We start from the raw sequence: 103,953 nt of genomic DNA, 5'->3' as shown, positions 1-103,953 counted from the left end.
ACATAGGTTTAAAGGGAGGAACTCCGATGTTGCCAAATTGCTGGATCCGCCTATGCCTTTCCAACGCAAACTAATCGGCTGAGCTTTACACGGTGTTACAGGGGCGGGGAAAACACTTATCTATGGAAAAACCTCGATATTGGGAACAGAAAGAAAACTTCAGTAGGTATGCAACACAAGGCTCCTCATGTAATTTTGGCTGCTAGGCCCAATTTATGAAATTTAACACAATCTCTCTACACGATTAAAACATGTGCGGTCACACTGATAAGCTCAAACATCAACCTTAAGTTATGATTCTTAGTAATTTGCATGCCTATGTCCGTGCCAATTTAACACTTCTTTGATATTGACCATGTTTTCCCCCTTTCTAAGTTCGAAAATTCATTGATTTCTTTCCCCTTTTCTATTTTTATAAAATTCGTATGGACTTCTGTTAACACTACTGTTTTAGTCTCGTTTCTTCCATTTTGTTTTATTGGTGATAAAACTGCGATATTGTGTCATAAAAAGTTATAATAATCGATTTTACTGATGAAAATCTTCAGTCTTAAATGAAATCATGAACACCTGAACCCAGAGCCACGAGAACAAAACCCTGGCGATTTATGTAAGCCCAGAGGCACAGCTCACAATCAGTTGAGCCTCAAAGGAAACGTTAAGATCTTAAGTTATGAAACGAACTTGAACCATGCATGCATATCATTTCTAGAATTCTGGTTTGGGGATTCTTGAGAGAAAATTCCTGCTGAATTCTTGCAACCGAAGATTGTCACCTATACGCTGGCCGATCAGATACCTAATCGGCACGTTTCAAAAATGTTGGGATTCGCTTGATTGGAGAAAGGTTGAAATTCCCCGCTCGCGCGCTGATTCAAAAGAGGCCTTTCCCCGTTCTGCCGCGTTAGGGAAGAACGCCGTATGAACCTTCAAGCGCTGCCAAATTTCCTCTGCTAAAAAACGAATTTCTTGAAGATCTTGTGAATATTTTTCTTCCAATTTTTCAGAATATTTTGTTCGCAATTTAATCTAAAATACCTGAAAATTTCAAGAAAAAATGTGCATTGATTTCGTCGAAAATACATGTTTTATTCGAGGAAATTTGACAACTCTCGAATGTTCATACGGCGTTCTTCCTTAGCGCAGCAGCGTTGTAGGCATGGGTGACAATCGCTACGCGCTAGGAAATCGGCGCAAATATGTCAAACCAGCCTAAGTGGTGCCTATTCCGTACCGGCATCCAATGTTGCATTCTAGTTATTATACATAAGTATACCTGATAATATTTTTCCTCTGATGAAATTACATATTATTTGTACCGTGCGAGAAACAAAAGCCATGGTACAACTATTACAGCCCGGCGGCAGTTCAAATTGCATTAGGTACTGAAAAAATAATGGTAGCAGTCATAGCAGGCGGTTCTACGGGGGTGCCAGTGGGTGCCGGGCACCCCCAAGCAAAAATTAAGTACAGTTATTGGAACCAGAATTAATATTGATAGCCGTGTTTTACAAAGATTCTACTGTTTTTTTATGGTAAAATTGTAGTTTTGATAGAAAGTTTTGCTAAAAATTTTCTACATTGAATTTATAGGTATTTAAGTAGAAAGGAAGGAGAGAAAAAGAGAAAGGAGGGTAGAAAAGGGACAAAACTTGAGGGCCGAAACTTAGGCCTCCCCCGAGCAACCTTCCCCTTCGGGGCCGGTTTCCGACATTTTCCACCTCTGGGCACCCCCAAGCATGAAGGTCTAGAACCGCCTATGGAGCAGTCAATATCGTGTCGTGCCTGTGTTCTTGAAGACGTGACGAAATCGACAAGCGTGAATATCGTGACTAGGTGGAAGAAACTTAAGGCGCTACGGCTTTTTCAATGGCTAGGTCTGGATACAACTATTCGTGTTCTCAAGTCGTCCGTGTTGCATACACAAAAAATTGCGGGCGTTCTGGTCTTCTCAAGCACATGGCCGCGGTTCTTACATTCTTAGTCCGCAAAATTTTTTCTTGGAGTTGGAATGAGCAGCGCTGCATCGCGGCAGCGTTGACAAATGCTGCAAATTTACCACTAAAAACATCTACAAAGACTTCGTGGATATTAATCCTCAAAATTACCTCGATCTTTCCACAACGGCGAATTTGCATGCAAATTTTTTATTGCTTCATCTGAAAGTGCTTATAGAGCTGATTTCACAGTATTTTTTATAGTTTTTTCTGATATGGGAAATAATATTAAAATAGATTCAAACGTGAGAAAATGCACCACCTAGTGATGTCATCTGACGGCATTTCCCATTATAAACACACGTATTTTAGCAGATTAGATAATTTTGTCATATCTTCTCCAATGATTGTGCAATTCATGAATCAAGGGTATCCTCGTGTTCAGTTCACTTAGCAGTTTCCAATCAAAAACGAAATTCATCAAATTTCACACACCTGCAAATTCTCTATTTGCACCATTTTGCAACGCTGTTATGGTGCTAACTGCACTCATTTTCTTATTTCGAGGCTTTCACAGTAAACATTGTAAATGTAACGTGGAAAACTCTTGCAGACTAACGACCGCGGCCAAGCGTGATGCGTTTAAGAAAACCAGAACGCCCGCAATTTCTTGAGTATGCAACACGGATATCCCGAGAACACGAATAGTTGCATCCAGGTCTTGCCGTTGAAAAAGCCGGGGCCCGTTCAGTTATTGTCGTTTGTGATAACCAAATGTGTCACTCATTTCATTCATAATTCGTCGTCGCTCGAAAAGGGAGGTTTCAGTATTTATCGAAAATAAAAAAGAAAATAGGAAATTAATAATGAATATGTAAGTAAATGAAATGGATACCATTCATGCGGGAATTACTCGCTTCACATTATCGGCGATCGCACACTTCACCCTCTTCAGAATCTTCTCATTGAATTAACTTGGAGATATGTAAAAATCGTGCCTGTCTTATTGATTATTCCTTGTCTTCCGTGCGTAGCGGCGTTGCCAAATGGTGCAATGTGCAGGATCGTCACCGGCGAAAACTAGACGCAAACGAGCGGAATCAAGACCTATCGTGATCATTGCTATTGATAGGTGACAAGTTTTCTTGGATTTAAAAATTCCTTAACTTTTCAGATATTTTGAACATGAAAATCCCCGAATTTTTTCTGGCTTTTCGATGTTTTTATCTAACATGGTTTCAAATAAAAATTCAAATCACAAGCTATTCTGAGCGAGATAAGCAAATTAAAGAAATTTCATCAGTCGTGATTTGCAGGATTGACATCCTCATTAGTTATGTGGAAATGCTTTTGGCAATTGGCAGAAATTTGCACCACTTGGCAATGCTACCATGGTGCTAGATGACTCATTCGAGTTTCAAGGATTTAAGCATAAAAAAAGTTGTAAAAGCAACATAGAAAATCCTTGAAAACTAAGTTTTAAATGCAACGAAGAAAACCCTTGAAAACTACCTAACAACAGCAGCCATCCATTGTGGGCTTTAAGCTTGAGAAAATCAAAGCGCCCGCAATTTTTTGTGCATGCAACAAGGACATCCCAAGAACACAAATAGTTGCATCCAGACCTAGCCATTGAAAAAGCTGGAGTGTGGAGTGCCCTCGGTTTTTCCCGCTTGTGATGACAAAATTTGTCATTCATTGGCCATTGCTCTCATCATTGATTATATGTTGAATTAAGACAAAAATCATGACATTTAAAAAATAGATGGATTCAATTTGGGAGTAAAATTATAATTTTGAAACACCATTATATGTATAAAAAAGATGGAAGTTTGTCAGCAAGAGAATGCTCAGAAAAGATGAGTGAAACTATAAGGGTTTTATGAGGGATAACTCTTCCTTAAAATGCATAAAAATGGATCAACTTCATAGATATTGGTCTTTAATCTTCATGGGGGGATGTAAACGGATTTATTAAAAAAAATTAAAGACAACATTTTTTAAAAATAAAAACATAACAAACCACGAAAATTTAAAATAAAATGGTATTTTATTTCAAGAAGAGTTCAATTGATTTTTTATATTATTAAGTTCATTTTCAAAATAATTCAATTCCTGCTGCAGGTCATTGAAATCTGCGCTGAGTTCTTCAACAATTTTTCCGCTAATGAGGTCTGTGTGTTCTTGCTGAAACATACATGAACAACAAAATTCAGAATGAGAATTTAAATAAATTATATTATTTAGAACACAGAGACATTCTTTTTTTTTTTTTTTTTTTTTTTTTTTAAAAAAAAAAAAACTAGGTACTTACCTATTCAAAATATTCAGTTCCAAGTTTCCATGAGGAGGTGCTTTTGACCATTTTTAAAAACGAGAAAATTGTTATTTATGAGTACACTGATATGTGAATGAAAGAGTGATATATTGAAAAATCAAATGTCCGTACTCTACTGATCAACTTTGTAGTTTGTACTGATTTTAAAAAGTTTTTCATGCACCATAAAATTGGTCTGGGAAAAGCTCCTGTAAAATTTTTCTTTTGGAATGAGAGATGATGAATAAAATGATCAATAGATGCATAAAATGAAGAAAAGGGGAGCTTTTTGAAAGCATGCAAATATCTGTTTACCTTTATCTTGGAGAGAACTGAGTTAATGGACAGTTTGGCTGAAGACAATATATTTCGCAGATACCTCGGCTCAGTACATTTATTACAGCAATCTTTGTAAGCTGAAAGAAAATAAACCAAACATAAGTGGACAAAATTTGAAGGGAGGAAAAAAATTATCATAAAGAAAAGTGAATATCAAAGTAGAGCACAGTGAAATGGTGAGTAATAGACGTTATGACTCTACATATTTGATAGGTTTTGGAGAAGAAGGAGTTGAGAGACATAAATGAGAATTTGAGTAGAAAGAGTTTAAATGAGAAAAGCCTTACAACACCAATGAACTTGAAACTTGAAACTGGAGGTAAAATAAGATATATATATGGAGGTATAATAAGACAAAACGATATTTACTCCAAATCACCAATAGCTCCATTTATTTCAAAACGCCACACTCAACTCCTTCATCTCTGATGCACGATATTTTTACTTGAAAGGGAAGCTGTAGTTGCAGATTTATAATGAAAACACAGTAAAATCACTTGTTTGGTTTGCAAGCTTGCACACTTTCTGTTACAATTTAAATTTTTGAAGGATGATTAGTCATCATTGTTGTACAAAATTTAGTGGAGTTTTACTATACCTTTTCGAAAGTATTACCAGGAAATTCTCTATGAAAATGTCCAGTAATATTTCGCCCCCCCCCCCCCCCCCCCAAAAAAAAAAAAACAGAAAAAAAATTTGAAACACTGCCATCAAGATACATATTTTTGTTGTTCCAATATAGATATTGATTTACATGTTACATTACATCAGCTTGTAACGAAAGATCCTCTTGACTATAATACTAAATACAAGAGCAAATGAACAATGTGAAGTGTACTGACAATAAGAAATTAGGCCTAGCATGTCAAAAGAGTCTTAAAGTAGAAGTACCAAACTCAATGATTTGTGATGGGCTAAAAAAAAAAAAAAACAGTAAAAAGAAAATTAAGGGTACACTTACAACGCGCTAAAGATACACAAACAGAGAGGACTTCTTTGCAGGTTGAGACATTTTTAAACCAATTAAAATCTTGGATAGCTGCTTTGTGAGCTCTTTGAAAATATTGGGAAACTTTGTCAAAAGTTTCTTGAGACGGTTCTGGAGAGCATGCTGTAAGTTCCGCGTACAACTGCCAAAGTTTGGCATTATTGTGGATCTGGAAAGGTACGGAGAGAATTTCATTAGAGAGGATACAAAGAAATTGAAATTTTGATCGTCAAAATCTAGAGTGGGCAATGACTTATTTCATGACAATTTTTTTCAGGTTTTGAGTTATTCAAAGGGTCTGGAGAGGGAACTTTCTTATTTTTGAGAACAGTGATTCCCATTTTTTTTTAATAGCACCTAACTAGCTTGAGAAACTTTGATCCCTAGTCTTGCTGAATGTTTGCCTAATTTTACTAGATTTCTGTGAAAGCAAATGTATTTTTTGAGATCCTGCTCATTTATTGCTTAAAAGATGTTTACAGTTGTGTCAAATTACAGTTTTCCTTTTAACTGAGACTAAAGCCTCCCATAAAGAACTTCTTTCAACAGTTCTAATCTAAACTCTTGAAAATAAATTGGAATTTGTTGCACTTAAAATTAATGTTTTGAATAAATAAAAAATCACTACCTGACTTGTTAGACGACCGAAAAGTTTCAGTGCTGCTTTTAAATGCACTTTGCAGGGTTTGCCATCAGCATCTGACAAATTTTGAGTTATTGCTTTCACCACACATTCCAACACCTCAACATCTGTGTGCCGACCTCTAAGATCTAACAATCTATGATAGCTCAATAGTACCTATATCAAAACAGATAGAATTCAAGGGTATGAAAAAGATATCTCTTTTTCCATCCTGAAAACAGATTTGTACTCTAAAGGTCAGTGTTCCCAGGCGTACGGATATTTCCGTGCCGCGCGGACATTCCCTATACCCGCGCGGACAGCGTACGGACAAAAACCTTATGGGAAAATTTTTCCCTATCTTATTTTGTCCGTACGCTCGCCCGGCCCTGTCCGTGCGTGTGTTTATCCGCTTTTCTTTGCAATATTTATTACTTTTGCGTAAGTTATTGATACAATGATGTTTAGTATGAAAGCCGGGTATCGTCCGGGAACAAATTAGATACTTTTTGCATTATAATTATATTGTATTCTTATCAAAATTCAGTCATTTCATTTATGTCCGTGCGCCCGCCCGGCCCAGTCCGTGCATCTGTTAATCCGCTTTTCTTTGAAATATTTATTACTTTTGCCTAAGTTATTGATACAATGATGTTTAGTATGAAAGCCGGGTATCGTCCGGGAACAAATTAGATACTTTTTGCATTATAATTATATTGTATTCTTATCAAAATTCAGTCATTTCATTTATGTCCGTGCGCCCGCCCGGCCCAGTCCGTGCATCTGTTAATCCGCTTTTCTTAGCAATATTTACTACTTTTGCGTAAGTTATTGATACAATTATGTTTAGTATGAAAGCCGGGTATCGTTCGGGAACAAATTAGATACTTTTTGCATTATAATTATATTGTATTCTTATCAAAATTCAGTCATTTCATTTATGTCCGTGCGCCCGCCCGGCCCAGTCCGTGCATCTGTTAATCCGCTTTTCTTAGCAATATTTACTACTTTTGCGTAAGTTATTGATACAATTATGTTTAGTATGAAAGCCGGGTATCGTCCGGGAACAAATTAGATACTTTTTGCATTAATTATATTGTATTCTTATCAAAATTCAGTCATTTCATTTAATGTCCGTACGCTCGCCCGGCGCAGTCCGTGCGTCTGTTAATCCACTTTTCTTTGCATTATTTATTACTTTTGCGTAAGTTATTGATACAACTATGTTTAGTATGAAAGCCGGGTATTGTTCGGGAACAAATTAGATACTTTTTGCATTAATTATATATTGTATTCTTATCATAATTCAGCCATTTCATTTAAGGTCCGTCCCTGTTTTCTGTATTGTTATGCTTTTGTGTTTGATCACTCTGACATTTTTTTTTCTTACTTTTTTTCTCAATTTCGCCAATGTTATTGATAGAAGGAAGCCACGAATAAAACTCAGGTATCATACAGGACCTGATTTAGTACTTTTTGCATTAATTTATGTGTTATTCAATTCAGTTCAATGGGTTAGGAATTATGAATTTCATGAAAAGTCAGCTCCTATCTTTTGAATTATTGCTTTTTGATGTAGGTACCTATAATTGTTCCGATTATTTTTTCCTGCCAATGCTTTCTAGAGGACATAGGTACTTGAATGTCGCTATTCAAGCATGATTTGGACATAGGTAGCCACAACAGTTCGTTCGGCAGCATTCAAAAATCACTGTTCCTGTAGGTATTTTTTAATAGAGAACAAATCAACATCATTCCTTGAAATTTTCTCAGAATTTGCTTCGCACAGAGAGGAAAAATCATGGAAGTTCTTATAGGAATTGATGTTTAGTAATTCTTCATTTGAGAAATAAAGTAGGTATCTCCGGAAGTCCAGAGTAAGTATTTAAAAATCGTGGGAGGCGATTCACGGAGCACGGAGCACGGAGCGGCACGGACATACACGAGCCCATCCGGAGAGCGTACGGACTTTTCAAGATAGGAGCACCTGGGAACACTGCTAAAGGTTCAAGTAGTGTAAGAAAAGAGTTAAAATCGCTTCATTAATATGGATATGATTCATGCACAACTTTCCATGATTTATGTGCTTCAAAGAGAGATGATATTCAAAGGAAAAGAGGTGAAACTCAGGTTTAACTTCTGCCATGGAAGTCATGAGTCACGAGGTCAAAAATGAGAGTATTGTATGGATAAGATTAATAGAATGTGAAAAAATCACAGCTTCACTGCATAGATTGGTTCAAAAATTCAGCAGAGCTAATTTCACATGAAATCTTAGGTGAGTAAGAAATACAAAGTTCATAGGCATCAGACCTATGCTACAGCTACAGCTTTCAAAAATTGAAACTAGAGGGGTAAAACTTGGATAAAAAAAGAAAAGACTGGCAAAGCAACTTACGGTCTCAAAATCTGCACAATCTGTGCTGACAGCTAATAAGTTATCCCATACTCTCCAATTTTCATAATTACATTTGATAGCCTCTTGTAAAGCATTCAGAGCACGATGTTTTTCTCCTCGTTTCACATATGCTTTAGCAAGATTATTCCAGGCTTCAAAACACTGAAACAAAACAATTCGTATTCTGTGAAAGTACAATCAACAATAAAATTTGTAAAAAAAGAAAACATAATCAAATATTAATGTGATAATTATCAATTCAAACACAGTGGCTGCATTAAACTTTATCTAGGAAAAAGTGTTCTTCTGCCATATTTAGTGCAGAAACTTTGATTCTGCCATTGACAAAGTTGAGTTCAGATTTGGTTGGTGCGCAAGTATTCAGCAATGATGATCAATTTTCGAAAAAACCGCTTTAACACAGAAACTTGTCAAACGTAATAGAACAGATTACTGTATTAAAATTTTGTGGGTGAGAAGTAGCTTACATCAGGTTGCAATACGCAGTAACGCCTGTAAGTGGATGCACAGAGTTCCCATTTTTCACACGTTAGTGCAGCATATCCCAGCCGATAAATTAATTCAGGTTGAAGACTGTTCAGAGACAATGATTTTTCAAAGAATGGAATACACTCCTGATACTGAAAGAAATAAAACCAAAATTAATTAAGTACATACGTTAAAACAGAGATAAATATAGATGAATCAATTTGATGTGAATTTTAGAATGATACTAAATTTTAGTTAAGGTATAATTTTTTTCTCTCTCTCTCTATCTTTATTTAAGTAATTGTAACCGTCTATGCATAAAACCACCTCAAAGAATGGAAAACTTAAAAAATAAACTCATAAAAACTTAAACTTGAGTCATCAATATTGAACGAATATTTGAGAAATATTCATCTGATTGAGTTGTGTTGAGTATTTGTCTAATTTGAGTTCATTCCTAATTGAGTTGCTGAAATTTAGATATCTAATCTTTGTCTGTTGATAAGGAAATTATAAATAATTTAGTAAGAGTTTAGATTCCTGGATTAAAGTAGGTATATAGAGAGGGAAACCTACAATGTGGCAGACCAAGATGCGTGTCCTCTAGTTTCACAGACTAAGTTCAAAGCATGAGCACAGTCAAAGTTTTGTGATCATATGAAAGAGACTTTACCCTCTAAAATACGTCAATGCTCTATCAAAAAATGGGTAAAAAACAATGTTATCTGGGGAGTCGGAGGTAACTCTGTCTTAAAATTAGGAGGGATAATGATGGCTAAGAAACAATACCGCGTATCTGCAAAATGAATTTTGCAAGACACGGAAGAGACTTCGGCCATCCTTGTAAGTTTGTGGTTAGATTTGCAATTTTTTTATAAATTAAGGCTCTTTTACAGTACTCTCACGCAAAATTGGAAAAAACTTAAAACACCAGCTTGTCTATTTAATACTAACAAATGCGGCAAAGTCTTTAAACTCATTTTCGTCAAAATTGTCAGTTGAGCAGTGTTGTTCCTTGGCTACTTGATAAACTTTCTGATGAAATTAAAAACAGAGGAAAAATATTGTACAATATTACCTGCTTCCTATTATAATGGTACATGCCCCAGTGTCGCTGCGCTCGAGCACTTTTGTGATTGGAAAGGTCCCATGCTTTTTGATAACAATCAGGATCATCCGTTGCATCTCCAAGCAAACAGTAAAGCTTTGGAGTTTCTTTCTTTTTCAGTTCATTTTGAATAACTTCGGCAGCCTGAAAAGTTAATAGACGAGCCGTATAACCACATGTTTTATGAAAATGTTGAACCAAGAAAAATAATGAGGGTTTTCAAGTCTAAAAAACAGGAAATTTAAAAGCAAATTTTCTCTGTAACGTTGAGAGACACTTTAATCAGCTCTCTTCCAAAGAGGAAAAAGTCCATTTCCAGAAGAGTGCTGGTTCACATGTATGTTCATGCCATTTAGAGCTCATACAGAAATGAATTTATTTTCTATTAAAAATAACTGAATTTTAATCACTGAAATTTTAAAAAAGTGACGTTCCGTGGTTTTTCATGGAGAAAATAAAATATGAGAGGAAGTCTGCAACGCTGCAAACCCAGATACGTCTGCCATTTCAACATCCATATGTGAGTTGTCTGGAAACACAACTTGAATCCTTACCTTATGCCTTAAATTGAGATGGTTGTAACAAGCGACTATTTGTTCCCAAAACTCTATCCGTAAGTAAATGTCTAATGCTGACTGCACTGCTCCTATGGTAATAAACAGCTCGGCCAAAATTGCCTCCACTTCCCAGGCTTGTGGTAGATATATGTAGAAGAACATATCCAGCCTTTCAGAAACGTTGGGCTCACAAGAAGAGACATTACTCACTAAGGACTGAAATGGACATTATGAAAAGAAAGAAGTAAGTAGTAAGCACGCTCATAGTTCTATACAATAAAGCAACATATTTGTTTTGGCAGGAAGAAGATTCTACAAAATAAAATATGCAAATCATTCCTAATGGGCTAAAACCTTGATTTTTTAAAGTGCATGACATTTAAAAAGATTAGTTCTTCAAAAAAATAATTGAGAAGCTCAAAATGATAAAAGTAGACATTCATAAAAGAGGAGTTGTAACACAAACCTGTGATAATACGAGTCTTTGAATGTGAAGTCTATTTTAGATTGGAATACAAAGAGGTGAGCTAAAATCACAATATTTTACAAGTTTTCAATTTTTGCGGACTCAAATTTTTGAAAAGAAAAAATTTCTTTATTCTAATACCGGAGATTTTTTGATCATATTGTAGAGGATATTCACTGAAAATTTCAAACTAAGATGTGATCTGATTTTCATTCAAAGCATTGATGGAAAAACGAAAATGTTTAAACATGAATGGTAAAAGTTTTTCAACTTGACTCATTGATGAATTGCAACTGATATATTCATGCAGTATTTGCATAATTGAGAACCTTTTACCCTCTATCGAATATGAGGTGATTATAAAAATTGGATCAGTACCTCTAGCTGTGTCAGGGACCTTTCAAGAGCTTTTGGCTGACCACGTTCTAGCTGAGATCGGTAAATAAGCGCCACAGTCTGAAGACCCCAACATTGAGGTTGTGCCAACACACTCTGACAAAGAATTCAAAGGAAATAAATGAAAAATCTAAATGGAACATAAGTGCAACATTGAAAAATTGTGTTTAAATGTGAAAGGTGAAAATGCTGAAAGTAGAACAAATAAAAAAGACTGCTCAAAATCAATAATGGAAGAGACAGTGTGAAATTAATAAAGGCATTTACTGAAGTTACCTGCTAGAAATTTTTAAATTCGTTTGTTAATTGCTTTGAGAAGAGTTTAAAGATTTCAGAAAATTCTTAAAGTTGAACTTGGGTTTGTCTCAGCACACAGTTAATAGTTCATGAATAGGCCCTCACTTTCTCCCTGATTCCTGTATCGATATATTTATTACTCTAATTTTCTAACTCAGCGATCAAGGAAGAGATGATATGGAGACTCATTTACTATCCAAAGATTTGTTATTGGAGATCTCCTGCTCCAAGATTTTCACCGAAAATAATATGGAGAAAAGCTAGCATTTTACACCGTAGTAGTACAAATAAAAGCAGAAAATATGGAGCATCAAGAAGACTTACAAATAGATATGGGCTCAGTTCCTCATTTTCAAGGTCATCTTTTGGCTGACTTTTCTTCATATAGTTGCTGCAAAAAATTAACAAATAAAAGATAAACATTTCAGGAAGTTGCAGAGAAAATGTCGAACAGAAAGGTAAGTTCCTAAATAATATGGTATTTCAGTTACCTATGTCAATAGTCAGGATGTCCAAAATTTGGGGGTCATTCATTTTTTTTTTAAATCCATTACTTACTTTCCTTGAATAGTCTTCATAAATGTTTGCCTACTTACAAAACAAACAAAAAATAGGACACCAAGACACCACCAAAAGTGAAGACCCAATCTGGTAATTTGTAAAATATGACGGGTAGCGATATAGATTTGCTTTAATTGTTGAAGAAGGTCAGGCCATGTCTAAGAGAAGGATGCAAAAAGTGAGAGCTCTCCTAGGCGGGGTGGGACCATCTACTTGTTAAATCTGGGGTTGTAAGGAAGAATTAGCAAGACAAAAAAAGGGTCTAAATATGAAAAAGTAATGTAACAGTTCGGTGCTTGTATAATGTACTTACAAATGGCAGAGTAGCACAGCTTGCTGCAGAGGTGAAAGTTTTGGGAATCGTTTTACTGAATCGTCCAAAAAATTGATCTCATCTAATCGTACATCATCATTCAAATTAATGTCCTGTAAAATTCACAATAGAAAATGAAGTAAACTTTCCCTAGAAACCACCAAATTAATAACGAGCTATCTAAAGCACATAAAATATCAAAACATATAATATAAATCCGAAATTGGTAATCATTTACTAAAAATAACTTTACTGATTGGTGGTCCAAACATTTTATGACAAGAAACAGCAGGCGTTTCAAAACTTTTTGCATTCTTGTGTAGCATACAGAGATGAACTCTCTGTAGGGAGGGGAGGAGACAGAAAAATTATTAGAAACTCACCTTTGGTAGATGTCTTGAAGTGACGTCCTCATTTTCAAAAAGATTAGGAGAAGTTTCTTCATCTTTGGTGGTGATTTGAAGAAATAGCTGGGCTACATCATTTTCTTGGAACTTTGTTCGTTTTCCTAAAGCACCTGAAAACCCATGGGCCAAAATTACATTAACTTGGTTTTTCATTTTAAAATCCTTGGTTACAGCAACTTCTGTAACTATTAGACTACGAGAGTTTCAATTAACTAAAGAATTGTATCAATTCTTGCATAAAGGAACCCTTCATTGCCTTTAATTTTATGGAAGTCACAAGTTTTTCGATAGTTTTTTGTTGAGGTAAATCCTTAAGAGCATCGTCTTTAATAACGGCTTTTGGTAGGGGAATATCATCAAAGAACAATCTATTAGCTTACTTTCGTCTTTTTCCAATGACTGAAAAAAGGGTTCTTGTGCAGATGGACCATCCACCATTGTTTACAGACTTTTAACCTTGAGCTCATACTTTGTTTCTTGTTCTCCTTATTTACATACCTGAGCATATATTTAACACTTTCAGTGATACCTACTTACAGTAACTTTTCAGAGAATAAAGTCTGAATACCTCTAAGTTGAACGTTCATGTTGAAATCATTTTCAACTGTTTGCAGGTAAGTTTTGGCCACTCCGATTTCAGCATAAAGGTTCAAGTAATATTGACAGAGTTCTAAGATAAACATCCTATGAGCTACAGGTGAGAGATCTTTGATTTGAGGCTCTAATGACTTTGTGGCTGCGAGAAGTATATTGTGCAGTTTTTCCGACCTTTCTTCTAAAATTCTTTGTTGAAGCATTATGGACCTCAAATACCACCATTCTTGGAAAGGCTAAAATGAGAGACACCAAAGAAGAAGAACAAATTAATAAAACACTACAAGTATATGGGGTATAAATATTTAGGCTATAATTCAGAAAGGTTAGATATTGGTGTGAAAACCTGGTTCTCCCGTAGCAAATAACGCACATTTTATGTTAGTCACTACAGGGCATCATCAACATTTCACACAACAGCTACAATATTGCACCACTTCATAAGTAAATGTGCTCTCTAAAAAAAAAGGCTGTGATGAACATAAGGAATGCAGAATTTGCAGAAGTTTGAAATTCGATGAATTTCATGTTTTAGTGAAAACTACTGAATAAACTGAACACAAGGATATCTTTGGTTTCTAAATTATTGGAAAAGATATGACAAAATAATATAATCTGCTAGGAAACATGTTAGTAATGGGAAATGCAACTTGATGATGTCACAGGGTGGTACATTTCTTCAATTCTAAATCTATTTTTCTTCTATTTTGAACAGGTAAGAGGAAAAAAATTATAAAAATGAAGCAATGAAAATTTTTTGAGCAAATTTTCCACCGAGAAAAGTATAAGACTTACAGAATAGAACTTGTTCAATTTGAATAAAAACTGGGCAGCTACAAGTAGTTCTAGGTGCTTAGCATTTTGGCAAATAGACTCTCCATCTATTGTTAAAAATATCCGTAGTTTATCAGATGAATCATTGTTCCATTTAGCAAACAGCGCTCTGACCCATTCTGTGACCCCACTGAAAAATAATTAAAGTGGATTAACAGCCTAATAATTTTTTCATTCTTTTCTTTTAAGAAAATGATGGGTTTGAGGATGCACATGAGATGAGACTACAAACAAAATATTAAATTACTTAGTAAAAGTAAAGGATAAAGACTAACAAATTCAGTTTAGAAGAGTAAAGATTTCAATCTTCCACAAAAAAGATCATACTTCAGGAGCTCATTTTTGTTCTGTTTCCTGAAATTCTTACTCATTTCAAATCAAAGGGCCTTGTTCCTACATGGCATTTTTTCATTGTGAGCTGTGCAAATAAACTTAAGGAATTGCAGAATCCAGCAGCAACCCTGATAGAAGGGGGTAGCGGCAGTACACTTGGAAAAAGTTCCCTACTGAAGTGTAAAATGCTTTCTTCCTCCTAATTTACTACCAAAACAGGATTTTTAAAAAATGTAGATGTTATTAATTGTCATAAAATACATACTTGATTTGGTTGGAGTCAACTGGAGGTCCAGTCCAATTAGCTTGAACAAAAAGTCTAAGGAATGCCACAGGAAGACATAAGTAATCAGAAAAACTGGAAAGAAAAAAAATGCATATAATTATGGAAACTCTTATTTAGAAGATAGATTTTGAACTGGATTGTGAATATTGCTCAGGTACTTGGTGAAAACAAAGCTACGTAGATAGTTTGCTGCAGACATAATGTGTAAACATATTTGCAAAGATGCACAAGTAAAGTGATTGAGTCGAGTAATGCATAGCGCAGAGCCATAGGATTACGCAGGCATGTGCTGAATGGAGCTTGGCCAGTTAAAGATCTTGCAAGCCTTATTAATGGTGAAAGTAGGTTATTTCAGATAATATGATTGTTTTAAGATGTTACAATGAGAGAAATTTTTTTGCATGGCTCTTCTGTGGCCCTTCAAAGGCTCTGACACTCAGTGCCTAAAGATTTGGTTACTCCACTTAAAGCTTTTGTACTTTTACCATTCAAGAAAAATTTGGAGGTCAACTAGCTCATAAATTTCTCACTTGCAAATAAACTAAGCTTCCTAGTCTCCTTGGGTCAAATTCAGTGCTGCGGTAATTTTTTCTTTGCAATGAATAAATTTTCAATAGAGCTGAATTTTTCTTGACCAGGCAGAAGGTTTCTCTATCCGCAAAAACAGGAAAACTTCATGAAACCCAACTCGGACCATTTCCAAAAGAATTAAATTGTTATCAATAATCAATATGATATGCATTTTTTTCTTCTTTTTTCTTCTTCTTTTTTTTCTTCTTTTTTCGGCTGAACAGTAGAATTGAATTGACAGGTTTAAATGCAAACTATGGACAAAAATGTTATGCTTAGGAGTTAAACTTGACATATTTAATGGATTTCAAATGTTTGAATAATGTTTTTCATGTAGAGACTTTTTGCTGAATCAAAGTTAGAGATATCAACACAAAATAAAAGAGACTACTTACGATGTGAGGGTATTCAAGCATCTGTTCACTGACTCACTATTACAGGCAGTTAAAAAAATCAAATCCACATCATCGCTATGTTCAGAGGAAATAATTGCTGCTTGCAAGGAATTGAGTAAGTTCTTGGAGGCATTGGAGTGGAAAACCTCAAAATATTCACCCTTGCGGAGAAATTCAGTTAGCGATGGAATGCTATCATTTGCACCTGACTCTGAAACATAAGATGCGAGGAATCCTTTTAAAAAAAGTTGAGAGAGACTGATTAGACCACTGCGAGGAAGATTATTTCCAAATTCTAGTCATCTAAAAATTTTAGGAAAATTAACGATCATTCTAGCATTTGGACCAGCATAATTAAAGATTAGTTTGAAACAAAAATAATTTTCAACAAAATTGATAGAACTTGTGTCAGTTACTTTGGACCGTCACACGTGGCAGAACAGTAGACAAATCTGCAAGTAGCAGCTTGGTGGCTATCAGTCAATCCTTGATTACTGTTGGATGATGGCAGCAAAGCAGCTTGCAAACATGAGGTAAACCAGGTTCTCCTATTCTTGTTTCCACTCTGAGTCAAAGCTTGGTGTGAATCTTCTGTCAACCAAGTTGACATTTGTTTACTTATCATTTTCGGACACTGCCACTGCTGTTATCTAGTGGCAGTCAAAATCTTGCAGATCCTGGCTGCGCAAGTAAAAAGATCAGTAAAGTGATATTCTGGTCAGAGGTATTAGTCGGAGAGCCAGACGACATTTCGTGACAAAATCGTGACACAAGTTTTGACCTCTTAGATCTGCTCTGAAAAGGAAAACAGTTGTCCGCCACGTAGTGGCACTCGCTGTAGCATGGCAGATGACCATTTTCCATGTCAGTGTATGTAATACTATCAATTTAAGTGGTCAAATCTTAGGTCACGAGTTTGTCACTAAATGCGCCTGTCAACATCTCAAAGGTTCGCCTTTTACAGATTATAAAAAAGAAGATAAAAATAAAAACCATTGGGTATTCTGACAAGACTTTAGTCTGAGACTTGAATCCATTAAAGATAAAAATAAAAACCATTGGGTATTCTGACAAGACTTTAGTCTGAGACTTGAATCCATTAAAGAAGATAAAAATAAAAACCATTGGGTATTCTGACAAGATCTTAATCTAAGATTTGAATCCATTAGATTGTAGGTATCTTGAGTCCACGCCGAAGAGGTGTCCGTAGTCCAAAAGTGCATAGGCACTTTTGGACTACTATAAAAGATCTGTCATCTTGCTTCTGGCACTAACTTTACAAGTAAAACTGACGATAGATGATCTTTAGTCCCAGTCCGGAAGTTCGTAAACTTATTCAGCATGAACTCTATCGTAAGCTAGTTTAAAGCTGCGATTGATGTCTCTCAACGTCATCATGATCCAGCTCAAACATTATAATAATTTTTTGGCACCCACCGATGGTATAGTGTGCCCATGCATTGCCAAAAAAATTTCTGGAATAGCCCATCAAAAACGGCACAAAAGTGTTAAAGAAGAAAGATAACTTAAGTTCGTACAAAAACGTGCAGCTAACCTCCAACTGACGGGACTTCAGGCTTCGATTGCAGTCTTGTAGCATGACAAAATTCGATGATGTTAAAATCTTCGGCATTAAATTTCGTAGCTGAAAATGAGGTATCCATTATATTATGTCAAATGAAATTACATTCCGGGCAATTCAAAATAGATATGTAGTGAAAATAAAAGCACGTGTGTTGTGTGATAAGAAAATATTGAAATACGTCAAAAGAGTTTTGTTGTTACAGTGATGCAGGGTAATAAAATTCGACGAGCTCTTTTCACTTTAGTTTTTTTTTATAATTATCCTAATTTGATTGAATCATCATATTTTGATGCCTAAAATACAAAAACTATGCATTTAATAAATTATTTTAATTTTTCTTTTGAATTACGATTTTTTAAATTTATATTTTCTATCAACAAACTTCTACTTACTCACATGGGGAAAATTTGGCCTTGATAGATTTGGCGCCAATTTCAAACTGACGAAGAAACTTTTTGCGTGGAGTGCCGCTGCGTTTATCCTGGTATTCCATTCAAATTTTATTAAAATTATGTGAGCGATACAGAAAAATGATACAAATCATCTCACCCATGTTCTTTGCAAATTACATTACGTGATCATGTCTACCGTAAAATCTACTCATGATAAGACTTCATGTACTTGATGCTACCTTTTCTTTGACACATGCTTGCATTCTTTCAGGAAAAGGATGTGTACACCTTCAACATGTTCTGAGATGTCATTCGAATTTAGCGTGCTGTGCTATCAGTAATAACTAATTGCCTGGTTTAGTGAATAATTCATTAAAAATTTCCCTCACTATGAACATGTTATATGTATTTAACTTGTCCAACAGGTCTCATTCTCAGTCAATCCAAAATTGGAAACTGATGTAAGCTGTTTTTAAACGTCTCATTTGTCCACTCAAAAATTAGAAAAATTTACCTAATAGAGGAACTTATCTGCGAATAGAACTTCAATCTTCTAATTGATCTGCCTTTACTCCCCTGCTTGATTCTCTCCCGCCTGTTTGTTGGGACAAGAATCTGATTACCTATTTAAGTATTTCTGTTTCAAAACGAACTTATACAAGTTCCTTGAATATGAGCTACCTACTGGAAAACTATTTTTTGTATAACATCCAATTTTGACTTTTTTGTGGATGATGAGATCAAAAATTAAAACGCATTGAGGAATCACCGAAAAATCAGCTGAAAAAAGGGATCTCAGTGTCACGAAACTTGAAATTGAGATCTTGGTTCCGGTGCAAAAAAGGGCATTTTACCAACTCTACAACATGAAACGCATACAAATGTCAAACTATACTGGATTCATGATGGTTTGATATTTATAGCTCTAGGAACATTGTATTTAGAGGAAGGTCTGAAGGCATCTGAAGTCTTCGTCTGTCATGTTCGGTGGTCAAAATTGTTGAATTTTAATGAGATTTTACTCCCCGAGATGAAAAACTCAGCTTGACTACTGGGTACTTATCTCTAGGGATATAGCAAGATCTCTATTTAAGAACTTTTTTCTCATAAAAATTTCCGTGGCTGCATTTGGGTCTTCAATTCTAAGGATTTCTTGCGTAGTAAAACGAGCCTCTTTTTACTCAGATCCCGCTATATTTTAAGGGGTCAAATTTTATTGCTGGTGAAAAAATACGGAATGAGAACTTGAATTTCAGACCATACACCTTTTTCAACTTCATTTCTTGAATAGCTAAGAACTAATGACTATGACTATTCATTGACTAATGACAGATGGCTGATAGTTCACTTAGAGGAGTATGTGGAATCCAAATTGTGATTTGAGTTGTTGGATAATCGTTTTAAAGGTTCCACTGAAGTTTCTGTTCGTTTAAAAAACGTGTTCAACAGTTATTAAATGTGAACGATGTTTCTGTAAGCTTGACCTGTGCCATGGTCTTTCAAATCATACGTTAATAAATAAATAAAGAGGGAAATAATACCCAAGAAATATCCAGATGAATGCCCATGTCAGATTTTCTGGGACAAGCATTAGTTTTAAGTAACATATAGACATGTTCACAATGTTACTTGAACTTTCCAGGATTATTAGAATAACTGAGCTGACTCATGCAAAAAGGCGGAAGTCCAAAAAAGATTTTTTTTATAAATGTGTCAAAATTTAAAGAAAAGTTGGGCAAAAATAATTTCTAGGCGACTTAAATCAGGCAACCAAATCCGAAGTTTTTAGAAACTGACAATATAACAGCATAATATTGAATGAGTCTACTGAACTACAGGAGAGAATGGACATTGAACGTTTCCGCATGAGTCAAATCAATTATGACTGGGGCCGAACTTTGTCGGTCCTTTCCATCGTACTTAAGTATACTCAAGACACATCTCCACCGCACTTAAGTCTGGCTTAGCACTTCTGATTGGTTGGGGGTGCAGTTTGTACTCATCGATGAATGTTGCGTCTCCGTGTGAAAGAGCGGACAAAATTCGGCCCCTGGATGGATCCACTTTTTTGGAAGTTGTGGAAGATTTAGGAGAGCTATTGCATGATTAACAAAAAATTGTCTTAATTTAAGTGCCTTACTCATTGCTGAGGATACTTTTTATCTGGGCAAAAAAAGGCAGGTGGTACAATAAGTGAACTCTTTGGAAAATTGAGTGTAGAAGGAAGTTTATGTCAGTTGTTTGGACAGTAAAAATTGATAGTGAAAAAAAACAAAAAGTATGAAGTTGAGTGATAAAAATATACAATACAAATAACAAAACTATAGACGACGACCACGTCGACCTCCTTTCCTTCTTGTCTGGTCAGAGGGAATGGGTGTGACATCTTCTATCCTTCCGATCTTCATGTTGGAACGGGCTAAAGCACGGAGAGCTGATTGTGCACCAGGTCCAGGGGTTTTAGTTTTGTTACCACCAGTTGCTCGCAATTTAATGTGCAGAGCTGTGATACCTAGGGATTTGCACTTCTCTGCAACATCCTGGACAGAAAATAAGATCATTAGAATAAAAATTTTGAACAAATATCAACTTAAAACGATGCTAATCTCTTGCCATTGGAGAGTTAAATACATCAAAAGCTTGAACTCAGACTTGATGACTTAATTCGACAAAATCCACTCTCTCAAGTAAGTAGTCTCAGTGCACTGCTTAAGGTGTTTTCACCCATGAGCAGACTCTGTGTAATAATTTTTAAATGTAGTGAGAGATTATTCTTTGAGTTAAGTTTTGAAGCATGGGATTATTCCCTTGAATCCCAAATGAGCTGAAATGAAACTCTACAGATGTTAGCAACAGCACTTAGAATTGTGAGACAGGGACTGACTTGTAAGTAGCTAATAATCTTTAACTCTAAAATATATCTTTAAAAATGTTTTCTGGCTTTGGTCCTGACACACGATTCCTTACTCCAAATCAAAATGACAAGAGGGCCTTCATTTGGGAATGAGTCCAACACAAATCCTGACAGTGCATCTTTTTATTGCTTATGCCCTTTATTACTTTGCTAAAAATTGCCTTTATTGTCAATTTGTTAAAATTTGGTTTTGCTAGATTATAATTAGGCATTTTCTTGAAATAATGGAGCTAATTCAAATTCAGGAACTGGTTGGGCGACGTCAAACGGGAAAATTAAAAGATAAAACCAATCGGCTATGCGAACTTGTGTCAAAGTTTTGTGCTGTGAAACTTCTACGCAGATTCAACGAAGGAGGAGAGGAAATGATGATTTGTATTTAACTCATTTAGTTGAACTGTTTTCCTAATAAGCATGAACAGGCATATTCTACTTCTTTGCATAATAGTGAGGTGAGTTCTCCTTTTACGCCATGGAAATCTTTTTTCAGCTCCAGCAACAAAGCTCAGAGAGGAAAAACACTGACTGGCACCTTGTCTCATACATGCAGGCAGCCTAAAATTACATGTGAAATGCCTACAAGAACTAGAACTTCATCTCTCTCTGTCTGGAACGCTGATGTTGCTGCAACCATTGTCATGGTAAATCAGTAATGAGAAAGTATAGCAAGATACTGAGATCAGCTTACTGGGAGATAATACAGGACAGAGGGGCTAGTATTACTATCAACTTTTCAATAACTTTAATGTTGATGATGAAACAGTAAAAATGTGTACATCAGTTTGCCGCATTGCAGACTCCTTGTCATACTTAATGTTTTACATAGAAAACCACTAAACATGAATTCTTGAAAACTTCAGTGATTTTTTTTCTCCATATGAAGAATGTTCTATGAGAAAAACCCCGCACAGTCCTTGTGAGAAATGGCTCTCTGCACAATCTGATGAAACTTGAATATGTTGCTCAGCAAGTCATTCTGATCAAAAGTTCTTATGGGCTGAAAGAGATCTCACAAATGGTTTTCGAGATATTCCCCATTTTATGTGCGTAAATTGAGGTTTCGCTGGCTGGACTGTTGTGCGGCACTTCTTCTGCCCTTCCCTTCCAGTCCACTCCAACCGCTCTCTGCTTCCCTGCCACCCATACTTGAGGCTCGGACTTTGATGCTCACGGTGATAAAACCACCCGGCTTAGGGCGACGATGAGCAAAGCCTCGTGGACGTCGGAGTCCGAGCCTCAGGTAAAGGTGGCGGGGAAGCGGAGAGCGGCCGGAGTGGACTGGAAGAGAAGGACACAAGAAGCTCCGTGCAACAGTCCGGCCAGCAAAACCTCAATTTACGCACATAAAACGGCGAATATCTCGAAAACCGCTTGTGGGATCTCTTTTGCTTGTTGGGAAGAACTTTTGATCAGAATGACTAGATGAGCAACATATCCAAGTTTCATCAGATTGTACAGTGAGCCATTTCCCATAAGGACTGTGCGGGGTTCTTTCAAGCCATTATGCTGGTTTAGTCTCCATTAAAAAATAAAGTAGAAACGGAGATTATAGAACACTGCAACCGAGATTTGCGTTTCTGCAGTATCACTATCATTATGTTTCAGATAGAAAATACAAAGGAACAGAAAGGTGGCAGGAGCATCTAATTGAAAATTTCGGTAAATACACTGTCTCAACTAATCTTATTTTAAGCTGGAAGAGAAAAAATATCTCACCTGAGCGGCCAACATAGCAGCATAGGGTGAAGCTTCATCACGATCAGCTTTGACTTTCATACCTCCTGTGACACGTACGATTGTTTCCCTGGAAACATTAATGATCGAGAAATTTGCGATCAGTACACAATTTTCAGAGAACATCAAGTAAATTAATGATGATATAAAGAAGAAATTTAAAACACCTCTCTGGAGGGGTACGTATCATGGAAGCAGAGATCAATGTTGACACATTACAGACGTGTGGATCACTGTGCAAATACAATAAAGAATTTGCTTCCCATAATATGATGTATCATTTGATGAGCAACATCAACAGGGTGTAAAATTTTGTATGATTAGGTATACTTTACTACATAGAATAGTCTCTTCGCGAATCATACAGAATTTACAAGCATTATACACAACTAGTGCCAGATCAAGCTATTAAAAGAAGCCTAAACAAATACTGATATGGATTAAATCAAAATCTTCCTGGACAATACTAACATAAATTACCACAGCTTGCTCCACAATAGATAAATTTTATGTGGTTAACTTAAAACTAAGAGTTGTAGACCCTTTAAATTGAACTACGCCAGTGGTGATAATTGTTCTATGTGCCAATCTGTACCAAATATAAAATAAATAGTCAATTTATCTTCCATTGCCCTTCAGTTATCCCATCTCATGATTTGATCTCTTCATAGAAAATTTTAGACATCCTAGCAGGTACAAATACGAGTTTGTGTAGATAACTTCAAGAATGACAATATTAATATAAGAAAACGTCTCTGGCTCGTGTTCAAACAGGGAAAATACATTTTTAGAGAGTTCTACAGATTACCCAGACTTAAAAGTTTCCACAATATTTACTGGTGCCGAAGCTTCGTACCTTTCAACCTGTGGTGATAAGATTTCATACACAGTATTTACACTGCAACCGTGTAACGTCTGTCCTACAATCATCCGAGAACTACAAGAGTAATTGAAGATGGTAAAACATAGCAAAGACAAATGCAGTTAATTCTATATTCCACTGGAAGGTGAGACTGGCATAGGACAAACAATGCTAGATGACAGATATGTCCTCCTGACACAAGTAGTAAATGACTAAATATGGGATAATTTAAAGTTGAGTAAGTAAATATTCTGTTCGCATCTAGGGTGCAAACTTTAGAAATTCAAGCACGTAAACTAAAGGCATTGACACTGAGCATGGGGTGAATATTCTCCAGCTTACCTTCCTGATAAATCCGTGACATGAACGAATGTGTCGTTGAAACTGGCGTAAATATGGGCGACTCCAAAGACCACTTCACCTTCCTTGATTTGTGGTCCAAGAGAAACCTGTACTTGTTCCTGCACTACTTTCCCTTTACGAGGAGCCATTACGAATCGATCTAAGAGACAAAAAAAAAAGATTAATAGTACTTTCGAGCGCCTAAAAGACACGTTTAGTGACTACGGATAACCTATATGCTCGAAATTTATCCACCGCCATCCGAGAAACTGGACGACGATCGGGTGAACCGGGAATAAAAATGAATTAAATAAGTGGTTTTAATCAAATTAGAACGAACTCAGGAAAAGAGAAATGGGAATAATTAATAAAAACTCCTTACATCAGATAAACTGGCTGGAAAAACACAAAATTTCAGTTCATGCCACTTTCGGAAACAGACATAAACACAGAGAAGACCACAGAGGGTAAGACCCTCAGAGGTACACCGGGAAATGGGGTTCATGGCGTCTCGGCTGATGACCAGAATACTTACTTCAATTTTCTACGATATTCGGTTGAATTTCTCACAAAAAATGTCAAAAATGCAAATATCAAGATTTTAATCATTCATTATTGGCAAAATTTTTGGCCATTAAAATAAATTAATATGTCTTTTGTTCAAAATCAGGCGCCACGCGTGACTAACTCATAAGAGTACCCGGGGCTTGAAAATGGGGACCTCTAGTGCTAATCTCTCTATGATACTTTTCGTAAACATAACCTATGCGCACTAGATTTCATTTTCTTCACGAATTTTGAATTCTGAGATTGTAAAACAATTTATCCCGGTAATTTTATCTTTCCCTTTCAAAAATAATTTGGATCACTCACCGTTCACTCTACCGTACTATAGTGACAGTTTTGTGCAATCTAATTTCTTCTCTTCCAGAATCTATAGAGAACTTAAAAAAGTGTTTCTATGGAGCTGAATGTGTGCTTTCTAGTGCAATCGAAGATCGTCAGGTGCCAGGACTAATTACACTTTTTCCCTGTGAATCTCCTCAGTTTATTCCAGTCATTTTCAGCAAAATATCCGTACTTTTCGCTAAGTTTCCTGGATCAACGGTACAAAATGACTTCTATCTTCGAGCAGATAAAGCTGTTGTATGATCAGCAATTATACTCCAATCTAGTTGTCGTTGTAAGTTATTCACATGTCTACTTTTTTGCAAGTATTAAGAATTACTGAAAAGATAGACAGCCACTGTATTTAGGATACAAATTTTGTATGGACAGGTTGGGGTCAATCTCAATCATTCCACCAGTTTCACCATTAGCCTTTGGAAAAATTTCAGAATCCGAACTTTCCTTTCATTCTGCCTAGCTATACTAAGTAACATTATTCCAAGATCTGGTCCCAGTAACAAAGAAACTAGAACAGAAATTGACAAAATATTTTGCTTGATGAGGTAGCGGGTGAGGAAATTATCTAGTGAAAGCTCCTTTGAAAGATGAGAATGGAGCCATTGCAGATGAGTAATTGAGGCCAGTCAGCCGGAGATGGAATCTGCTGTCAAATTAATTTTCCACTCATCAATCTCCGTGCTTGAAAGAATTAGTAGAAACTGAGTTACTTTGTCAGGTCTTCATATCTTTAAAGTTGGACTGAACTACACTACATCGGATAATTTTTCTGTGCATTCAGAACCTCATGATATTAAACTTGGTTCTTCAGGAGTCAAAGCTCAAAATTCACTTGAATTGATTTTTGTTGCAGGCTGATTTAGTTCTTAGTGCTAGTAATCATTCAAATGATCTACTATCACCTCTAGCAAAATTTCAAACTTTGGTGTACTACGGAGAGTCTCTTTTCCACAATGACCGATATCGAAAAGCAGAAAACATCTTTCGAGAGGCTTTGCAGCTGAGAAAATCATTCATGAAAAATAAAGAGACAGCTAAACTTCTAGAGCAGCAGAAGGATTTATTTTCAGATATAGGTAATTATGCCAATACTTATTTCAGTCCATGTTTCACTCAGATGTTCCAAGTACTTACCACAGAGAGATTGCATTTTTATGATGTGTTTCCTGATTTTGAGTATTGTCAGGGAGGGGGCCAGTTTTTCAGAACCTCTCCATGAATGAATTTGATTCTGCAACAGGTGATCACTCCTGACCGTCAAGTTGGTATCGGATCTCTGTTACTTGCCAAATCAGTAGTCTTATGTACATTTAGAGATAGGCAGAAGCTCCACTAGAGGTATCATCAGCTAAGTAAGCAGTTGTTTTCTTTTGACTGTCATGTGCAGTAGACTGATCGTTTCTACTCAAGGCAGCGGCATTGCCTGCAGTCAATCCTTTGGCGTCTGACAACTGCCAACTTATCTGACAACACCTACATCTTTGTTTTCGCTTTGAATGGGCCAATTGCGCTGGTCGTAGAACTTTGTTTTGATGCTTCATTCTTGGAGATGAGCTAAAAGTAATGAGACCGAGATATCACTCTTTGAAAAGTTGGGTTTATGACATCATCCACTGTGGTAGTCACATCCTTGGTGTCTTATGCCTTGCTTTTCATCAGTCAGTATGACGCACATTTGCACTGGTTACTCAATGTGAAACTCGGATGAAAGCAAGGTGGGAGAAACCAAGGGTGCCACAACCTTGGTGGATAATGTCATAAACCCGACTTTTCAAAGGGTGATATCTCGGTTAATATTGAACGTAGAAAGTTGCTGCTTGGACGGGTCTTATAATTTTTAGCTTATCTACAAGAATAAAGTATCAAAACACGATTCTGTGACCAGTGCAACTGACCTATTACACGAAATAATCAAGATAACAGTTCTTCTGTCTCATCCTTAACATGCAATAACCTTTTTGACGAGGACTCTACTCCTGACTTCCTTTGTCCTGCTGTAAGGTTTAGCAAAGAATTCAAATGAAGTCATTATTTTGAGTATAGTTGGACATGGATCCTTGGAATAGTTTTGCTACGGCTAGCCTGCTTGGGTGTAGCTCCTGTTTACGTGATTATTGATATTAATAAGTTCTCGATATTCCGTTGAAAGTGATACTTAATTCTGCACCGTATTACTGGGTTCTCATGAGTTCTGGGGTCTCAAAAACTTTTTGATTTTAGTCTGGCTTCGAGCACACTGATATGACTACTCAGCCCTTCTCTACAGTCAAATTGACTGAACCATCCTAATTTTCTTTTTCTTCTTTTACTTATTTCAGAAATTAAGTATCAGATTCATTTGTGTCACGTGAATTTACGTCAAAATGACCAAGCAATTAATACCTTACAATCGATTCCTGGGAAGCAGAGAAATCCAAAAATCAATATGGCTCTAGCTAAACTGTATCAACAAGGAGGAATGGAACGCTCAGCAATCACTGCCTACAAAGAAGTGTTGCGGGTAAGTGTAAAAAATTACACTTCAACATAAGAGCACAAACTTAATATTGACTTGAACTGTAATTGAGTCGATTAGAACAATAAGTGGACTAAGTTTCGCAAAATGGAATCATTTGCATCAAAATGCTGCTGAAATAATGTAACTTGCTCTCCTGGCACGAGAGGTTGAAAGTTGTACCATTTACATTCTTATATTGCCAAGTGTAAACAGCTTATTCAAAACACAGAGAAAATTTTTTGTCTAACTTTAATCTACAGAGGTGTTTGAATCATTAGAAGTTATGTAAAATGAAATACTTCCCCCTCTCCCCATTTTTACCGAAAACCCTCATATTACCTTTGAATTAGTAGAGCTAATTTATTTACATCTTTCCTTCATCCACAGGAGTGTCCATTAGCCTTGGAAGCAGCAGAAGGTCTTCTGAGTGTAGGAGTTAAAGGCGTAGAAGTCAATAGTTTAATGATAGAAGCCGTATCCGGCCTTGATTGGTGAGTAAAACAACTCTTACAATATACTAACCCTAGGTACTTACAATATACCTTTTTATTTCTTTTCATTGTCCTATTTCTCATCAAAAAATCATTGAGGAAGAGATTTTCTGCATCTTTTCACAGACATCTGCTGACTCATACCTACTTTTTATTCCTTATTTTGTTCATATCCTAGGCTAATCAAGTGGATCAAAGGACACGCTCATCTACATGGACGAGAATATCAACTGGCTATTGCAACGTTTCAAGATCTCCGACTCCGTTCTCCCCTCCGGGATAATCATAGCATATTGGTCTCTCTAGGAGAAGCTTATCATCATTCTGGAGAAGGGGCTCATGCTTTAAGTACCCTACAAAATGTAAGTAATGGTCCAATTTGATAGCATCTCTTAGCATTGTCGTATTTTTATCATCGTCTTTACTTTGCTATTCAGTTAAATTTTCGTAATTGTTTTTTGACGATTGCCTTGTGAATAAGCACAATGATATTTTTAAGCACAACAATTTTTAGTAAAAAACATTTTTCCCTTCAATATATTGTGCACTTTTCTATCCTTGCACTGATAAATTATTTTGCAATCAAACGATCAGTGCCTATTTCTTTACTTGCTACTTACATATTCTTTGAATTGTGACAAGAGGTCACTGTAGATGCAAGGCACTTTTCTTTTTAGATTGAGAATTATGATGAATTTCATAACTTTTTAGTGTAACTTTGGCCTTTTACAGAGGAAATTCCTCTTCTAGGCGCTGGCAAAAAAAAAAACATTTAGACAATGGTACGGAGATGAGTCTGAGGAGATCTGATGAGTAATAACTTTATTTTTAGTGTATTCTTAAATTGTTGCAAACCTAACTCAAGATGAGATATGCTTTGAAGCTTTTCATTACTACCCTTTAATACATTTGGGACGGAAAACGTTCCTGTTGTCCAAATATATTGAAGGAAACTCTTTAAGGAATTTCATTTTCAAACTTCATATGATCCTGCTGTAAATAATTCAAGTAAATAAGTTAAATTCTGCTCTGTAAAAATGACTAAAGAATTTGAATTTTATTTTAATGACTGGTTGACTACATATTTTCGGAATGAACAAATCAAATTTCAGAGTCTTGTTCCTTAATTTGTTTTATTTTTTATTTTCAGGCTTTTCTATCAGATCCTACAATGATTCGTGGTTTAGACGCTCTAGCCTCACAACTTTATCAGAACAAGAAATTTTCGGAACTAGAGAAAATAGTCCCTCCTTTGTGGTATCAGCAGGAGCATAATAAGCCTGAGATATTCACGACTCTAGGATATCTTCTGTATGCAAATAACAATCCTAATAGAGCATGCTATCTTGTCCACAAGGTAAATATTTTGGCTTCTATTTCTTTCATTCTTCTGCCAGCTGTATGTTCTGATTTTTCTGCAGTGTGGTGTGTAGGGAATGTAAAATACTTCTTGCTACTCAGAATAGTCTTGAACTTCATCAGAGGTCTAATAAATTTACCAAAGGACTTGACATAGTTTTCAGATAAATTAAATTCCATTTCTACGCATGAAAATGCATAAGAAACAACAAATTTGTGGAATAGCAGAATACATTTTGTATAAACTAATAATTTATATAGCTTCTTTCCATCAGTTTTGTTGTTTATCGTGTATCTGTTGTGTGTTTTGCTGTTAACTCACCCTTCATGAACTTGCAAAATAGACTCCTTACCCTTAAGCCAGAGCTTAACCACACTGCGTAAACGGTCAAACAAATTGTCCTGTCAGGGAGACCTTTTTTTACATGCGCTTCTCGACCATCACTTATCGAGAATTTAAATTCCCCAATGTGTTACCCCAAGTGTTTACCTTTCTCTCTGACTCACCAGTAAGCCTGGGTGAAAGCAGTGGTAAAAGACTCAGCTGTTGCCAGGCATCAAATACTGTTCTCATGATATGCCAGCACTCCAGCTTAAAAGAGCAAATCCTATAAAATATGTATGTGTATGGTTTCTATCATGGAAAAGTTTTGAAAAAATGAAACTGTATGCCGGAGTCGAATAGTTTCTATCATACAGCACAGGCGCAAAAAAATAAGAAAGCTGTGATTTTCTGAATACTACAGGAAGTTTAATCAAAAATCAGATTATATGGACGCACAAAATCTACTATCCAGTGGAAAGAAACCTGATCATTCATTCTGTCTTTGAAGGATTGAAAAATGTATATCTAGCTGTTATATTACGATAGACAATATATATTTTGGATCAGTTGTTTAACCTAGGACATCCTAAGTAGGTTAATAAGGTATTAGAAGTAAAAATTACTATCCTTTAATTTTTATTTTTTTTAAAAAAAAATTTCAAACTTTATTTTTAGGCATGTTTGCTGTGTCCAAAGAACATAGAGGCTTTAATCCTCAAGGGAGCTCTCCTTTATGAAATAAAAAAATTCCAAGATGCAGCTATTCATTTCAAAGAAGCAATCCAGGTACTTTATCGTCATTATTTTGTCAGTAGAATTAGGTTTACCACAATAGTCTGTCTCTGCAACGTATAATGCAGAGAAACTAACTTTATAATTTGATAAACATAGTTCCATTAAGTTATTGGCAATTATCCTCTTGACTATCAATTTTACCAAATTGGTCACGTTATTCTCTCTCTGGATTGGTTCAACAAATGCATGCTGCTCTTCGTCCTTCAAAGGACATGCAAGTATGTTCTGTGGTTTGTCTTATTATTTGATGGTCCTAACATGGCAGCCAACCATGGTCATGTCAAATGAACGAAGCAATTGAATTTTATTACATGAATAAATTGATAGTCTCTACTCTCTATGATTTAAAATTCACCTGTTTTTTTCAGTCTAATTAATTCATGAACCCTCATCGTTACAGATTTACTTTGCATAGTCAAATTAGGTCATAAAGTAAACATTAAGACATCTAGATGAGGTTCGTAGAATTTTGTCTTCTTTTGTCATTAGGGCATATGTCTCTTTTCTTTCAACCCAAACTGTGCCTTCTTTTCTGCTGCGTATCAAATTTGTATCTCTCATAATGTAGGTATTTTTCTGTTGAAAAACCCTCACAAATTTTATTGCATAATGTTAAAAATAGATATCAGCAAAAGTATCCGTAAAATGCACAGTAATACATGTTACATGGTTTATTTATTTTAGGTGGCTCCTTACCGGCATGAACCACACAAAGGTTTGATTGATTGTTACATTGCAATGCACCGCATTCGAGAAGCTGTCACAATTGCAAGTAACGCTTGCAAGCAATTGGGTCAGACCCCCCGGGCTCTAGTGGTAAGATTTCCATCTCCTGTCATGGCAGTTGTTGATTAGGTTTTTCTTTTTCTTTTTTTTTTTATTCTTTTTTTTTTTTTTGAAAGATTTTCAATTTTTTAATTATGGAGTTCATATTGTCAGGAGCCATCAGAATGTTGGAAGAAAGAATGTATAATTAATACATTGCCTAAAGCATCAAGCATGAATCCTAGGTTAACGAATGATCATCAGTAATGACTGATATGAAATGCTAAAATGTAAGACAAAAAAACTAATGTTAATGAAGAACTTTTGATAGCTGAACATCGTGTATCAAAATAATAAGAAAGACTTCATTAATAATGCATTCCCTCCAAAAAGAGGGAGAAAAGGTAAAAAACCTCTAATCCTATCACTTCTGCTACAATTTATCTGAATAGGTCATCAAGTATAATAGAACAAGAATTATCTTTTGTATACACGGAATAGCTGTCAAGAGTCAATTAAGTCAATTAAGATTAGAGGCTTTTTAAGGGTCAATTTATTTACCAATATTTTACTGTAATATAATATTGACCAATATCTTTCTGTCAAATTATAGCTTTATGCTACAGTCTTAATGAAGGATCCTGTCACAGTCTGCAAGGCTAAAAATCTTTTGGAGAAAGCTCTAGCCCAAAATGAAACATGTTTGCCGGCCGTCTATTTGTTGGCAGAAATCTATGAACAGGTATGTATTTAATTAAAATATTTTCTAAAAAAAAAAAAAAATAAAAAAAATAAACCAAAAAAAAAAAATAAATAAATAAATGGAGAAGGATTGAAGTGAGTTGGTGTTGGGATGATTCCACTATTCAACTGGATTGAGTGAAAAATAATAAACCCAGTTCTAATGCCAAGTCTCTAGGACCAAAATACACAGAGATACAGCTCCTCAGAACAATGCTGTTGCTTGAGCCACTCGCCCCAGTATTTGTTCTCACGGTTCCTTCTACATTTTTTTCATCCTTGCATCCCACTTATTGAACAACTAATGCTGTATACAGATTTCAAGGTAATAGAACCATATTATGCACTACTTCTCTGGATGATGTCAACCTCAAGTTTTTCAAAGGCCATTATTTTTGTCGATTTTGAGTGAAGAAACTTGACGTCTATGGCATGCGCAGCTGGCTTGTTGCTATTATTAAGTATTATTGGTATGGTTCTATCAATCAAAAGTGATGAAGAAGTTTTGAATCCTTTAACACCTGAGGAGAATTCTGGAAAAAGGGCCCATAAAACAAAGGCAAGCCCGTTTCCTGATCCGCCGTATCCAGACAAGCGGGTAGCAGTGGCTTTAGCTTCACTCCTGTCTGTGCAGGTAGTAGCTGCTCAGAGGAACACGCACACTTCGGGCTTTTACATACCCTCCTTCTGGAACCCTCCTTCTGGAACCCTCCTTCTGGAACCCTCCTCATTTATGAAATAATGTACAATTGTGTGAGGCAAGAATAATTCAATCCAAGTGATTTCAAGTTGTAATTGAAAACTTAATTAAAACCCAAGTGAATTGATTCAGTGAACTAAGTCACAAGGGATTCTTTAAGTGTTAGATCTAGCCAATCATCCACCTCAGTCCCTTGTGCTGTGAGTTACACATTGAGAAAATGCGTCCATCGAGAAAATGGAAAAAGAGGAAGGCTGTAGCCACATCTACAGCTTTAAGATCTCATGTAAAAAAAAACAAAAAAAAAAAAAATAAAAAACTTAATCGTTGCAAATCGTTTTTGTAATTTTCGAGAGCAAAAGCCTAAATACATCTGGCCTGGTTAGAGTTTCCCATGTATGACATGGTTTTCCGATCTTCTGCTTTCTTTCATCTATGTACTTTATGAAAATTTTCCTACATATTTCCTCTGTTTTCTCAAGTTTACTTTACCTTATTATCAAAGTTAGTCATAAAAGTTTCCTAAAAAGTTTTGACTATTTCAAAATGTTTTATCTCATGCACACATTGTTTATTTAATGTTGTTTCTTGTTTTAATTACCTCATCTAGGAAATGAACTTAGAAGCGGCCATTTCTCTACTTGAAAGGCAAGTCTCTCTCACTCCAAATTGTAGACTGCATCAAATGCTGGGTGACTTATTGTCTCGAATGCATGAAGATGAGAAGGCCTTTAATCACTACCAGAGTGCCCTAAAGTAAGTACTAAATAATTTCTGTAAATTGCTCTCTCTAACTCCTTGTTCTCCAAATAATTTCTTTTTCCAGAAAAGATTTTTTTTTTTTTTTTTTTTTTTTGTCTCATGCATAGAAAAACTCATGGAACTTAAAGTTAGTCCACATTTTTTACATGTGTAATCAATATCAATAGCCAGCTTGACCACAACTAGGCCTGAAAGGAATCATCTCTTGCAGAAAAGCCTTTCGAACTAAACAAAAAACAAATGCGCAGCTGCATTTCCGTTTGTAGCTTGATCTCTCTTGTTTAGTGTGGTTTATTTTTAGATGACTTTCTATTTGATGTTTCACACTTCTAATAAAAAGTCTTGATGCCTCCCAAAATTGAGATAATTTTCCCTTGTATTATGTAATTTCCTTTTCAAGATTTCTTGATTTGATGTTACTTGCTCCTTCAGATGAAAATAAAATGTATTTTTCCTCCATTTCCAGCCTAGATCCAAATAATAGACGAGCTTTGGAAGGAATGAATCGCCTGGATCAACTTTCAACAAGTGGAATGGGTGGTGCTGGCAAACTTGACTCATCCTACTACAACATGTCAGACGCAGAACAGGCAGATACATCCTACGATGTCAACCATGACCACTTAGCAGAATTTTCTGACCATGAAGCAAGCTCTGAAGTGTCTCTCTGAACCCTTCTAGTAGTCTGTGGCCTAATTTAGCTAGTATCACATAATTTTTGAGGAATCACCCATTTATCTCATATCAGATTACAAAGAGATTGGTAGATAAAATCCCTTTTGGCTTCTTTTAATGCCTAATCCTTCTGGAAAGCGAGCGTTGAAGTAAGATTCTTATCGTGCACCCTCTCATACCATTGAGCTAACTTCAAAAACTAACTTCAGGCTTTAATACATATTTGGTTCTTTCATTATAGTAACAAATAATATTTCAAGTAACTCATTTTTAAATGTATTTCTCTCCGTATCTCATCCAAAAAAATTGGAACTTCAAGCTTGATTCTCTCTGTTTTTGTAGAAGTAGTTGGTTCATAATACGTGTGCCACACATATTTTCCACCACAAGTCTTTTCGACAAAATTTTAGCAATCCCTGGTTACAGTGTAAGAAACAATTACATTCAACAATTACGAGTACCTATTTTGATTAACTGTTGTATTACCAGAAAAATCTTGAAAATGCCCTCGCTCATTTATCCCAGAAAAATTCAATGGTTGAGTTATAAGGGAAAGCAACTTTTATCCTCTTCATTTAACAGGCTTTTTTACTCAATATACAACAAACAATTCATTTTTTTGTAAAGTAGTAATGAACGATGATGGTTAAAAGTACCCACCATCAGTCACACATAATAATTATATTTTTTCTCTTCAATTTTTTCTATAGAAGAAAAAGTTAGCTCTGATGTTGGGGATTTTTAAAAGTTTCCAGTCATTTATAAACTTATAGATTGTCTATATCGCCTAATTGGGAAAAATTCCTTTTTCATAAATTGTTCATTCTACCGTAATGATTCTAAGTTTACATGCTGCAATGGTCAGATGGCATCAGAGTTACATTTCGAATGTAATTGCCTCGATTTTACAATTGATTTTTGGCTGCTGTGGCATCAGTGTGAACTGTCTTTAGCTAGTTGATGTAAAGAAGAATCTCAATTATTGCTCTCTGACTTTCTGTACTAAGTGCACTGTTGCTGTAGTTTCCTCTAAAAATAATGGGCTAAAAAGCTTGGCTAACTGAAGACGCTCGTGGCATCTTTTCAAATTTGATTCCTGAATGAATGTGCTTTTTCTCATTGCTGACTTCATGCATTCACAAGCAAGTCAATTTGAAGGAAATTACAGTTTCAATGATATGAATTCCTGTAAAAGAATACGAGAAAATTAAGTCAGATTCTATCCCTCTCATAGCATGAATCCGCATAGTTGCCAGTCGCTAAGACCCCAAAGTGGCGCTCTGCTAGTGAGCCTGACCGACTGGTACCATCGCCACCACCATTAATATTACTTTTCCTCCTTGCGTAATAGGGCACTTTAAAAGCCACCTGGTAAATCTTGAATGAATTCTTAAAGAGTAATTCCTTTACATCAATGATAGGTATTTTTCAACTCAGAATAAATTGCCTGTTAAGAACTATCTTTTGGACAAGTCAAATGATTTCCACAACTTTGGTGAATTTTTCTCACCAATTTCAGGCCAAGAACAGCTTTGTCACTTGCCTTCATGTAAATACAACTGAAACATTGTGATATGTATTTATTTATAATTATAAGTTTCTATGATGCACTTGTAAATTGTAAATATTTTGTACAATATTGATCTTTTCTTGATTTTACATTCTGTATTTTTCTATGTATACATAAATCCTTCATGCATATCTTGAGAACATTTTACTACAAAATGTCCAAAATTTACTCATACTAGACTGTTCACTTACTAACCTGAGTATTTGTTGTGCTTAGTACTGAAAAGGAATTTTAAATGGAGGCGGCCGCCACTAACATGGAAAATCCCATAGTTACCTATGGTATTGGATTACCAACTATTTATGAGAAGTGGCGCGTTTTTGCCTCTTAGATATCCTTTATGAGATTATATATGTCAGATTTTCCTTTTTTAACATTTAGAAAAATGGCTCTTAAAACTTTGAATATCCTGTAAACCGTTAAAAATTATAATAGAATTCTTCTCATTTGGATTAATGTTTGTGAACCAGAAAGTCAAGTTTATGTACTCTTTATTTTATGATCTCTTTTGATTTGAGCATCATCATAGGATAAATCAATCTTTATCGTAGGACTCTATTCCATCTTACTTCATTGTGTGTGTATCACATTTTTGTTAACTCCTAAGTAGCAAATTTTTTTTTTTATTTTTCAAGCATTGACACAGTCATTGTATTTGATGTATTTAAAAGTGAAATTGTTGATCATTCTTGCTCTTTTGTACATACTTTTATCGGCAACAATTTACCCATTTTCTCAGACCTAGGCAAAATTATTCAAATTTCATTTTTCTAGAGGGACCAACTAAAAAGAATGAAGCAGGCTAGCTCAAGCATACCATCAGAAAAAGAAAGAAAAAGAGTGAAAGTTCTTTACTCAAACTTAATTGATGGCGATGAAGTTCATTAACCGTATTGGAGGCAAATACCTTTCAAATATTGAAATTTCAACCCTAAAATTACTCTCCTCCACATCAATGTTATTAAGTTGTACATTTTCAACTGGATAGTCCTCCAAATAAATTATCCTATGCTAGTTTTATTCTTCTTCTTTGTTGCTATCGCCCTCATTTGGTAATGTCTTTCTTTTATATGACTGAAGTCACCTTTGATCAAAGATAATTTATCTGATGTAATTTTTCCTAAAAATTCATCAGGAAATGTAATGATGATTCAGAACAATTTTTTACAAACAGTTGCTTATCTTTATATTAGTGTAAATTCACTTTCTTTGTTAGTACCAACAATCCAACATGCAGGACGGCTTTATTCCCTCCTTAACATATACCTAAATTTCATTACTGTAAATAGAAGTATGTATCCTGAGATATGTACTTTAGACAATTTTTTTGTAGTTATTAAATCTATAATATTTAAATACCCTTTTATTATATTCAAGTTTTTGCATTCCTCTCGCACTATTTGTCTCAAGTTTGCAAAATTTTCAATGGAAGATAATTGAAAAATTTATGTGATATTTTGTGGTTTCCTTAAACTGCCAGATGCAAGTGAGTCCTAAGACGCAATAATCATTGACTGTCCGTCGGCAATCACATAACTCGGTTTGCGATGTGGCAGACTTTCTGTCATTCTTTATTTTTGAAACCGAAAACTACTCAACAGCAATTCTTTAAAACTGCCGTGATTTTTTTTCTCTGTGCGAAGAAAATTCTGCAAAAACTTCCAGGAATGATATCAGTTTGTTCTCCTTTAAAAAAATAACATTGAGGCGGAGATTTTCAGACACCACAAACGAGTTATGTGATTGCCGACTTACACCGTCCATTTGCACTTTACGTGGGTAGACAAATGTGGACTAAGAGAAAGCTCTCCTCCGTTGCTAAGTTGCTGACCGTAGGTAATCTAGAAGTGAATCGATTCAGCAGAAGTGCAGGAAGTTTGTCTTCGGAGTGAAATCTATTCTCGATCTCAAGGTGTCTCCTGGTCCGGAAATAGTACCGATTTTATGAGGGCGGTCCAGAAGCACTGTAAAAAGTACAGAAATTCCCTATAAAGGTCCGGAATTTTTTGCCTTATGGCGTGTATGTTTTTTCAAACAGTCTGGAAAATATGCAATCCGTTGTGCAATGATTCATAGTGCAGTATATTTTCCGCTAGATCGAGATTGAAAAGCCAGTTCATCCTCATGCCACCAATAAGCTTCGAGTTTCCTGTCCCCGTCATTTTTTCCGCGATTTGCGCGTGAATTTTGACAATTTTCGAATTTCGTTACTTGAAGGCACCAAAAAATACTGAATATTTCTGCTTATGAGGTCGGTACTGAATTTTTCTGACAGGTACTAAAATAATACTGTAAAAGTATTTAATATTTGCCAGCCGTTGTTAGCAGATACTGTATTTATACGACACATGAGTCCTGACATGGAAAATTGGCAGTTTCGAAAACGCCTTCAATCGTAGCGTGATACCTCACGCATTCCGGGCAGTGGTAATAGTTGTATCATTGCGCCTTAGGCATGCGATGAAAGATAGTATTGAAGTAGCCTCCACGCATGGCCTTAACGGTTCTCCTTTGCCACTATTGCAGTTTGACCGCATAGTCTAAGTGTGCCTAAGCTAAAATTTTGTTTCGTAAATGGATCATTTTTATTGAAGAATTAAAAATATATAAGCTCAGAATTAGAAATATAACTACTAATAGTAAGAACTCAAATCAACAATCAACTTAGAGGTACCGAAAAAGTGCTGATTTTTTTCTGCTCATGAGGTACTGACTTTTTTTGGAAAGGTACTGAAAAAGTACTTTAAAAGTATTTAATTTTCGCCAGCCAGTTTTAGTAGACACCCTGGATCTCTGCCTCAAAATGATCTCACCCCGCGGAAGCCTCAAAAATCGCGTTAAGTGAAAGTTGTAATAAATTAATGCGCTCTTACATTTTCTCTCATTTTTTGCTAATAAGGAAAAAGAAAAAAAAGAAAGACAAAAACATACCCATGGAAAAAATTTCATCACGAGTTCATGGCTTTTCCTCAAGACACGCGTGAACTAAGACTCACGCCGTGGAGCATACGTTCTAAGCTCCGTAAAGTTTTATTAAAACCTTACCGTCCCTCCTTGAGGAAGGTGAAAATTTTCCATTCTCCATATTTTTGGACAAGGGCAAAACTGGAGAGGGGGCGGGGTGGTCTGTCCCTCCCAAGAAATGTGAGGGATTTTGTCCAGTGAATGCGTGACGTATCTCTCAACTTTGAAAAGATTGTAATTTGATCCATTTTTTGATGAGGTAGTTTAAAATTGCTGTTGAGACGTCTCAATTTTTCAAAAATTTTCCGGACGGGAGGCCCCGCCTACAAGCGGACCTCTTTTTGGAGCTATATTGAGGAATTTTGCCCAACCCTGATAAGATGGAAAAATCAAGGAATTTTGCCATAGAAGTGTTTTCCTCCAGCCAAAACATCGCATTTTTCCACCCTCTAAATGCGTCGCATTCAGAATTGTTTGCGCTTAGAATTTTTATTTTTACATCTTTGTTTTAACAACTTTGAAAAGCTAAGGATAAGTCGGAGGTTTTTGTATTCTAAGTATCTGAAAAGTCAGGGAATTTTTAGATCCAAAAAAACTCGTCATCCTACATACGGCGATGATCACGATAGGTCGTGATTCTGCTCCTTTTTGCCAGTAACGATCCCTGAAAATTGCACCCTTTGGAAAGGTTGCCTCAAATGGAAGATAGTAAAAAATCTATAGGGTACAATTTTTACATTTTCCCAAATAAATTAAATGAGAAAATTCAAAAGAAGGTCACGGGTGTAATTACCGATAAAGTCAGGCGAGTAATTTGCGGACGATGAAAAGGCTCCATTTTATTTGTAGATTTAAAATTAATTTAATAATTTCTTTTTTTCAATTTGAATAAGTACTCAAATGCACATCTTCGTGCAACGACGACGTATGAATGCAATGAGTTACAAATTTTGCTGTAGCAAGCGAAAGAAGTTGAAGGCGCAACGGCTTTTTCAATGCTAGGTCTGGATACAACTATTCGTGTCCTCGGGATGTCCGTGTTGCATACACACGAAATTGCGGGCGCTTTGGTTTTCTCAAGCTCAACATATGCCTGCGGTTGTAAGTTCTCAAAGGTTTCCTATTATTTCATTTGCAATTGTGTTTATCATAGAATCCCGGAGTTAGAAAGAGTCATGTCGCATAGCAGCAGCGTTGCCGAATGCTGCAAATTCCCCACCGAAAACATCCGCAAAGGCATCGTGGATGCCAATCCCGCATATTACAACCAATAATATTTCAGCAATTTGCACCTTTTTGCAAGGCTGTAATGGTGCTAATAGACTCATTCAAATCTCCACGCCTTCATTGTTAACACTAATTCCAAAAAACCCTTGAGAGCTTACAACCGCTGGCATACGTTGTGCTTGAGAAAGTCGAAACGCCCGCAATTTTTCGTGTATGCAACACGGACATCCCGAGAACACGAATAGTTGTATCCATACCTAGCATTGAAAAAGCCATTGCGCCTTCAACTTCTTTCGCTTGCGACAGCAAAATTTGTAACTCATTGCATTCATACGTCGTCGTTGCACGAAGATGTGCATTTGAGTACTTAATCAGATTGAAAAAAAGAAATTATTAAATTAATTATAAATATACAAATAAAATGGAGCCTTTTCATAATGCGCCAATTACTCGCCTGACTTTATCTGTAATTACACACTTGACCTCCTTCTGAATTTTCTAATTTAACTTAATTTACTCGGGAAAATGTAAAAATTGTACCTACCCTATGAAATATTTACTATCTTCCGTTTGTGGCAGCGTTGCCAACTGGTGCAATTTTCGGGAATATCGCATTTGAGTACTTAATCAAATTGAAAAAAAGAAATGATTAATTTAATTATAAATTTACAAATAAAACAGAGCCCATACATGCGCCAATTACTTGCCTGGCAACTTGACCTCCTTCTGAATTTTCTCATTTAATTTACCTGGAAACTTCTTATTCATTCTTTTTTTCTTTTTACTATCTTACTTATTTACTATCTTACCACAAAGATGAAAAGTGTATGAGAACGCTGACCTTGCGTCTGGTTTCTTGAAAAATGCCAGCTTTCCTGGATTCGACGGACATGAATCGATCGAAAAATAAAAGCGTGTACCGATCGATAGCGCCTCGATCGACATCGACTTTATCGACAAAATTCGCTCGATTCACGACTTTGGCAATAGAGTAGTAAAAGTATCCCACGCCCTACGACGTTACGTAATGTAGCGGGTCTTCCATATTTTTAATCAGTGTTTTCTTTGTCGTTTTTTACCTCTTGTCTTACTTCTTTGCATTTTTTATCGCGTATTGCATTTTTTTGTAAAGCAAATGTTACCATTGCATGAAATAAGAAAATACACTTTTGTACGACTTAATCGTCATGCTTATGTGTCGTAGTGAACATTTCGAGACAATACTCATGAGATGGTTGCAAGTATACGAAACACCAAATTGCCGTGAATCACGGCTCTCTTGCGCTCAAAATTTCGACGAATGAAAGTTAATCACATCAGCTGGCAGATGAGACGTCATGGTTCTTGGTCTCGGAGGAAGTGGAAAAGATGTAAGGAGTGTTGCGTGCCTTTGCCGCTAGGGGCGGTTACGGTCCCGCCAACGGTCCCTCAGTGTCATGCATGGTATTATCTCAAACCACAATGTTACTCCACGTTCCTTATCGTATCGTCACGTCACTTTACCGGTAATAATCAATTTTCGTATTTACTTCGTGTCTAATGCCTCTGGTGTTGGACAGCTTAGCATTGCTTGTCCCGTAGTTTTTCCTCTCGTGGAGGAATAAAAAAGCAACTATCCGAAAATCTACTCCGATTTGGAAGTATAAAATCTTATATTTTGCTATTGTGATCTGCCGTCTTAAAGCGCTGTACTTTCCCAGTAAGTAGCTGTCATCTATTTTAAAATGTAATTTTTGTGGGTTGGATGGTCGTTGAATAAATATTGCCAGGGAAATCTAATCTAACGGAGATGATAATTAAAAAAACACAGGGCAGTTAAAAAAAATCGAGTACAGACTTTCCACCACTTTTTTTACCATTGGCTGCATTTATTCCACTAGTAATTAGTTTTTATAAATCATGAAGAATAGGAATTTTAAAATATTTTTTCATTTTTTTTTAAATATGAATTTTCGATAAAATCGGTGTTGATCGAAACGCTATCGATCAGTACACGTTTTTCTTAATTATTTTTTCTACTGTTTTCTAATTTTCAAAACACAAGCCAGGGACGGAATCTAGAGGTTGATAATTATTTAGACCATTAAAACAAGCCTTTTCAAAAAATGAAATCATGAAATACTCTTGCACACACCAACATCAAATAGACGCAAGATACCAATCAATTCTAGCTTCAATATTTTCATTAAAATATGTGTTACCTTAACACCAAAAAAATCCTCAAGCAATCCACAGCAATCCAACAAGCAATGTTTGTGTTTATTTTGTCATACCTATCTATTGAGAAAAGAGAGGAGAGGAAGTTATCTAGGTATTGGTAGCAGAGTTTTTTTACTCTCCTATTTTTTTATTCTCTCCGAAAGGAGGGGTATCCATAAGGCCCATCTTTGGGCCCACCTCTGAATTTCCGTAACTTTACGATTTTTTGCTCATTGAAGATGTATATTTTATGGAGAATGAATGAATGAAGAAATTCAACTATGGTGGGTCCTGCAAAAACGGCTCATATCGATATCCCCCCCCCCCTCTTTTCATATGATTTATTTTTACATGCCCTTAAATTATTGCAGAAAGGAAATATCTCAGATGTACACAAATTTGCATACTTTAGCAATAATTAATCGCTCTTATTCTACCTGTATTCAATCTTCTTCCTGCAATGATACTTATTTGAACTGTGAAAGTTTTGAATAAACACATGTCCTTCCGGAACTCGATTGATAGATTTAGTCCCGTCCGATGAATAACAGTGGAATAAATTTTAAGAAAGGAGAAAAAAAATTCTAAAGCTGGGTCGGATACGCTTTGTTGCACACCTTTTGACTGTCAAGTAATATGTATACCTATTTTGAAGGTTGTGAAAACTGGAAGACATAGGTACTGAGGACGTTTTAAGTTTTTCGGTTTCCGGTATACGGTCAAGGGGGGGTTTTGTTAAGGGGTTTTTTAATCAATTTTTTTATAAGAATTATTATGGTATCGCGCGTCGCATTATGCCTATCACCGCACAGTGGATCGTGTCAATTATAGAGGTCGGACATGAAATTTTTTACTAAAAATGCAAATTGTGATGTTTAATTCGTCACATTTTGAATTTTAAGGGGTACTTTAGGAAGGAAATTTCACGAGGAAACCAATGGCACCAAAAGAACCTTGAAGTTTCGTATGAACGGAGTTATAAGCGTTTAAAGTTCCAAATTTTGTCCGACCTGTCCTATGAACTCGATCCACTGTGCGCCGTGTTCCAGCCGCATTTTAGGTAGGATTGATAAAAAAAAATATCCGAAAAACACCTAGTAATTTAATATCTGGCGTGGTCCCATTTTTTTATTCTTTAAAATTGAAACAGTCCGAAGGCAAGGAGAGTGGGCGTGGAGGCTTTAATGTAAGGTTTAATCAAAATTCTGAGTACTCAACAAGCGTGATGGGAACAAAAGATGAGAAACAATAGTTCGAACTCCTGATGGATGCAGATGTTTACCTACTCGTCAAAATTAATCTTAGGTATGCCTGCATTTTCTCCGATTTCCGATTCCAACATTTTCACCCTTCATTCCATTTCAATTCGTAAATTAATACGGAATGAACGAGAAGATGACTGGTAGGATATGGCGTGTCCCGAGATGGATTAACAAAATGGATCCTGTGCCTCAAAAATGTCAGAGCCAATTCTAATCCTGTAGTTTTCAAAAAAATGCCAAAGCTAATCACGATTTCAGCCATCTATCTATTGATGTGTCATTTTATGGCAAATTTTCTATTTATCTCATTATAGTATTAATTACCAAACACATTTTCATTTGTACTTTTTTTTGGATTCTGGGCTTCCTCAGGATTCACATTTTTGCGGGCGCACCAATGAATAAAGAGAAAACATATCGATAAGGACAGTAGGGCTTTTAATAATTCCGATATAATTTAAGGTTTCAATCCTGACTTTCCGAGAAAAAGACTCGTAAGTCTATTCAGCACTGAGACTTTCTTTTTCCCGATTGCAGCATTTTTTTGCGGGAACACGGGAGTACCTATTCTTCCTCTCAAGTCCGATCACGTATGATACATCTATCTTATTCTTTTTTATAATCTGATCCTGAATTTGTTATTGCGTATCAACCTTCATTTACCTCATCACAAACGCATGAAATACGGAGAAACTGAAACTATACAGATTAATTCACGATCAGTAGTTTACTGTAAGGCGATAGGATAGCCTAAGACGCACTGGAAAAAAAAAAAAAAAACATTGGATTTAGAGTCCAGACTCTTAAAAACATCGACAAGAAAAAATACTCTTGATTTAATCGGATTTTTGCTTAGATCAAGAACCAAGCATCTTAATTTGAGCGGATTTCCTTTCGATTTAAGCTTAAATCTGATTGAATCAAGAGTATTTTTTCTTGTGAATGTTTTCAAGAGTCTGGACTCTAGATCCAATGTGTTTTTTTCCCTTGCGCCTGTGGAGCCTAGTTTTGCCTACCCGCGGATTTGAAAGCGAATCTTTCCGTGCCGTCCCGGGGTAATTTTGTAGGCACAATGCGTTCAGAACGCTTGTATTTAGGACGCAAAGTACGGTTTGTCCGTCGGTGAAATTTCATCATTTATAAATGTAACGCAATTGGAGATGAGGCGGCAACGTCATGCCAATATACTTGATCCTCCTTCAGCACACCATTAATGAGGGCTTTCAGGAGTCGATGAAAATTCTTCCTCAACTGAAGGTCACTTATTTGCATTAAAATTAGTTTATTGACAGTAGAATGGTCACGAGGATTTACGAGATGGTATTTCATGATTTTCTTTCAATATACTCCTCTCCTTTCTTCCGATTCCCCGTTAGTAGAAATAGAGGAATGAAGAAATTCAAACTATTTATCATGCAGAAGACGCGTTTCATTCACGTAGCACGGTTCGAAATTCATCGAAAAAATAGAGATCTTTCGTGAGCTCAGTGGGATTGTTTTCTTTCATATTGCATTCCTCTTCGTTTTAATTTAGGGTCTTAAAAATTGCACATGTATATACTATTAGCGGAAATCCTCGCATGCAATTTATTTTGCTGGTCTTTCTATGGTTTCAAATTGAATGAATTATATTACATCCGAATTGGGTGTGCTATGACAAACGAAGATGAAGAAATTCGGTTTAACTCTCCGATATATATATTTTGAGAGCAAAAATCAGCCTAATTTCAACGAAAGCGTAAATTATTGAAATATCGGACAGGTCCGAAACTAAAACGACCGTAGATTTTTTTCCCATGATAATTTTACACAAAGGACAGAAAAAACAAAAGAAAATTTTCAGAATTAGTCCATAGGTACGAGAAAATTTTTTTCAGTCTACACTGAAGTCAGTGAATTCGAAGTCATGCACAAAATCCGCAATCAACGTGATCAAATTAGCATTTGAAAATGAACTAGGAACTCGGGAAATCAAAAAAGTCAGATGCATGAAGTTCCTATATTACCTTCATTTTGCGTATTTTTTGAAATCGCCAAGAAACTTGTAAAAAAAGATCAGATTGCGAGATTTGCAGGTCTTATGCACACCAAAACGAGTTCAATAAGCAAATTAAAAGAGTTAAATTTTTGGTTTTTTGCTGAATAGGACATCGGAATTAACGGACAGAGAAAAAAGTATTATCGAAATAATGTGTTTTTTTTTTTAAACTTGAAACGTATTGACGCGATCGATCCTACCCCCTGAAATTTTGATGAAGTGAAAATTTGTGTACTTTTGACCCTACTTGGTCGATTGGTCTTTTCCTCTCATCCTCTTTTTTTACACCGTAAAAAACTTACTTGCAAATGTTTGTCGTCTATATATGTTCGTGCCGCTTAGAATTAAGGGAATCGTCGAGAGAAACGACCAGAGAAAAATCTAACTCGAGTGTTCTAACAATACAACCATAGACGGATGAACGGAACTCAACTCAACTAGGCGCTCCTTCGTTTCGAAGATTATGCAATCTAGACTACTCAGAGGTTGATATAATTGTATCAAACGGTCTGCCCTCAACACGAGCGTTTAACTCCGATTCTTTGATACAGTAAACCCATCAGACGTTGCAAATATTCTGATGATTAAATTCAAATTATCTGGAAAATTTGGGACCAATTTTAACAGAGACACCGCAAGTCACATCGAGTATGATCGTAGATTTTCGAGGTTTTATTCCTCCTGAAGCGACTCAACGTTAAGCACACAAAGTTTAACAATTATCTTCACGTTCAAGACATTAACGTTTTTGAATGTTCAATGAGAGAGAATTTACGACTATTTGCTTTCGAAACTACTTCTAATACGTTTTTTTCTTCAAACTAAAACTTGGTTTGTTTTTGTCAAACTCGGTTCATTTGTGAGTGTTTTTCTTTAAAATTTTCAGCAAATTTCTGTGCAATGGATTTTTTGATGTGGCTGAAAATGTTAAGGAAAAATATCCAGAAATTCCTTTAAAAAATCGTCCTTGAAATGCAAAATAATCGACCGTATCCGATGTTAAGACGACGTCACCCCTCAGCGCGGTAGTGCATTAGTGACGTCACATCTGACTCAGTCTTCGGGCCGAGTTAGAATAAAGAACTCGGTTCATTTGTAAGTGTTTTTCCTTAAATTTTTCAGCAAATTTCTGTGCAATGGATTTTGATGTGGCTGAAAACGTTAAGGAAAAATATCCAGAAATTCCCTAAAAAATCGTCCTTGAAATGCAAAATAATTGACCGTGTCCGATGTTAAGACGACGTCACTCCTCAGCAGGGTAGTGTATTCTGCCGTACTAAGGAAAAACGCTGTATGAGCCTTCTGGCGTTGCCAAATTTCCTTCGATAAAACACGAATTTACAGGGAAAATTGTGAACATTTTTTTCTAGATTTTTCAGATAATTTCGTACTCAATTTAATCTAAAATACCTGAAAATGTCAAAGAAAAATGCGCATGGATGTCGTCATAAAAACGCGTCTTATCAAGGGAAATTTGGCAACTCTCGAATGTTCATACGGCGTTCTTCCTTAGCACGGCAGTATTAGTGACGTCACATCTGACTTAGTCCTCAGGCCGCGTTAGAATAAAGAAGATTTGGGTGTCAGAGTGTGATGCGCTTGGGGAAATTTTGAAGTGTATTATTCCGACTGAGAGAGCAGGCAAAAGGGTGATAATGACCAGCGAGAGGAATCCAAGGTTCGGGAAAAAACTCCTCGTTATTTATAATAGGATTTGGACGCGACTCCGGGAAAGCCTCGCGGCAGACGTAGCGGCAGCGGCGCGGCGCGAGCCTCCTCCGTCGGCAACAGAAATAAATCGTGTGATAAGACGCGGGGGGGGGGGGGGGGGGGGGGCGTCGGGCCGGGATGAAACGAAGAAGAGGTAAACCGAGGAAAAACAAAGGGAAGTTAATTGGCCGAAGAAACAAATCTGCGCGCCTTCGCCTCCATTCCTCGGATTTGTTCCCGAAACGCGAGCGGCGCCAAGATTTGCCGAAATCCGTATGGAAAACGGAGTTGAGATGATTTTGACAAAACTGTATTGGTGCAAGGTTACCTATGTCCTCTTTCAATCGAGTCATCAAACCCTCTTTAGCTTTCTTTGCTTTGCTCCGGCAAGCCCAGCAAATTTCAAAGTTCGGCGCGACCAGTGACAGTAATTGGACAGCTTCAGGGAAATTCAGATGCATGAGATCCTCAATTCAACAATATTTTCATAAATATAAATTCGTCAACCCATTTCCGTTCATGATCGTCGTTCTCCAAACGAAGAAACTCATTCGAAGTAAAATAAATCCAAGCATACCTGGAAATTAGTCATACATGTACTCTCAGATTCAATTCAAACCGAACTGCATTAAATCGAAACAAACGAGATCATCATCATTTGGAGTTCATTTTCATCGAGTCTTCGTCGTAAGGGCGTATCTCTTTTTCCATATTAGTCGCGGAAAGCGCAGAGTTATAAGGAGCACAGGGCTTACGCGGAAATGAAGATACACCCTCGCGTCAGAACAGTGACGAATTTGTCCGCACGCCGCGCCGCACAGTGGATCGAGTCAATAAGAGAGGTCGGACAAAATTTGGAAACTTTCAACGCTTATAATTCTGTTTATACAAAACTTTGAGGTTCTAAAAGTGGTTCCATTGGTTTCTTCGTGAAATTTTCTTCTGCAAGCACCCCTTGGAATTCAAAATGTAACGAAATAAACATAAAAATTTGCAGGTTTAGTCAAAAATTTCATGTCCGACTTCTCTAATTGACTCGATCCGGTGTGCGCCGTTAAATCATTTTTCGCTGCGATGCTCTTTGCGCTACATGGGTAATGAAAAAAGTTTCAAAACCAATGTCCATTCAAACTTTGAAGAGCATGTTCACTATAAGAAAGATACGCGCATTATTTTGACCCGATAAACAATTTTCCAATTAGGTCATTAGTAATCGAAGGACTTTTCCTCGATCAAGACACCAATTTCCGAATCCGCGTGTCGTATAACTGTAAATAGAATTTTGAGCCACTTCAGGAAAACGCTCTCAACCTATTCCTCGTCTTTATATTTTACCTTACTGAGAGACTTTTTACATCTTGTTTTTCCTCGAAAACTAATGACCTTCTTAAACGATAAAAAAGAAGACACTTAATGAGATGAAATTAACAGTATCTCCTATTTTCGGCTGCGTTGCTCATGTAGTCCTTAAAGCACCACTAGAAATAAAACAAATGGAAACGAACACAATAGGAATATAGTGCAAGAGAAAAGGAGCGCGTTGATGACGGCGCAGAGATACAATTATTCGTGCTTGATGGATGTCCGTGTTGCGTTCGCAAAATTGAAGGCGCGATGGCGCGAGGCGTGAGCTCTTAATGCTCCGCTCTAAACTTGCCAATGGGGCGTCGCGCGTCGCTGAGATTTGGGAGAAAAGTTAAAAAACGAGGCCAAATTACGTCTCTCCTATCTTCGGCTGTGTTGACATTCGATTTTTTCTCTTTTTTTTCTATTGATGGTTGTTTCTTTTATACAATATCTGAACCAATATCTGACCTATATCTGAGGCTCTTGTGTACCGAACTACCGACACCTTACATAACCCGCGATTCGCGTGTTTTTAGCAAGCCTCGGGTCAATTCGACCTGGCTTGGGCATCTAAGGGTCAATGACTCCTACATCTGAGAGTAGTAACATTTTAAAAAACTCCGTGCATATGTCTACCAATCAACGCGTCCTTTCGCTTATGAATCTTTATTTATTACTCTGTGCTCATCACAGTTGCATCAAACTTTGAGCCCGCGGCATCTGGACAGCACGCGACAAACTTACCTTTCGAGGCTCCGATTGTCTCATTTAAATAGAGTTCAGCTTAAATTAAGGCTCATTGTACATATAGAAACCTGACAACTTTATTTTTAGAAAAATTAAAGTGCAAGAAATTTTAAGTGCGACCTTTGAAAATAGGTGCGGCGAAATTTAATTTTGACGATGAACGCTGTGTTCTGCCGAACGGTGATAGATGAGCGACAGGCCGCGCATTTTTTTCACCAAATAATGAATAGTGTCTTCGAGGTTAAGCAGTTTGTCAAGCCAGGGTTTGATTAATAAACAGATTGCTTCAAACGCCATTCATCACATCCTCATGAAAAAATCATGCCGATCCTCAAAACAGTATACTGTTTTTATTATATCTGTGCAATGATAAACAATGCCACACTTTACTTAGATTTACTTCGACATCTCCTCAAGACCCCTCTTGAAACATATTTGAAACATATTAAGTTTTTCAACATGGCACAATACGGCACCACCCCAATCTCAACAAACGTTGCTGATGGTTTTCCTTGCTCGCATGCACGCTCTTCACTGACGCACAAAATGAGGAACTTCACGCAATCGGCACCGAATGACCGCACTTTGCTGCCGCGATAGTGAGAGAGCACATAAGTTTTGGGGAACTCAGCCAATTTTCATACAGCCATTGCCGAGAGTATTCTGTTCAATTCTTTTTCTAAAACTAGACGCCTTAAAAGTTTGATGAATTTTAGTGTCTTTTAAAGCTACCTACCTGGATCAGATTGAACAGAAAGGAGCCATGCTGCTCTATTTTTTAAAAAAAAGTGACAGTCATTTTGCGTCATTTTGAGCCGGAGTAATCCTCGGTTTCCAAAAGAGAAAATCAAAATCTGTAGGAATTTTGTTGTGGTTTTGTCGGTCACGGTCAAAATATTCAAAGTCCTAGGTAGATTTCTGATCGTAGTTGGGACCCGATTAATAGGAACGGATTTCAGAAACTACACAGAATGATCCAAAAGTTCCACACCACCCATACAACCCCTGGGGTTACCCTTTTCCAGAGTGTCCCCCTTGATATTCAGGGGAAGGGGCCCCAAAAGTCATCTCCTCCGTTTCGTTTTAGATCTCTACCTACATGTTTTCAAAATTTACAAGGGTAATGCTTGGAAGTGGTGGTGCTAGACTTTTGGACGACCCTGTATCAATACAGATTCTCCTATTCCTTGAAAAGATAGTAAACTACGTTAGTTCGGCGGCGGATCCAGCACTTTAGCATAGCCTCCACTTAAACCTGCATTAAATGATCGATTCTTGTCGGAGCACCTGTCCCTTCCAAGAATCGATATATTTCCATAGGTTTAAATTGAGAAAAGCGACACTGGAAAAAAAACACATTGGATCTAGGGTCCAGACTCTTGAAAACATTGACAAGAAATAATACTCTTGATTCAATCCGATTTTTGCTTAAATCAAAAGAAAATCCGCTCAAATTAAGAGGCTTGGCTCTTGATTTAAGCAAAAATCCGATTGAATCAAGAGTACTTTTTCTTGTCGATGTTTTTAAGTGTCTGGACTCTAGATCCAATGTGTTTTTTTCCCAGTGTGAGAAAAACAATGTTGCCAATATGCTGGATCCGCCGAAGCGTTAGTTTCAAAAAACTTCGCGAAATCGCGACGGAATACACTCGAGGAACTTCTGCGTCCCATTGTCGGGGAAAATACTCGACGGGGTTAGATCGGAGACTCGAGGACGCGTGTATTGGCGCGAGTTTCGAATACACAAGTCGGGCCGGGCCGGGGCCGGCACAGTTTTCGACGTAATGAAAGTCATAGCCGAGTCGACCGGGACACGAAGTCAATTCAGAGGCTGGCGAGTTAAATGCAATCGGAATGTGTGGCGAAGGCGCCCGCGGTCGGCAGAACCGAACATGTCCACCCCGTCATGAGCCGCGGAACCCCTGGGGACACGACGATCCCGGGACTCACCCCAAAATGGACACCGGGAACGGGCTCAAGGATAGAAGGGACAAAAGCCGAAGAATCGGCATGCGGCACTCAACTCAACGCCGTGAATACGCAAAGTCGGTGGAACCGGGGGGGGGGGGGGGGCGCGAGACGGGTGGCACTGGTTGCATACGAGTTCAGGCTCGGGTCTACCTTCCTCCGGTTGCCGCGCGGGGGGCGGGAGGGGGGGGACGAGACTTATTGGGTGTAAGTTGTGATGCTGCATGTGATTCACGGCGAGAGCATTTTTGATTCGCGGCGAGGCGGCGTTGATAGCACCCTGAATTCCGGAGCCTCCGACTTCCAATTATTGTCATTTCGCCCCGACGGGAGCGTCGCGCGATTTTGTCCCTGCTCTTTTGATTCTCTCGCCCGACGACTTATTGCATTTGTGAACGCTTTTCCGCCCAGGATATGTTCCTGCGTTGGGGAGTTTAAGGAAGGACCTATCTGCACTAGAGTACCTATACAGGGAGAGTATGGACAACTCAAAATATGTAGCTCTTAGGACCCAAAAGGGTAGGTAACCTTTGAAAACAAAAAATGTCACTGTCAATCTTTAGGCTCCAATATCAAACGAAAATGGACAAGAAAATTCATAGGTAAGCATTCTTCTGCAAAAATGAGTAAGTTTACGCAAAAACCAAGTCAATACGTGCTTTACCAACGACTCCTGGTAAAAATTGGCGATAAGAGCTGCGTTTCAAAATACCATAGGAATTCTTATAGCCGGCTAAAGAAGGCTACAGAAAAGCATATAGCTGGCTGTAGAATGCGGAGAAAATCATACGGCCGGGCTAAACGAAGCGATAAAAAATTATGCAGCCGGGCTATAGTTCCTATCGCTGGGCTTTACACTTTATATCGCCTGGCTTTTGATTTTTCTCCATCGATTATAAAAGGCTATTAGAAATTTGTGTGCTTTGGAAATCATTAAGTTTGATACGGAACCATCTTAATATTTACAAAGCACACGTTATAGTTCCCTTTAATATATACACATTTTTTTTTTTCATCAATTAAAACGAGAATAATCCATACAGGATGTGCAAACATTTCAAAATCATGAGTTGAATAACGCTGACTCCGCCAGATTAAATATTAGAGCATAACACAAAGCGGAGCGGCGACGCATTGGCGCCTACAAACCCAACAGGGATACTTCACGCAGTGCGCAACGCGTGAAGTATCCCTGTTAGGTTTGTAGGCGCCAATGCGCGTTTCGCGCTGGCTGCCGGCATGCCGCACCGCAGCGTGCCACGGCGCTTGAAGCAACTATTTCACACCAGAGGTATTGCACAGTATCACACGAAACTGATGGCGCTCTAATATATCAGGAATGGCAGGCATCCATCAAAAGTACGGAGCTTTCCTTGCAAAATAAATCAAGATACTATGGCCCAAAGAGAGAGCAGTGGTCCAAAAACTCACTAAGTCCTAGCATCCGTAATTAGTGATTTTAGCATACACTTTATCGCCTGGCTGTGAGTTGCTTAATCGCCATCGGCTATAAAAGGCTATAAGAAATTGTGTGCCGGCTATAGAAGCTATTGGAAATCTTACAGCCGGCCGTAGGTACTTCTATGGTATTTTGGAACACAGATTCTACTGACAATTTTTACCAGGGACAGTTCCCAACAATTGTGATTATAAATCACTATGATTAATTTGAATTCATAGATTGCCTACCCTTTTGGGGTCTTAGAGCTCCATTTTCGACATGTCCATACTCTCCCTATATAGGTACTCTAATCTGCATCAGGGGTGACATCGGTTTAGAGGTTGGGGTAACTTGTAACTTGGTATTCGCCTTCGACTTAAATATCGTAACTCAGAAAAAATGGAGTAAGGGACGTATTCATTGTCACTCTTCAAACAGTTTCTTTATTTAGAGAGACCCTAAATGGTTTACGATGTGATTATGGAAAGTTAAAGGAGATCTTTGATATATTATCCTAAAGAGAGCGATTTTCATAGGCCCCGGGTATAATTTAAAAATTTGGCTTTGGGAATAGATCCTTGCAGGGAGTTGTGAAGATTTGCCCCTCCAAAAATTTCAAAATATTCAGGATTTCACAAATTTTAAGGTTGGTCCGTACCTGCCTTAAAGTTGATTAAAATCATTTTCTCTTTTACCCGTATTTTGTATTCCTAATCATTTTCAACCCGTAAAGATCAAAATCTACCGTCATAATGTTAAACTTTACTCAAGGGTTGTAAAAATGTGTTTAATGTCTTTTTTATGATGCCATATACCTGAGTCCTCATTGAAACTCTCTGTACCACAACCATGTGGCCTCCCCTGGCATAAAAGTTGTTTACGGAAATTCTATGAATACAACCCTAAAGCGCATTCTAAATATAGCCGTTTTGCCAATCAGTAAAAAATTGTGCATTGAATAACATGCCAGTGAGAGGCTAAAAAGGAGCCAAGAATATTTGCAACATTGAAATGGAAGGAAAAGTATCAAGTTATACACATACTCTAAACATATTTTTGATGTCCAAACAGTTTTCTGCGTCTGCGAAGTTATCCTCGACTTTAAATTGGACGTATTTCTACCAAACAGACCTATGTGGCGATGAGAAATGTGGGGGTGTGCTCTAGAAATCTGGATAAGAAGCAATGTAAAAGTGGGCGTGGTTCCTTTTGAAGAATTGGAAAAGCGGGATATTGCATTCTATCAAAGAGACCTATGTGCAGCTGAGTGCGGAACTCATGAGCCGCGGGCATGGCAAGAGAGCCTTGTGGACAGGGCTCATGAGTTAAAGACCACGCTGCCGGGCATCGTTGCTCCCGTCATCGTCGCTGACGTCACTGGTGCTTGATTATTATCATTCACCCTTACGCAAAGAGACTAACGAGCACACCCCATATTTCTCACTTCCACATAGGTCTGTTTGGTAGAACTACGTCCAATTCAAATTAAGGAGTATGAAAAGCCGCCTGAATGAAACGCAATGATCACGCTATTCATCGTAACTGCGTGTATGAAGTTACTTCAAATAGACGTGGAAGAGAAATATTTGAGGGGAGGTGTATAAAATGAGAAGTATTCAGAGAAAAATATGATCATATTTAAAGTAAGAGCGCGCTCTATCAAATGTATCGTTTGCATCCGTCCTATAGCTCTCACCAGGCTTTATTTTTCACACCATATTTTTGCAAGCTTTCAGATAAGCCAAAGTTTTAAAGCACGCATATTCCTCTTCAAATGTGTGATTTTTTTTTACCCTAAGTGTGGCGATATATCGAAGATGAACCCTCCAAACCACGCATTTCGCTTACGGTGTATTAAAATCTCCACCCCATTTTATTTTTTTGAATGAGAACAAATCAACATCACTCTTTGAAGTTTTCCAAGAATATTCTTTGCACGGAGATGGGAAATCATAGAATTTTAAAAGAATTGAATTTTTGTAGTTTTCCTTATAAAAAACCAAGTATGGCAGGAAGTCTGCAACGTCGCAAACCAAGATACGTGGTTTTGGAGTCTAACCGTCGAGATCCTACTCACGATATAGCAACCTCTCTGAGATCTGTTCAGGGAAGGGCCTACAGAGAAATTCCTCAAAAATTTTAATGTCCCAGCAGTTACAATCAAAATTAATCCGCAAAGTAATCTTGACTAGTTTTCTGCGTTTCTGGTTTCACGCTAGTGGCGCAGCTATTTGCCAGCCTTCAACCCTCCACCCCATCCCCTATGACACCATGTGAAACAAATGTGAATGTGTCAGCGAGTCTAAAACTTATTCCATTCATTTAATCACCCAACTTTAAATTATTGGCCTCGGTTCAGAGGTAGGGTCTCCTAGGTTGGTGGGAAGTATCAAGACGGAAATAAAAGGATGATTTTTTAAAATTTTAATCTCTGAGGCTCGAATGCTATCCCTCATTTGGACGTATTTATGCCAAAAGGAACTATGTGCATAGGGTTTGCGCGAGACAAAGTTCCTTTTAGCATAAGTACGTCCATTAGTTAAAAGCAGTTTATCAGTTGAATAGGCTTGTAGGTTAGTAACACGGAAAGCTTCTTTTTAGGGTGTACAACTTTCAAAATATGAGAATCCCTCACCACTGGTTCTTCATTGTGTAAGAGACAATCACTACTAGTTCTTCACAGTGCAAGAAAGATACTTGTTTTTTTAGTATTTTTATTTTCATTCATGCAGCGATTACTGCGTTTGGGTATTTTTTCTCCTTTTCGGTTTTTAGTTTATTTTTGGGGGTAAAAGATAAACAGACTACGGAGGCTTGTACAAAACACCGTTCATGTGACTCATGAGTCAGAACTTGTAAAAAGAGCATTCCTCCCTACGAAATTGTTGCCTTTTTTATGAAATGACCGGACCAAGTCTTAAATGCTTTCCCTCTCCCCTCTCAGTGCCGCATGCAACTAAGCTGGGTTCGGATCGGGTTTTGAGAAGGGCTTACTGAGACAGTCCCTGACCCTTTTCTCACCGGCTGCTTTGACTCTCAAGACGATCGAGCAAATGTAGTCTCACAAAGTTTAGGAGAAATCAGCGTAAAACTTTTCCTTCACCCTTGAAAGCTGGCCGGAGAAGTTAAAGCTTTTCTGCCGGGCATGTTTGAAAGTTTTTTGCAGCTTTGTCAATACCTTTTGATCAGGACAGAAAGGGAACATAGGATAGGAAGGTTTCAGCTTTACCTTGTCGAGTTACCAGCAGATTTGATTAGGTTGGGTTACGCCAGGTCAATTTAGCCCTCTCCGACTGCGACTCGCCGGTCAACCAACCATTTAAAATTTCCGCTCCTATTTCAATTTTTCGAAATAAAACGAACAACAAAGTGGCTTGAAATTTATGGAGAATCTGCTCACGGGAAGAAAAATTGAAGAAGTTTTCAAGAAATAACGCTGCCTAGTTTTCCAAAGAAAAAATTAGGTACGATAGGAAGCCTACAACGTCGCAAACATTGTCTCGCATACTTTGGCCAGCGATATGTTCATCAGCAAAAGTTTTTCGGCACGTTAAAATAAAACTTCGGGTCTATTAAGTAAAGAGGTCAGTTTGCGTAACTGAGAACTCAATTCTCAGAATGATAAAGCGCTTATTTGATTTTAGCTTGATTTTGGCTGATTATTGAAATCGATAGACAAATCGATAGACATAGAGGATTTTTATCGGTCGGAAGGGGTGGTCGTCATAGGCTAAGGGAGAAATGATGGAAAAACTATAGGGTCTCTCGTGGGTTTCCATCAGTTAGTCTAATACTCGCCTCCTTTCTTCATGACGACCATCCCCTCTGACAAATAATATCGCTCTATTGAACCTTCATCTTCTATGTCTATCGCTATGTCTATCAATTTCAATCATCAGTCGGCCCCTCAGCTTACTGGTTCACAAGCAGTGTGTTTTTTCTCTATTTGAGGACTTATATGTAAAAATGGCCGATGTAAAAAATTAACTTTTCAAAACACATTCAAAAAACTGTTTTGGCATCGAGAAAATTTTGAGAAAATACTTGAGATGTGATCTTCGAGATCTGTACATTATGCCAGAGCCAAACATATTAAATTTTTGTGTGAACAAAACAGTTTTTTAAGCGTATTTCGAAGAGGTAATTTTTCACACCCCCACACATATGAGGCCTCATTTGCATTGTTTTGAAAACCTGGTGAGGGATTAACCGGTTTTGTTGTTGATTGCAGACAGGTGGAGATCTCGGCAACGGAGTGGAGGAGTGAGCATGGGCTTAGTGGAGCGTAGTAGATGGAGTTAGTGATAATTGGGCCGAAAAAGGCAGGAGCAAGCGACGGTGACGGAGACGAGGATGGCGCTCCAGCGCGAGTGCCTCCCGCTAGGGGGGCCACGGGGGCGAGTTCACCCCCCCTGATGGCCGTGCCCCGACCGCGGAGCTCCCAGAGCCCCCGCCCGCCGCCCCTCCCCCCGCCTGCCCAAGCCCCCAAGCCACAGCAGCTCCTCGACGATGGCTACGGTTCCTCCAACAGCTCCCCCTACAGCATCGGTAAGTGCAAACCAAGACTCATACTTTCAACCCATAGACCGTATTCGATAACGGTTCGATGTATCGTTTGGTTCAAAACAATAGAACATATCCTCAAACCAAATTGTACAAGGATTTAAGTTGGAAAAGCTGAAAATGAGAAAGTTCCTGACAATATCACTTTGTGTTGGCATTTGATACTCAAAAGAATAAAAAAATCTGTTACAACATACCCGTCATCTCAGATTTCTGAATTTTCTCTTGAGGCTATGTTTATGTTTTGAACCAATCGATATCGATACTATCTCACCGTTTGATGTATCGAATACGATCTATAGAGAAAGAAAAAGAGGTGTTTGCATCTTGAGGTTTGTTTACCCTATGACGTAGGTCGGTACAACCTGGTCAGCTAAATCCGGAATTCGAAGTATGAAAAACGGACCATAATGTCACATTTTTTGGCTTAAATCAACTCATGATATAATTTCAAGCACTTTATATAGAATGACTTTTTTCCATAAATCGCACCATTTCCGAGAAAATCGATGATAAACGTCGCTGTACCGACCTGCGTCATCTAAAATTCCAAGATGCCCGAAATACAAACACCTCCTTTTTTTCCTCTATGCTTTCAACCTATTTAACCATAGTAAGTTGGAATTTTTCAGCCAACGTGCGTTGAAAATCAGCATAAATCTGAAAATCTCAATACAGAGGGAAGAAGATCACATGAGCAGAATTTTCCCTCAATTTCAGGAGGCTGCGCTTAAACTCGCAGGCTCTATCGAATTTTGGCTTTACTTCTCCGCAGTTTGTGTGTTTTAATGGGCTGAGATAATCACATTGATTTTTAACAGATGAGCATAAAAAAATGTTCATGGCCATTCATTTGTTAGTCGTCAGTAGTGTCTATGAAAACTGTCAATTGGCCTGTTGCAAACTTTTGCTAGAGCAAAAATAAGAGTTGTTTCTTATAGATAATGCCTCAAAAATCACGATGAGCGTATCGGCAAAGTCTGAAATGCACTCATAACTTCACAGTCTGCGTAAGAAATTTGCGGTTTTTTGAGCTTCCCGCTTCAAAAACGATACTACGGCACAGGTGAACATTTTGTAAGAGGAGTCGTTCCATCGTCGGCAATAATCATCATGGCCGACGCCAATCCGCCAAAACACGTTTGATGGGACGAGATAACACCTGAACTGAATTAGACCAGATAACAATCGGTGTGTTAACGTTCATATTTTCCACGCCCGAATTGATTGACCTTGAACTCTCCTCGAATTACGCGCGGAACTGCGCGCAAGCGTCGGTCATGATGAATATCGCCGACAATGGAGCGACTCCTCTAACAAAATGTTCACCTGTGCCGTAGTATCGTTTTTGAAGCGGGAAGCTTAAAAAAACGCAAATTTCTTACGCAGATTGTGAAGTTATGAGTGCATTTCAGACTTTGCCAATGCGCTCATCGTGATTTTTGAGGCATTATCTACAAGAAACAACTCTTACTTTTGCTCTAGCAAAAGTTTGCAACAGGCCCATTAAAAACTGTGCGATAAAATCCTAAACGATCGATTAAACGATTAAAAAGAAGATAACCGAGCACTGAGAGGCTCCTGAAATCACGCATATTGAAATCTCCTTCAAAAATGGTTGATACTTCCTTACATTACCTCTGTGTTCGAATAGTGGTATGTTTGATTCTACTCACTGTGAACTGAACAGTGTCTCTGTTTGTGGTTACTTCGACTACAATTTGGGACATTCCATCCGTGAATGTACAAGATGGAAATCTAGTTAACTTTCACGAGGTGTGCTTTTCCACGTACTAAACCACGCATTCCTGAATATTTTGGCAGTAGAAGCTTGAAGAAGTATTGATTGAGCAGTTCAAGCATTTCTGTAATGGACCATTAGACAAGGCACGAATTCAAGCATTCTAATACATGTTTCTTGACCAGAATTTCACGTAGAACACGATTCGCGCAACGAAAATTACTGAAACCAACTCCTAACGAAGATATTAACCTTTTTATTTCACATTGGTTTCGCAGATTTTGAACTGCCCGCTCACAAGAAACTCAAAGCTATACGTGAGTCAAATCGCGCACTTGAACGGTTTCAGCAAGCTCCTCAATCGAGTAATGTTCGTTTCCCACAATTTGTTGTTCAAACCATAAGCGATTTGCTACAGCTGAGCCAAAGCGTCAAGATTGAGGTTACCAGATTTTTATATCGCAAGAGACTGTCATGATAACGTTTAGCGCGCGATGTGAATCACGCAGAGCATTGAGTTTTCATGAGCGGGTGGTTTGAATTTACACATCAAGAATAATTAAATATCTTTGTAAGGAGTTGATTTCGGTAATTTTCGTTGTGCGTATCGTGTTCTATGTGAAATTGTGGTTAAGAAACATGTATCAGAATGCTGAAATTCGTACCTTGTCTAGTGGTCCATTGAACACTCGCGGGCACTCACACGGTGATTCTAAAAAAAAAGCTTAGGCGCTAGAAATGAAAAAAACATGAAAAACAGTAAAAAGTTCTTTAATCGATCCTTTTTAAATATTGGATTGAGTTATAATTTGCTGAAAAAATTAAATGCTTTAATATTTTGGAGCCATGAGATTTTGATTGGGTCAGTTTAAATTTTTCTCCTCTCGTATTTTTGTTCCTGACGGTCTTAAGTCTTTTTAAGAGTGACCGACTCAATTGTAATTTGAAAAAGCTTTCCGACTTTTTTTTAGTCAATTATTACTTACATACAATTTTACAGGAAATCACATTACGCTTTTCAGTTTTTGTCCCTTGGCTTATTGATTATTTTAAAGGAAATACTCGAACAATAATCATGCCGGATGACGGAGACAAAGGTGCTCTGAATTTTCAGGTTTTGTTTATAATTAATTTCCAAGTTATTGCATTTTCATCTAGTGAACGGATCAGCAAAATGCATATCACAACGGTCTAATTAATCAATTATACACATTTTTTCGAATGGAAACCCTGGTAAAAATTGGCAGTAGAATCTGTGTTCCAAAATACCATAGATCTACAGCCGGCTGTAAGATTTCCAATATCTTCTATAACCGGCTACACAATTTCTTATAGCCTTCTATAGCCGACGGCGATTTAGCAACTCACAGCCAGGCGATGAAGTTTATGCTAAACGTTACTAATTTAGGATGTTAGAACTTAGTGAGTTTTTGGAATACTGTGCTCTTTTTGGGCCATAGTATCTTGATTTTATTTTGCGAGGAGAGCTCCGTACTTTTGATGGGTGCCTGCCATTCCTAATATATTAGAGCGCCTTCAGTTTCGTGTGATACTGTGCAATACCTCTGGTGTGAAATAGTTGCTTCAAGCGCCGTGGCAGGCGGGCAGCCAGCGTGGAACACGCATTGGCGCCTACAAACCTAACAGGGATACTTCACGCGTTGCGCAATGCGTGAAGTATCCTTGTTGGGTTTGTAGGCGCCAGTGCGTCGCCGCTCCGCTTTGTGTTATGCTCTAATATTTAATCTGGCGGAGTCAGCGTTATTCAACTCATGATTTTTAAATGTTCGCACATCCTGTATGGATTATTCTCGTTTTAATTGTAGAAAAAAGATATGTATTAAAGGGAAACATAACGTGTTTTGTAAATATTAAGGTGGTTCCGTATCAAACTTAATGATTTCCAAAGCACACAAATTTCTACACAATTTCTTATAGCCTTTTATAATCGATGGAGAAAAAGCAACAGCCAGGCGATAAAGTGTAAAGCCCGACGATAGGAACTATAGCCCGGCTGCATAATTTTTTGTCGCTTCGTATAGCTCGGCCGTATGATTTTCTCCGCATTCTACAGCCAGCTATATGATTTTCTGTAGCCTTCTTTAGCCGGCTATAAGAATTCCCATGGTATTTTGAAACGTACCTCTTATCACCAATTTTTACCGGGCAATGAAGAGGCTTTGCTCGCATTCCATTATCCGATTCAGAAAATTCAGATATTCTTGCTCCCGGAGCAATAGATCAAATTTAGAATACCACTATGCGCTTGTATGTTTAAGCTCCAATGTTCCAAGCTCAATATTATCTACGATTCATATCTCCCTTGCCCCTTGTTCCTTTGTCGGGATGAAAATGGACTTCAGAACTTATTTCTGGGGTCAAGAGGGAGTGTTCACCGTCATAAACCAAAATAACAATTTCCCAATCCGACATGACAGAATCACTTTTTTGAAAAATTTGCATCACAGTCCTCGTCCTCGTTGAAGGTCACATATTGATGGTGAAGCTACACAACCACGTATTTTAGCTTGCAAAGGTGTAGACCTACTGTCCAGTTATATGTTCTAAAGAGAGTCTGATCATATTTGTTTGCGCAAAATCCGCAAGATTTTCTTTGCTCCGCGTGTGATATTTCCCCAAAACTCCACATCAATATCAATTTCTCTTGATTTCGAAGCTCTAAAATCTTTTTAAAAAAATACACTATGAGCGGAAATTTTGAAACACTGCAATCGAGATACGTGGTTTCATTGCACCGTTGATACACTGGAAAAAAACACATTGGATCTACAGTCCAGACTTTTGAAAACATTGACAAGAAAAAGGACTCTTGATTCAATCGGATTTAAGCTTTAATCAAAAGAAAATCCGCCCAAATTAAGAGGCTTGGTTCTTGATTTAAGCTACAATCTGATTGAATAAAGAGTATTTTTTGTTGTCGATGTTTTTAAGAGTCTGGACTCTAGATCCAATGTGTTTTTTTTCCAGTGTATGTGTGCTTACTTTCCGAATATTTTTGTGAGGTAGTTATCCATTTTCCAAGGAACAGGTGGATGACGCATAACATCGGCCGACAGAGCTCAAACATCCTGGAAGGATTGGAGAAGGTGATCATGAGAGCGGATACGGGGCAGCAGGAAAATTTCGATGACGAGCTCTTATTAATTCACTCGAAATACCCGAGTGCATGCTTTCCTAATCATCTTACTTTTATTCCACCGCCAAGCCGGGCTAACCTTGGTTCCGTAATGAAGGGTTCTGTTCCATGTAAGATGCTCCGCAGCGCTGCTCCCCGCAGGGATGTCGGCGGAGTTTCCCGCCGCAAAATTCGGGGATTCCCGCCGACCCGACAACGAGGGACGTGGAATGTAGGGCTGGAATGCAGGCTAACCACGTAGAATTTTATTAGTTCCTCCTCATCAACCCCCTGCTTTGGCCGTGTCGTCTCTCGACCCCTAAACCCGCCCCCTTCTCCTCGTACCCCACCGCTATTCATTTTTCAAGACATTTCAATCATTTTTTTTTGCCCCGATACCTCGATCGACGATATCATCGATTTCTTCCCCGTGTTTCTTCCCTGCGCTGGGAGCGTTTCACACACTTGGGTATTGTCTCACGCATCCACGCAATGGACCGCTAGACGGATTAAGCACTACGACACCTGTTTTTTCTTGAATATTTCTCGTAGAAAGCAGTAGAGACGTCAGAAATTTTCAAACGTAGGTTTTAAGTGAGAAGTCGGGGTTTCTTATTGTCCTTCGTTCTTTTAAATACATTCTCCGAAAATTTCGCGCATAATAAACAAGCTATACTCCTTTATAATATACAGGTGATCCAGGATTAGACGACCGGACTGCAGGCGCCGAAACACCTCCAAACCCCCACTTTAAGTTGAGTTTCCGATTTTTATTTCTTTTGATCATTAATGAATTTGGGGCACGAAAAGACAGGAAAGTACAATTTTTTATGAGATTTGATTCACAACCGTTGCCAAAATCCGAGAAAAACGATTTATTCTCCGAAATTTTTTGGGGAGGGGGGCGCCGTAGCTCCCAACGGGGCACTTTTGAATAAAAACTTTATACAACAAAACAGTCTTATTTTGACCTATAGAAAGTAGAAAGAAGAAAATGACACTCCTATATTACGTTGAATGAAGCAGATGAAATTTATGAATTCGTAATCAAAGCTAGACCCTCTCGATCTTCAAGATTATATAATCGGTGATGATTGATTATTTCATGAAAAACGAAGTATCTGTTTAGGACAGGTTTTACCATCTCTGATCTGTAAATTAAACAGTTAGCACTCCTTTTAGGGATTTTAGGGGTTGTATGGATAATTTTACGGTCCGAATGGCAATTTCCATGTTCCTATGGGACGTTTTGGAAGTAAGAGCTTCGCCTTCCTGTTGAAATTCATAGTGCGTGTCGAAGATCCAGACCTTCAACTCGTAGCAAAAGGTGACAGAACCTTGCCTTGGCGGCGTTCCGACTGAAACACCGAAATTTACATGTTCTGAAATTTGAATCATTATACATACCGCTCTCTCGGGTAGGACGTGAGAGTTGAAGTTGAACTCACCTGATTCTCACGGGGGGGGGGGGGGGGGGTTGGGGGAGTAAATGAAACGCGGAAAATTCATACACCCAACATTTGTATCCACTTTGGGTGCGTCGGAGATGTGAGCGACAGGACTCTGATGGGATAACCATGCACTCAAGCGTGTAAGAAGATAAATGAAAATCTCCCGACGACGACGGCGGCGATGGCGCAAAGAAACGAAAAGATGTAAAATAGTCGGTAATTGAAAGAAATAAAGCGATAACGGAACTTGAAGAGGGAAGCTCCGGAGTTTTTGTCCGGATGACAAAGAGGAGAAAATTCCTTATAGCGCTTCCACTCCCGGTTTTCGCGCCTATCACCGTCCCATCAACGAAAGCCGTGCGGAATGCCTACCTTTCCAGGCGCGACCCAGCGGTCCCTCCGCACTTGATGAGACAATGATGGAGCTGAATGGAATATTTCCGTTTTGGAAATTCTTCTCCGGATCAGACCGGGAGACCGCCCTTGAAGAAGCGGCAAATTCGATTCTACCTCGTTCCGCAAGATTAAAGTGTCATTTTCGCCCGCACTGAGCATGTTGTTGCCCTGGGTACGGAGAGACATGACTCAATTTGTGCGCCAACTCTTGAAATCATGGAGATGTACACACAAAAGAGCGTAATCTAAAATGACACGTCCTTTTGCTGGCAAATTGATGTTACATGTGTGAAGTTGAAGTTAGGGTGAGTATAGAGATAGGGAGAATGAAGGTATTCAAAGCGTTAAATTTAAAAATTGAAATGTACTAGTGCTTGTGCTCATTCAAGGACAATTCCACGCACATGTCGGCGCAGCTTAAGATAATTACAATAATAATTGTCATTTTATTTTTGTAATTATACTAGATTAAGTGTAGAAAAAATGTACATACTCGTAAAACGCGTGACATTCCTATGAGCTGCAGATTTTAGAATTTGGATTCCTGATTCCACAAAAATTCGCATTTTTCTGCCCTACCTTTACGTAAAACTGAGGTACAGCGAGAGAAATAGTGGCAAGAAGGGACTGTTACTGTCAAAACCTCCCAGAATGCACGGCGATTTTTAGCTGAGTGCAGGCTAAAGTATTTCAGAGGTCATTCTCGAAGAATATGAGGATATTCCGCTTTTAGGGAGAGTTTCTGCCAAGGATTGAGTCTTTCTCCATATTCTGTGAATGACCCTGGAAGGTAAAAAGGAATATCTCATATCTAAATCTTTGATGAATAAATCTTGCACCGGTTTTTATTAGTTTGATCGAACGGAGATCACAGAATTTTAAAAAAAAATTACTTTCATCTCTTAAACCCTCGGACAGAACTTTTTCTTTCAGATTTGTAACTTAATTACGTTAGAATAACACGGTAATCCAGAAGTGCGCGAAAGGTCTAAGAAAATATATGAGGATTGCGCAAATAGAAACCTTAACATCTGCCTCAGGAATACGCGAATTTAAAATGAAGTTAATATGAGGTAGAGGTTTGGCAAAACAGGAAACAGGTGGAAAATAAGTACGCATTTTTATGTTAACGCTAATTTGGGTTAGTTTGTTTACAAGTCATCGATGATAAATGCCGATCGATGCCTTCTGATGATAAATGAACTGAAACGATTGAATAGTGGTCATTGGTACGGAGAACTTTCCTAACTTTTCTTGGAAAAAATATTTAATCGGGAGAAACGAAGCAACGTTGGAATGCTCGTACGGCATCGAAACCAACACGGGCCTTTAAGCTCTATTATGCGATTATTCTAAAGCGAGTTCGAATAATCGCACCAAACAGTGCGGCCGTCATTGAACGTACATTAGCGCCTGCAAGACCTCAGTAATACTTCACGCATTGCACCAAACAGTGCGGTCGGCGTGAGGCCCATAGTAGCGCCTCAAGACTGCGTGAATACTTCTCGCATTGCAGTTGGCGTTAAAAGCAGGCATGCTTTAGGCTGTAGGACTGCGTGGCATCATTTTTGACTTTCTGCTCCAGTTTTTTTACCATAAATAAAGGGATAATATGTATTCTCATTATAATGATTCAGAAACTTGGATGATATTTATTTATTTTTTTTTGTTACATTAAAAGAAAATTGATCGAGCGGAAATATCGCGTCGAAATTTTCGATACTTTTATTTGAGAAATTCGCGGAAACTTTTCAGAAAAACTGTGTGTAGCTTTTGAAAAACCTTCATTAAAAATAAAACATAAAATTGGTGCATAACGTTGCAATCAGAGAAAAATGTACGCTTTCCTCCTGATGTACCTGTCGGGTTTTGAATCCATTAATGTCTTAAAAAACTTGAACATGGTTGTGCTACGATTTTTTACGTGTAGTTTTCTTCAGTGGTGCTATGAGGGCTATCCATAGAAGAGAGATATGCCCGCAAATGAGGAGTGAATGAACACAAGTTAGTCCGGTACACTATACCACGCCCGCGCACTTTGAAACATGTGAGTTTCCAGTACCAGAAAAATTCGCGCAATCCTATGCATCTCCTAAAACGTAAAAAAGGAGGCATTCGCGCAATCTTATCACAGCCGAATAACATAATCTCAATTTTTCCCCATTAGTCACAATTTTCATGAGCTATTCCGCGAAAAAGTCAAAAGTTGATTTTTCCTGAAATGTTACAACCTGGATTTCGCTGGAGGTCTTGCAATTTTTGCTGTTGTTTTGATATCAGGCCCGCGTTGCTTTTTTTGCAACGGATACCGTAACACGCTCTAAATTGCCCTTGCACGAAAGTCTAAGTCCCTAATTAAAATGTCCCGTAGCGCGTATCGGAGATCAATAGCAGCAAGTTCAAAAGAAAAGCCGATCGAAGGAACAAGCCGGCATGAAACAGGAAACCGGAAACAGGAAACATAATTATTAAGCCGGGGACTGTTTCCGGAAAAGCAGAGCTTTTCGCCGCTATTTAGATGTAACAGCTGCGTTGTCAACCGCTCGGGTATTCGTACACTTTTTCTGCTGTGATCAGATCCAAAGCTACATTTTTTGAAAATCTTAGGAAAGATAATTCTATATTCTCTGCAGCAAATTTAAAATTTCAATTCCAATATTTGCTTTTCTCACCGGTGTTCTTAGCTGTAATGACCACATGGACAACCCATTGACGCAGCAAATTTTAAGTATCCCTTTTATCATGCACTGGAAAAAAAACACACACATTGGATCTGGAGTCCAGACTCTTAAAAAAATCGACAACAAAAAATACTCTTGATTCAATCGGATTTTTGCTTAAATCAAGAACCAAGCCTCCTAATTTGAGCGGATTTCCTCTTGATTTAAGCAAAAATCTGATTGAATCAAGAGTCCTTTTTCTTGTCAATGTTTTCAAAAGTCTGGACTGTAGATCCAATGTGTTTTTTTCCAGTGTGGCAGGTTGTCTCCCACCTGGATTTTTCAAATAAGCAACTGAAACTTCAAATTGAGCTGTTTTCCATTTTCGCTTTGCATTTTCATTAGCACGTGAAAATCAATTTGAAAACTTGAAACTACAATAGTTTTAGACACGTTTTCTAACTTTTTCATTCATGAATTACATAAATCTCGATACAGGTTGAGTTTAACAAGTATCATGAGCAGAGCTGGTAAATCAATTTTTGCCTGTCAATGCTCGAATTTTGGTAGGATTTGGGCATTCACAAGAATTTCAGCGTGAGGCTTTACGCCTAAAATTCCTGCATAAAATTACCTAAGTAGCGCATCCTTAAATATGCATCACCTCTCCGAATTTAGTTCCACCTTTGTGTCGAGGGTAGTTCACACTTCATTGCACTAGTCTCCCTCAATTGGTGTTTTCAGACTGATACACAGTTTTCCACTTGGAACGTTCTGCTTCTTCTAAAAGATTTAGTTGTTTATTTTAAGTTTTGTCTTCATTTTATCATTTCTCGACTCACAGTTGAATGCTAGAACAGCTTGAATTCATGATGGGTTCTCTAATGACGAATTTTACCATCATATTGCAACACCAGTTGTGTGGGTAATTGTTTGAAAATAAAAAGAAGAGATTTACCTCCTTGATTTTCTCGTGAAGATTGAGACACGCCCAGCTCATTCGTCGGATGGAGTCTCTGTTTCCATCTTTCTCACGAAGGGGTGGAAATGAGACGTCAGTTACATGGTCTTAAGAGAATGATTTTAAGGACACTAAGAAACATCGGCATGAAGCTTTGTTTAGATCGTCTGTTTACAATCTTTTTCTGCAGTAGTTCATTGAGGAAAATGTTGAAATTCGAGGTATTTATAAATGCCATTGTCTTCAGTTTTGAAAATGCAACTAAGTAAGAGACGTACGATTACTAGTTACACGCATTGACTCATTTTTCCGTCATATATTTCCTCATAAAATTTGCCATCATAAAAGAGTCTTTTAAGTTTAGCAATTTTGCAACACAAGAGAAGTGCCTGATGAATTCAAATCGAGAGAAGACACAGGTGTTATCTGACGTTGTCCTGTAGGAACTAGTTTGTCCTGATATTTTTGCACTTTGTCATCCTATTTTGTATTTAAATTTTGACATTAAAATTCATGAGTCTTCAAAATCGCGCCCGTTCTATCCAAGCCTCCGGATTAAGAAAATTAGACGTTTCTAAATCGGAAGGCACTGTATCTCCATCTAAACCCGCGAGGCTTCATATTGAAATTGATAAACAAAGCTGTAGAAATAAAGGCAAAGAGGTAATAGAGCGATTCTATTGGTGGAGGTATAGGAGGGTTCAATGTAGTAGATTGGACATGGACCAAAGGAGGTAAGTTCTGGACTAACAAACGGCAACTAACGAAGAATTTCAAGAATTTATATTCTAATCTTCAAACACACCAAACGGCTTGACGTGAGTTTTTTTCCTGAAAAATTCCTGGTCAAGTTGTTCAGTGCGTTTGAGAAAAAAGTGCATAATACCCATCAATCTCTTTAAAAATTATAGAAAATTCATTTCCGAAATATCCAACGTATACAATTTTCCTTGTTTCAGATTTTTGATGAAAAATGAACCCCGTGTTATTTTCCATAAGGGCCCCAGCAAGTGGGCACCGAGTGGATTGTCCAATCAGAGACGACTCGTAAAAGTAGGGCGTGCCATTCGGCCTGAAATTTTTATCGCGGCTTTTGTTTTCTCTTTGATAGTTTTCCTCCAATTTCTTTCAGAAAAATTAGGGGAGAGTGGGGCAAGACGGGGTATCTAAGCTTTCAGAGCTTCTAGTTTCCAGAAATATTATTGCATTAAGTTGGAATTTTTTCTGTACATGCTTTATACCTTTAAGAATGACATATTGGAAGAATTTTGTTAAAATTCCAAAAGAAAAATGTTCAGAGCCTAAAAAGTGAAAAATGCGAAATTACCCCGTCTTACCCCCAATGGTGTGGTAAGATGGAGTGATCAAAATTGTCTAAAATTTTCAACCAAATAAAATATTCGAACTTTTTTTTAGGAATAAATATTTTATCCGAAGAAATTCGGCAATTTGGGAATACCCATGCGGCGTTCTGCCCTAAGCGCGGCGTTCCTCCTCAGATCGGATTGCTGGGCGTCGCACACCCACCCACGCGCCACGGCCACGCCTCATCCCTGGGTGACCGGTCACTCAGTCAAGCGGGACTCGGGAGTTGAGAGTTTGGGAGTGCATTTTTCTGCCACTTATCGATTCCGCTTATTGCGCTTAATATTTCCGCTCGCCACCGTCTCCGCCGCGTGCCCCGTAGCGGGGAATCCGTCTTGACACCCCGCGGTGCTCCAGGCTGGGGCCCGGGGGCAGCCTCTCACGAGAGGAAAGTTCTGTCTCGGAGTCATCGACCTCCCACTCCTTGCTATTTTTACGCACCTCACCTCTGACGTCCGCATTTCAGGGATCATTGCCCAGCTGTCGTCCGTCCTCGTCAAACCTAGAGTACCAATATAGACGCTATTAGTGGCGACGTCATCATAGGGATTCTCCATTATATCGGATTGGATCTAAACAATAACATTGGCATAACCTCTTTCAATGCTACCAGTGCGAAAAAATCGATTTATATCGCTTTTCTGTGACGTTGCACTAATAGCGTCTATTGAGAGAGTATGACCACTGGGCCCCATGGAGAGGCTTAGGATCCAAAAATGGCGGTGCTTTGTTTTCGTTTTTGTGGATGGGAGGAGGGTCATTGCCAACTTTTGACGGTTATCACCAACCGCACTTGCTGCCAACCTTACTACGTCTAAGATAATAATTCTCAAAAATTGCACACGATTAGCCTTAAAAATATGTAAAGAAGTCGCAGTGGTGCATTTGGGTAAATTTCTCGTTACGATAAGCAAAGAAAACTACATTTTGAGTCATTTTGCATTACATTTGGCGTCCGCCATTTTTGGGTCCTAAGGGCTCCATTCAGCCTAAGATGGCTGAGCCAATCAGAGGTGGCAACACCAGTGGCCATACTCTCTTAATATAGGTACTCTAGTCACACCTCGAGTCCCTTCATACTGAGAGTAAAGACAATGCGAATCCATTTCTGATTGGTTCCCGTATTTTAGGCCTCCACGGTGTCACAAACGGGAATAAAGAGTACACTTTCACCAACTGCAAAGATTATAAACTTGAATGGTCCGGAGAATAGGAGTTACGGCCTCGACGATAGACGATCAAATTCCCGAACCAATTCCGATCAAAGTAGCATCAAAGTGTCGGGAGTCATCAGTCTTAAACTCATTAATTTGCTTCATTTTAAAATGAAAACTTGGCAGAAATGTTTCCTGTGGCAGGAAGTGATGAATGGTGGCACTCCGTTCTGATCTTACGGTGAACAAAAAAGCGCTGCCCGTCAAAATTTGTTGGTAGATGGTGACCACCAGTCGTCAGCATGTCTACTTTGATCGGAATTAGTTCGGAATTTGATCGTCTATGCAGGGCTATAAACCGGAAATTTCTCAAATTTTAAACGCCGCAATGGAGATTCCGCACTTTGGCTATCGATATAGTGGCCCATTCTCGAATGACTCTAGCAGGAAATTCTCTCTTATTGGCTCTAAAAATTTTAGCGGTAACCGGATTTTTGTTACTGCAAGAAAAAGCGTGGAGACTCCTGTTTCCGAGAAGAGGAAGAGAGGAAGGAAAAATGCAGAACGGAGGAAGTTGAGATGAATGAGGCAACAGATGAGGTGATCATGACCCCACGGAAATGGAGTGCACGAGACGGCACGGCGCGGCGCAGCGCGGCCCGGCCCGGCACACGGTGGATCGAGCCAGTAGGAGAGTCGGACAAGATTTGGAAACTTTAAAAACTTATTACTTCGTCTATACACGATTTTGAGGTTCTTAAAGTGGTTTCATTGGTTTTCTCGTAAAATTTTCTTCAAGAAGCACCCCTTGAAATTCGAAATGTGACGAAATAAACATCAAAATTTGCAGTTATAGTCATCAATTTCATGTCCGACCTCTCTATTTGACTCGATCCACTGTGCGGCAGCGTGACGGTCGGTGAGAAGGAGGGAAAATGAGATGAACCCTCCCGGATGAGCCCGGGCCCGCCTAAATGAGGGGAAGGTGAAGGACCAGATATATTGCTTCTCACGCATCGTCGGAACGCGGGCTATCGTACGATACCATCGGAAATTATTGATGGGGCCTTTAAAAGTCTCGACTTTGACAAGGTGCTCCGATGAGACTGTATGCAGTCTTACTCCACTGTTTTTGTAGGCGCTGGATTTCGTGTTGAATGTCCGACACGTGCGATTTTTGCAAAGTTACAATGTATAAATTACACGGATCAGTGTAGTGAAATTTGCAAAATGATCAATTGATATCATCTCGAAAAATACGTGCAACGCTACTGAGTTGTCGAAAAAAATCCTGCGGTTCATGAATTTTGTTGCACATGTTTAGTCAAGATTTCCGGGGGGAAAGGGGGAGGGAGAGGGAGAGGGGAAGTGAGAAGGAAAAGGGAAGGGTGGGGAAAGAGAGAGTGAGGGGGGTATAGTGGGGTGGGGGAGGGTAGAGGGAGTGAGGAAGGGAGAGAGAGAGAGGAATGATGAGTGAGATTAGAAGAAATGCCGAAAGAAAAAACGCCTTCAATTGAGAATGATACTGTGCAACACAGGGAAGCTCGAATAGTTGTATCATTCCATTATGTACGATATTCCGATGAGTAAAGTTTGTATTCACTCTGGAGATCGGGAGGGAAGAAAGAGGGTAGAGAGGGGGAGGCGGGAGAGAGAGGGGGAGAGGGGGCGAGAGAGAGAGCTGATTATACTGACAGGGTTGCCATTTTATGTGAGATCCTAACTTTTAAGAGGGCAATATTGGATTGTAGTTAAGGGGTATGTAGGAATGATGGACTTGGAGTCATAAGGGGCATGTAGTAACAATAGGCTTAAGATCATAGGGGACATGAACTATGATAGGCTTGTAGTCATTAGGAGTGTCTCTGAGTGACTATCGGAGATTTTCTTTTTTTCAATTTGCGATATTCACTCAAAACGTAATCAGACGTTCCTGAAAGGTGCGTTAGACCCATCACAGCACATAATATATAACAAATGAAGATTCTTACGTGCCGCTTCCTTGATCACCAGGATCTTACAATTAGCTGCCTATTCCTTTCGATGACGGGCACCAAATAAGAAGTAAACTCAGTCACTCATCATGACCTTGACGAAACTGGAGCATTCGAATCTTTCGCTCAAAAAGGCTCTGAGATCCGAGAATATTCTCTCAAACGATCGTGCTCTTCTCATCCTGACAAATCAGCATCATTCGGGATTATCGACCTTCAGTTTTAAAAAGAGGATTATGGATGCCACATCTCTTTTTCACACTGAGTATGTTTCAGGGGTACCCTGCGATCCGAACACAACTTTCTCGCACCCGAATTGTTGGAATCTTGCTCCTGGTGCGTTGCTACCAAAGACATAAAGACGGAGCACTAAAAGCAAAAAATGAAGCTTCTAGAGCTTCTTTTCAATCACCTCTACTATTGGCTAGAGGATTGGCGGCGAAATCGGGACAAGTTTGAATTCAAATGTAGGGCGGGAACTAGTAAATAAAATTGCGGAAACAAAGTATTTTAGGTTGATTTTTGCCCAAATTCAGGTACACACTCATATTTTTTTAACTTTAGGTTAGTTTCAGTCCGTCGTCGACCGATTAATTTCATTTGGGAGTAACGTTGATCTAGAACTGTAACGGCCTGTTTGAACCTGCAGAACCACCATGAGCAGAAGAAAAACTAACTTTATCTGAGATTACTGCCTGTTACCGAGCAAAAGTAGGTGTATTATATTAGGACGCAGACCGAACTTTCTTAGTATATTCGTTTTAGGAATTTAAAATACGTTTCAAAGAAGAAATGTGCAAAAATCAAGAGGACAAGTTCAAATCAAATTTCCGTTTGCCGCCATGGATTCCCGCGCTCATTTACACACTCACACAAGCGCGCAGCGCCGAACCTAGCTTCACTTTTTCCCCGTGCTTTTAGATACGAGCGCTCCGTCTTTATGTCTTTGGTTGCTACGAAAGAGGGTCGACCAGTCTAATACTCTAGGTCGGGGTCAGGCCGGAACGCCTCAGAATTTAGAACCGAAGTAGGGCACTCCGTCTGTTTCAACCTGAAACCTAGTTTCCAGGTGCTACTTATCCGTACTTCATTGTTCCAAAAAAATGTAAAGCGTGCACCGGAATGTATTCCTAGTAGAGCGATTTTAAAACCGAGGTCAAGTGCATTTGCCTCAATACTTAATGGTGATTATTAGCGAAAGTTTACGCATGAGTTCCACTCCTTCCGAGGCTAATCTTCTTTCCACTCCCTTGATTTTTCTTAGAATACATGAAAAATACCCGCAACAGCAGCCCCGTTCGATTTAACGGTTTGGTCACATAAAAAATAATAATCCCATAAGTTTCATCTTCTTCCGAATAATGGTCTGCTTAGTGCAGGGTAGACTGTTGCAGCGGAGCCTTGGTGGGTAGTGGGGTACTGCCGTGCTAAGGAAAAACATCTTATGAACACTCGGATGTTGCCAAATTTCATCTAATTTTCATCAAAACGTATAAATGCGTGAAATTTCCCTTGACTTAAAAAAATTAGAAAAATGTAATAGTCATTTAATCTAGAACACTTGATCATACTGAGAGGAAGTATTCGTAGCTTTACTGATGAATACATGTTTTATCCATGGAGATTTGGTAGCATTCGAATAGTCATACGAGAGTATCATACGACGTTACTTCTTAGCAGGGTAGGATCGAGGTGAGGATAATGAAAATTGAAGATGGGGGAAGGGAGTATAATCCGTGGATGTATCGGCTAAATGAGCCTATACTTTGTTCCTGTTAGTGCAGTTTATTGAATTTCAGAGCGACGGTATCATCCAATGTTGTTCTGAGCACTGAGATAATCTCTAAAAATTAATATTCATGATGGTGGCAAATTAATGTAAATTTTTTCAGGTAAAATGTCTTAACTGTTTTTTGCCTGCCCGCATTTGACCATGTGAATCTTAAAATTGTCTGATTAAACACTGAACTGAGACCAGGTTCCAGAGGAAGTAACTTAGTCAACCGAGAAAATTACCCCCGACCACCTTGATTACCGATCTGCGTTCTACTTTGCTCAAGGCATGCTGTACCTCTTTTCTTGTTCATCTAATATTACTGCGTTTATTTTTTTAATCTCTAATTTAAATGAAGTTATGAGAGGGCTTGTAACTGTGCTGCCAGATTTGCTACTCATTGGCTCTTATTCTAGGGTGAAAGGCTATTTGAAACGAGACGAGCGCTGACAAATTATGTGAAGAATCATACAATTTTTCGTAAATCCTTCCGGCTGATACTTGGAAATTGAAGTACAATCCCTTCCTTCGAATACCTACATAAATGTGGGTTAATTGAATAAGCTATACAGTATGGCATGTAATAGTGCATGTAATAGTATGGCTTGAAGCTATGAGATTCGAAAAGAGAAAAGGAGAATGTCCCTTCGTGACTTTTCAAGCCGATTAATGAAAAACTGGCTAAAGTTTCTTTTCCAGATGACTTGTTTGAAAATCAGGTACGAGATTGATAGAAAAATTGTATGAATAAAGAGAGCAGATAAGCTATGATGCCAAATGCTGAGAGAAATATGACTAATCTTCAGCAACGAAAATGCTGAAAGTTTACCGTTTATTACGCAGAAGTACAGAAAGGAGAGTCCTCCTCTTTTAAAAAGTCAGCCTTTTCCCTGTGTATTCTTGAGAAACTATATTCACAAATAAAGCTGATTAATGCTAAGCTCTGAATCAGCTTAATTTAAATTACCGAACACTCGTAATTTCTCAATCGATTTCACCACTAAACAATGCTTTCATACTGGCAGTTTGACTCATGAATTCTCATCAAAATTTTGTGCTAAGAATTATTCACGTAATTAACAATTTAGAGCAACTCATCAATACCAAGCTACAGATAATTTTCGTGTTCTTCAATTCAAACGTTCCTCTCGTTGAATAAAATCAGCGTTTACTTTGATCAACTCAATCGCAAGATATTAATTAGTTTTAAAGTCAATGTATTTTTATTTTTAACAAATCAAAAGTCCGAATGAGGCTGATTTTTGTAAAATCCAACATGAGACATTCGTAATCTCCAAACTTATGAAGCCATGACTCAGCGATAATCATTCTGCCTCTTTATGTATTACTAGCTTTATGTATTAATAGCCTCAGTATTATGCTTTACAAATTTAAGCTATTAAATCAAATAAAAATAACTATAAAAATAAATATAATTAAAATTGCAGTTTTCAGACTAATTTGGTTTGTTTTAAATAAAAGCCGTGTTCCTGTATAGATAGACCTAATTAATAGGTTTGTCTGTTTAAATACTATTCCTTTTTCTGTCGTTTTTAACATGGCAATATTTGGGCTATAAATGTCATCTATAAGTGTTATCTTGGGTTATAAGTGTTATCTGCATTTGCCTGTGTATGGAACATTGGAATTTTTTTAGATCAACTGAAAACGTCATTATACCACGCGGGGATTTAATTTGAAAAAATGTGAATTTTGCAAGAAAATAGTTTTCTAAACCAAATATGTAAGTAAAGGAGAATATGTGATGTAATGTTTGAATTTGGATCCTTTGGAAGCTGGATATTGTAGTCTTTTGGAGCTATATATGTAGTTAGATTTTCGCCCCCTCTCTCTTTGGAGGGACTAAAGCTTGAGGCACCCTTTACTTAAATCTATCTGTAAGTGTTCTCTCCCCAGCGACAAGGAGTATTTCATCTTGATAGAAACATCGAATGATTTGTAGCGATTTGGCAATATAAGAAAGGCGAACTCGTGGCTGTGAGTTCACCGAGCGATCAACTTCTCATCTTTCCTGGCACTTCTAATCATTGAGCGGTTAATAAGTTTATTCACGGCTACTTAAACCCACTAATATCCTCACGATCTTAACTTTTCGATCCTACTTCGTTGCGTCTAAACTTCCGAGCCCAATACTTTCGATCAGGCGCAATAATAATTATCGAGAGGATTACAAACTCGTCTTTAGATTTAAGCTATCGTCGATTCCATAAGTCATCAGAGTCTTTATTCGGAGCACGAGACAAATATCATCGACTTATATCTTCTAAGCTGATTCACTCCGATCCTATTGCATTACGAGGCTATTTTTGGAATAACCACTCTTCTTTTTGAAGAAAATAGCATCATGTGAAATTTTGATGAGTAGATAGGTCGCTGAGTTTGTGCGGATGAACACCTGCAAAAAAAATTTGACCCACTAAGCAGTATTTCAATAAATTTTAGTTTTGACGTTGAGCTCGATTTGCAAGACGAAAATGACTGAAAGTAACTCCTATACAAAGATATCAATTTTTTCGATGCAAAAATTCAAACTTCCCGCTCTTGAGAAAAACAATCATCTACTCGAGTCATATCGTACATTGTTTCTCATGAGCGGGGAGTTCATATTCGTAACCGATGCTAAATAACACCGTCATTATTTTGGTCCGACTTTCAACGTGATTTTCAACAACATTGGTTGCTCAAAACGTATTTTGAAGAGGAAACATGTATCAGATTGCTTTTATGCATATTTCGTCTAGTGGTCTACTGATGATAAAGTCAGGCGAGTAATTGCCGCATGAGTGGTCTCCATGGTCTGTGTATATTTATAATTAATTCAATCATTTCTTTTTTTTTTTTTCAATTTGATTAAACACTCAAATGCATTCCTTCGTGCAACGACGACGTATGAATGCAATGAGTTACAAATTTTGCTGTCGCAAGCGAAAGAAGTTGAAGGCGCGATGGCTTTTTCAATGGTAGGTCTGGATACAACTATTCGTGTTCTCGGGATATCCGTGTTGCATACACGAAAAGTTGCGGGCGCTTCGGCTTTCTCAAGCACAATGTATAACTGCGGTTCTAAGTTCACAGAGGTTTCCTAATTTTGCTTTTGCGATCGCGTTTACCATGAAGTCTTCGAAATTTGGATTAGTCTAGTACCTTGTCTAGTGATCAATTTGACCCCTTTTAATCCTACACGCTAAAGCGTTAGAAGCCGTACACTGAAAAAAAAATCTCGGTGTATTTACTAAGAAAAGAGTAAAATTACCAAGAATTCAGGGTTCTATTTTATCCCAGTTTTTTCTTGGTAAAATTACCATTTATGGAATTGGTAATTTTACCGAGAATCTCGGTAAAATTATTGAACTTTCTCGGTAATTTTACTGGACCTTGGTAAAAACGCCAATATTTTTTATCGACTGTGGCAGAATTACCGAGATAAAATGGCAAAGTTACCGGGAATTGATTACCAATAAAAGTGGTATTCTTACCTAAGAAGAACAGTAAAAATACCGGTTTTTAGGTAGGCTTACCAGTCTGTCGTGGTAAAATTACCAATAATTGGTAAAAAAAGTTAGATGGTAAAGGTACCAACTGACCTTGGTAAAAACGCAGAGATTTTTTTTTCAGTGTAGTGATACAGTTGATGATCATTTTAGTTTCAGGGGTGCCGGTGGGAAATAGCACGAAGACGTCGCAATTTTCTGGTGCAGGTATGTCGCCGTTTGGAGTCACGCAAGTCAAGTATCGGCAAGATTCATCCGACACCGTCAGCTGTCTCGAGCCTGATCCTGACGACGAAGATTCATCGAAAAGTAAGAGCACTGCTAGTTTCCAAAGTTTCAAAAATTAAACATGGCTTAGCGCTCAAAGGAGCTTTAATGCAGCGAATTCCATTTGGGGCATGATTTTCGGGAGATACTGGAGTTGATGAGTTTCATTCTCGGTTAGGAGATCAAATCATTGATCAAAGCAATTCTGATCGAGCGCCATCAGACGTGTCAGAACAGCCGGAGCACAACCTCAAATTTTGAAGAGTAAAATGATTAGGCACTAACAGTAACGGATCAAGAAATTTGGCAACACTGGATTTCCTCCATTTAAACCTATGCTAAATAATCAATTCTTGTCAGAGCACCTGGTCCCTCCAGGAATCGATACATTTCAATAGGTTTAAATGGAGAAAATACAATGTTGCCAATTTGCTGGATCCGCCCATGGGCACTAATGAATTAGAGACATGAATTTATGTGCTGCTAAGTTCATTTTTGAGTGATCACCTCTGAAAATGTATAAACAAAACTACTTTTACAGGCTAAAATTGACTGATTAAACACTCCCGGTGGGCCAATACGCTCTAAATGAAACTATGAAATAAGAAATATTCTATCGATAGACAGAGGATACTCTTTTAGTATTCTCGGATAGAAAATTTTTTAATATACACATAATTTCGGATTTTTCAAGGACTAACTCCAGTTTTACCGCCAAAATTTCTAAAAATAACACTCATATCCTATCTGAGAGCGCCGCAAAATCCCAAAATACCGATAATTAGAGTCCCTTTTATACTGAGAGTCAAGACAAAACCCCCTCATGGAGTCCCAAACGGGAATAAAGATTACAGAAACTGAACGTTTTTCGTAATCTTTGATCGGCCCATTCTCAAATTCCTTTCTCCGTTCCTTCTCTCATTCCGTTTGTTCCTTGCCGAACCCGTAATTCCCTGGTCCATTCCAGAGTATAATCTTTGCAATCGGTGAAAATGTAATCTTTATTCCCGTTTGTGACACTGTGAAGGCCTAAAATACGGGAACCAATCAGAAATGGATTCAAATTGTCTTGACTCTCAGTATAAAGGGACTCTACCGATAATCGTCGATTAATATTGATTATTTACGGACTTTTCAGGAGATATGGAGGTGCGTCTGATGTATGATGATAAGTACGAGTCGTTCGTGATTTTAGACAATGAGTTGGTTTTCGATAAAGTAGGCTCCAACGGTGGCCCAGACGGGCGGGAGACTTGGGAGAGTAACGCAGATTTTCTCCTGTCGATAATCGGCTTCGCGGTGGATCTTGCTAACGTCTGGCGGTTCCCATATTTGTGCTACAAAAACGGAGGTGGTGAGTACTCCTTAACTAACTACCCTAAGATTTAAATAGTCTTGTGAATCCCTAGGTTTGTACACTGAAAAAAAAGGATTGCTAATACACCGATTTAGGGTGGAGCAAAATTTGCTTCACTTCGTAAAGCTTTCTTATCCGTGCACGGTGTTGAATCAAGTGAACGACTAGCACGAATTGCTACACCGATTTGCTACATCTGCACGCCTTCATGCAGTTAATCTTGCATCGAGTGGCTTGGAAGTGTAACTGCATTTTTTGGTATTGGTACTTTGCGAACAGTAAAAATAGCTCAATAGTTAGGCTGAAATAGCGGAATACACAGAAAAATAGCGATATTTACGGAAGAATAACTAAAAAGGTAACAGGCTTAGCTTTTCAGAGAGCAAAATCACCTACACGCGTGTGTGTAAGTTAGCTGAAATTTGTGTAGCGATTTTACCTGCATGGTTTGCACGTTCATTTTTTAGCTACACTATGCCATGAAATACCCGCGTGCACGGCAATTTCAGCAATATTTTTTTTTCAGTGTAGGAAAAAACCTGATCACTCGAATTCATTCAAACTTCGTGTGAAAATTGAGTTGGAAAAACAAAAACCAGCGAGTATTTCTCGTTACCTGATGGTATTATCCCCGAGTACTTATCAGAAACGTTTTGAAGGCAGCAAAAATAAGCGGAAAGGGATAAAACCACGATTTTCCTGTTTTTGATGCCAAATAAATGGAGTAAAAGATTGGATGTGATCACGAGTTTCCAAAAAATAATCTAGTTGCATAGAAATAGAATGGGCCTGTTGCATGCAAGAGATACAGCCGCGCGAATAGACTTTTTAGAGGTTAAATGACACGAAAATTACGATGGTCACATTAAAAAAGTCTGAAATACACTCCTTACTGCGCAATTTGCATTGTTACGAACGCGCTTTTTCAAATTTCCCGCGTCTGGAGGCAGTTTTCTAATCACCGGAAACGAGCAAACGGTGGGCTCAGTGATTTCCGGAAGATGCCGAGTCGTTGTTGTTGTTGTTATTTTTTCCTTCAGTTTGTTTACAAAACCAACGTGATCTCTTATAGTGGTCCATATACGCTTTATGCGGTACATAACCAAATCGATAAACTTTTAAATATCCAACCAGTATCCAACACAATCCTTCTACATTTCATTTCACGATATCACGAGCTCCGATTTTTAGGTTATGTTGTCAGTTTTAGTTGACCGGAAATAGCCGCGAGTTGCCGTTAATTGTTTCCGTTAAAAAACTGCCCTCAGACGCGGGAAATTTGAAAAAGCGCGTTCCTATCAACGCAAATTGCGCAGTGAGGAGTGTATTTCAGACTTTTTCAATGTGACCATCGTAATTTTCGTGTCATTTAACCTCTAAAAAGTCTATTCGCATGGCTGTATCTCTTGCATGCAACAGGCCCATTCCAACATCGTAGCAATGACATATTCAAAATTTATAGGTTTCTACTTTCCACTTATCGTCTACAAAATTATGAAAAGAAGCGCACATTTTCCACAAAAAATGTTTTAGTATCCATGTTAAAGAAAAAATAACAACTCTCACCTACTAGGTATAGCGAGATATCCATATTTTGCATGTATTTTTAATTTTATTGTTTGTCGAACATACCAGGTGCTTTCCTGGTGCCTTATACGTTGATGCTGGTTTTCGGTGCCCTACCATTGTTTTATATGGAGCTGAGTCTGGGACAGTACAGCCGTCAAGGTCCTATCAGTGTATGGAGGATATGTCCGTTGTTCAAAGGTATAAAAATGTCTGTTTACTTCACAATTTGATTATAGAGATATGTATCAGGTTTTTCAATATTTTTCTTGTTCTGAGATCATGCATCAAGTTACACAAATTTACAATCTATGGAAGAATCGAGTACAGAGAATGTGGTCACCCAGAAATACTGCAATCGGGCCCCCACCCTCTGTTACGTAGCTCATAAAGTAACTGAAGATAAAAATATAAAACGGGTAATTTTTACGAGTTTAGAAGTTCTACGTGATATCACTCGCGATGAAGTCGGAATTAATCGGAATTAAAGGGTTTTTCGGAGGAAACTGGTGCTTAAAGAGAAAAAGTAGGAATGCACTGGATTTCTTAGTAATTCTCTTGAAAAAACAATAAACACACTAAAATACAAAAAACAAATGGGTATACAAGGCTAGAGGAGAATTAAAACAACCAGGACGTTTCGGGCCAATTAGTTTATAGCTTCTGTTCCAGTTGAGAATGGACAATGGGCATGTAGGTAATTGGCCAGAAACGTCCTGGTTGTTTTATATCTCCTCTAGCCTTGTACACCCATTTGTTTTTTGTATTTTAAGTGTGTTTTTATTGTTGTCTGCATTCGGGCTATTGTGTCTCTCGCTCTCTTATCTTAAAAAAACACTGCATTGTTTTCTAATGTGGTCCAACTTTCGATTCTTTAATAGAATGTTTGCAGTTGCAATATTTTTCGGGGGTGAATTTGAAGTCTTTTTGTATATGTTATACTATCTCAAGAATAACATCTTTAGTGTCTAATTTTCGGGACGTTTTTGGTGCTGAACAGGTGTGGGATTCTGCGCGGTGCTGGTAGCGTTTTACGTGTCGTTTTACTACAACGTGATCATCGGATGGTCGCTCTACTTCCTGGTGGCGAGCGCGACTCCGGAACTGCCATGGCTTCGCTGCAACAACACCTGGAACACAGCTTCTTGTGTCGACCCGCACAACACAACCGCCCGCCACAACTATACCTCCGCCCTCCTCCCCCACTCCGCCGCCAGCGAGTATTTCCAGTAAGTATCCTCCGATACACCACTATTCGGGAAAATTATAACGATCATACGAACCGATATATGGACTGCATTTACTCTATAAACTCTGGCCCGGTTTAAAAACGACGTGTGTGCCATTAGTTTCCCTATGCACATAAGTATTTTTTCATATGAGCCAGAATTTATAGCTCCAAATTGCAAAATGCAGTCCATATGTTCAAAAACCTGGACTCTCGGTTGAGCGAACCGATATTTTCGGTTGATAGAACCGAGAAACGTCGGTCTGCATGGAATCAACATGTTCCATAAGAACATACGTTTTTTGGTTGGATAAGCTGTTTCCTCGGTTCACAATACAGTAGTTTCATTCCGTCAACCGAGAGAATGGACACGAATACATGCATGTGAAATATATGCAAATAAATAGTGAAAACACAATGGTAGGAACCCTGGAACCTTCACTTTCTAATAAATAACAACACTCATCATATCATATTTTTACCTGCATATTAAGCTATGTTTTGAATAGCTTACACAAGTTTACTAAACATCGATTTGTTCGCCAAGAAAAATCCTCAGCTTGTCGCATTAAAACCAAAAAGAGGGTAATTCTAAGGGTTGATGGGTGGCATCTCGAAATCAAAATTTACCTCCTGTCATAAGAGATTCCTGCAGGGTCTTCATTTGCCTCCTACTTAGACCATTCAATATAGACTTCGAAACCCCATGTCCGATGAACAAAAAGGCTTGATGTCATCCCTTATTCAAAATATAGCCCTTAAATTGTAATCAAAATTAACTATGGCAGTCTAAACACACTGATTCAATGATTTAATTCGTGATTTCAGTCGCGCCGTTTTGGAAATGCAACTAAGCAGTGGTTTGGATCAGATTGGTTACCCCAAATGGCAACTTGTGCTTTGTGTCCTCTGCGTTTACTGTATGCTATACTTGTCACTTTTCAAAGGAGTCAAAGCCTCAGGTCAGCCTACTTTACCTTCAATTTAATTGCAAAAAACATTTCCTTAGAAATTTAATTTTTTTAGAACAGCAAAAAATCTACTTGAGCTTAAAAATTTCAACTTATAATTTTCAATGCTAAGCTTTTTCGATATAATGATCTCAGGAACCTCTGGTCAAAATTTCAAGTAATAATTTGCATTGTAAGTAAATGGAATTTTTATCTGTCTCAACAAATTTTTTCACATCTTCATCCACCGAATTTTAGCACACCAAAATGTACGTGCTTCTTATGTAGATTTTGCTGTGTTATTACAATGTAACCGTCGAATAAATAATCGTATATTTTCTTTATTCTTCTGGAATTGAAGTCTATTTCTCATGATTCTGAATTTTAATCTAAAACTACTAACGCTTAAATTTAAACACATTTCAGGGAAAGTTGTTTGGATCACTGCGACAATGCCATACGTAGTATTAGCGATCCTATTGGTGAGAGGATTGATGTTACCCGGTGCTCTGCAAGGCATAGTTTATTATTTGAAACCAGAAGTCTCAAAGTTACGTGATACCCAGGTAATTCTTTTAAACTTAATTGCGAGTTTTTGTTCGTACTTTCTCTCTCCCTTCCGTGGATTCGGACTTTAACCATCGGAGTATCGTAAATAATGGAATGATACAACTATTCAACCTTCTGTGTGTTGCACAGTATCATTCTCAATTGAAGGCGTTTTTTCTTTCCTCGAGGCTTTCCTTCTGACCTCACTCCTCATTCCTCTATCTCTATCTCTATCTCTATCTCTATCTCTATCTCTATTTCTCTCTTTCTCTTTCCCTCTAATCCGTCATTTGATACTATCGTGCTGCGAAAAATAATAGAGAGACCAACTTTTTCACGTTGAATTTTCTTCTTTTGATTAAGTTGAGTGCAATAAATTGGTTGACTCCACAGATATATTGCGGACTCTTGTATGTGAAGTTTTAATGAGGGGTTTATCTCAATCATTCTATCAATCTCTAGAATTCTAACCAACTATTCTTAAAAATTACATGAGAAATAGTGATTTTTTTAAATTTAATTTTCCGTTTGGACCGAAAAGGAACATCTCCTCAGAACGTCACTCTTGTGCTCAGAGCTCTTGGGCAACACGACAGAATAATATTCAAAGAGACAAGAGGCTCATTCTCTTTTTTACAAGATACGTTTCATTTTCCCAGCAACGATATGCTCTCCACGAGGTAAATGATTAAAAGGGGTTTGTCGGTGCGGCGTTTCAAGGCTCGACGATTTAAGTTTGCGGTTTCTTCCGAGAACAAAGTTTTGATGCAACATGCCGAGTTTCAATTTTTAAACTCCGTGAAGCACGTTCCTCGTCCACCGCGCCGTGTTCCCGTCTTTATTGCTTGCTTTTCGCCGTCTTTCAACTTTAATCATCACCATTAGCTTCAATTAGTCCTCGCCGTGAGCCTCCCGCTTTAACCTCTCGCCTAATTCGACCAATTTCCCCTGAGTTGCAGGGATTTTTATGTGAGCATGAATGAGGGATAGGCGAGTATCTACAGGGACGTCGCGTCGTGGGTGGGAAAGTTTTCATCATGGGTGTCGGAGTGTCTGACACATTGCATGACCGGGTGCACAGGCACTAGATGCAACTTTTTTGGTCCACAGATTGATGATGGATCTATGCCGGCAGTGAACAAAGATTAAAATATTATGAATATATTTTGCTGAAGTGCTAGTTTTGCTTTTAACTTTGTAGCGCAGGACAAATCGAATCTATAGAAGCACACTTAAACTGCCGACTTTAAAAAGAATTAATTTACATTATTCATATTCAAATTCATACTTCAATGACTTGTTCCATATTTCTATCCATCACCCGTAATTCCAATTCACGCTCGCTCCTAAAATAGCTATTTTCCCTAGAGGGGCTCATTTTTTATTGAAATATATAACTATTGAATCAGTATCACGGACAACTCTGACCAAATTTTGGTGAAATTCGAGGGACTTTTCTAGTATTGAGAGCGTTCATAAAATACGTGGTGCACTTTTTTGGAATTTTTTGCCCCCTCGCCCTCGGCCCTTTTAACGCTTTCTTGACTCGGGTTGCTATCCCTAAACACGTTAGAACAAGTGGCGTAATGCTCTCTTCGACCACCTCTCCCCTTCAAGCGTTGAGTAATTCATGAACGTTCCCTAAATGGATCCTTGTGAAGGATTGCAAAAGTCTTCCATTGCATAAATTGGAAGAACTAGGGAGAAAATCTTATGATCCTGACAAACTATCGCCTTCTTTAACCGAAATATATTTTTATTGATTAATTTATTTTACTTTATCTTAGAGTTTACCATTTTCGAATATTTCACAAGGATCCATTTACGAGACTATCTGATTTTATTGTACTGAAAGTTCGTTAAAATTGAGGAGCTTTCCGGGAAAAGGGCACATAGCAAAAAATTGCGTCTGAGAGAAATGCATTAGAAGTTTTGGTCATTACTCTATGGTCACTGACAGTGACTTTCGTTCGAAATCGGGAGTCCAAGCTGCGATGAAAGGTACCAGCAGTGGCCAGAAATTTATGATGGAAACTTAAAATGCATTTTTCTCAAACGCTATTTTTTGCTATGTGCCCTTTTTCCGGAAAGCTCCTCAATTGACCTTTTCCTGGTGCAGTGTTTAAGATCCTCTTAGTTCAGTCAATTTTATCTCCGAACGAAAAGGGAATGCTTACGGATCAACTATAAAAACGACACTGAATTTAAGCATGAGCTGTCTGAACGAGCAAGTCTACCGTTTCATTGTCTAACCGAATGCGGTATTTCGCGTACGGACGGTCTTTTTTAGGCGTTGCATTTTAGCCAAACCCGTGATTTTACAGAAAATTCATCGTAGGGTGATCTTTAGCCTTTACTGGTGGTGACAGTAATGACATAACTGTGATTGAATATGAATTATCGGACTATCAAGCTATGATGCAACACCAAACCCAATGAATTCTAGCGACAAGTCCAGGTCTTCGGAGGCTATATTTTAAAGACGTAAGACAAAAGAGGAATTTCCATTGTCAATGATGGGTAACCGGAAAAGTTTTTAGATCGATTTCTAGACCGATTAACATGAGAGCATTTGTATACTAATTGACGTACGCCCCATTGGAAAAATTTAACATTTTGCGATGCAAATCATTTTTTTTTTCCACATTTTAATGACCCAGGGACTAATGGGTGTGAGAATACCTTAAGCCAACTTTGCTTTATCAGCTTAAACTCAGAGGTTGCTACAACGAACTTTAATGGTTCATATTTTTAAATCTTGACTACTGTTCTTCTAAAATATAAAATCATAAGAATAATGCGTAACCTATAACGCCTGCGCGAAGCGCTTTCGGGTGGTCGGACCGTGAAGCGGTCATGGGGGGTGGGGGGGGGGGTAGGTAGCCCCCTAGTTTTGAATATAATGGTTTGTATGAGAGGCTAAGCCCGAATTTTTTAAATTTGATTTTTAGGTGTGGATTGACGCAGCAATCCAGATCTTCTATTCTGTCGGCGCTGGTTTTGGCGTTCATTTGTCTTATGCCAGTTACAATAGTTTCCATAACAATTGTTATAGGTAAGTTTTATTAGCCAATAAGTACCCTTTTCCATACTCCTTTATTTCACTCGAAGTAGTAGTACTCAAAACGATCCCTACAGCAGCGCCATAGTTAAAGTAGACACTTCGCGTTGCGTCGTAAGGCGGCGTTCTAATTAGACTCATTCGTAAAATAACTTAGTTGCATAAGGAAAGAAATGGCACATACGTTGTTCCTAAAATGAGTCGGAAAGAGTAGCTCCTAAATGAAAAATGAAGTAAAAAAAAAGGCAAATTTATCAAAGGCAGTTTTATTAGCTCTCAATTGCCGATCTGCTACTTAATACTTAACATTCACCTCATATAAATCAAGTTCAAAGGAGCGTGTAAAAAAACCGCCTACCTATGTATAATATCAATGGTCGATACATCGTTTCGAAAAAAAAGTCATTTCAGAATTTTTGTTAGACTTCATTACGATGTCAAGTATGGTAAGCTTATTGAATGTCTTGGCATTGCTAAGTATATGTATCAACTATTCTTGTCTCCAAACACTAACGCATAATGCACTGTTAACTGCATGACGGAAAATCCAGACGTATACCAGAACCAGAACGTTGAAAACCGAGATAACTGGTTTTGAACTTTCACCATCAGTATATGTATTTATGGCTGTCCATAAAATACGCACGAAACGTTAAATTTGGGATATTTACACCGTGTATCCCTCCTGCCTTCCATAGCTATTATGACGTAGGGATCCTTTTCTATCACTTTTAATCCTTAAATGCGTAAGAGCATAATGGCGTAATTTTCCTAGACCTATCCGCTCCCTCTTAAAATGTTACGTATTTAAGTACAGTTTCTTTGCTTTAATCTATTTTGAATAATTTCTTTTTTTTCAGGAGTTGCTTGGTAACAACGGCTGTAAATTGCTTCACTAGTTTTTTCTCTGGACTTGTAATTTTTACGTATTTGGGCTTCATGTCGTTTCGGCAAGGGATCCCTATTAGCTCAGTGGCGACAGAAGGTAAATAATTGAATCTAATTTAATTGTATTCACGAGGGGAACAAATTGCACCTGGTTGGCTAATTCACTAGGAAGTTAGTTTTAAGGACATTATTATTAGTGAAAAGTGCCAGAAATGTATGGCAAGTATTGCTCTTTACAGCACAAAAATCTTAGCCACCTCTAAAAAGAAATTATGAAGTTAAATTCTTACTATTCCATTCAAAATCTAAGATTAAACCTGAATGCTAATTAAAATGTTTCATAATCGTAAGTTAATTTTTGTAATTAAGTAAGTAGTGTGGCTACAAGCCTGTATTTCAAATTACAAATCTAGAGGAAATAGCATCATTACGTAAAAGTGCTTACTTAAAGTTTCTATTGATAGGAACCCTACTTTTTTGTTCACTACCTTCAATCTTCATTCGATTTTAATACCAGTATACCAGTGCACATTGAATTCAGACTTTCGTCGGGGGAAAAATGACTTCCCTGAATGAAGTCAAAAGAGCGCTCTTCCAGCCAGGAGGTGATTTTTTCCCGAGGACAGCTTCCTTTCAGAGAATTTTTAAGTTTTGCACGTAGGAATGAAAAATGAATATGCACCTCTGGTATTAATAAAAGCGCGAAGACTGAAAGTAACAAGCAAAGATATTAGTATACCTATTAAGGAACTTATTTACAGCTATTTAAGGCTTATTCCACAACTATACTCATATCTTACTATTTCTTTTCAAGATGACTTAGTGGTGTCGTTGTGTATGCCTCAATTCTGTTATAAAAGTGTCTTGATTTTATCCTCTTTTTTGATTCTCTGTAGGTCCCGGCCTGGTGTTCCAGGTTTACCCTGAAGCGGTTGCTACTCTTCCAGGCTCTCAAATTTGGGCCATGCTCTTTTTCTTCATGCTCATCATGCTCGGCTTGGACTCGGCGGTAAGCTAATATTTATATTAATATAAATATTAACTTTATTAATATTTTATTAATATTAATATTTATTTTCAATCCTTGTAAACTTGAATTCTTGAGGGTAATGCTTAAAAAAGTTGGTAAAATTATCAGCTTTTTTTTAGTCATTAATACCAAAACCCATGTATTAAGAAAAGCTATTTAAAATTCTTATTCGTCACGCGTTCAGGGCACACCGTTGCTGAACCACGATGGAGCTTTACTTCCAAAATTGATAAAAAAAAAAATAAAAAAAAATGAAGAAAACCTCTGGCGACTTATCCTTCGTGACACAAGGGCCAGTTTTGCCACATCAGGTCTTTATCCTTTGTCAACAAAATCTAGAAAAACTATTTTGGGGGATTTTAGGGTCTGCACGGTATATTTTACTGCCAGAATATCAGTATTAATAGTTTTAGGTCGGATATTTTGGAATAATATGGCTAAACTTTCGGTTGAAGGTTCATAGTGCCTGTAGAATTGTGGCCAAAGGTTAAGCCCGCAATAAAGGCTCAAAGTAGTTTTCCTGCCAAAATCCTGCTGCCAGGACTTTATGTCCACCTACCTTTCGTCCATTAAATAAATGTCAACCGCTATTTATGTCCACTACACGTTAAGTCCAGTCTTTATTAAGTCCACATGATTTAATGTCCAACCATGAATATATTCAAAATATTATGTCCACATTTTTTTCTTCTCATTTAAATGACAGGAACCACCTCAAAAATAAACGCATGCCACTACTAGTTAGTTATATAGCTAGTATATTTTAAGACGTTCAACGTCACAGGCTATTAACGTCTTTACAGAGAATTTTGAAAATGGGAGTATATACGAAAATTTAGATTTTTAAATTAAGAGAGGTGAAGAGTTCCTTCATTCTTACAAACATTTCATTCATGAATCAAGTCATGAAAGAGAACAGACTCTAAGAGCAGATAAAAACATATGTTCATGTGTACACTGTACGGATATGATAAGATGAAAACCAAAGCGGGAGCCTAGGAAACGCTCCAATGCCAAATTAAACTTTTTTCAGTAACAGATGCAGTCAAAATTGAAAGTCCTCTTTAACTAGTTATTTCGTGCGCCTTCAATCTTGTAGGATACTGTGCAACGCCTCTGACGCGAAATAGTTGCTTAAAGCGTTGTTGCGGCGCGGCAGGCGACCAGCGTGACACGCGCATAGGCGCCTACAAACCTAACGGGATACTTCACGCATTGCGCAATGCGTGAAGTATCCCGTTAGGTTTGTAGGCGCCAGTACGCGTTCTGCGCTGCTAACACGCCGCTCCGCTCTGAGTTAGGCTCTAATATTTGAACTCGCGGAGTCAGCGTTTTTTAACTTATGATTTTGAAATGTTTGCACTCTCTGCATTGATTATTCCCTTTTAAACTGATGCAAAAGAAATATATACTACTGGAAAATATAATGTGTTTTTTGTAAATATAATAGTCGTTCCGTGTCAAATTTAACGATTTCCAAAGCATTCAAATTTATTCTTTTATGTTTTGGGCTTTTACTGTGCTGCAGCGTGGTGTAAGCGCAACTAAACGCTTAAAATTGGACGTATTTGACTCAAGAAGGTCGATGTACAAATAAGTTAAAAACAAAAAATTGCGTGCTTCTTAGTTTTTTTCCTCTTTTATTAATTTTTGTATAGTTTCTTTCATCACAACTACGGCTCATTGAGATTCATATCGATGCCATTGCTTGGAAAAGGTTTTACAAATATTTACCACGTTTTAAAAACGTAAATGTTTTTAAAATGAAGTAATCAATTTCATTAAAAAAAAGAATGTGCATTTAAGGCATATTTAATATCGGAAATTTCAAGGATAGAAACGAAACCAAGTATTTACCAAGGACAATTTAAAAAGATGAATCAAAAGAAGAAATTAACATTTCATTTGAAATATGAGTTACGATAACAACACCTCATTCTCTCTTAATTTTCTCATTTAGATATTGTATATATAATTTTACACACGGATTAAAATATGACGCTTGAATTTGATTTTAGTGGACTTTACATTTGTGGACTTAATTTAGTGGACGTTTAAGTAATGGATTTAACAGTAGTGTGGGCTTTAGAACTGTGGACGTAAAAATTGTGGACAAAAAGTCTGTGGACGTTAAAAAAGTGGACATAAAGTCCGTGTGCCAAAATCCTAAACCCCGATTTTTCGACGTAAAATAACAAAAATACCTCTGTTTGAATTTTGTCCTGGAAGGGCATGTATGAAAAGAAGAAAGCAGGGAAAGCCGAGCGAGGTAAGGTAAGTTTGAGAGCGCGCGGCTAGATTCAGCGGTGCAAAGGGAGAAAAGCGTAAGAGCCTTCGGACGTTGCCAAATCTCCTTTGAAACGTCAAAAATTCTGGGGAAAATTTGCACCATTTTCCTTCCGATTCTTCGGAGAATTTTCAACGCAATTTTATCTAAAGTTTCAGAAAACTTCGAGGAAAAATACTCATGGCTTTCTTCAAAATTGAATTATTTCTTAAAGGAGATTTGGTGACGTTCGAATGCTCTTACGGTGAATTCCTCGGAGTGCCGAATCGTTTGATTGTATCGCGAAGGCGGGGGCGGGGGTGCGAGCTCCGGGTCGCACGCATTGCAACATCACTTGGACATATTTCTGCCAAACGGACCTATGTGCATTATGACGTGAGCCCTGTCGTGCATATATTCTTATGAGTCTCAGGGCTCATGTCTTAATGCACACAGTTCCGTTTGGCAGAAATACGTCCATTTGGCGGGTGGTTTTCGTTGTTTCAGATGGGCGGTATGGAGTGCGTGATAACTGGAATTATGGACGAGTTCTTCCACGATAGGCGACGGGAGCGAGCGCGTGAGGTCTTCGCTTTCTGCGCCATCCTCGTCTCCTTTCTCGTCGCCATCGTCAACGTCACACCCGTAAGTTATCCAACCCCCAAGCACCATACTCTGTAGTACACACTCAAATGAAAAAAAGAGGGAAAAAAACCAAACCAACCAAACTTAAATGGACCAGGGCCGGATTAAGGGGGTGGCCATATGGGCCGCGGCCTATGGCGGCAAATTTAGGGGGTGGCAAATTTTGCAATTTTTTTAAATGTAGGTATAAGAAAAATCGGATTCAGAAGAAAAATTATCAACGAGAAAAGGGGAATTGAATTTGACTTTAATCATGAATCTTCATCGATCAAATTACATCTCTCTTTCCTGCTGAGAGAATAGAAATTTCTAATTTTTTCGTTTTTCGGTATTACAAGAGACAGCATCTTTAATTAGTCGAGTTAGGAGAGGAACTAAACACGCAATTTGGCCTGGAGCTTAGCGCAGAGAGGAATGATGATGAGGACTTGAAAATAATGAAAAGGACAAGCCCTCGGCGCGGCGCGGCGGTCGGCATGTAACACATATAGGCGCCTACAAGACTGCATGAATACTTCACCCATTGCGTCAAACACTGTGCGGTCAGGAGCGGTTGGCGTGAAACTCATAGCGCCTACAAGACTACAGGAATACTTCACGCATTACGCCAAACACAGTGCGATCATCAGCGCGGCGCAGCGGCGGAAGTTAAAATTATTAAACCACATTTATGCTTGTTCTTTCATAATTTTTTGGTTCATTTCTTATAGATGGAGGACCTTGTCCATACAGAGACGATTTACGGAACTTAACTTTCGCGCAAAGTTCCGTGAAATTTTACCAGTAGTTTTGACAGGGCTTTCGCAAAAAGCGTATCCAACATGAGTAGGTAAACGCGTCTTATGCGCCTCTCCCCCTCCGTCACGTTCCAAGTCATTCGAAGTCAGTCATTCGAAGAGACAGCTCCTTTAATCAGTCGAGTTAATAGAGAAACCAGACTCGTAATTCGGCCTGGAGCGGCGCGGCGCGGCGCAGAGAGCATTGATGACGAGGACTTGAGATGAAAAGGAGAAACCCTCGGCGCAGCTATCGGCATGTAACACAGATTAGCGCCTACATGACCGCATGAATACTTCACGCATCGCGTCAAAAACAGTGCGCTCAGCTGCGGTCACCGTGAAAAGCACAGCGCCTACAAGACTGTAGGAATACTTCACGCAATGCGCCAAATACAGTGCACTCAGCGCGGCGCGGCGGCGGAAGTTAAAAATATTAAACCACATTTAAGTATGTTTGTTTTTCCATAATTCTTCGTTCATTTCTTATTAATGGAAGGCCTTGCCCACACAGAGATAGGTTTACGGAACACAAACATTCTCTCATAAAAAATCAAATTGCTCAGTTAAAGGCCCTTGCTGATGTGGCTTGGTGCCTTTCGGCTGTAAACGTGGTCCAAAGATACACTGGATGTCCTGCATGTATTCGTACGTTTTTTCAAGATAGGGTTTTTGATGAGGTTAGATTTTTCATGTGAAGAAGCGTGCACTCTGGAAAAATTGTACATGAACTCGATCTTAAAGTTTCTCTCGCGTCGAAGACATGAAAAGTTTGAATGATTTTCCCTGGAAAGCCCTAATTGTTTCCTTCGGTTCCTTTCTTTCTTGTTTTTACTAGGTGGAGGGAAGTGTATTTTGGGTACACTATCCCCAACCCCTCTTCTCCTAGGAACATAAAATATCCTCCATCATAGAGCAACCCTCCCTCAAAGTTTTGTCTCTAGAAATGAAAAAGTTACGGAGGTGATCAGTGAATTTTGGAATGCTCCGCGGGTGTATCTGCCGTATTTTTTTGGAGGGGGGGGGAAGGCACGACTTGTTTGGACTTAATTATCTATATAACCTGTGATTTCAGCAATGCTTTTGTTTTGGTTTTTTTGAAGAACAATTCCAACAATTCATTATTTCCGATACGGTATGACAGCAATGTAAAAAAAGACTCATTGTTCAGTGCATAAAACAGATAGAATGAGATTTAGTTTCAGAAAAAGAAAGGTCCAGACAGATTGACATCTAAATAATTGAAACTGTCCCGTCGAGAAGTGAGTCTTCTTCGATGACATCTTCTCTTGAACACTCATTACGTAAAGCGGAATCCTTCGCATTACCTTTAGCTATCGCCTTAGCAGTTGCTCAAAAGTATCGATTACTATCTACTTAAGATGTTGAAGTTCAATACACTCCATGAATAGTCGAACCTCATTGTCAGTTGATTGACTGCGGACTGCTCGAGGATGTTTATTGATACCGCTTATTTCTATCATACTGACTGTTAAAGAATCTGACTGAGTACTTAATTAAAATCAAACTGTCTCCGTTGGTTCGATTGTTTGTCCATTTCCTTTAAATACTATTAAGACGCAGCCGAGGTAGAGATAAATATGATCAGGCTACATTTTCATAACTTTCCACACCGGGCGACTCCCTACATTCGAGTAGATAGGCAACATCATCAGCTTCTTCCAAGTTAAAATCCTCTCAAGCATATCTCTTTTTCTCAAAAAGAGTCTAGTCATATCTCACAATTGAAAATGCTCCACAAGTTATGTATAGTCATATCAGTGCTATGCGGAGTCAGTGGCGATTTTGCAAATTGGCAAAATTCTTTTCCCTCAATTTAAATCCATTAAATATATCGATGTTAGGTGAGGCAAGCTGTCTCACCAAGAATCGATGGTTTTACATACATTTAAATGGAAGAAAAACAATATTACCAATTTGCAAAATCGCCTCCGCCCAGAGTCAAAAGGTACCTAACTCTATTTTAGTCATTTCGAGGTATTAGGAGAAAACCGCACGTCACCCCCACTGATTCCGATGTAGGTAGCAATTTTTGAAACTCCGTCACTCATAAACGGCACATTTTAGGTAATGCTATAACATTTTACACGCATCCACACGGAACCGTTATGGAAGGTTTCTAAAACACCACAAACTCGATTCTCACAAAATGTGACTTAGGTACCTTTTGACTCTGGGACACTAATGTTGTCACATGCAAAAAAATTCTCTCTCTAATTTACTGAATAAAAAGTAAGATTAGAATTTCGCGTTCGTTGCAAAGTGATACCAACATTTTCGAAAGATTTTTTTTCAATGTAAATATTTATGTTTGGTTCGGTACGAAACCATCCCAAAATGTAGAGATTGTCCATTTATCCATAGACAGAGGTCGTTCTTACGGAGTCTGAGGATACATTTCTAAAGGTTTTCTTATTTTCAACTCATGTGTTTCTTGTTCTTCTTTTCAACTCACTTGTTTCTTCTCCTTCTTTTCCTCTATTTTCGCGAGAGGGAGTTGAGGCTCACATGAGAGCCAACATTTGAGTAAACCGCATCCAGCTGCGTCATATACAAAAACTAAGTGGGAAAACTGCTTAGAGTCACGCTAAGTCACTAAATACTCGAGAGCAATTCTATGCTATTTTTATGTTTTGTTTTTTCCGCTCCCCAGGGTGGCATCTACGTGTTCCATCTGTTCGATAACTACTGCGCTGGCATCTCTTTGCTCTGCTCGGCGCTGTTTGAGGCCATCGCCGTCTCTTGGTTTTACGGTGCGTTCCACCTTTCATCAACTTTTTGCAGTGGCGAGGCGTGAATGGTCGATCATCGATATTTCCCGATTTAAAGCAATGGCAGAGAATCGATTATTAATGTGTTTGTTGCGAACATTCTGTTTATCGATCCTTTCCCAAAGCCCTGCATAGACGATCAAATTCCCGAACTAATTCCGATCAAAGTAACATCAAAGTGCCGGGAGTCATCAGTCTCAAACTCATTAATTTGCTTCATTTATAAATGAAAACTTGGCAGAAATGTTTCCTATGGCAGGAAATGATGAATTGTGGCACTCCGTTCTGATCTTACTTTGAACAAAAAAGTGCGGACCGTCAAAATTTGATGGTGACCATCAGTCATCAGCATGTCTACTTTGATCGGAATTGGTTCGAAATTTGATCGTCTATCAAGGGCTCAAGAGTTTAAATGGTATAGATCAATCGAAATATCGCAAAGCACGCCACGCCACAGACTTTTGATACACAAACCCCGCTATTAAAGAGCATGTTGGTGCTATGTTGAGATCATTCTGGTGGGTGAAACATGGTATCATCATAGTATCAACATGGTTCCAACAAATTTTATGTCAACGTTGTTCAGTGTTGATATCATGTTAGTCACTGTCGGAGGTTTCAGGACATTTTGTCAACGATTTTTTGTCCGCGCACCTTTTTTGTCCAGTAGTTTACGTCCACACGTAAAATAAGCAACAGTGACTTGGTTCAAGCGTTATATTTTTGTCGGTATGTAAAATTATATTGGCAATATGGAAATGAGAAATTGAGAGAGAAGGAGGTGTTGTTATGGTTGCTCATTTTCTAAATGAAATGTTATTACTTTCTCCTTTTGAATAATCTTTTTAAATTGTCATTGGTGAATATTTGGTTTTATTTCTATCCTTAAAATATATTGAATGTACAATATACCTTAAATATGTATAGGTACTTTTTTTTTATTTTTTTATTTTTTCTTTACGAAATTATTACTTCATTTTGAAAACATGTATATTTTTAAAACGTGACAAATATTTGTAAAACCTTTTCCAAGCTACATTAATCTCAATGAGCCGCAGTTGTGCCGACAGAAACTGCAAAAACGAATAAAAGAGGAAAAAAACCAAGAAGCACGCAATCTTAGTTTTAACCCATTTGTACATCGATCTAGAGTCAAATACGTCAAATTTTGAGCGTTTCGTTGCGCGTGGACCTCGCTGCAGCACAAGAAAAGCCCAAAATGTAAAAGAAAAAATTAAAGCACTTTAGAAATCATTAAATTTGACACGGAACCACCAATATTGAAAAAACACACATGATAATATTATTCTCCTTTGATAAATTGATAATATTTTTTTTACCATCAATCTAAATGAGAATAATCAATGCAGAGTGTGCTAACATGTCAAAATCATGAGTTAAAAAAACGCTAAATATTAAAGCCTAACAGAGCGGAGCGGCGTGCTGCCAGCGCGAGAGGCTCACTAGCGCCTACAAACCTAAGTGGATACTTCACGCATTGCACAATGCTTGAAGTATCCACTTAGGTTTGTAGGCGCCAATGCGCGTTCCGCGCTGGCCGCCCGCCCGCCGTGCGGCGGCGCCTGAAGCAACTATCTCACAACAGAGGTGTTGCACAGTATTATACGAAATTGAACGTATTAAGAGTGACAGGCATCCTTTAAAAGTACAGATCTTACCTCGCAAAATAAATCAATATACTTATCGTACACAAGAAAAATCTAAGAGCCTTTAGCTGAGGCAAATATAGAGGTTTATCCGGTTCAGGTATAACAAGGTGGGAATTTTTTGAAATATAGTTTAGTCCTATTACACCAAAGAGGTGTAGAAAGTTTTAGTGAATTTTGTCTCATGGAATTGACGCTCCCCCATTTTTACGAAAACTCTCAACTGTATATTATTCTCCGTTGGACCAAACAGACAAAACAAAAAAACAAGCAATAACCCTCATTCTTCCAAGACATTATATATTTTCATCCAAAAACGTTGGGATCAGTTGTCGCTTGTATTTACATGTGGGCTAATTAACTTTGGGTTTCAACTGGCACGTGGACCAAAACTTTCGTGCTGAAAAAACGCGTGGACGTAAATTACTGGAAAAAACAGGTGCGCGGACAAAAAATCGTAGACGAGATGTCCTATAACCCTGTTGGAGAATGTGACCGATGAGGTACCATGTTGGTACAATGTTGATAGTAGGTGGGTGTTAACATAGTGTCATATTTACTTCCTCTTCATAGTGATAGTTTCTGGAAAAAAAATCGAATTGATAAATCATATTATCATGCTGTTAAAAAGGGCAGCCAAGGACTAAGTATGCAAAATCGAATATTCTTCGAAATTCCACAAATCCAAGTAAGAAGAATCGGATGTCTTCTTTACAAGAAACTAGGAGTAAAGGAAAATGCAGTACGTAGATTTTGCTGTTATTCTCGACAAGACAGCACTTAATTCACACGATCCAGCAATAGAACATGGCGCTGAAAATTTCAACTCTTTCTGTAGAATTCTACCTGTTAGATTTATTTTGAATTATTTCGATACACAACTTCAAAAGCAATCAGGGGATGTCAGATACTATTGTTCTGCAATATATCGACGAATAAATTTCTTGCTTTTTAAAGGAAGGGTTGAACTATGATTGAAAGTTCCTTTCAAAAACCTGACTGAATCCCAGATGATCACCTGAATGGTTATCATCTCCGGCTAAGGTAGAATAGAATCCCTCATTTCCTCTGTTGACCACGTCACGGTTTTCATACTATAGAGAAAATTAATCGTAAGATTTTACACCGGGGGCGGCACTTCTTAGGCTGCAAAAGATATTTATTCAATAGAGGAAAGTACCTCTAATTTACGGTTACTCTGTCCACGCATGATTTCACGCAAAGCGTATATATAGTTCGAATTTATGAGGCCAGTTTTCTGATTCCAGGACTAGAAAAGTTTTCTCAAGATATTGAGGATATGATTGGTTCAAAGCCCGGGTTGTATTGGAGGATTTGTTGGAAGTTCATCAGCCCATCCTTTATAATTGTGAGTACACGTGATGCTTTCTATTCAATCATTGTGAAGACGTAAGGGGCGGAAGGACAACGTTGTAAAGTTTTATCCACAGTTTTCAACTCTTTTACCATTGATGAAGGCACGTCTTGTATTGAGTATTTCTGGGAATTTTCGTTCAATTCTCAATGAATGCACACAAAAGATTCGAAAAAATTTAGATACGTAGAAAATAAATGGATCGTCAAGTCAAACTTTGAAACGTTGCAATTTAATAAAGTGTTTTATTCTCTGATTATCCTTAATTTTATACTTAATTTGTTATCAGGCAATCCACGCAAGTTTAACCTAGGCACATGATCTCGTGACGTAATTTTTTTTTACTTATTTATAAGCAATTCTTGTTTATGCTTCCTGATTGACGGTATGAACAAAGTTGTTCCCAGGCTCTTGATAACAAAATGTATTTAAGTATACATTTTAAAATGAATGTATTAGTTCAATGATTATTGAATCTTCCCCAGTAAGTATGTAATAATGAGGTTTATTTTTCTAAGGATGCTCCTGAGCTATATTATTGCCCTCCTGAGAAGGAGGAATCACACGCGGATCCAATGATGGGGGGGGGGGGGGCGAAGAAGGCGTAAGCCTCTCCCCGGTCGCCCGAAAACAAGGAGGAAGAGAGAAGGAAGGAACAGAGGAAAAAGAAGGAAAGATACCTACATTTAGTAATCATTCACGACGACATTTACGCAAACTATATATTAGAGGCTTCAAAAATTCAAGAATTTTCCAGAGGAGATCCCCGGACCTCACTTTCGCCCCCCCCCCCCCCCCCCCCCCACCCTTCGATCGATGTGACTGGATCCGTTTATGGGAAGAAAGACTGGAGAAGGCACACTGAAAAAAAATTCTCGGCGTTTTTACCACGGTCCGTTGGTACCTTTTCTATCTCACTTTTTTTTTACCAATTATTGGTAATTTTACCAAGACAGACCGGTAAGCTTACCTAAAAACCGATATTTTTACTGTTTTCTCAGGTAAGAATACCACTTTTATTGGTAATCAATTCCCGGTAACTTTGCCATTTTATCTCGGTAATTCTACCACAGTCGATAAAAAATATTGGCGTTTTTACCAAGGTCTAGTAAAATTACCGAGAAAGTTCAATGATTTTACCGAAATTTCTCGGTAAAATTACCAATTCCATAAATGGTAATTTTACCGAGAAAAAACTGGGATCAAATAGAACCCTGAACTCTTGGTAATTTTACCCTTTTCTCAGTAAATACACCGAGATTTTTTTTTCAGTGCACGTTTTCGGAGCTATTGATTAAAATAACTGAAGTTGATGTTGGAGTTGAACATTTTACTGATATGATTGATTTAAGGGTGTGGTGATGTTCGATCTGTTCGACCACAAATCCTTGGAGTACAACAACTACGACTACCCAGTTTGGGCGGAGCTCGCGGGGTGGGCCTTAGCTCTGTCCGCCATCCTCATGATCCCAATCGTCGCTGCTATTCAGCTTATCAAGACTCCTGGAACACTCAAAGAGGTAATTTTGTTCCATCCACTTCCATTGATCCCAAAATCCATTGAGATAAATGAGTGGCGTATTGAAAAATGTACTCCCGATGTTAATTTGATGTTAAAAAGATAGTTCACGGTCTTTTAAAAGAACCATCGATGCATGGCGATTCGTAATTTAGCGATTTCATGAGTAAGTTCTTTAGGCCATAATGCATTTTTTTAGGATATAACATTTTGTCGAAAACGAGAGGTGGTTCTTCAGCACAGGAGAATGTGTCTATCGTCGATCGATCAATGGATGGTTTTTGTATTTCAGAAAGATTCTTTAAACATTTCCGAACATTGCATCATGCTAGAGTCCGCCAGATAGTTTTATACAAAATTTGAGGAGAAAAAATTTGAAACTGGCATCTCACTGTAGTTCAATTTGGCATAATTTCAGCGTAAAAGGTCTATGGTGACAATTGGATTGCATTTTCCGAACAGGAACCAACAGCATTCCAATGTTGCTCGGGTTGTGCGACTTACATTATGGAATGAAATTACTGAAATCGTGTAAAAAAAGTTTACAAAGGTAATTTTCGTCTTGAATTCATAGTTTATTGGGAGTAAAGATTAAACTTGTTTCGATGATCAGTCGATTGACGGTTGCACGATCTTAGCGACATTGGAGTGCTTTAGGTTCCCTTTTGCAAAATGCAATCTAATTTACAACGACGAGTTTTCCGAGTATTGTCAGCGAGTTGGTCATTTGAACATACGCCATTTGCTCTCTTTAAACGCAATTTCACAAGCGGCAGGGTGTTTTATAAGTATCTGCTTGTTGCGTTGCTCCTCACGCCGACGTTATATTTCTCACTTTTCAGCGATTTGCCTACTGTATCACGCCAGTGGACGAACACGAAAGTCTCGCAAAAGGAAAACCGGTATCAAGATTCAAGTGCAGGCATTGGCTCTACGTCTGATGGAGACAATAATACAAGTTTCCAGCATCGTATCGCCAAATCGACTAAGCTTCGATGTGATTGGTTCATTCGAAAAATTTCACAAGGAAGCTGCGCCGCTGAGAGTGCGGAGGAAGTCAGTGCGCCTTCATTTGTTCGGTATGCAACACGGATAGTCGTCGAGCTGTAATAGTTGCGTCCAGGCGTTTCCATCGATCCATTCCTTTTTCACCTCATGACAACAGTCTTGATGATGATGCTTGTAAATTTTGCTTGTAACACTGTGTTGAACGTTACAGCAACATTATTTTTTGACTTCTTAAAGAAATTGCTAAATAACACTGCCACATTATCGCAGTGCAAGCTCTGGGGAAACAGTCGTACGTCTTTTATGACGCTCGATGTGAATTTTCAAGGTGCTCAAATGAGCTGTATTGTCGTCGGCGGGCATTAGGTCTAACAATGAGTCCGGGCCAATTCATTGCGAGCGATTCCCGAACAGACATTTCATCGCGGACGATTCCCGAATGAATCTTCGTCCTATCACTTTTTCTAGATGATATAATACGCAGCATCAGTTGGTCAACATATCAGTTGAATCGGTACGTGCAAAAACCGCTAGCGTCCATTTTTCTAGTCTTCAGTTTTTTGAGTTGATAATAATTTTTAAGAGTCGATACAACCATACAAGTGATGAAAGGACTCGTTTTGGGATTAAGGTACCCAGAGACGAGTATTAACGCCACTTTCGTGGTTTCATCAAACTCCGAAAAGTATTGTCATCTCAAAAAAACTGAAGACTAGAAAAAGGGACAAGAGCCATTCTCGCACGTCCGATTCAGTTGTCTTCTCTTTTTTAACGAATGTGGCTCCTAGTTGGTAAATGACAGTCTATAGTGATGAAGTATCCATGCAAAAACTGTCTGCGACAATTGTTCAGCGGGCAACAGGCTGCGATAAATTGTCCGAACATCTCAACGTCTGACAATACCCTCGACTAGGATCATTCCTTGAGTATTGAGTAATGCCACTATATTAGTTACGCAAATATTTGAGTAGAATATTAATAACGTTTTCGCGATATAAACCCTATAATTTTCATAAAAAAATTTACACGCATTCTTAAAAGTATCATATTAACCTCCCCTCCATGTATACTCCAGCTGCTTCGGTAGCAAAAAATATGTGTAGCTCAACTATCTCATCATGGCAATTATTTACGCGTAAATCCAAGGTCAGTTTAATCCTAACAAATGTTAAATAAGGATTCCACAAATTCTACCTGTCCTTTGAGACTATTAACGGCCCCACTGGAATAAGTACCGTCAAGAGAGAAAATTCGAGAAAAAATTTATTTCGAACCATCGCACACAAGGTGTTTAAATGCTGTCGAGAATTCCACGCCCCAGGCGATGCGTGTTTTTTCATACGTCTCAAGTTTCTTGATCTAATTATGACACAAAAAATGGTGAAGTAGTCTCAGCAGGTAAAAGTTGACTTAGAAAACTCAAAGCACCCTTCGATGTATAACCACTAGCGGCGTCGCGTCGTAAGGATATTATTTCTACCTGTAATTGGCGTAAAAATACTCTGTAGACAGGTTTTTAGGTCTTACGCATAGCGGTGATTTTCAAAACCTAGCACCATGGTCGACCCTGTTCTATAACCAGCCGTTGATTGTCTTAATTTTATTTTCTGGATGTGAATGGAAAAACGCCCTGTATGACCTCCAGCTAGTTTGAAATCTATTTTTGCAGCGATGGGGGCAATGGTCAATAGTATGTAAGTACTAGTGAGTTCACACAAACATTTTTGGCCACCAAGTCGTAGCTGATTAAGACTCGTAGATTGTGAATAATTGTCTCTTCCCAACATTCGTCTGGGATTTTTAGTAGATGCTACTCCTCCTCATTTAGGAAAATCTGTCTTCCCTCATAGCTACATTACTGTTGCAACTTCCGTTTCTAATGATTGAATTCTCCGCCAAAAGAGGAAGTAGCAGTTTTGACAAAGTAGAGGGGTCATTAATTATTTCGATTATTTGTCAATACAGTTTAACAAATTCTTGGTGAATGATTTTGAGAATGCTCTGGGCATAGTGAGTTTAGCACACTGTCTGCAAAATTCAATCCCTATACAAATACGCAAATGGCTTTTTTGAGATACTTAAATTATTGAACTATTCACTGTGCCAATGTTTACGGCTATGTTAATCTTTTGATAGACGCAGTTTATGAACATGAGGTAACATTTTAATGGACAGAGGAATTGTGGGGCAAAAATATGTTTGAATAAAACATGAACCAGGTTTGAGCCAATTTCCCTCGTAAGGTGGCAAAAATTAAATAGACAAAGAGTAGATTTTCTGATATTTTGTGAGTACACGATTGCAACACTTTTGGTTATTCTTGTTTAAGTTTTGAAAGGCAGTAGTTGTATCTGTGAGAGCTTCTTCATTAATCCTTACTTTCTGGACCTGTAATTATTTTTTTATTCGAAAAAAGAGACAAATAATATTTCTTGGTCTATCATGCATTTAATGTATTTTTTTTAAAGTCTTGAAGGTTCGATTTTTACTCTAAATACTATCATCCATCTTCTCTCTGATATTTAATCATTTTACTTTGTTTTTAAGCTCGTTCATTGCTGGCAAGTGGCGGGCCGTGTTTCGTGCACCAAAATACAATTATAAACTATATATATTTTATCGTATTTCAGCGTGTAGCTGCGATCATATTTGTAAATAGTTATAAATAAATGCATTATACATACAGTGTAGTTTAAATAGCAGATTTGAAATTATGTAAATAAATTTATTTTGTGAGAGAGCGCTGATGAAGGAAGCGCTCTTTCAATTGGTGCCAATTTTAGCCTTTCATTTATTTCCTCTCACACCGAACGCATGGAAAACAAGTCGGATGAACAACAAGTCTACCTATACGCCCCACAATGGAAAGAGTCAATGGGAAAACTCGGACAAATTTGGGAAACTTTGAATGTTCATTACTCCGTGATTACAATACGTCGAGGTCTTAAAAGTGGTTCCATAGGTCCCATCAGTATTCTAGTAAAGTTTACTTTAAAAAACACACCTTAAACTTTAACATTTGAAAAAATACCCATCGAAATTTGCAAGTTTTGTAAACAAATTCATGTCCGACCGCTTCCATTGACTGGATCCACTGTGCGCCCTACGGCTATCAAAGCAGCGTATCCTAATTCCTGAGTCTTTGCGATCATGTGTGATCATCGGCGTAAGTAACTTTGCAGCGTGATAAATTGAAGGGGAATTACTACGAATACAAGTGAATTCGAGCATCACGTGAATCTTGCTTGTCAAAGATACTTGGTCATATTATACTGAAACGTCCATAGTGTTACGGTATTAATTGCTTCATATAGTATTTTAATTTTCTCAATATCCAAGAATACGACTCTGACGAAATTCAGAGACGTTCTTTAAAACGTCCTAAGTTCATCATCTCTTCTAATTCCCTCACAGAAGTAACACTTCAAACGGTCAGAGTTTAGCAGAGAGGAAACAAGTCGTACCAAGTTGGCCACCGAAAAAAAGGAGTTTGACGTTTTAGACCTCCTTTAAAATTGTACTTAATGTTAAGGGTAAAGCTTAACCCTTGCTTTTATATTCTAAATATTGAATCTAAGCTTTGCATTTTTGACAGGAGAGTATTTACGTCTACCTGAGCTCAAACTAACTCTCACCTAATGTTCGTATCAAAATGTGACTTGACTCCATTCTACTTAATTCATTCCAAATGATATCTCAGGAAAAAAATAATTTTAATTCTAAGAATTTTTAAAACACATATGAGAGTGTCGTTAATTTGACATGGCGAATCTGTGC

The 103,953-nt window shown here is 38.0% G+C and overlaps 4 protein-coding genes across 6 annotated transcripts; 2 read left to right on the top strand and 2 right to left on the bottom strand.

Annotated features, from left to right (window-relative positions):
• Positions 1 to 3,968: 3,968 nt before the first annotated feature.
• LOC109035084 (tetratricopeptide repeat protein 27) lies at positions 3,969 to 17,955 on the bottom strand. Its single transcript, XM_019048566.2, has 17 exons — positions 17,763 to 17,955; positions 16,208 to 16,418; positions 15,222 to 15,314; positions 14,585 to 14,753; positions 13,764 to 14,025; positions 13,172 to 13,305; positions 12,789 to 12,901; positions 12,239 to 12,305; positions 11,600 to 11,713; positions 10,753 to 10,971; positions 10,169 to 10,342; positions 9,090 to 9,242; positions 8,602 to 8,763; positions 6,210 to 6,380; positions 5,555 to 5,750; positions 4,570 to 4,670; positions 3,969 to 4,124 (listed from the first exon to the last, which is right to left on the bottom strand). Exons 1-17 carry the CDS (start codon positions 17,869 to 17,871, stop codon positions 3,993 to 3,995), a joined length of 2,580 nt encoding a protein of 859 aa, XP_018904111.2. The 5' UTR covers positions 17,872 to 17,955; the 3' UTR covers positions 3,969 to 3,992.
• Positions 17,956 to 20,396: 2,441 nt separating this feature from the next.
• Positions 20,397 to 24,557, bottom strand: LOC109035090 (small ribosomal subunit protein uS11). The gene is made up of 4 exons (XM_019048574.2): positions 24,419 to 24,557; positions 24,037 to 24,196; positions 22,815 to 22,902; positions 20,397 to 20,724 (listed from the first exon to the last, which is right to left on the bottom strand). The coding sequence occupies exons 2-4, from the start codon at positions 24,183 to 24,185 to the stop codon at positions 20,506 to 20,508; spliced, it is 456 nt and encodes a 151-aa protein (XP_018904119.1). The 5' UTR covers positions 24,186 to 24,196; positions 24,419 to 24,557; the 3' UTR covers positions 20,397 to 20,505.
• Positions 24,558 to 24,789: 232 nt separating this feature from the next.
• APC7 (anaphase-promoting complex subunit 7) lies at positions 24,790 to 35,786 on the top strand. The gene is made up of 11 exons (XM_019048559.2): positions 24,790 to 25,219; positions 25,796 to 26,018; positions 27,261 to 27,442; positions 27,827 to 27,930; positions 28,109 to 28,292; positions 29,081 to 29,287; positions 30,290 to 30,400; positions 31,094 to 31,225; positions 31,788 to 31,916; positions 33,226 to 33,371; positions 33,844 to 35,786. The coding sequence occupies exons 1-11, from the start codon at positions 25,151 to 25,153 to the stop codon at positions 34,046 to 34,048; spliced, it is 1,692 nt and encodes a 563-aa protein (XP_018904104.2). The 5' UTR covers positions 24,790 to 25,150; the 3' UTR covers positions 34,049 to 35,786.
• A 5,396-nt stretch (positions 35,787 to 41,182) lies between these two features.
• LOC109035083 (sodium-dependent noradrenaline transporter) lies at positions 41,183 to 102,953 on the top strand. 3 transcript variants are annotated; one of them, XM_019048565.2, is made up of 16 exons: positions 41,183 to 41,318; positions 56,757 to 57,073; positions 77,386 to 77,541; positions 78,638 to 78,853; positions 80,492 to 80,623; positions 81,423 to 81,651; positions 82,479 to 82,612; positions 83,027 to 83,166; positions 86,101 to 86,204; positions 87,071 to 87,195; positions 87,995 to 88,107; positions 90,902 to 91,039; positions 94,490 to 94,589; positions 97,543 to 97,643; positions 99,002 to 99,169; positions 100,011 to 102,953. In XM_019048565.2, the coding sequence occupies exons 2-16, from the start codon at positions 56,818 to 56,820 to the stop codon at positions 100,107 to 100,109; spliced, it is 2,211 nt and encodes a 736-aa protein (XP_018904110.2). In that variant the 5' UTR covers positions 41,183 to 41,318; positions 56,757 to 56,817; the 3' UTR covers positions 100,110 to 102,953. The 3 variants fall into 3 exon arrangements, with proteins under 3 accessions (XP_018904110.2, XP_018904109.2, XP_072154068.1); XM_019048564.2 differs by having other exon boundaries at positions 41,225 to 41,512; XM_072297967.1 differs by lacking the exons at positions 41,183 to 41,318; positions 56,757 to 57,073 and adding an exon at positions 58,655 to 58,955.
• The last annotated feature ends 1,000 nt before the right edge of the window (positions 102,954 to 103,953 follow it).

This window comes from Bemisia tabaci, chromosome 3, assembly GCF_918797505.1.
Source record: "Bemisia tabaci chromosome 3, PGI_BMITA_v3".
In the NCBI taxonomy this organism is placed as follows: domain Eukaryota; kingdom Metazoa; phylum Arthropoda; class Insecta; order Hemiptera; family Aleyrodidae; genus Bemisia; species Bemisia tabaci.
The sequence above is the reverse complement of the archived record's forward strand: the minus strand, read 5'-3'. Positions and strand labels throughout refer to the sequence as shown.

Coding starts and splice junctions, on each gene's coding strand:
- LOC109035084 (XM_019048566.2), bottom strand. CDS start 17,871: ATGGATACCTCATTTTCAGCTACGAAATTTAATGCCGAAGATTTTAAC. Junction 10,343..10,752: donor ATCTCAATTTAAGGCATAAG/GTAAGGATTCAA, acceptor TTAACTTTTCAG/GCTGCCGAAGTTATTCAAAA. Junction 5,751..6,209: donor TCGGTCGTCTAACAAGTCAG/GTAGTGATTTTT, acceptor GTACCTTTCCAG/ATCCACAATAATGCCAAACT.
- LOC109035090 (XM_019048574.2), bottom strand. CDS start 24,185: ATGGCTCCTCGTAAAGGGAAAGTAGTGCAGGAACAAGTACAGGTTTCT. Junction 22,903..24,036: donor GTCACGGATTTATCAGGAAG/GTAAGCTGGAGA, acceptor TAATGTTTCCAG/GGAAACAATCGTACGTGTCA. Junction 20,725..22,814: donor CTGCTATGTTGGCCGCTCAG/GTGAGATATTTT, acceptor TTTTCTGTCCAG/GATGTTGCAGAGAAGTGCAA.
- APC7 (XM_019048559.2), top strand. CDS start 25,151: ATGACTTCTATCTTCGAGCAGATAAAGCTGTTGTATGATCAGCAATTA. Junction 25,220..25,795: donor ACTCCAATCTAGTTGTCGTT/GTAAGTTATTCA, acceptor TTTTTGTTGCAG/GCTGATTTAGTTCTTAGTGC. Junction 31,917..33,225: donor TGGCAGAAATCTATGAACAG/GTATGTATTTAA, acceptor TACCTCATCTAG/GAAATGAACTTAGAAGCGGC.
- LOC109035083 (XM_019048565.2), top strand. CDS start 56,818: ATGGAGTTAGTGATAATTGGGCCGAAAAAGGCAGGAGCAAGCGACGGT. Junction 77,542..78,637: donor CGACGAAGATTCATCGAAAA/GTAAGAGCACTG, acceptor CGGACTTTTCAG/GAGATATGGAGGTGCGTCTG. Junction 94,590..97,542: donor CGCCGTCTCTTGGTTTTACG/GTGCGTTCCACC, acceptor TTCTGATTCCAG/GACTAGAAAAGTTTTCTCAA.